Raw genomic sequence first — 133,120 nt, 5'->3', positions numbered from 1 at the left:
CAGATGGAAAGTTGGAGACTACTATTGTGTTAAGTTTCATACATTTAAAAATGATCGAAAGATTGTTCTTTGTTTGACGTTGTTTCGTTTTTCAGTTCTGAGATCTATCATTTATCTGAGTATTATGTTTAGGTTTTTCGCAAATTCGTTGCTATACCTTGCTGTTCTTTTATTGATCAAACATATATTAGACGATAGAAGAGGTCTCATTTGGTTGTTTTCTTTGCGCTTTTCTTCATATAGCTTCACTAGGATGTTTCAAAGGACAAAATTAGCGCGGACATCGTTAGATAAATACCATTTGCTAGATAAGCAGGAGGAACCTAAAAAGAATAGCCAACAGTACTCAATCAATTATATCGACCAAGTAATAGTAAGTCAAAATAAGATAAACTGTTTTTGCTATCTTTGATGACAAAGTTTGGATTAATCTTTATATGTTACCAAACATTGGGATAGTCAATATGGGATCAATACGTGGGCACTATACGACAAAAGAGTAAAAAAGGGATCAGTTGGAACCCACGCCTAATTCCAGATAAAATCCACACAATTAACATTAAAGCAGTTTAGCTGCATACTGTTATTACATCAGGACACATAGCATCGACGATCAAAAGATGCTCTCCCTTATTTATACCAACATAGGAGTGGATTGCCAACTTTTGTATGAACTACTTTTGGACGATGCAGAGACTCTAGAAAACTAGCAGGCATTCAATATATAACACATATGTATATATAGACTTTGCTTAATAAAAATCCAAAGATAAAAACTGAATAAAAAATATATATATACTCAATAAAAATACTTTTTAGTTAAAAAGAATAATTTTAAGACAACCTTTTTAAAATATATTGAGGTGTTGTGATTTGTCTTTGTATGTATTTTGGGTGATTCCTGATATTTTTCAATAAATCATAAACGTCATAGTACTACTAAAAAAATTATTAAATCATCATTTTTCTTTTCCTCGAACTCTCTTATATCATTTAGTTTTTAAGCTTTTGTAACACTATATAAAATAAAACTCATATCTTACAATAATTGCATTGTTACGATTCACAGTAGATTTTCAAAACACAAGTGCTCTCACTAGTTTTTACTTACTTTTTTGTATTTTCAAAAAAACATTTTAAACTGCTTGTCAAAGAGCAACGTTGTCCGTCATCCGTTGCCTTTCAGCACACAAAGCCATCTTTGAACCGATTTGGCAAATCAATGAAGCACTGGGTCACCATCGTCAATATTTACCTAAAGTTCTGCTAACAAATTATTGAATATCTTAATACGTTTTGTTATTTGGAGAATTTGTTTTAATGACCGATCTTTATTGTCTTTTTCAAATTTATTCACAATAGACCGTGGACGATTTAGAGCTTGTAGTATTGTATGAATACTTATCTGTTGTCTGTTGTTGAGGACCAATGTGTTATCCTGTAGATGTCCGTTTTGGGTTGCTGTTTCATTGACTTATAGTTCATGTCATCTTTTAATAACATCTTTCCATTTGCATCATCTCATTTCTTCTGACTAAAACGAAAATTACATGTAATGACCACTAGCAAACAGTTACTCATAAATCCTTTTATAATACTTTTTAAAATTATAGATAAAAAGAGATGTTGGTGAACGTCAACGAGAGAGCAGCACAACGACGAAAATAGCCGAAAAGATCTAAAAGAAAAAGATCTCCTCTTGAAATACCACCAATTGGAATAAAACTGTGCAACATTCATTTTCAGGATTATATATAACCACCACCTTATATCATACTGTGAATAAAAAAAAATAATCGAAGTACAGAAGAAAAAACATATTTTTACAGATGGCTTTAGTCTTGATATCATGTCATAAGACCGATAAAATGTGAAGATATTAAAGATGAAAATATTTATCTGTGATTGTATCGAGTACACCTTTTGGATTTAAATATTGTTAACGTGGATCCAATTGTAGTAAGTGCATGATATTTCTAATAACTTCATTGTTCAAACATAAAGATACCCAGTGGATAGAACGTTTGCCATGAATTTAAATATTTGTTAGTATTATGAATAAGAACTATTCCCCAAATGAGTACCAATCCCTCAATTGAATAATCATTTGATAGTGCTAAAACAAAATTTTCTTAGCAGAGCCTTTTTACTTTAAGCACAACTTTATAGAAAATGGAACAACTTCTTTTAAACGATAATATTTTTGGGTTTAAATAAAGTTATAAGCCTTGAAAATGGTGAATTTGTCGAAGTTACATAGGCTTGTAACTTCTCAGTGTATCAGGTTAGGGCTATTCATTTTTTGAAAAATTTGCTGCATTGTTTATAAATATATGTCATTTCTAGTATAAAAGGGGTATAACAAAAAGTAGGGGTTTTTTGATACTAGAAAAGTATCCCTCATTTGAGATTCTTTAACTTAAATACACGCATCAATCTAAAGTATTTGAGAACCTGTTTGACGACATTACGTCATATAAACAAATTAGATATAGATAAAAAAACTGTAATTTTGTTTTCAAACAAAACAGTATTATTATATTTAGTTTTGATGACCACACTGGTTCATAAAAAAGTCTTATATTCACACCCAAAGGATGGACACATAACTATATGTAAAGGCATTTGCATTTGGACTAAAATTAACAAAAACATTTATAGATATAGCTCATTTATTCTAATATTGATGTTTGCAAACAATGTTGTTGCCGAGGTTGTTTCGTTACCCCTTTCGTACACATGTAGGATTTTTGAACTTCAGGCGATAATCTAGACATTTGGAAAAGTGGGGTGTTATCGGGTCTCGACTCAAAAAGGGGGCATTTCATCATATTTTTGTCTACTCTATTTGTCTCGAACTATTGGGGGTTTCAAACCCCGGTATTACCCCTTTATTGATTCTTCAAAAAAACAAATTAATGGTGGTAATATTAAAAAAAAGGGAATTCGTATAAGAAAATGCAGTGTATTCAGTCCACGATCTCGCTATTTTTAAAGTACAGTATTAATGTAAGACAAGATTATTCGAAATGAAAACGTAACTGTAATCCCAACGATTGATATTTATTTTTTAAATGAACTTTCAAAGGTCACACAACACATCGAGGAAGTAAAATATATGGAAGGTTTTTATATTTTTGTATTATTCATTGTTCTGAACAGCTCTTTGTAGCTTTTGTTTTTCGGATAGACTTGTTTTGGAAACGTCGACTAGGCCATTATCACTTGGTAAGGATTGTGTGTTGTCCGTGGAGCTTCAAGTAAGTCAACATGCAAACAAAAGTTATGTATCTAGAGTCTGTAAACATATCAGTTAAAAGGCTCCATCGTCTGATACCTACGTACGTACTACAAACTTAAACTTATAGAACTGGTCATGAGATGATCTTGATATGATATCCGTTTCGAAAAGTGAGACAACTAGCCTCTTATATATATTAGAAATTTTAATGCCAAATAACCGCCCTTTAATCGAAAACATATCTGGAAAAGGACACTTCCTGATCATTTGTCACCTCTTCTTGCATTTTCTTAAAGCTAGTCAAGGACATCGGAGTTTCTTTGATCCTTAACTGACCATATTTTTCAGATAAACAGATTATGTTCATTGAAAACCAATGCAAGTAGACGCATACCAAACTAGTTCGGAAGTTTATAAATAATAATGGTAATGCCGTAAAGCTATTTTAGAACTATCATCAAATTGAAGGATACCCTTTTAAAATATTTACATTTATTTAAAGAGAAATTTACATAAAATGTTAATAAGTTGTCTAGAGAGGATCGAAAACACACAAATTGATGATCGAATTTAGTTATTATAGCTGTTATGCCCGTCTTCATTAAAAAAGTCGTTTTAAAATTCTTTTTCCAGGAAAAATCCTTGTAGTCGACAGGGACAGGAAACATAACGGAAAAACGTACTGAAAAGGCAAGAAATGAACAGCAACAGTGTTGTACACATAATGATGGAATGAATGCGGGAGTTATAAGTAATTGTTGTCTGAGTTGTTGTCAAACTTTACTGAAAATTCCAATACAGATATATTGTTCTTAAGAATTTGAAACGAAGGTTTAATTTCCTAACATTTATTCAGTAAAAGTACCAGCCAACGTCGAGAAGTGGCAACTAAGAAAATATAATGCCTGTAAAAAATAACTAGAATCATGAGATTTTCCTATTCTTGAAAGATAAAAAAAATCATGTATTTATGATATTATCAATATGTTTAAAAGTTGATACATATTTTTTTATAACTAATAAGTAATGAGGATATATCTATATATTATGTAGTGAATAGTAAAATTATAGTAGTCTCTTCAAATATTGCTGTTCGGTGTGAGCCAATGCTCCGTGTTGAAGGCCGTACCTTGACCTATAGTGGTTTACTTTTATAAATTGTTACTTGGATGGAGAGTTGTCTCATTGGCACTCATACCACATCTTCCTATATCTATATACAATAATTTGTTGCACCGTTTTGGAATATCTATATCACACGGGTATATCCAACTTGTGTCTTCGACAACGTCCCCATTTTCATCGATTGTGACATCGCCGAATGCGACTTTTTTAACATATTTGTACTTGTCATTTGCAACGCGACGGGTGTCAAAAGTGAAGCAGAACTGCTGATTTTTGCTTGGGACCCGTGTTGCTGTATCTATAGTTTTCTCTGTAGTATGTTTGTCTATTGGTCTTCTTTCATTTGGGCATGAAGTTGTCTGTTTGTCTTCGATTTATGTGTTTATTGGGTTAACATTACTCCCTCGGTGTCTTTCTCTTTAAAAAAAAGCTGTTCTTAATATAGTACTAGAATAAAAAAAAATATCGCGATTTAATCAAACTTAAAACATAGTTGTGACGTCATTCTATTGTTGTATCCGTACTTTATTTCAGTGATTGGACTAGCATTTACCTGTAATAAACCATTATGTTACCTTTAACTGTCCAATATTTTAAAAAATAACCCGTCTTTCTTAAAAATATTGGACAGCTGGAGGTAGCATAATTGATTCTTACAAGTAAATGATAGTTCAAGGACTGAATTAATCAATCAATCCACACAATTTGTTTCTTCATTTTGGAAAAAAATTCCAACGAAAGAACAAGTGACAATTACACAAAAACATGTTTTATTAAGGTCACCTTCCAATACAATAATTTCGTCACTCATCAAGACGGTTTCTTGAAAAAAAACTTTTAAATTGATTTGAATAGTGTCAATACGTATTTTTTTCAAGTTTTGGGTTGTCCCCTTTAGCACCAATTTTGTTAATAATACTCATTGTAAGTTTTGTTTTTTGTGCTTTTAGGTATTTCTTTTTGCACAAGATTTTTATACCTCGTCCGTCTATAGATATAAAATTCGACGTCTGTGTTGCTCTCATTCTTCATAACATAATTTTCAGCTACAACGAAAATGAAATAATAAAATAATGCTTCTAACGCTTGATAGATCATGCCGCAATACGAGGACCACAAGATTATATCATAATTAGGAGAAATCGTTCATCTGAAGATAATGTTTTACCAAGTGTTGATGTGCAAGCCACAGATTAGTCCTTGGACAAAATAGCTAATTAAGATTTTTATTAACCACCTAAACCTCACCCTATATACAAAGTTCAAACCGAGAACTTTCTTCATGAACTAGGGGGCTACAACAGTTTTTTTTTAATTTTCAGGTGTCTGCGTTTATTTGCAAGTTTTGTGTTTAAAAAATCAAGGTCAATTTATGTGAACGAGGAAGGAAAGAGAGGACCTTTGTCATACGGGAAAATTATGAATCAATATTTTTTCCATGTATAGTAGGTGAATACGTGTGATCGATTTATTGATCTCCGGATATTTCATGGCGATCAATTTAGATATCCTAACTATATTGATTCATTTTTGCAAGTAAACAAATTAATATTTGGATCACAATTCTCTTAAAATTCATTGAAATAATATAAGAGGGGGAAATTCCGATGAAGAACAAAATAATTTAAATCGCTTTCACGCTTGTTATCTGTTTATGTGTGTTCATTCATTATTTTTTTTAGTGTTGTATTTGAAATAAAATCGACTGCGGTGCACTCGATATGGTTGAACCTTTTTCTGCAACGTGAACCTGTTTTCAAGCGTCATGCGTTTTTCTTTATTTTTCGAAGAAATAAGGAAGTAATAGGAGAGGACTACATTTTAGAATATATAAAACTTGCCTTTATTAGCTGCTATAACTAAATCATCATGGCCGCACTACAATCGGATATATCTGAACACATGATTTTAATCAAAAGTTTGAAACAAAACAATCAATATATTCGAAATCGCTATCTTCTTGTCGAAAAGAATTTAGCATTATGAATATACTTTCATCGTCTTCATCCATTTTTTAGACACCAAATGCATTTGAAGGACTCTATGGAAAATATATCATTTAGTTCTAGCGCACTCAAAAAGCATGATACACATGCACTGTGTCTACATGTACATGTAGTTATACATGACGTAGTTTACCTTCAACTGTACTTTTTGTTTCTATTGTTTAAGTTGAGCTACTTTATAAGGGGGTCAACTTGTAGGATAATATTATAAAGTTTATCCAAAACAATTTACACACTTGATGAAAAAATATCTTAACAAAAGTGTGCACTTGTTTGCTTTTTTCACCTTCTTTGACAAGTTCAACAATGTTTTAAGTAAGATATAAGCCTCCAACACTTCATTCTGTAAAATATTGAGCATATCTTTGGCCTGCGGCCTTAGACCTGTCCAATATTTTACAGAATGGACTGTCATCGCCTTATTTTCTTTACAGAACAGACACCTAGTTGTTCGTTAGTGATTGAGGTGTCTTTCTAAAATGACACATCTGACTGGATTCCAATGCACCATTATCTTTAGTTCTGAATACTAATATATATAAATTTATACCATGATCATACAAATGAACAAAGTTTCTTTCTGTTTTCTGCATGTTATGTTATATTAATCAATTGTCTATGCCTTTTTCTGTTGCAAACGAAACAAACAATTGAAGACAAAGCCTAATGCACAACAGAAAAGTAGATGCCAATTAAAGTCGCATGTCTGCTTTATTAGTTGATTGTTCATTACCCTTGATTACAGTCAAGTGACCGGTTTTGCAAGCGTATTGAGGATGAAACAATGATAATAGGAAATCTCACCAAATACTTGTCATATTGTAGCGATCATTATTTGTTATTTTCATTACTAGTACTTAATTTGATTCGTTTTTATTACATGTTGAGTCCTCCGATGTGTAATTCGTCCATCAGTTAGTGCTAATCTTTGGAATTAACACACATACAATGTTAATAAACATACTATGTGACGTTTAAGGTTTAGATTACTTCGGTCTTTTGTAATTTTTGTAACAGACAAAATGCATTTCAAAAAACGGTTGAAACATTACTGATATGTTTCAATGATGTGTAGATTTATATTTTATTTGTATTCAGATAATGGTTTGGATATTTGAAAAGTGTTGTTTGGTGTTGGAATACATTCGTTTTTCAATGAGAATGTAAGTTATTCATTTATGAATAAACATTAGCTGCACATATATACCATCACTAAGTTACTATACAACACGTACTATATGTTATCCCCTTAATTTATGCTAAAATGGAATGAATCGCTCACTTTTGCAAGGCTATAGTCTTTATATTGACTAGATTACTGAGTGGTCTAAAATATATAGAAGATACCAAGGGTACAATCAAAAAGCATAAGTTTAATAGCAAACAAACAAAACTAAAAAGACTAACAACATTAACAAAACACTACAGCTCTGTGCACAGTGCAGACGTCTTTACCGTTTGACGTATCAATAACTGGAGTTCGAAGCTCGTTAACGAAGCAAAGTGCATTTTTAAGTGAAGTGACTTCAAGAACTGATCAAAGGTACCAGGCTTATAGTTAGTACGTCAAGCGCGCATTTCATCTTCTGAAGGCTCATCGGTTGTGCTAGAATCAAAGTAGCAGTCCATTACAATAGCCAAGTTGAAGAGCATTGAGTAATGTTGTTTTATTCAAGAGAAACAACAAAATATATACGGTCAATGCCCCAAATATTTGTTAGTAAATATGACATAGACTTGTTGCAAGTAGAGAGGTATGTAAAATAAATACCTCCAAAACATTGTGTACCAATATGACAAGAATTATTGTAATTATTATAGTAAGTCTATGATCTGAATGGATAAACACACACTGAAGGAATATGCACAATGTTATACACACCTTACTAATATTTATCATAGTTAAAGTCATATGAAACTTCGAATTTAAAAATAAAAGTTGAATATGTTTTATAGTTTTACTATAAATCAAGTGTACGTGAACATTCTTGTAAAACAAAATTTAAATATACTACCATTGTATAATGGTCTTCCCGTACACTAATTCGCCGATATTTTCCCATATGCAGTGACCTTAACTACGAGACCTTTCGGTAGAACTCCGGCCACCGCACTGCGCAAGTGCGAGGGAAAAACCGTGATGAAAGAATGTAAACAAACGTTCATTGGAAGGTAAATAGTAATAACTGATTCTTAAAGAACACATTTAATACAACAAATCATTAAACCACTATTAAGGAAAAGTTTGAATAACAAATGGGAATGCATGGAAAATATAAAAAAAACAAATATCATGGCTCTATCAATTCACTTATTTGTCACATGCTCCACTTGCTCTAGATCTGTGTTGATTGTTTTTAAATGTCACGATCCGGTGAACTTCGGCAACAAACTCGAAAGTTAGTGAGCTTGCGATCAACAATCACGGTGTCAAATATTATTTGTCGATAATACGTGATAATAAATGTACAAAACGTGCATACAGGACTTAGTTTAGTATATATATAAATAAGAAGATGTGCATGCATTTGTTTGATAATGTCGAAAACATTAAAATTACAAGAAACTCGTTTCATATGACTTTAAATAAATATTCAAAATGGCATATTATGATTAAGAGGTGCAATATTAAAACATGTTTATTAAATCATGGTGTGATGAATTTCCTTAAGCATTAAAAGAATAAATGACTTGAAAGGAAGCAAAAATATTTATATCAAATCTTAAAGATAAACCTTAATAGAAAGTTTAATGTAAACCACAAAATATTAGAAAATAGATAATAAATAAATATATTTAGAATGAGTGAACACACACGCAAGATATATTTCAAACGTCTTGCTTATTTTTTGCACTTTTGTACACATTTATATTCTGCGTGTTTTTTGGTAAACTATTCAGTTTCATTCTGTTTTTGGGCAAGCCGTGAAAGTTATTTATCTTTAGTTAATATAAGGCCAGGATATTCTTTTTCAAAAACTTCCTGCCCCTCCCATCTAATCATTTATATGATGCCCGTCTATTAAGAATAGAGGGACATCACATATTAACTATTTTAATAGACGGGTATCATATAAAAGATATTCAGATATCCCTTTCAAAGCTAAAATGCATCATGTACTGTATAACACTATTGTTACTGTGGATCTTTACTTTTCAGGCTACATAACAGGACAATTGGGTACGTAGTGTGTATATTTACAAATAAGATGTAATACACTCGTGTGTCGGGCAAATAAATATAAATACATAATATAAGAGAGGCGAAAAATACCAAAGGGACATTAAAACTGATAAGTCGAATACGCCATGGCAAAAAACGAAAAATGACAAGAAGACAAACAACAGTACACAAAACACAACATAGAAAACTGAAGATTTAGCACCACGAACCCAAACAAAATCCGAGGGTTATCTCAGGTGCTCCGGAAGGGTGAGCATATCGTGCGCCACAATAAATGACACACATCCTATCACATGAAGTATAGGACATATTCAATTACGTCACTTCAGAATCCTTATTACGACCTCTAAGTCTAATATTTAAGCGAAACTCCATGATATATTTTCAATTTTTCTTGAACTTTGGTTCCTATAGTCATTTTGTTTTAACACCAAATTTTGATTACAGAATTTAGCTTACTCCTTTTGAACTTAGTAGAGAGTAAATGTAAATTCTAAATCATAATAATTATATCCAATAATGAACGTAGGAGTCGGTTACGATGCTTGTGCCCCTAGATCTCAAGTGAAACTCATTTACCAATGCATAGATTTCGATAGATTTTTCGGAGTTTTATGACTAAAGAGTATACAAATATCGACAAGAAATCGGAATCCTAATTTCTATTTTTGATTTGAATGCTGTTTGCACGAAAATCATATCAAATGTTTTTTTACTGGAGTTAAAGAATTCTTATTTCGTTTAGTGCAAATTGTAAGAGTTGACTGGGTTGAACCCTGGACTTCCGTGCTCTTGGAGTAATCCCGCAATTAAGATGACGTCCATGTGGGTGCGCGGGATTTCTAAATATGCAACTAACGTCTGATTGGAATGGGACGTTAAATCCGATGCCTGGTTTTGGAAGAGTGTCGATTGACGTAAAGCAGTCGACGACCAACAATTTAATTTTCCAGAGAAATTAGGAATTTCGATTTGTTCTGTAAGGATTTTAAAACCTTTTGGATTCCAGTTTGGCCTCGATTCTAGTGGCCACCAATTCGACTTACAGTATATAACATATGCATTTTTTGGACTGATGCAATTCTCGAAAACTATAATATTTGTTTTATTTTTTATTTTTCAAGGTTTCAAAAGATGAAGGTCGAAGAGGAGTAAGTAGTTTTATTTTACTTGATAAAAAAGATGAGTTTCAATCCCGTGTAACTTTTCCAACTAAATGAGTACTTGTGGAAATTTCTATTTGCACCTCTATTAATGATACACAGAAAGAATAACAGGATTGCCAAAAATATTGGACTGTACAATGTTTACAAATCACACTAACAACCAAAATCCGACGACTCCCAAAACATGGACGTACAAAGAAAGACAGACAACAACGAACATCGCATGTCTCATGTAGCATTACTTACTAGTGGTGGGGTGAAACCCGTTTTAAGTGCACTCCTTCCCCTTTTTTGCCAATCTTGACCATATGTTGTAACCAACCTGCACATTGTAGCTAATCGTGATCGAAAAAAATCATCAAGTCTTTATATTAAATACACATGTTGTTTGTCAAGTCCATTTCTCCTAGACGCAAGCTAGATGTGACCGAAAAAAGGTTGTCATGAATTAAAGCTGATAAGATGTCGTAAATATCTTTGTATTACTAGGGTATTATCATTATCCCTCAAACATAAGGCCGTATGCGGCTGTAATTATTCACATCTTTGTCCTTTTGTCAAGCAAAGCTGTCTCATGGATTATCATACCACATTTTTGTATAAGCTAAACTCAATAAAGAAGTTTGCAACACCATGCAATCAAATATAAAATAAAAAGAAAAGTAAGCTTATGAAAATATTTTTATATTGACCATATTACATGCTCTTTCTTGGAACTCAAGATGCAATATACTTTTTGTGACTGAATTGTAGACTGCACATGGTAGAAGTTGGAAATGGCACAAGTAACGACAGAAAACTTATAGAAGTTAATATCAGGTAATTTTTAGTATTTTTCATAGTTTAATTCAAACATATATTTTGCGCTTATGCCAAGTCAGAACCCCCTAGTCTTTGTTAGTTGTGTGTGCTTTTTAATATTGGTTCGTTTATATATGTTTTGGAGTACAGTGTGGCATCCATTTCGCTGAACTGTTTTCTGCTCTTTGGTCGAGTTGTTGTCTCTTTGACACATTCCTCGTTTCCATTCTCTGTTCTACATTTTAAAATTACAGTTTTTTCTACTTGCATGGGTAAATATTAAATACTTTTGAATGCAAAGGGAATTACTGAAGACCTGATTTTCTTTATAAAAATATAAACAGCTGATGAGATATTTAAAGTTCGAGAGAAAAAGGTAAAGATATATTGATTTAGAGTACAAATGCTTTCGTCATTAGTGTTGTTTTACTTTTATCGGCGAATATTTTTTTGATCGGTATTAACATTGATTTCGGTCATACAGCCTGTCGATAGTATATCATTACATGTTGATATTTCACAACATCATTTTTATCTCTCAGTCTCTTCATGATGTCTTATACTAAATCCGTTGAATGTGTACTGACTGATACTTTTGTGTGGAAGATCATGATCTATTTATAAAATGTAATTGGCTTTAAACTAGGTTTCAGTAACTACGAGTACTCTTAGATCAGTATTTTGTTTTCTTTGTTTTTATGATAGTGGTTTTAAGCATCGAACCAATCTGTTGAGTTAATGGGTTCAAACTGATTTTTAAAGTTTGTTTTTATCTGCTGCTGTTACACCTTAGTCCCAAATTAAAGAAAGGATTGAGCGCTTTTAAGCCTGTTTTATATTTGTTGTTTGAGTAATGTGACCAATCAGTTGATAATAAAGCCATTTGTTTTGACAGATTGTTCTTATGTTGTGCTATCACACCACTGTCCAAAGTTAAAGGAAGGGTTGAGCGAAAAAAATAATTTAAATCTAGGAGGTTTTGGTTGTATTTGTGCTTCGTATTAATCTGTTGAATTAATCCATTCACGAATAAAATTTGCAGTTAAAAGCTTTACAGATGTATGAAACCCTTAATTTCAACATTTTTTTGTTCATTGAAATATCGTTTTATTGTAGATTGCAGCAACAGGAAGGTCAACTTGAATTAACGAAAGATGAAAATCTACGGTGAGCTGTTGACACATATTATTGAAACTTATACTTCTTTTATTATGCTTATGTATTTTTTTAAAGAAAATGTTGGGTGAATTCAACTGTTTCTGTGGTAAATACTACTTGTCTATTGTTGAATACCTCTAGAAGTCGTTCATGGTTTTAAAATTAGGTTACGCTATGAAATTTGGTAACTGTTTAATTCACAACCTTCGTTTATTTGATATAAATGCCATGTATCTGCTAATTTGCGTTTTTAGTTAACTCATTTCTGTAAAAGTAGCTGATAAATTTATAGCTCATCTACAGCTGTGTGTTCAAAAACAGTTTCGTTCGCATGCTTGCCAATTTTGTAGGACGTTCTGTCATGCATTACAATTCATATTGACTCGTTGATTTCATTATCTTTTTTTTTTTTATCAAATTACTGTATTCAAACAGATTGAAACTCAGACTATGAAATATTCAGGTGTCAATTTTAAGTTTAATCCTATATAAAACAGCATACTGTTCTAGATAAGCTGTAAATGAGAGTTTTTGTGTGTTTTTCAGACTACAAGAATACAAAAGGGAGATTGGTCCACTTCGTAACGAATACAACATGCAAGCAAAAATGCAAGTATTGCTTTCTGCGGAACAACATTTTATAATTTTCCAAAGTTAAAGGAAGCAAATTCATTTGAAATTTTAAATAATTGAAAGATATTTTAAAATGTATCCAATTTGAAAAAAAAATTTATCTTATTTATTACCCAAGACACTAAGATGACACACACTATATAATGAAGTACCCATACAAACCATGTTGGATACAGATTTATGGCATACACATTTGTTATTAAGTAAGAAAGAAAAACGACTCATTGCTCTTCATCTTCGTACTTTATTCGGCCTTCTTAACATTTTTGACTCGAGCGTCACTGATAAGTCTTTTGTTAATGAAAATAAATGTATTTTTAATATGAATAATCATATTGTAAAATCGATATTTTTATTATGAACTAACGGAAGCTATGTATGTACAAAATCGAAAGAAAGAGATGTGATATGGTTGCCATTGAGGCAACTATCAATAAACCAATGATACAAACTCCTACCGTATAGTAAGTTATAAAGAGGTCCCTTGATCACAAACTTTGAAACAATTCAAATTGAAAACCAAAGGCCTGATTTCTACTACAACCATGAACAAAAAATAAATATGGCAAACAGCACCAGCCACAATCAATGGATTATAGGTTTTTGACTTGAGGCAGTTGAGATAAGAATTATTCACATCTTTGTTTTTGCTCAATCCTTCCCTTACATTATTCAGTGGTGATACAACACAACAAATTAACATCAAACATTAAATCACTGGAAAAGGGTTTGACTCGTTAGATCGGCACTTAGCAAACAAATATATGCAACAAAAAGATTAAAGATACAAAGTACCGATCTAAAGGTACGTGCTCGCAGTTACTGACAGCGATTTCAAAGCCAAATGTCAACTTGTAAGTAACCCATCTTCTCATCTTCTACCAGATTGTATAATACATTTAAAAATTAGCACATCTCTTTTACGCAGGCAAAATTAGCTGACGTGAATTGCACATGAATCTCACATGAATTTCACCTGAGATTCACCTCAAACGGGCTCATACATGAAACTCGCGTGAAAATTTTCGTGTGAATTTCATGTAAACCGAGATTCACATGAATCTCACATGAAATTTTTCACATGAATTTCACGTGAACTTTACAAAAAATTTCATGATTTTAATTAAATTTGAAAATTTAGATGTTGTTTGAATTACTTTATTCTATTGTAGTAAATAAACCATTTTGTAAGACGTTTCGGCCACTGGCCTTCTTCGGTTTCTTTTTTATCCTTCTTAACTACATGGTAGATATTTTACTTTCACAATTATTAAGATGTTATAGATTTAATTCCTTGGTAATGTTATGACGTCACAATAACATGACGTCATAATATCTTTTTATTAATGAAAGTCAAAGTGTAAGAAATTAGATATATTATAGTCATTCTTTTTTAATGTTGACCCCAAATGGCCTAATTGTATTTATTTTTTGCATCCACTGTGCTTCAATATATCTTCTATAATTGGCAGATTTTCGTAAATTTGTTGAAGAACTTGAACTGTCATGTCCTCCTTAACATGGTCTTTCTGGTTAAAGTGCTCAGCTACAGCTTTTCCCATGTTATGTCTAATATCGGCTAGGTGTTCTTTGATTCTTTCATTGAGGGATCTTTCTGTTTCTCCTACATAGACATGGTGGTCACATTTCCCACAGTGTAGTCCATACACAAGGTTTAAAGTTTACATCCGTGAATGTTGTCTTTGAAAGTGAATGTCTTATCCCCAGCACTTTAAACCAGTAAGACCATGTTAAGGAGGACATGACAGTTCAAGTTCTTCAACAAGATAACGAAACATCTGCCAATTATAGAAGATATATTGAAGCACAGTGGATTCAAAAACTAAATACAATTAGGCCATTTGGAGTCAACATTAAAATTGAATGACTTTAATATATCTAATTTCTTACACATTGACTTTCATTCATAAACAAATATTATGACGTCATGTTATTGTGACGTCAAATTATTGTGACGTCATAAAATTACCAAGGAACTAAATTTATAACAGCTTAATGATCGTGAAAGTAAAACGTCTACCATGTAGCTAAGGTCAAGTAACAGTAAATGGGCTATGTCACAGATTTCAGTAAAGTTTTCAATACAACTCTGGCTGGATGAATTACAACTGAAAATCGAAAAAATAATGCATTTATCTCATTTATCATTTGAATTATTACTGGTTGAATTCTTACAAAATGGGTGAAGATTTGTATAGAAAGAACATGAAATCGTCGAAAAACCTTCTAAAATTTGTCTTAAAATTGCCAAATCTCTTAATCTACTCCATAAGTTTTTCTTAAAAAACTATATATTGTTGATACATTAATTTCTGATATAATGATGCAAAATGAAGATAGGGTCACCGACTTCGTTTTTACGGTATACATCATTCAAAGCTGTGTTATTTGGGAAAAAAACACCAAAACGTCGAAATAATCGTAACGTCACCGCGTTGAAGGCCGTAAAACGTTGATTTTTGATGTTTTTCACTACCAACAAGGTAACAAATTGATTATTTGACAAAAAACGAAGTCGGTGACCATATGATTATTTCACATCATTAAAACAGAAATTTATGTGTCAACAACATATAGTTTTTTAAGAAAAATCTATGGAGTAGATTTAGAGATTTGGCGATTTTAAGACAAATTTTAGAAGGTTTTTCATCGATTTTATGTGCTTTCTATACAAATATTCACCCATCTTAAAAGAAATCAATCTGCAATATTTCAGATAATAAAAGAGATGAATGCATTATTTTTTCGATTTTCAGTTGTAGTTCAACGGGCCAAGGTTGTATGCAAAATTTTAGCAAAATCTGCGACATAGCCCATTTACTGTTCCTTGACCTTAAGAAGGATAATAAAGAAACCGAAGAAGGTCAGTGGCCAAAACTTCTTACAAAATGGTTTATTTACTACAATAATATAATATGTGTTCCCTATTGGAATTTTGAAACAATGAATTATTTAATTTCAAAAATTCACGTGCATATCACGTGAAAAAAATCATGTGATTTTCATGTGAGTTTCACATATAAGCTCGTTTGAGGTGAAGTTCACGTGAATTTCACGTGAGATTCACATGAATTTAAATCCACGTGAAATTGATGTGATTGAAATTTCCCTGTGTAGGTCATAGTTTTATTCAATGTAAATATTGATAGTGTCACTTTCTCTTAAAGGCTTCAAGATTTTAAGGAAAAAATAAATGTGCTACAAAGGGAAAAGAGTGATGCGTTAACAAGGTAATATAACTACATAAGAGTCCATTACTAGTTGTAATTTATATTGGTATTGCTTTTATTGCATACACATGTTAATACATGCCTCATTTTACACTCTAAAAAAATTATTTCCCCCTTAATGTTATGTTAATCAGCTTTACATTTTGTCTGTATCAATAGTTGCATACTTCTTAGATGCAGACCGAATTCAGTTATGATTGGTCTGATATAAATATCAAACATTAATTGTCGTCCTTTATTTAATGTTTTTCAAAAATTATCTTTCTAAATCAGTGGGACCATGCGTCCAGATTTAGTCTGTTTTTTTTTCAGAATCTCGTTATCTATTTTCAACCGACAAATACATATGGATGCCATGATTAAAACAAACATGTTTGCCGTTTAGTAATTTTAAATGTTTCATATTGAAGACTCTGATTCCAATTTTAAACTAAAATGACTGTCATTACAGAAAGGAATTTTAAATTGGTCTCTGTTGGTAACTGTCCAACAGATATAATTGATATTTTGCATGTTTTGAATAAAGGAAATATTTTTATGCACGTCTTAAATCGAAGAACATAATTTTGAAATAGGAGCAGGTCATCCTATGCCAAAACGGGTCACCAATAGCAAAAGGGTACCTATGATAAAACAATTAAAATTAAATATTGATTTCATGCGCACGAACCTTGTTTCTTGAGATGTTAGTCAGTTACGCTCGAGAAAAAGGTTGGGAAGGTAATAAATATTAAATGTTTGGAAGATTCAAAATCAAAACGAGGTTTGAACATAACATCTGCAGCCCAAAAAGACAGCATAATCTGTCTAACGTCAACATAGATTAAAATGAAAAGACATAGGAAATAAATGTACATATATGGAAAGATGTCGTTTAATTGACGTCATATTGTGCAGAAATTTTAATGATATGATTCCTAAAATTTGTAATTTTAATTAATACCTATTACTTTTTTAACGATCCTTTGTCTGAGTCAGTTGGTCAATTATATTAGGCGATGACTTTAATTTGAATGACGCAAACCATGCTGAAAATTGTAATAAAAAAATTCAATGCAGTTTGACATGAATGATTGCTTTGTCATTCAAGGTTAAAACTCTACTAACAGAAATAGGTTCAGGTCAATAACAGCATATGTACTGGAAAATTTCAAAACTGTAAAGTTAGCATTTTGTCTAAATGGACCATGAATACAATATTATATTTGTGTATTTCCTAAGATGAACAAGGATATTATAAATAATGAGGGAAAAAACAGTTTCGACCAGTGTTTTTTTTAGAATAGCTACTAAAATTTACAAGTAAGAACACTTTATTATTTGTTTTTGTTCTAGATTGAGTGAGGTGATGGGGTCAAAACTACGCGACAATAATCCAGCAATTACAGACCTAAATGATCCAAACAGACCAATGAAACTTGGGGACCAGTTTAGTGAGTTGTATGAAAATGAATGGACTGATGCCTACTCTGTATTAGAGGATTCCGAAAAATTAACAGAAATCGAAATCATAGAAATTCTTATAAATATTCTCAACGTAAGTACATGTGTTTAATTCTTTCTGATACTGTTGCATTACATTTGGATAGAATTTCACTACATTTGGACATAAATACACTAATTTTTATTAGATTTGTGTTATTTTGGACAAAAGGAAACCCATTTGATATTGGGTCGTCAAGATGGTTACTTATTCCTTATTCGTTACTTATTCCTTATTCATTACTTATTCCGTATTCGTTCCTTATTTGCATTTAATATGTTGCCCCTTTTAATGCTTTCTTTTCTTTTCTTTTCATGACTCTAGTGTTAGTTTTTGGTTCGAGGAGGTAAAATTACCCTGTTATACCCTGTTAGCGCGTATACTTAGAACTTATAAAGGCATCAAAACGGCAAGTTACCAAAACCCGATAGTCTAACGTTGTGACGGTAAACACGTTTTACAAACTGATTTCGCCCAGAGACAGGTTAATTTGTGGTTGGCACACTTGCCTCCTTTCAAATATCTCAAAAAGTCATTTAGTTAAGAAAGAATGATCAAAGTAAAGAATGTTATAAAAAGTAGCGATTACGGAAAAGTAATAAGTAACAAATAAGGAATAAGGAATAAGTAACCAACTTGGCGACCTTTATTTGGTATGATGTATTCACTTTCAAATCGAGCAGCAGGTAACAATACTAAACAACCATTCAATTGAATGGATTCTTTTTTCACTTAGATTCTAATTTTTAAAATAGAAATCAACAAACTTCAGACTTATATTTCAATTTGGCTAAAACTTTTTAGTATACTAGTAGATAACTGTTATAGATCATGCTAACGATGGTTGAAAACTGAAAGGTAAAAAAATTTACTGATTATAACACACTTTATCAAAATTTACAGACTTAAAACAACTGAAAGAAAGCAATGAAAATCAAAGGGACAATAATAAATTCTAAAGTAAACTTGAAATGGATACACAACACCACGGCCAAAAGAAAAAGTCAAAACGAAAATGCTTACAATAGTCGACAAATCAACGCACACTAATATCGTTACTTTTAAAATCAAATTTATATCTCCATTTATTGAAAATTCACATAATTTGGAATTTCTTGAAGGTGATTTATGAGACATGTTTAGCAGATGTGTCTCAGCAGCTGTCGGGACACAGAAGCACTGTTCATGTAAGAAAATAATATGTATTGACAGGAAATATTAAGATGGGACAAGGCTTTCCTAATGTTCATTGTTTTACAAGAAAATAGTTATCAAACATTAACATTTTGAGAAAAAAATCGTTAATTGAAGATGGTTCTCTTTGCTTTTTTGTGGACCAATTAAAGTTAAATAAACCATTTAACCAAACATTTAATTATTATGACATTGTATTATAAATTTAGCAATTTTTTGCACTGTTTAGTATTACATTCCGACTACTAAATTAGTTTCAAAGTTTTGTGACAACATACAAGTTGATAGTCAAAAAGATGTTTTTGTAGGGCCTAAGTGATGATGAAATAGAAGGGTTTATAAAAGCTGTAAAGGATTCCATAAAAACCAATGCATCAAAGTATATTCCACTACTCCGTAAGGTAGGTAGTATATTTTACAGATGACGGACAGATGTATTTAGTTTTAAGGAGGCACGCTCGACTGTGCACACTTTGGAAAAACGGGAGAAAAATTTTCAACTAGTTCACCGTTGTAATAGCCTACAATTATATGATCCAAATACTACTACTGTTAACCAGTAAGGTTAAAATTTGCTTTCACCTAGAAATAATTGTAACTACAAGTAAAACAAAAAATGTAAAAATACTAACACAGATCGAACGTAGAACTTCATATAACTGTAAACAGTAGTTAGATTCATACAAATTTCGATTTAAAGGTTATTCAAACAAATATCTTAACTATATTTCTACACAACTGCATATGAAGAAGCATTGTAATCTTTAAACCCTATGCCTCATTTTTTCAGAAAATAACCAGTGACAGTTCAAGTTGTAAAACTGTTGTTCAGCACAGAGATTGCTGTCTAGCATACATAGAAAATTGTGTCAACCTTTGTTACTATGTAGCTGTCCAAGATCCACCAATGGTCATAGATTTTGAACCTGGACAGATATTTGATAAACAATCATGGAAGGAATACACTCGTTCAGGAACCCAGGTTGAATATGTAGTATGGCCTGCTTTGTATCTGTACAAAGGAGGTTCTATTATGTCTAAGGGTGTTGTTCAGCCTAAAGAAAACACGCTATGATGATATTATATATGTTATCAAATCGTTTAAAAACAAAATGGTCTTACCATTTCATCAAAAATAATATCTCTGTATAATGTTTATAAAAAAATGATTTTAAATTATGAGGCTAATGGACGTATTTTTATTTTAGAAAAAAGTAAGACATGTGTCCATCAAATAGAAAAGTAAATCATTTCCATTATATATACTGTCAATATTATTAATCATTTAAAGATACTGTTTGCATAACTTTTGTTCTTTCTTTCTTTGTTATATCACAATAAAAAAGAACATATCTAAAAATTATTGTACTTTGGTTATTTATATCAGAAGAATTTTTTCATTTCTCATTTACATAAAGGCAACATTAGTATACCGCTGTTCAGAAGTCATAAATCGATTGAGAGAAAAACAAATCCGGGTTACAAACTTAAACCGAGGGAAACACATCAACTATAAGAGGAAAACAAAGGAACAAAAGAAACACTGAAGTGCAACAAAAGCAAACGCCAACATACATTGAGCCGAACTATTTGATAACAACTGCCATATTCCTGATTTGGTACAGGACATTTTAAGAAAAAGTGGTAGGTTGAACCTGGTTTTATGGCTAGCCAAACCTCCCGCTTATATGGCAATGTTAAAAAATATCACTAAAATGACAACACTACGTGACAGAAATACAGCACAAACACACGCAAGAACATTCATCACAGAGAAACGCACAAATAAATAATATAATAGTCGATACAACATGTAAACCGCAGGATAACAACGATCATCTTCCATTTACGACAGACAGCACAGGACATCACAAACAGTGACGTATTTTTGTAACGAATATATAATCTTGAAATTCCAACAATTATTTTCACAATACTAGTCCAAACAATTATCATGATAATGATGGTATTGAAAGGCTATTTTATAATTATTTGGACTACAAACGATTAGACATAACACATTATTTAACGGAAACCACAACAGAAACATCATAAATAAATACATGAATGTTGGATGTAAAGAATACCGAGACACGTCGTATAGAAATGGAAATTCACACTTGGCAAAAACAGTCATATTACAACATACCATGGAGGCAATAATAAACACAAGTGGTCGGCAGACATCATCTTTGCCAAAAGAAACAGATAAAGCCAAAGTGGTATTTGTTTCGTTTTTCTGTTCGGAGTATTCTTCATTTTATATTGTTCTCTATGTATTGAATTAGGTTTTCCGCTGATAAAAGTCGTTTTGATACCCTGCATCAAAACCTTTTTATTAGACAATATATTTCTCATTTGTTATTTTTTCAATAGCCGATGCGCTTTCAAAAATTTCTTTCACCAGTATGACTCAAAGGTTAAAAATATAGCGGACATTGTTAACTAAATACTAAGCTATATGGATAGAAGTGATCTAAAAAAATAGCCTTTAACATCAAAGTTCATATTTTGAAAACTGTTTTAGATCTTTGTAAACTTGTACAAATTTACCACATGGTGTTTTATAAATCACAACCACCACCAACATATGGATAACTGATAGGTGAATGTCTATGACACAAACAGTCCACAATCAATTATATCAACCAAGTGATAGTTAATCAAACTAAAACATACTGGCTTTGCAGCAAAGGAACAAGAAGTTTAGCATTGCGTTAAGGGATGGTGAAATGATTTCAATGTTTATTAATAGACGTGTTACGAAATGGTATATACTCGACGGTGAAGATGACAAATTAGACTTTAAATGTGGGTATCGTATCAAAACACAAAAGTGCTTTAAAGATTTAAGTTACCTGTGTATCTACTGATGTCCACGTATATTTGTTCCTTATAACAGACGTCCCTTTGAAAACTTTATTATACATAAACAATTTCATTATAACTACAACTCCTTATGGAACAAATATTCCATAACAATTATTTTGTGAGGAATAAAAATTATAAATCCCATAATATACAAGTCAACAAAAGAAACGAAACTAGGCAATGTATTTTCCATATATAATGAAATTGGATGCATTGTACCAAGGTAAATAACTGCCCAATTGGTCTAATATTTACAGATTGTTATTTTCTTATCAAAACCATTGATTTAAGGCAAATTCGCGATTTTTTTTTTATTTGCAATTTTTTGTTATTTAAAAATCGTATTTTCACCCAAAAATTCAAAAATCGATATTAGAACTTAAAAATTTAAACATAAACATGTCCTGCTTAAAAGTCTGAATGCCTTTGCAAATATTTGAATACTAAATTCTCATCTTCGAAATTAAGTGCCTACTTTTGTCATCATTTTCCGCAAAATAAATTTGCCCCCTGTGTTCAATAACACGGTATTTTCTCACTTTCCAATTTGGTCAGATTTTTTTATTTATATGCATTTGCTTTGCAAATGAATGTTTTTCATTGGAATATTTAACAGTTTTACCTATTTTCAGAATCGCACTCTGATTTATTTTTGCAATTCTACTATCTTGTATATCGCAATCCTGTGTATCTGCATAGTGCATCATTACCAAAATCGTTTTGTTTATTTAGAAGTAGTTTCTTGTACTTAAAATGTCTGAACTTTCTGACGGAATTTAGCCTTTTCATAATATTATTGACTTTCGGAAATCCTTGTTCATTTACATCAGTACTTTCGGAATCCATAAAATTTGGAAATTCAACACGTTTGCCTTCAAATTGTATATCACCGACTTGTTCTGGTAGATAAGGGAAAAATGGGTCCTCTTGATTGGGACTCTCAATATTGTCCTGGTTAGGTGATAGACTTAACCGAGATAGAGTGTCTGCAACCTGCATATTTTTGGCTGGCTTATAACGGAGCTCGAAATTGAACTGTTGCAAATTTGCTACCCATCAATCATATAGAGCCCCTTTAAGCTGTTTTTGAAACATAGGACTAAGGGCATTATGATCGCATTCAACAATGAATTTTCGACCTCGCAAATACATTGCACAATCTAGAATCGCGTTACCATCCCTAATAATTATAATTTTGTAGGTCCGTATGATCTTTGCCATTTGGTCAAAGACTTTGACCCAAAACGAATAACACGCACTTCCTTGGTATCGTAAGCTTGCTCCTGATACTGGTACAACATGTATCCTATACCTTAAGCACTAGTATCCACTGCTAAATAAAATTCAGTATTAAATTTGGAAATTCTAGATAGGAGAGTTTGTTAATAACAATTTTATCTTGAAAACAGCATTTTCTTGTTCAGGCGTCCACTTAAATTAGACATTTTTACGCAGTAGTTTGGTTAGCGGTTCAACATCGGCGCTAAAATTTGGAATAAACTTCTTGAACCAATTCAATAAACCTAGAGTACAACGAAGTTCTCGTACAGAACGAGGTGACGGATATTCCTGAATTGCAGTAATTCTATCGGGCGGAGGCTGTATTCCATCTTTAGAAATCAGATGTCCTAGAAATAAACACGATTTTTGTGCAAAATGACATTTCCTCGGGCCCAATTTTAGACCAGCGGCTTATAAGCGATTAAATAACTCGCGCAAATTACTAATGTGTTGATCAAAAGTTTCCGATGTTATAAGATCATCATCTAAATAGCAAAGACAAGAATTAAACGTTAAGCCATGGAGCACTCTGTCCATTAAAAGTTGAAATGATCCTGGCGATGAGCTCAAACCCATTGGTAATCGGAGGAATTTATAAGTCCCGTAGCAAGTATTAAAAGCAGTATAACGTTGACTTTCTGAATTTATAGGCATTTGAAAAAATCCTGAACTCAAATCAATATGTGTTATAAAGTTCGGTGTTCTGCTTGAGAAAGACTCTGTTAAATCCTGCAATTCCGGAAGTCCATAAAAAAACTGCTGAGTTTAGGAATTCAAATAGCGATAATCGCAACAAAATCAGAACTGTGAAAGACTTTTTGAAAATTGAGAATCACTTTTATTATTTTGAGTGTTTTAGTTCGCTTCGAAACTAACACAATTGGACTTATGATGGGTATATCCTCGGTTTCATCGACCGGGGCAATTATTCCCTGTTTTAGCACATGATCTAAATGATCCCGAAGTACTTGGTTTTTTTTATCTGGAGTAAGACGATACGAACGTTAATATTTTTGCTTGAAATCTGGTTTCAGAATAATCTTGTGCTGTACAACAACGTAAAACCTAAATCAGATAAATGCGTTGGGATATCAAAATATGACAGAAATTTTGCTCCGCTTTCAACCTCTTCGGAAATCTTTTGTTGGGTCTTGAATTTGAACGTTATTTCTTCAAGTTTTCCATCGTTTGGAATCGTTGTAACATCAAAATCATTGTCCAGTATCTCAAATTGGGCTAAAATTGTTCCACTTGAGATGACAACAGTCTTACTTTATGGATTAAATATTTTGACGGGCACCAGTTGGTCCTTATTTACAGAAACTACTGATTTCGCTGTGACAGCACCCAATTTTAATAAATAATTGTGACTCGTGCAGATCCCTTGCACACCATGTAAAATATTAACACGAACTTTGCCCCATACTATCATCTCAAAATTCGGCAAAATAGATAAGCGCTTTTGGTTTTTCACTTTACTAAATTGAGAAAAAACAGACAGTTTAGAAAAATCCAACACTATTTTCTTTGAAAACAAATAGTCTGTTCCTAATAATAAATGATGTGATGTTTGCGAAAATATATTTAATAAAACCCAATGTTTTCCTTGCGATATTTGAATTTTTATCCGCGAACACCAACAATGTTTACAGACTGGTTATTTGCTAAAACTATTTTCTCACTAGTTGAATTAACCCACGACTTGAGTGTTTCTGGTATGGAATTGAAAAGTTGTTGTGAAATTACATTTATTGAGCTTCCCGTATCTATGAGAGCAGCTATTTTCACATTAATAATTTGTACTGGCAAATAGATAAACTTGTTTCTGTTTTCTGTAGTTGATATAGAATTATCATATTCATCATCAGACGTTGGAAAAGTGTCAGATTGTATATTGTTAGTAACTGATCTAGAAGGAGAGCGACTACGCCGCCTGGCACCTAATATCGCCGTCCTCCCGGTGGGCCGTGCCTGGAGTCCCCCGGGATCGTTCGGTTTTCCGAAAGTTTCATACAACTTACTGCTGAATGACCAATTTGATCGCACAGCTGACATTTAACATCTGAACTAATAATTCCTTGACCATTCCAATTACAATATCGTTTAATATAATCTGGAGAATTACAATTGAAACATAGATTACTCGACGCATGGGAGGGATCAGGTGTCTGTTGACGATTGTAAGAAAATCTGTCAGTACGTCTGTTTTGTTGTGCATTTTCTTTTGAACTAGTTAAAGTTAAATCTTGGACCACCTTAGTGAGGGTATCTATCTGTGAGTGTAATGCTGCAAAGTCAGATGTGTTTTTGTCATTGGATTTTGGGTGCTTACTAGCCGCAGCAACCTGTAATTCTGCATTCCTGTATCCATACGCTTCTCCCATTTTATCGGCTGCTAATACAGACGGACTGTCCCTATGGTTTCCTGCCCTTACAAAGAACGCTAATTGTTCGGGTAACCATTAATAAATTTAGCTAAAATTTCATGATCTAGTTTTTTCAAAATATTAGCTTTTTCAACAAGCTGACAATAAAAATCGTCAATTGACTGACCTGACGACAGCGATAATTTATCAAACATTTCACTGTCTAGCATTACAGTGGGACTTTGCCAGTCCAAGTCAACATATTTAGTCTGGAATAACTGTACTATACTGTCCCATGACGATTTGTGTTTCGACGAAAACGTATTAAACCAGGTTAGTGCCGGTCCAGTCAAATGCAAATGTAATGCCGCAATTTTGCGATTATCATCCAATGGTGAAATGTTATGAAGGATTGCATAAGACTCACATTCCGATATAAATATTGTCGCATTTTCATGAGGATAGCCCCCAATTTCCGTTAGCAGTATTTGAATAAGTAGGTAAAACTAGTTTTGGGGATGGAGTAAGTAAGTAGGTAATATCAGGTTCATGTAGCTGATTGATGTAACAAAAACTCACCTGATAAATAAGAACCTGGGTAATCAGTTTCTAGAGAATGTTCGGAATACTGAGACAGAGGTGATATAGAAACTGGTAAAGGCAGTGGAGGTGTGTCAGGCGAATTTACTGGACTTAATCCGAATTCGATTTCACTGTCGTACTCGTCGTCGTCGTCGAAGTTTGCAGAGGCTGGTTTTGAAGTCATTTCCAAGTTTATGCTACTCAACTAAGAAATAACACGTACATGTAGCGAGTTGATGCTCACATACTTATTGCCAAGTAGCCATATAAAATGTTATAAGAGTAGGCAACTTTGTTGAATATTCTAAAGTCTATCGAGTTAAATCACCTCTTCTACTTATTATACCTAGGCTGCATACATACAGTTATTACTCAATACGATTTGTGGGGTTGTGTAGCAAGTAAATTCTCACATACACTGAAGAAAAATACACAAACCCATTTACTTAAAGACAATCTTTATACATATATTCCGTCATACAATTTGTGTGTTTGTGTAGCAAGTTAATTCTTACATACACCAGCCCATATAATTATTAAACACTACAGCGTGATAACTTCTCACATACAAAACTAAATTCTTGAAGTAACAGACATGTCATACAAGTAGCTAAATATGTTAATTACAATCTGTATTAAACCTTAAACACAGTCTAATTAATCAAAGCGTGGCTAATGCAGGAGATGGATGAATTCAATCCAGATAAAGAGCGAACGATAAGCTGTATTTAGTGTGTAAATCGTTATGTCGTTTCCTGGATGCCAATAGGTCCAAATTGAAGTCTGGTGAATTCTGTCATAAATAATCGTTTAAACTGGTTAAATATTTGTTGACTTCCAATATCTGCTTATGTAAAGTGATATCCTCCTTTAAGAACTGGTCTGGATCAGGGTGGTCATGAAAAAGATTCCACCAGTAAATGGAATAGTATGGAACTTGTAAAAAAAACAAGCGAACAGCTAGAAAACGGTATACAAATTTGTAAATGTCCTTTATCCTTGGCATAGGTCGGTAACGACTTGAAAATCAGATGATTTCAAAAATATATATTTCCCGTTTTTAACAGTTGAATAACATGTGCCCCGGTACCAGGGTGGATCCACCAATCTATTTTCGTATCCGGGTGTCTGTCATGGCATTGGTCTCGTAAATATTTGCCTTTACTGTCTATTAATACAATAGGAATATTGTCCAAGGCAACGATCCAATATCACAAAGCCGTGGTGCCAATTTGGCAATATTCTTCTCAGCTTTTGATGCGAGACTCATTCGGACAACAAAATAGAAAACTTTCAACAAGAAAAATGACTGCCGCCCACGACCACGTGTTTCTCCTTCAGCTGCAAAATCCAAACGTCACGCTGTCAACGTATATTTGTTCCGCCTAACAGAAGTTCCACTGGAAACTTTGTTATAAACAATGTCATAATATGTGTTCCTGTTGGAACAAATATTCTATATACCATTTATTCCGTTTGGAACATTTACTGTGATATTTATTCTAGTGGAAATAATATTCCAGAATATTGTTTCTATTTGGAACTTATATTATGAAGGAACTTCTATTCCGTGACAACATGTAGTGATGCACATCAATTTTCCGACTTAAAACTTATAATTACCGGCTCCTAAATGTCTTTAATACCTTTGAAGTCCTCCACCATGATATGATTTTGCCTTGGACGGGGACTAACAAGACAAGTCAATACTAACATAAACTGCACATCTTTATTCTCAAATCATCTTACATCAAATAAAACAAAAGCAGTATGTAGATCCGACCTTACACCCTAATAACCTGATATAGCCCGACCTCGAACCGGACTCAACCGTATTATATAACAGTACAGACAGTGGGACGACCGATATCATGTAGTATTGTATGGACACCTGTCTGTTGTTGATGACTGTATGTTGCCTTCTTGATGTCCGTTTTATTTTGTTGTTGTTGGGCTGCTGTCTCATTGATGTATTATATAGTTTACTTATCTTTTATTTACGTCTTTCCATTTGCATCATTTCATCTAATTAAAACGCAAATTACATGTACTAAGGGAAAAACTATCATTTAACAATGAAAAGGGGGGTAAGTGGTGGTGATGTTACTTCCTAAAAAAATATTCTGTTTCTCAACTGGAAGAAAAAATACATTGATCAGGGAAAAGGGAAAAACAGATTGTTGAGAATATTTTTCTTGTTAATCTAATGTTAAATTCTTAAATTATTTCGCTCTGTGTGCGACTAAATAATTTATATATTGATTCTTGCGTTTGTTGCAGCATAATGACACAAATGACCGAGAACATCTTAAAAAGAAAGATGTCCTTTGGAAACACAATAGATTGGACAGTTGAAGTGATCTTTGAAACAGTCATCTCCAGAATTAAATATACCCCTCCCTTATACTATTACTGTGAATACAATAAAATAATGAAGTCCATAAGAAACACATGTATTGTTTACAGATGACTTTAGTCTAGATATATCATAAAATCTGTAAAATATGTGAAGATATAGAATATCAAAATTTTATGTGTAAATGTATCGAGTACACCTTTTGGATTGAAATATGGTGAACGTGAAATCAATTGCAGTAAGTGCAGGATATTTTTTGATAACTTCTTTATTCAAAAGTAGATACCCACTAGACAAAATATTTGTCAATCTTTTTTATATTGTGTAAACTGAATAAGCTGAATTTGTTACAGTAAGTAAAGTATTATTAATTATTAACTATTCATTATTATGAATAAGGGTATTTGGTATATTGTTTACTTTTTAGACATCTCTAGAACTGCAAGCCAAAGGATGATTAGTTTCGCTTCAAAATAGCATTCATTGAAAGAAATAAAATGTCCGTAGTATTCAAATGAAATGATTGTACTGGTAAAAGTCTTTTTCTTTGAAATGATACAACTTATGGAGTCACGTTCGGTCTTCTAACCGACAATACATTAAGGTTCATCAGAAGGAATTAAAAAATATGGCCGTGTTTACACCACAAAATCTACTCCGAGTACAGACAAACCTCACTGTGTATCATCGCCACCGGAAATTGGGTACTAACGAAGCGGAGAGAAATGGAAAAAAAAGTAAACAAGGTAAGAATTCATTCAATTTTAAGCATTTCTACTGATTTGACGAGGGTACCGCTTAAGAAATGATTTTCTGATATATAATTCTTTTAAGTATTAGGCCGATAAGTACAAAATTAAGACAAGATTTTGTGTTATACTCAAGAACTTGCCACTTAGTACCTGAAAATTTCGAGGTCGATCGTCCTCTGTCGCCCCATTGGCAAGATATTCAACTGTTTTTCATTATTTTTCCAGACACTTTTTTAGATTATTATAGTGTGGCATCATATTTACTGAAATTTGTTGTCAAAATGAACGTTTTTAAAGAATATAGACCATAAAAAATAAAGTCTAGGGTACGGCAACTTGCTCATGTTGACAAATTTACTGTATGGCAACTTGTTTTCAACTGTATGGCAACTTGCTAATTTCAAAATATTTATTTGCCGTCTTTTTAAAGAAAATAAAGTATTAGGTTCAAATATCTAATTATGCATTTGATAAAAATACAATTCGCTTGACACCATTTAAGATGTATACACAATATAAGGCTTGAACACAGTCCTATTACATCTTTTACATACCTGATGTATACAATATGAATACGGCATATACAAAAGCTGGCAGATGTTGTAACTTTCAGAAAGGCATGTCACTGTTTTACTGACCTGTTGTTCTGCCCTAACGTAGCGTTAAATGTTACCCATGTCCGTCCGACCCGTCTCTACCGTCCGTCCAGAAAGTCCTAATAATTGGTTTCCGTTCTTTAACTTTAGTATGCCTTAACCAAATGTTTTAAAACGTACACGAAATGCTTATCACCACAAAACACAGATCAAGTTATAAATTGGGTAGCGTCACTGTTACCATTCTTGAGTTATGCCCTTTTATAAATGAAAAAAAGCTAAAGCTGTCGTTTCTGTTCTCAAACTTTAGATTGCCTCAACCAAATGTTTTAACCATACAACATTAGTCAGCATTTGCATATAAGTGATGAACATTTCGGGGATGGGTTGTGGGTGGAGGGAAGGAAGGAGGTAATGGCAGGAGAATTTTTCAGCATTGAATATTTAGAACCATTAAGTGAATGAATTCTCTTTCAACTTTCAGATAAAATGAAATATAAATGAATTATCATTCTCTGCAAAAAAAAATGTTGTATTGCTACACCACGGCACCATGTTAAGGGAGGTTTGAGTGCTCACAAACATGTTTAAGCCCGCCTCAATATATATGTGTCTGTCCCTGGTCAGGAACATGTAATATAGCGGCTGTCGTAAGTTGCTGCCTGACATATTTGTTTTATGATTTTGTCATAAATCAGGCAATTTTGATACGGTATGGGTTTTGTTCATTGTGAAGTGTATAGTAACCAATAGTTGGTCAAATCTATTTCATTTGGACTTTGTTTGAAAGTCCTCTCAGTGAAAACCATTCCTTTTTCAATTAATGTTATTGTCTTATTTGTAAAATGCAGATACAGCCAATATATTAGAATAAAGAACATTAATTTTCTAAAAAAAAAAACTTCATCTCTATATAGTAAGAAATGAACAAGCTCGGTGGCTAACACTGTTTAAATTTAAAAAAAAAATTAACCTTAGATTATTCATTTTTGGAAAGAATGAAAGAAGAATCCGATACAAGGGATACAAATCCGGCTGTGGCTACGGCATAAACTATTTATATAAACTTTCTACTTGAGAATAAAGATGACCTTGTATGAAGTTTTTTTTGGTTGTCATCTTAATATTATATACTTAATAATACAAGTCACAAAAGCTAGCATCTTCGACTTGTAAGTTTTAAGAATTATAATGAAATAACATCTAATAAGGACAGGTTAAAATATTTTTGAATCCTGATGGTGCATACTCATAAATTCTTTTGGAAAAATCCACGTAAATTTATATGTTGAATTGATAGCGTTCATTTATTTATTTGCCCTCGTAAACAGTTTTGTTAAAATACCGAAATCGGTAAATTCTTATCGTGAACGAATAAGTCGGGTACACCTTTTTACATTCAGGCGTGCTTAAGTTCTTCGTATTAAGAAAAATGATTTTAATTTTAGCATCTATCTAAAGATTAGATTATTTACACACACACAAAAATAGGGCTTACTGTTGATTTTGAAACTCTATGAATTCACATTTATATTCAACCAAACAGATAGGCCGAGATCCATACCTTTATAAGTTTCAAAACAGAGAAGGTGTGTTTGAAAACAAATAGTCACGTACTGCTATATCTTTTAAGGCAAATGCAAGTCTTACTTGTATTAATTATATAATTTTAATTGGCACAATATCACATTTAAATTTACTGAGAAATATTATACATAGTAATCATGAAAATGTACTACTGTAACAATGAAAATTCGGACGAATACACTCCTTTTCACTACCCCTCCATCTACTCATTTAAGTTTAGGCCAAACAGCCTTAGCAACAGTCTTTTATTATTTTTTCCCTGTAAATAAAAAGATTGATTGAATTTACTGAAACTAAAAAAAATACAATTTTATTTTCAATAAGAAACAAGAAATTTAATTCGAAACACAATTCATGATTTATTTCTCCTAATTTTCAATGAAAACAAAGTATTTTCTTCACTTTTCTTTTAACAAATTATTCATTTCAGAAATTTAAAAAATAAACAATAAACAATGTTGAAGACCGTACCTTGACCTATAATGGTTTACTTTTATAAATTGTGACTTGGATGGAGAGTTGTCTCATTTGCACTCATACCACATCTTCCTATATCTATTTAACCCAGCACATTCTTTATGAGTCTGTCCGAAGCCACGAGCCTGTAGTTTGGTGGTTGTCGTTGGTTCATCTCTATCATATTTGTTATTTTTCGTTAATTGTTTTGTTATGAGTTAGGCCGTTAGTTTTCTTGTTGAATCCTTCCACAATTTTCATGTCGGGGCTTTTTATAGCCGACTGTAAGGTACGATTTTTCGTTGTTGAAGGCCAAACGATAGCATATAATTGCTTACATACACTTTATTTGACCCTGGTGGATAGTTATCTTATTTGCAATTATACAACATCTCCACTGTTTATATTTAAAAAAAAAAACAGCGCCAACAAAAGATGAATGGTCGGTTTTTTTTATTGAACTTACAAAATTTCACCCTGACAACAAATAAGACAACAATCGTTAGTAGTATAACGATATATGAATGTATTTTGGATAATATGGTTGAAAAAAACTTTTTTGTCTTTAAAAACACAAAGTCAAATAGAGGTACGCAACGACGACTTCTGAACGAAATTAACGGCATATATTTTATAATATTTGATAAGTAGTTTATTTTGTACATTTGTAAGCCGGTAAAGCTTTGATACAGCCAAAATTTCGTCACTTGATATTATCTAAACAGTGATTAATTTCATCTTTAAATTACAATTTATTGCAAGACGCCGTACAGACAAAAGTTGTTATTTTGCAATTCGCCGTACAACGTCCTGCAATTCGCCGTACAATAAACAAACAATGTTTTGGTCCATATTCTTTAAAATCATCTTTATGACAACAGATTTCAGTCAATATGATGTCACACTATCATAATCTAAAAACGTGTCTGGAAAAATAATGAAAAACAGTTGATTATCGTGCCAATGGGGCGACAGAGGACAATCGACCTCGAAATTTTCAGGTACTAAGTGGCAAGATTTGGAGTATAACACAAAATATTGCCTTAATTTTGTACTTATCGGCCTAATAATTTAAAGAATTATATATCAGAAAACCATTTCTTAAGCGGTACCCTCGTCAAATAAGCAGAAATGCTTTAAATTGAATGAATTCTTACCTTGTTTACTTTTTTTTCCATTTCTCTCCGCTTCGTTAGTACCCAATTTCCGGTGGCGATGATACACAGTGAACCTGTGCACCTTGAAAAGTTTTAAGGTATGACAGGAACTAGATAAATTAAATTTGAATGCATTCTATCTTTCAGAAAATTAAAAACTTATCTGGAATATGATATTTCCTTTTTTAAGCCTGTAGAAGGTGATAAAATAAACAAACACCTGAGTTTCATTTGATATGGTCCACCCATTTAAACAGTTTAAATTACCTATTGTTGTTCAGATATCTATTGTCAATCTATTGTCAAGTTAATCAACAAATTCACTACAATTATTTACATAAGGGAACATCTCAAACATTGTTCCAAACTTAGTTGATTTTGGCACCTTCTGTGGGAACGAACAATAAAAAAGGAATTTCAAAATATAATTTTCTGAAACAAAAAATGCATTTAAAATTTAATTGTCCAGTTCCTGCCATGCCTTAAAACTTTTTCCAAGTGCACAGATATGTCTGTATTCAGAGTAAATTTGTGGTGTAAATACGGCCATATGAGCCAAAAGGTTTTAATGAACCTTAAAGTAAAATTCGACAATGAAAAGAACATTCTATGAATTTTTCACTTTTCTTGATTTACCTTCCGTATCTGTATGAATACGTTGTGGATACTTATACTGGCTTTGATACAACGGTAGAGAGAGCACTGCTGTATCTGTATGAATACGTTGTGGATACTTATACTGGCTTTGATACAACGGTGAAGAGAGCACTTCTGTATCTATATGGATACTTATACTGGCTTTGATACAACGGTGAAGAGAGCACTGCTGTATCTGTATGAATACGTTGTGGATACTTATACTGGCTTTGATACAACGGTGAAGAGAGCACTTCTGTATCTGTATGAATACGTTGTGGATACTTATACTGGCTTTGATACAACGGTGAAGAGAGCACTTCTGTATCTGTATGAATACGTTGTGGATACTTATACTGGCTTTGATACAACGGTGAAGAGAGCACTTCTGTATCTGTATGAATACGTTGTGGATACTTATACTGGCTTTGATACAACGGCAGAGAGAGCACTTCTGTATCTGTATGAATACGTTGTGGATAATTATACTGGCTTTGATACAACGGTGAAGAGAGCACTGCTGTATCTGTATGAATACGTTGTGGATACTTATACTGGCTTTGATACAACGGTGAAGAGAGCACTTCTGTATCTGTATGAATACGTTGTGGATACTTATAATGGCTTTGATACAACGGTGAAGAGAGCACTTCTGTATCTGTATGAATACGTTGTGGATACTTATACTGGCTTTGATAACAATGAAAATTCGGACGAATACACTCCTTTTCACTACCCCTCCATCTACTCATTTAAGTTTAGGCCAAACAGCCTTAGCAACAGTCTTTTATTATTTTTTCCCTGTAAATAAAAAGATTGATTGAATTTACTGAAACTAAAAAAAATACAATTTTATTTTCAATAAGAAACAAGAAATTTAATTCGAAACACAATTCATGATTTATTTCTCCTAATTTTCAATGAAAACAAAGTATTTTCTTCACTTTTCTTTTAACAAATTATTCATTTCAGAAATTTAAAAAATAAACAATAAACAATGTTGAAGACCGTACCTTGACCTATAATGGTTTACTTTTATAAATTGTGACTTGGATGGAGAGTTGTCTCATTTGCACTCATACCACATCTTCCTATATCTATTTAACCCAGCACATTCTTTATGAGTCTGTCCGAAGCCACGAGCCTGTAGTTTGGTGGTTGTCGTTGGTTCATCTCTATCATATTTGTTATTTTTCGTTAATTGTTTTGTTATGAGTTAGGCCGTTAGTTTTCTTGTTGAATCCTTCCACAATTTTCATGTCGGGGCTTTTTATAGCCGACTGTAAGGTACGATTTTTCGTTGTTGAAGGCCAAACGATAGCATATAATTGCTTACATACACTTTATTTGACCCTGGTGGATAGTTATCTTATTTGCAATTATACAACATCTCCACTGTTTATATTTAAAAAAAAAAACAGCGCCAACAAAAGATGAATGGTCGGTTTTTTTTATTGAACTTACAAAATTTCACCCTGACAACAAATAAGACAACAATCGTTAGTAGTATAACGATATATGAATGTATTTTGGATAATATGGTTGAAAAAAACTTTTTTGTCTTTAAAAACACAAAGTCAAATAGAGGTACGCAACGACGACTTCTGAACGAAATTAACGGAATATATTTTATAATATTTGATAAGTAGTTTATTTTGTACATTTGTAAGCCGGTAAAGCTTTGATACAGCCAAAATTTCGTCACTTGATATTATCTAAACAGTGATTAATTTCATCTTTAAATTACAATTTATTGCAAGACGCCGTACAGACAAAAGTTGTTATTTTGCAATTCGCCGTACAACGTCCTGCAATTCGCCGTACAATAAACAAACAATGTTTTGGTCCATATTCTTTAAAATCATCTTTATGACAACAGATTTCAGTCAATATGATGTCACACTATCATAATCTAAAAACGTGTCTGGAAAAATAATGAAAAACAGTTGATTATCGTGCCAATGGGGCGACAGAGGACAATCGACCTCGAAATTTTCAGGTACTAAGTGGCAAGATTTGGAGTATAACACAAAATATTGCCTTAATTTTGTACTTATCGGCCTAATAATTTAAAGAATTATATATCAGAAAACCATTTCTTAAGCGGTACCCTCGTCAAATAAGCAGAAATGCTTTAAATTGAATGAATTCTTACCTTGTTTACTTTTTTTTCCATTTCTCTCCGCTTCGTTAGTACCCAATTTCCGGTGGCGATGATACACAGTGAACCTGTGCACCTTGAAAAGTTTTAAGGTATGACAGGAACTAGATAAATTAAATTTGAATGCATTCTATCTTTCAGAAAATTAAAAACTTATCTGGAATATGATATTTCCTTTTTTAAGCCTGTAGAAGGTGATAAAATAAACAAACACCTGAGTTTCATTTGATATGGTCCACCCATTTAAACAGTTTAAATTACCTATTGTTGTTCAGATATCTATTGTCAATCTATTGTCAAGTTAATCAACAAATTCACTACAATTATTTACATAAGGGAACATCTCAAACATTGTTCCAAACTTAGTTGATTTTGGCACCTTCTGTGGGAACGAACAATAAAAAAGGAATTTCAAAATATAATTTTCTGAAACAAAAAATGCATTTAAAATTTAATTGTCCAGTTCCTGCCATGCCTTAAAACTTTTTCCAAGTGCACAGATATGTCTGTATTCAGAGTAAATTTGTGGTGTAAATACGGCCATATGAGCCAAAAGGTTTTAATGAACCTTAAAGTAAAATTCGACAATGAAAAGAACATTCTATGAATTTTTCACTTTTCTTGATTTACCTTCCGTATCTGTATGAATACGTTGTGGATACTTATACTGGCTTTGATACAACGGTAGAGAGAGCACTGCTGTATCTGTATGAATACGTTGTGGATACTTATACTGGCTTTGATACAACGGTGAAGAGAGCACTTCTGTATCTGTATGGATACTTATACTGGCTTTGATACAACGGTGAAGAGAGCACTGCTGTATCTGTATGAATACGTTGTGGATACTTATACTGGCTTTGATACAACGGTGAAGAGAGCACTTCTGTATCTGTATGAATACGTTGTGGATACTTATACTGGCTTTGATACAACGGTGAAGAGAGCACTTCTGTATCTGTATGAATACGTTGTAGATACTTATACTGGCTTTGATACAACGGTGAAGAGAGCACTTCTGTATCTGTATGAATACGTTGTGGATACTTATACTGGCTTTGATACAACGGCAGAGAGAGCACTTCTGTATCTGTATGAATACGTTGTGGATAATTATACTGGCTTTGATACAACGGTGAAGAGAGCACTGCTGTATCTGTATGAATACGTTGTGGATACTTATACTGGCTTTGATACAACGGTGAAGAGAGCACTTCTGTATCTGTATGAATACGTTGTGGATACTTATAATGGCTGTGATACAACGGTGAAGAGAGCACTTCTGTATCTGTATGAATACGTTGTGGATACTTATACTGGCTTTGATACAACGGTGAAGAGAGCACTTCTGTATCTGTATGAATACGTTGTGGATACTTATACTGGCTTTGATACAACGGTAGAGAGAGCACTGCTGTATCTGTATGAATACGTTGTGGATACTTATACTGGCTTTGATACAACGGTGAAGAGAGCACTGCTGTATCTGTATGAATACGTTGTGGATACTTATACTGGCTTTAATACAACGGTCAAGAGAGCACTTCTGTATCTGTATGAATACGTTGTGGCTACTTATAATGGCTTTGATACAACGGTGAAGAGAGCACTTCTGTATCTGTATGAATACGTTGTGGATACTTATACTGGCTTTGATACAACGGTGAAGAGAGCACTTCTGTATCTGTATGAATACGTTGTGGATACTTATACTGGCTTTGATACAACGGTGGAGAGAGCACTGTCGACTTATTGATGGCATGAGCAGGGGCGGATCCGGCCATTTTTAAAAGGGGGTTCCAACCCAGGATAAAGGGGGTTCCCGACCATATGTCCCCTTTCAAAAGCATTGATCGTCAAAAAAGGGGGTTCCAATCCCCGGAACCCCCCCCCCCCCCCCGGAACCGCCACTGATGAGATCAGTTTTGAAGCTCTCAAAGCTCGATGCGCAAACTACAGTGTCTTTAAGATGGTTCCACCCGATTACTGTTTTCACGAAGAATGAGTTTGAATATTGTGGTGTTTTGTTAGTTGTAACCTTCAACTAGAACACTCAAAATCTAAATTTTGAAAGCCGGAGATGTTGTTTTAATTGATGAGCTATATGCCACTAAAGGAACATGAACAGAACAGCAAAACCATCTTGTATAAACTATACCTATAAGTATCTAAATAATTTCTAAATTTATAATTAAACAAATGTTGTCAGTGGCGAAGTAAGTTAGGTAGTCTAATGATACACACAGGGACTAACAATCCACCAGCAGCGAAGCTGTATAAAAATATCAGCAAAACATAACTGGTCAAGTGAGTATATTTATCAATAAAAGAAGACAGATGGAATTTGGACAAATCTCGACATTTAAATTTTTACAGGTAGCCTGCTATTTGTTGGTGTTCATATGTCGTGATCGCCCCGCGTCTATGTTTCGCCATTCTGAGAAGTTTGAGAACGATTCAGAAGTATTAAAAATGACTCATCAATACATTATTTCATTTGATCATAGTGACTATCAATGATTTTTATATAAATAATCATTATTTACCATAGATAAACCAACTGTTTACTAGAATTCATTGATTTAATTATAATGTATTGTTAAAACAGAACATAACTAAAGTTTTGAATAGTGGGAAACTTTTTAAAATGCATGATCTGGACTTTTAAGAAAATACAAAAACATTTGCAAATCAAAATCAAAATTAAAAAAAATAGCCGGAAATAAAAGATCTCGAAGAGCTGAAAAATGTAAATGTATAGGCAGTATTCAATCATTTGTGTAGATCACAAAATAATATATATATATCTTATGTTTGAACAGACCCCATGGTGTGGGTGGGTGGTGGGGTTGATGGGTACAAAAAACTTGTTTTGTGGTCGTTAAAAAAAGTTTGTCAAGCAGAAAATAGAAGTAACAAACATGAAAGTTTGCAAATATCCCTTCATGTCTGCTATGCTCATTGTACCACCGCTTATATTTTTTTGTCCCCCTTTCATTATAGATTTGATTACCCCTTGATACCCTCTTACTTTGCATTGATTACTTTTCATTTTTACCATTCTTAGTTTTTTACGACGCAAGCCGTTTTATTGATTGTTAACGTCCAACGGCAAATATTACATACATAACATAGTATTGTGATATCAATATAAACATTGATTTGAAGTTCACAAGACAAAATTCAGTCAACAGAAAGAATTTTTACCTACTTTGACATGCACATTAATCTGAACTTAGTTTGACTTTGCTCTTTTTCCTTGACACAATACCAATTTTTAAGTCTTTAACCTGACAGAAGATAAACTCGGAGCATGCTATTATAACTACTATTATATAATTACTGCCCCAATATCGACTGAAAATGTATCTTAAAATAATTTTATTATTTATTTCACTTTCATTTTAAATATTCCGAAAATGAAAAGTGTGTATATATCATTTCACCAAAGCATCCATTGATTCTTATTTCATTGATATATTGACAGTTTATCAACAAAATCTGCAGTGTCAGTAATTTTAGTGTTGTATGATAAACTAGTGTATATCTGTACATAATATTGTATAATTGATCGGGTTTTAAATATAAATCATCGACGTGTCGAAGATTAAGCAACACGGATGTAAAATCTGAGAGAACGAAAGGAAAGTTGAAAAATGACAAAGGTATTTCTATTCTTTATTATAAGCCTTTAATTGTTTTTAAAAGTAATGTTGTTTATCGGCTTTACTATGACGGTGTATTTTGTAGTTCACATCACGTCAAAAATCATGATCAGAGTTAATTTGTGTGCACTTTGACCACTTGCAAATATCAAAGGTATCCAGTATTATATACTAGACATTGGTAGCGAAGCAAGATATAAGGTATAGGTGAAAGAGACCACAATAAAAATGGAAAGGATTGCTAGAGGGTATATATAAAGGTAACATGTTGTCTCCAACAATAGACTAGTGTTTCAGTATATGTCAAACTCTAAATCGTTCCGAGTTCATATATAAAATACAGAGACTACCCAAGAACCACAATCGATACCAAAATTCTGATTGATTCATTGGCTGCTCAACCGCAAATATTACAGACATCTTGTCAATGAGAGTGTATGCTTCTATGTACAATACGTGAAAGAGGTTGTTCAAGAAATATGTAGCGACCACATTGGTACATGTAATTATCTTACGTTTATATTCTTAAGCATTTATAAGTCAGAGCAGCTTTTTTTTTATTTAAGATGTCCATCAATTGCGTGTATGGACTATTTATCAATGCAAAGATGGAGGTAGTGAAGTATAGTGGTTCTTTTTACCTGTACAATAGATGTGCAGGAACTCTGCATTGCTGTAAAAAATAATAATCGAAAATTGTCAATAATTCCAGTAATCCTGTGGTCCCTAAAAAGTTGGGAATGTAGATATATCCTCGTATTATGGGTTTTCGTGCTATTTAGAATGCATTGTGACGTCACAATTTCCATTGAAAAAGCATGCATAGTACGAATTCATATGGCGTACGAAAACATACGATCTGACGATAACTTCTACATCTTATAGGCGTGAACATTGTTACACGTTTTCCTTAATATTTAAATGAGTAAGATGTATTTGCAGTCCAAACCTTATTAAATAAGGTGGTGTGGTAGTATTGCCAATGAGACAACCATCCACCAGAGTTCAAATGACGAAGATAAAATTAATTATAGTTCACCGTACAGCCTTCAACAAAAAGAAAGCCCCATACCGTATAGTCAGCTATAAAACCCGGGACAGTGGTGTTACAGAACAACATAAGAACAAACTGTAAAGATCAGTTGCAAATAACTTAGACAATATATTATAAGCACACAAAAAAAAACTCAGACTAAAAAGTACAGATATAAAAGTACTCGCAGTTACTGAAAGCTAGTTTAAAGCAAATTATATACAACTAACGAAAAAATCGTGTTTTCCAAGACTGCATAGTGCATATTAGAACAAAAAGTAAAAACCCAAAATAATATTTTTTTGGTAAATATACCGCAACAATATTACACATAAACTCTTGTTGTTCTTGGTAAACTGAATCTTAAAATATTTCAGATTAGTAACTACAACTCTAATCTAATTTACAAATTTTCAGAAAAGAGAAGGCCACACGAAGAAACGACATAAAAATGACAACAATAAGTATGGAAAGAAAGAAAATTCTGACAAGGTGGAACAAGAAAACCAAAAGGAAAAGAAAATACCAAAAGAACATACTCCTTTTCTTACTACATGCTATAGATATATCAAAGGATCATGTGTATTTTTAGTTACACTGCCGTTGAAACCTTTTAAAATTGCATATATGGTAAGTAACATCAAATATGGGAAATTATTGAATCGGTGATTTATATATGGTGTCCGATCTTGTTGCCGTTTGTTCTTTCGTCCGTCCGTCCGTTAGTATATGCAACTCATCTCTGGACCAGTGACTAGATATGAAGGAAACTTTCAGGCCTTCTTAAAAACCGAGTAACATTATACACCCACTATTTTTGTATGAATTTTTTTCGGGTTTTCATGGCAAAACATCTATTCGCACCATTGTTATAAGCCTTAATATGCGTAAGGTACATGTATACAGAGGTCAATTACTGTTTTATGCGGAATTTATACTAATATTTTGCAGACAATCTTTTGTTGAAAATTTTATAGAACATGTTAATTCAAACCTGAACATTTGTTGTGAAAAATTTGAAAGCCAAGAATATATAAATATTTGAAGACTTGAGGCGTTATATGACCACTAGGGGCAAACATGGAATAGCCTAATCCACTCAAGGTCAACTTTGATTAAATTAATTAAAACCTTTTTTTCTAAATGTTTTTTGTCGAGCCTGCGACTTCTGTCGCAGAAAGCTCGAAATAGGGATAGTGATCCGGCGGCGGCGGCAGGGATGGCGTTAACTAACTACTTAAAAACTTTATATATTAGAAGGTGGAAGACCTGGATGCTTCATACTTTGTATATAGATGCCTTATGTTATGAAGTTTCCGTCTGTCATATGTTCATTGCCCTTGACCTCATTTTCATGGTTCAGTGACTACTTGAAAAAAAGTTCAGACTTTTTGTAATGTTAATTTCTCTCTTATTTTGAGTAATAGGATAACTATATTTAGTATGTGCGTACCTTGCAAGGTCCTCATGCCTGCCAGACAGTTTTCATCTGGCCTTGACCTCATTTCATGGATCAGTGAATAAGGTTAAGTTTTTCGTGGTCAAGTCCATATATCAGATACTATAAGCAATAGGTCTACTATATTTGGTGTATGGAATGATTGTAAGGTGTACATGTCCAACTGGCAGGTCTCATCTGACCTTGACCTCATTTTCATGGTTCAGTGGTTAAAGTTAAGTTTTTGTGTTTTGGTCTTTTTTTCTAATACGATATGCAATAGGTCGACTATATTTGGTGTATGGAAATATTTTACGATGTACATATCAGTCTGGCAGGTTTTATTTGACCTTGACCTCATTTTCACGGTTCATTGCTCAGTGTTAAGTTTTGTGTTTTGGTCTGTTTTTCTTAAACTATAAGCAATGGGTCAACTATATTTGTTGTATGGAATGATTGTAAGGTGTATATATCTGTATGACAGGAATCATTTGACCTTGACCTCATTTTCATGGTTCATTGGTCAATGTTTAGTTTTCATGGTTAAGTTTGTTTCTTAGATACTATACGCAATAGGTCAACTATATTTAATGCATAGATTGATTGTAAGGTGTACATGTCTGTCTGGCATGGTTCATCTGATCTTGACCTCATTTTCATGGTTTATTGGTCAGTGTTTAGTTTTCCTGGTTCAGTCCGTTTCTTAGAAACTATAAGCAATAGGTCAACTATATTTGGTGTATTGAATGATTGTAAGGTGTACATGTATTTCCGGTTTGGTTTATCTGACCTTGACCTCATTTTCTTGGATCATGTTAAGTTTATGTGATACTTGTAGTAAAGCTTTATATTTAGGACTATCAACATAAAATCAATGATTAGTAAAGCAGGCGAGACATTTCAGCGTGTGCACTCTTGTTAGATCTATCAATCGAGAGATTGAGAAAGGTATGTTATAAACCATGTCGGCCACAAAGCATTGATTACTGAGCTAATAATATCCTCAGGGACTAGAAGTCCACAAGCAGCGGTATGGACCCAGTGCGCCAAAAATATAGAAAAAAAACTTTAAATTATCAGAATTTCAGCATCAATAGGTACATATGTGATATAGGAATAATTCAAATAAAAGCACCTTTTTTATAAGGAAAAATGTAATAACAAAATAATAAACAAACAAACAGAGGTCTAGTACACTTTAAAATAGTTGATTTGTTAAGATCGTAAGGAAATATTGCATTAAGTTTGCTTATTTAAGTTAGCTGCTGTTTCAACCATATACAACTAGTTACATTTTTATTTTAGATTATGATTTGTATTTGGACCAATTTTTGTGCTTTTTGCGGAAGATTTACAAAGATGTTCAGTTTTAGGTAAATGAAATAGATAAGATTTTTTGACATTATATATTTAGATATATAAAAAAAATAGAATTAAAACTTTTTTTATCATTTGTAAAAAATCTATCGGACAGGAGAGTTTAGACGAACGCTAAAAACGTTCTTGAACTGAACTAACACAAATTTGAACATATGTTTAAACTTGTACAAATATATGTCAATTTGGAATATATCAACATAGAGAAAACACCACAGGGAATCACAAGAACAAGAAAGAGCGAGATTGTGTGTCTTCTACTATGCATGCATCGACAACCATGCGAATCTAGACCCATGCAAAAATGTTATCACATGCAGGTATTAGCGCAAAATTGGTAAATTCTCAGATCAAACAAATATTCTCGTCACTTAAGGTCCAAAACAAGTCGGTATGTATGTACTAATGTAAGATAGGTGTGCACCATTAGAACAATTAAAAAAGGGACTGTCTGTTGAATATTCAACAAAATCAAAAAAACATATTGTCTTTAAAAAAAAAATCCGGCATTTTGATGGTATTGTCTTAAGCGTATTTGTTCTTGGAATCAGCGTGGTTGTTTACAAGTAAGCTATTGGTATCTACGATTGCCATTTTTGTAGAAGAAATCAAGCAGAAAATGTGGTCGACAGGAGAAGAGAGTTAGTTTATTAGTTTGAACTGAACTGTTAAATGGGTTTTGTGAAGAAGTCTTTTTTCATAAAATCTGTTTCGCCGGAAGGTTGTTTTCCGATGAGAAAAATCTCAATAAATCAACAAGTGAAGACGGGCTTAGAATTTATACTCCCATCCATTGCATCATAGGATTTGTGTGTGTCATGTGTCATATACCAAAGTCAGAATACTCCTGAGTCCGTATAATTCTGTCAGATTGACCATGTGTTAAACTAACACGGAGGCATTGATTATATAAAATGAATGGATGGCTCAAAGCCAAAAATATCAAAATGTCATAGGAATTGATGGGTTGGGTGTATTAGTACCACCGTGCGAACAGCTCTACTTTTAATTAGAATAATTACTAGCGACTTCGTGTTCCTAATCTAGGCTAAATGAGCTACAATTCCAGAGTGTCTTTCTTTTCCACTAAATATAAACAGCGAGAGAGATTTGCGATAAAACTAGTACTCTTTCATTTGTAGACGTACGAAAAGTGAAGAAAGAATGGGAAATCAGGAAGAAAGTGCTGATGTCAAGACCAGGTACATGCTCAACATAACATACTGAAATTTAGCACCTTTTCATTCATAAAGAGACTCAAACTTCCTGCATATTTGAATTTCTACTTTTGGTGTCAATTTCAACATGTTACAGATCCTTTGAGGATTGATATTACATTGCAAAATACATTAAACGTTTAACTACATGTATGTTACACCATGTAGTTATAACACAAAAAATATCTATTATAATCTAAATAATTACCAAAACATATTACATTTTCAATTTATAACTTATTTACCAACATTATATATATATATTTATAGATCAGAGTCTCAGAAAAATACACAGAAAGTGAAAGTACTTGAACAAGAAAAGAGACAATTCTCAAAAAGGTATAATTGATAAAAGTTGATAAAAATTTGGAAATGATGGGTCATTTATGCAAATTAATAAATAATACAAAATCCATCACAAATACAAAACGACTACATGTTGTGGCACTCTGTTAAAATATCAGCATACATATTCATGAATTTTACTAACCTTATTTAATATAAGTGGGATTTAATTACCAAGAAGATTCAAAGACATAACACGCTCCGAATGAGGATTGTACATATTTTTCCAATGTCGTCTGTCCGTCCGAACTTTCGAATTCTATCCCTCTGTTCGTCCGTCAACCCATTTAGATTTTTTTCGTTGCATATTTGTCAGGCACTACAATTCAGAGCTTTCTGAAAATTTTGTAACGAACTTTATGTTAGTATGATATAAAGTGTGATGCGTTTTCAGATTTATCGCTCATCAATTTCCTGTTAATAGAATACTCATACATGTATATTCTTACACAAATGGCCATGTAAAGAATATGTTCTTTTAAAACTACCAGTCGGAGCTTCCGCTTTATGTTAGCGTGCTATGTCGTGTAAAAGTTTCCTGGTAACCAAATGTTTATAATTAAGGCGAGGTCATCATTAGTGACCAATAGCTCACATTTATTTTTTTGTTTATTGTAAACAGTAAAGATTTTGATAACTAAATTGCTAATATCGATTGATCAACCGTTTTCAATAAATTCAAAACATTCTTTTGATCATTCCAATGAAGTTGATCAAATGAACAACTAATGATATAAACTAGGGATGTCATCTCGGTGTACAATTACTAATCGAGTACTCGCTCGGTAATATATCTACAACCCGGAAACACAAAAATACGTATTTTACATTCTGTGGTTATTGTTCAACGAACGAAAAGCCATCTACATATGTATCTAGGACAATAATTAATAGTTCTTTACCTACAAGTGCTAATTAAGTAAAAAAAAAAAAAACCAACAATAATATAATCAAAATAATTTAATGAACACCTATTTAAAAATTATAACAAGGAAAAACCATATCAAACAATAGTGTTTGGTAATCGCTAAGAAAACACATTTAATGTTTACAAAGGAGTAAAGATTAGAAGTTTAACTATTCACTGAGGGTCACCATAGGATGCAACGATTTTTTTTTATTTGGAAACATTTTCTTGTCAACTTTTATTGGGGACAGTCGGTTTTGCAACTTTGTAAATTACAGTCTTGCATACATGTTTAGTTTAAAGTGTTAGCCTATGTATAGCCCACGTATTTTCGGAGGCATCTTAAATGACAATTTAGCACAAGCATTCGAAACAAAATATATTTTATTTACTAGTATGATTAATCAGTGATGCCTATTTAATTTTCCGAAAAAAGATATTTTTTTTAAAGAAGACAACAATATTTTACAGGAAACCGATTAGTCGAGTATCGTTTTGATACTCGGTACTACCGAGCGATACTCGAATACTCGAGTACTCGTTGAAATCCCTAATATAAACACTTACACTTTTAATTTTATTTCAATTTTCAAAATAAAAGAAAAAAGACTCTAGAGTTAATATAGGCAGACTAAGACTTAAAATACGACTGGATTTGAGGTTGCAACATTGCCATGTAGGGTATTTAATCTAAGGTTCTTAATGATAAAGTTTAAGTCGTCTCTTCAAAAGTTCACAAACGCCGTCTTGATTTGGCTGACCGTAATGTAATTACATGTATCTCTGATGATTATGTTCCAATTGTATATGCAAAATCTTGTTCTACTTTCCTCGTTATGAAATGACAGAATGCAACTTACCAACGAATTTTTGTCTGTGATTCTTCTGAAAGCAACATTTATTTAGGTTATAAAAGAATCACCAAGTTCCATTTGTCGTTGCGACAACAGAAAAGATATCAAGTTTGGCAATTCAATTGAGCTCTAATCTTTAATTTTTGTTCGTTTGTGAAAGGTTTGCAAAAATATGAAACTGCTAAATCAAAATTACCCTTGGGATATCGTGTTTAAAAATGTAGGATCATGATCCAGCTTTCCATCTAATATGGCCACCATTGGCTGAAAACAGAGAATAATGTAAAATGTTTTATATCTTGAAAGCCGTTATACGTAGAAAAATCTGATGAGGCACCAATGTCATAATGTAAAGATCTACATATTGCCTTTTGTTTTTACCAAAACTGCCAAAGACGACTGCTAGAAGTTTTTTCTATGTAATTACATGCTGTTTTATGTTCTGCGTTTTGGGCTAATTTCATGAAAATTATAATAATTAGACACTTTAACTGGCACAAATGATCATCGATACAAGATCTACGAATAATTCAATGAACCCACAATAGTCTTTTGTAGGGGTTATTGCCTCTAGCATTTATAAAACCATATTTATTGAATATTTCTGGAATACACTTAAATTAAACTGAGTCATAAATTGTAAGAGAATATAATAGATTTTCGTACTTAAATAATAAAATATATATTCAATATTTAATTGATAGGGGGTGCCGCTGGGTTCTGTTACACCACCCTTTTCATATTATTTAAATTTTAAAAATATTTACCTTTTCATATATTGTGTAGGTAAAAATGTAATCTTTTCCCATATTGGGTTTCGAGTGGTGGGTTTGAAAAGTGGAATACAAAAGTGTCAAAAGAGGGAAAATGTGTGGATAAAAACACAGCCCGGAACACCATTAAAATGACAGACGAAGACTTTATTGACCTTTTCATATATTTCTGATAGTTTCCCCACCCACCTATTCACATATTTTCAAACTGGAAAATGTGACCTATTCCAGAGGCACGTACTATCACCTTGTATATAGGAAGTACCCCCCTACCCCGAGAGTGAGTTGCTTACACGCAAGCCATTTGCATTTGTTCTATGATATAAAGCTGTCTTGGCAATCATTCCACCTCTACTTATTCGTATATTATGTAAAAGAATCGAGACATATTATTTTTAAGCACAAAAGACTCAAATGGAAAGCTGAATTTAATGGAGGAAGAGAAAGAGACAACTTTGAAAAGGTGAGTCTATTATTCATGCTGTTGTGAAAAAGTAAAATAACAAAAATACCGAACTCCAAGGAAAATTCAAAACGGAACGTCCCTCATCAAATGACAAAATCAGAAGCTCAAACTCATCAAACGAATGGAAAAACAAATGTGAAGAATGACAACATACCTTTACCACAGGAAATGTAATGCTTGCAATCTTAGCTTCGAAATTGAAATGAGTAATGTATTTTGTAGAAAGTTATTTGTTTGAGAAAAATAAATGGTTTTTGTTGAGTAATTAAAAATATCACCCAAAATATCAGCTTATAATTAAGCACTCAAGATGAATGTTAAGTAAAATTGAGAATGGAAATGGGGAATATGTCAAAGAGACAACAACCCGACCAAAGAGCAGACAACAGCCGAAGGCCACCAATGAGTCTTCAACGCAGCAAGAAACTCCCGCACCCGGAGGTGGTCCTCAGCTGGCCCCTAAATAAAATTGTGTACTAGTTCAGTGAAAATGGACGTCACACTAAACCACAAAACATATAAATGAACTAAAATTAAAAAAAACATACAAGACTAACAAAGGCCAGAGGCTCCTGACTTGGGACAGGCGCAAAAATGCGGCGGGTTAAACATGTTTTGTGAGATCTCAACCCTCCCACTATACCTCTAGCCAATGTAGAATAAAGAAACACATAGCAATACGTACAGTAAAACTCAGTTCAAAAGAAGTCGAGTCCGATGCCAGAATAGGTAACAAAAGAAACTAAGCATAATGACAATGATACATAAATGAACAAAGGACTACTAGCAGTTACTGACATGCCAGTTAAGTCTTTGTTTACAAGTCTGCGACTCTTTTCACAAACAATCTTAAGAGTAAAAATACTCGTAAGTCATACACATTTCAGTATAACTTACGATTAATTTTGATCGTAAGATTTTTTGTGAAAAGAGTCGCTGGTATATAATAGTAAGTTTTTTTCTTTCATTGCTGAGTTTTCAGCTGATAATAAATCAACGAAAAACATATTTCTTACGTCTTCATTAAAAAACACCATGTAAAAGGATTTTTTTCTCAGTTTCGAAATTATTTCGAAAAAGGAAGAGAAAGAAAATTCTTGCATTATACATGTACAAAATCTTAGATAAGTTGATGTATTTTTAAGAAATAGGAATCAAAAGACCATGCCTTAATATATATTTTTATAATACGTTTACTTATCCATCATTTTCTTGGTTTGCTTGCTTCTATTTTTATGGAAATTATGCGTTACATCACAATTGTTGGAGGGAACAAATAAACGATGCGACAATGTATGCAATAAAAACAAATCGTATATATACCATAAGGCTTTAACACTGTAAATCAGTGCAGGGCCTTAATTCAACCAAGTAGTTTTGACTAATAAAAAGTACGACAAACTCGAGTCGAAAGACTTTACATATAAGAAATGCCATTGCTCACAATATTCATTTCACAGACAAAACATTAATGGATCCTTTTATAGCTTATTATATGGAATGGGTTTTGCTCATGGTTGAGGGCTGTACGATGACAGATAGTTGCCTACACTCTCGTCATTTGGTCTTTGGTGGATAGTTATCTCATCTACAACAACACCACATACCTTATTTTTGTATTTAATAAAATATGACAAAATGTTATCTGCACCTAGTTACTGGAGTATAAGTCACCAGATCAAGCTGTCGAGCATTCTGTGTTTCATCTCTAGACAATATCATTATATCTAAACAGGAAAATTACGAAATGTGCTAAAATCTATAAGCTAGCTCTTTTGTTTTTGATTGCCAAAATTATTTTAGTAGTTCGTCTCTGTTGGTCTCAAAGGCAATGGTAACAGTTATAACATAAGTCGTGTGAACTGGTATCTGTATCAAATATATAAATTTATTTTTATAAGACAGGATACCACAGCTTTTATTAAAAAAATGAGAATTGGAAATCTTTTAATATCAACTCTCGTAATTTAAATTCTTTATAGTTATTAACCGAGCAAAGGCTCGTTTAGTATTGTATAGCATTAAAAAATTCTAGTAGATATCAAGCGATATCCAATTAAACTCGCTATGAAACCTATAATTAACAGACTTACAGAATACGAGGAGAAACTCAAAACTATGGAGTCACAGAAGAATAGTTCGTTAAACAGGTACATGTTTTGTATGCTTACAATATTCAACAAAATATGTCGAGCAGTGACTGACTAATAATAGTTAGTTTAATTGGTTTATTCATTTTACCTTAAAAGTGACCGTGTTTAGTTATTGATCACAATTATGCAATTTTAAGTGAGAAGGAGCAAAATGAAATGGATAAAGTTTTACATTCTTTTACGGGAACAGAATCAACGTTTGAGCATTCATCGAAGAAATAATAATTTGAAAGGATATGATTTAGTGTTTTCCTTAACGCTCGTAAAAAGAGTCGAAAGATACCAAGAGGATATTGGAAACTCTCTACGTCTAAGAGAATTTAACAGTTCCGGACAAAAAACGAAAAAAGAAAGGACAAACAAATCCACAAAACAAAAACCGGGAGTGATCTCAGGTGCTTCAGAGTTTTTATAAATAGTGTGTGCTTCAACACTTGATCTTCAGTGTTGAACAATTGGAAGCGAAACTAGTTTACTGATATTCAAATCTCATACATCCAGTAAGAACATACACATCAATGTAAACATAAAGACCGAGTGATTCACATGAACTCAAATAGAAGCGATACCGGAAGCGTCGACGGGTTAAACGTCTCCGGATATGCACGCATCACCTGCAATGCGAATCCCCAGTCATTTAAATTGTAAAATATCTGGAGTAGGATCAAATGGGTAATTTCACAGATAAGGCAACTTTTCTGGTATGTTAATAATCTAAAACCACAAAAGCATGTAGAAGAATGTGAGAAATGGGCAGTTGACATTTAGAAAATTGAAATCATCACGTTTGTCATATATTCTAGTTAGAAGTCTCCCATTTGTGTCAATATCAAGAAAAAAAAATCAAGTGAAATGGATGATTGACGATTCAAATTATCTAAATACTTAGATATATACATTGGTGATGTCTAAAAATTATTCATTAGTAATGACAAGTTAATTGCTCACATCAACATCAGTTTGACTCTGGTGTGTAGTTGTTTCATTGGCAATCATTCCACACCTCCTTATTTCATAAGGGTTTACAAAATGTTTCCAACATAAAATCGGTATCAAATATTTATACGATTGATTGTTCGTTGTTATATATCACTTGGAAATCTTATATACAAGGTGTTTTGATATTCTCACGTTTAATATTCATGACTTGTTTAGTTGTTTAGACTCGGCGTGATTTAAAAAGGTGTATTATAATTAAGTTGTATGGTTGGTGTATAATATTCGCTTTACACCACAATTCATGTTAACCTTAAAAGATATGATAAATCCATATTGGAAATATTAAAGTTGGTTCTGTTATGAATTATAAAAACATACATCCTATACAATTTGTTTTACAGAATAAAAGAAATTGAGGCACAACTGAATTCGACAGACAAAGAGAAGAATTCAGCCTTAGAAAAGTAATGTTTCAAAGTCATTTGTAAATAAGAAGAGTTACACACTTTTTTTGCAACATATTCAATTGTGTATTCCAACTTTTGAATATATTTATAAGAAAACGTATATTTCACGTAATGATTAATTTTGGCAGAAACATCGAAAAAGGTTCCCCGATTTTTACACAAATAGCTTTGTTTAAGTAAAAGTTTGACTGATTCAACATTGATCACAAAGTGTTTTCAAAATTATTTTTGCCAGCAAGAAGATAAGTTATTATTACGCATAATTTTGGGCCAGGATTGTAATGTACATCATTGACTATCATGTTTGTCATGTGATAAAGATTTTGTGTCAGTTCTTCATAGGCAATTTACCAAATTTTCTGTCATTAATGGATGTAAAATCAATAAAAAAATAAAGCAATTTGAACGAAAATATTTATTACACCGATTTTACATTTATTTGTTGATGATTGGAGAAATTTTGAACAGCATATTTTTTTTATTGGAGAATTAGACATAAAATAGTACGTTCTCCATTGAAAGAATTACATGTAAAAATCAAAAATAGTTTTTTTTTAATTTGAAGAGGTTATTGATGATGAGTTTCTTTGGCTAACTCGGCTGTGAATTTCTATGTGCTGGTTTATGTTGTTTTATGTATTCGTTTTTATTATGTAGTTAGTCACCACTTCGGTGTTATCATGTATATCTATTATATAGTCATTTTTATAAACTTACTGTTTGCAAAAGTATGAATTATTCTAAATACTAAGGATTTTCTTATCCCAGACATATAACCTTAGCCGTATTTGGCACAACTTTTTGGAACTTTTGGTCCTCAGTTCTCTTCAACTTTGTACTTGTTTTGGCTTTCGTACTTTTTTTATCTGAGCGTCACTGGTTAGTCTTGTGTGGACGAAACGCGCGATTTGCGTATTAAATTTTAAACCTGGTACCATTTGTTAGCTATTATTCGTAAGTTTCTCTGTTCTATATGTTCTCCCATTTATTTGTATTGTAGTCCTGTCATGTAATGTTGTCATTTTAATGTTATATTTAACATTGCCATAAAAGCGGGAGGTTTGGCTAGCCACAAAACCAGGTTCAACCCACCATTTTTTTTCTTAAAATATCCTGCACCAAGTCAGGAAAATGGCCATTGTTATATTATAGTTCGTTTCTGTGTGTGTTACATTTTAATGTTGTGTTTCTGTTGTGTCGTAGTTCTCCTCTTATATTTGATGTGTTTCCCTCAGTTTTAGTTTGTAACCCGGATTTGTTTTTTTCTCAAGAATTTCGAACAGCGGTATACTTCTATTGCCTTTATTTATTAATACATATGATACATTTAAACCTTTATGAATTATACTTTAAGCTGATGTTGTGTCTAAATTTTGTCACTTGTTTGTCACTAAACAAAAGGTGAAGCATTTTGAATCCATATCATTGTAGGTAGGAGTATAAATTTTGTTTGAGGTCGTTTTTATTTGATTAATCATAATATTCCATATAATTAATACATTAACAGAGTCAAAGATATCAAGCAGAAATTGAAAACTGCAGAATCAGACAAAGGAGATGCGTTGAAAAAGTATGTTGCTTAAGATAGTTAGAACAAACACTGCTCCACAGATGTGCTTAACCCCAGATCCAATAAAGCTGGAATTAGTATTTTGCATCACTAGTAATCAACATATATCTCTGATAAAGAAGTCTAAAATCTACTGGCTTTCTAATAGTTTTTAAAAAGAAATATTTAAAGATGATACAAAATATTATCGATTGTACATGCTTGTTCTTACCTGTTTATCTTTTCGTAGTTTTCGTTTTTAGCCCCGGTATTGACTGTTTTTCGTCGTCATGGTAATAGATTTCCACCTTGATATCTTATCTCACTAATAAAAGTGCTCTGTTTGCCTTTCGTTTTATCATATATCTGAAAATTGCATGATATAAACTACATTTTGGCAAAATATTAAAAAATGATTTAACTAAGACTTCCGTCATCATTAGTTAAAATATTTTAACGCCATTAGATAGGAAGAGGGTATGTTACTGCTAAGAAAATGAATGTTGACAATAAGAGAGTGAAAATCATTATGTTGTCATAGATTCTATCTTAAGGTCGTCGATCTGTGTCTATTCAAGTGAAAAATAGGGTAAAACGGATGACGATTCAAAACATCTAAATGCTGTTATGTACATCTGACTGATGGCTACAAAGAGAGGCGATAGATATAAAAGGGATGTTTAAAATCGTTAGTCGAAAACAAACTGACAATGTCATGGCAAAAAACGAAAAACGACGAAAAGAAAAACGAAAACTATACAACAGCAGTGACTAGCTAAGACTTTACAAACTGTATCCAGCATATAATCAACGTCAAATATACTATTGATTATTCGTGGTTACATTCCACTTGAAAATTTTATTTACAAAGCATTATGACAGTTTAACATTGAATATGCATTACTTATTGAGTTGTAAAGACTCGATTTAGAGCTAAGAATACAATTTTGTTGCTATTTAATTGATGAAGGCAATATTTACTATTTTGACCTCTAAAAGTCTATTTTGTTATAATTTAATTGTTTGATTGGTGTCCGTTTTTCACCGCACTCCCTTTTTTCGCATTAAAAAATATAGCAAAGCTAAATTGAATATTTGAAGTTTGTTCTGGTATGCTTCTTTTTTGGGTAGAATAAAAGAATTTGAAGCAAACATGAAATCGACAGAGAAAGAGAAGACTTCTGCTTTACAAAGGTAATGTTTCTAAGTCATTTGCAAATTAGAAGAGTTGCACATTTTGTCTACAGACATTCTGTTGTGTAGTCAACTTTCTGATACAAAGTATTAAAAATTAAATACTAACTTTGGCTTGATTATCAAGTGTAATGGATATATCGAAAATGCCTTAACCCGATTTTTCATAAATAGCCTTGTTTCAGAAAATCAATTAACTGACATAGTATTACCATTGAGTGTATGTGTTGTCAAATGTAAATTTTGGTAACAAGTAGATAAACACAAACTACAATTTATTTGTAAACATAATTTGAAGCCAGGATTTTACTGTACATCATGTGTTGACTAAGATGTTGTATCAGCTCGACAAATACACAAAAATGTCATTCGTGGAGGTAAAGCCAATAAAAACAAGGCAATTTAAACAAAAAATAGAAATTGTTTATTGATGTGCATTGATTATACATTTATTTGCTGTTGAATAAATTTTGAACAGCGTATCTTTTTTACAGGTGAATAAGAAAATATTAAATAGTGCTTCTCCGTTTAAGGAATTACCTCTCAAATTCCATTTTTTTAAAGCGTGATGAAGTTTCACACGTATGATGCATGTCGAACTTTACGCATTATACTTTCAGCTCGAGCTCATATTTTGCTTAATTCGGCCACTCGAGCGTCACTGAAGAGACATTAAGTATCGAAATGCGCATCTCGTGCAGTAAATTGGTATCGTTAATGATTTTACTACCACTGGGTTTATACCTCTGCTGGTGGACGTTTAGTCCCTGAGGGTATCACCTGCTCAGTAGCCAGTACCTCGAGATTGGCATGAACAAACGGAAAATGTTTGATTGATATTTGCTCATATGAAGTTTTGGATATCATTAAAATTAAGGAATATGTCTCCCTCATTCAAAGCTCTAATTCCTTTTTTGGTCTGAACAGCTCTTCAACGTTTGTAAAAGTCTGGAGTTTTCAAAGCTTTTGGCCTCGAGCATTACTAAAGAGATATTTATTGTTGAAATGCGAATCTGGTGATGTAAAAAGCTGGTACCAATAATGTTATTTAAACTAAAAGGTGAAGCATTTTAGATCATAACCACTGTAGGAAGGAGTATAACGTTTTGTTTGAGGTTATTTTCTTTTAATTAATATTATTTCAATATTCTTTGTAATTAATCTATTAACAGAGTTAAAGATTTGGAACAGAAATTGAAAGCTACTGAATCAGACAAAGAAGATGCTTTGAAAAAGTTTGTTACTTAAGATAGCTAGAGTAAACTAACATGAGCAACACGACGGGTGCCACATATGGAGCAGGATCTGCTTAACCTGCCGGAGTACCTGAGATCACCCTCAGTGTTTGGTGGGGTTCGTGTTGCTCAGTTTAGTTTTTCTGTGTTGCGTTTTGTGTACTGTTGTTTTGTCTGTTTGTCCATTGTCTTTTTCTTTTCTTAGTTATGGCGTTGTCAGTTTATTTTCTACTTATGAGTTTGAATGTCCCTTTGGTATCTTTCGCCTCTCGTGTCGGTCTAGTACAAAGCAGGGTTATTATTCATATTACATTATGATGTTCCCGTCCTGAATATTAATTTGCTGTCATCATCATCATCATCATCATCATCATCATCATCATCAAAAAGTTCATTTATATGTTTTGGAGTTTAGTATCACGTCCATTTTCACTGAACTTGTACACATTTTTGTTTAGGGGCCAGCTGAAGCCCGCCTCCGGGTGCGGGATTTACTCGCTGTGTTGAAGACCCATTGGTGGCCTTCGTCTGTTTTCTGCTCTTTGGTCGGGTTGTTGTCTCTTTGACACATTCCCCATTTCCATTCTCAATTTTACCTTGATTTGTCGTCTAAATCGATTTATGACATTTGAACCGCGGTAAACTGCTATTGCCTATATTTATGCTTATAGTTTTTAATGTATTTGAGCGATATAAGTCATCATAAACAATAAACTAATCAACAGATACAGTTAAGTCTGCACCATATCTTGACTTGCATCTAGAAATTGACAATGAGGGTCGGTTGAGAACAAAACTTTACGACAAAAAAATTGATTTCAGCCTCCCAATTGTGAACTTTCCATTTCTAGGTAGCAAAATTCCAGCAGCGACAGCTGATACAATATTCCAGGGCTTGCGTTTCCTATCTTGATTTCCTTGATAGAGGGTTGCTACTCTCAAAAAAGATATAAAACCAAGATTTCCAAGTGGTGAAGTTGAAATCATCCCTTCGAAAATTTTACGGAAGCCATCACGAGTTGGTTGATCTTATGAAATATCTGTTCACAGATGACGTCGGATATGTTCCAAATGTCGTAACTACAAACCCGTCCTCTATTCCCTGAATGTGACCTACCGTATTAGACTTAGCAGGATCTGCTTACCCTCCCGACGCACCTGAGATCACCCTTTATTTTTGATAGGGTTTGTTTTGCTTAGTCTTTAGTTTTCTACTTTTGTGCTCTGTTTACTGCTTTTTGTCTGTTTGTATGTTTGTCTTTTTCTTTTTTTTTTGCCATGGGGTTGTCAGTTTATTTTTGACTTATGAGTTATAATGTCCTTTTGGTAATTTTCGCCTCTCTTTTAAAGTGTATAACGTTTAAGAGTAAGTCAAATGTTTTAAAACTATTATGAAATACTAGTTGAATATCCAATACCTAGCTTTTTCATCGAGAAACTCAGTTAGCATTCGCAAAAATGCCTGATAGCCAATTAAGAGGGATTGCAGTTACTTCCCTTTGCATATACGATTGAATGCTTTTTTTTTTATTTTGAAGAGTTACTCTTTTCAATTTATTAGTATAAGTTACATAAACCTCGTTTATGTATCATCCTATTTTACTAAATTCTAGATTGCTGCTTTTTATAAAATCAATATCTTAAATACGTTTGTGTAGTAGATCAATTTTATAACCCAGAGAAAAATTTGTATTCGTATTTTCGAATTTAATACTTTCATTGTTATAGCAACACTGTAAGAACTCTCACAACTACGTTTCTTGTCAGATTTTTATGAAATTCAGTTACAGATCTATGGGGAGGGCGTAGAGGGCATACGCTCCCATTTGATCGCCTTAAAATAAAAGATCAGTTGTGTTTCACGATGTATATACATTTTTAGTATAAACTCGTTCAAAAATTTGTTTGCCTCGCTATGCTCGCCCCTTTCAGAAATCAAGAATTTACCCCTGCAATTTATGATAACTATATCAAATGTTTATGTCAACAAGATCTTTGAAGAGTCGGACCAACCATTTTACAGGTGATATGCCCCTTGGTATGAAAAAAAAATTAAAGAACATCCAATTTCTGGAGCCTTAGTGATTCTCCTTAGAGAGATAAAACATGTTCATCGCATGTGGTCATGGAAACACTGTTCTTTTATTTGTGGTTATCGTTTGTTTATTACATAATATTCTAATATTTAATGTCATTTACACATTAACAGAGTCAAGGATCTTGAACAGAAATTGAAAGCTACAGAATCTGAAAAAGAGGAGGCTTTAAAAAGGTATTGTACTAAGGATAGTTAGATCGGAATATTGCTAGTGAGTTACAGACAGATCGTATTGATCAACAAATTTGTAATGGATATCATAAAACATATATAGTGTCGATTTCAATTGTTCTTCCGCATTGCTCCGTTGGGGCAATTTTTGTGTAAAGAATTCAACCCAGGTAAAGAAATCCGTATAGTGTGCACATGCACGAGCGTTACGTATTAAGGAAATCGGTTTCTTTCGCCATCTTGTATTATAAAATAGCTAACAACCATATTTCTAGATCTTCAATTGCAAATTTTGAGACCGGAATGGAATTCGATTGGAAGACTTGTCTATGAAATAGAGAAAATTGAGTGATTTCTTTTACGACTGTTTCAACAAATATAGAATAATTTTTGTTCCATTAAAAAAATCGAACATACCCATATAAAGGGAAGTAACTCAAAATAATATAATTTTATAAAAGAACATATAGAAAATTTACCTATTTGGTTTTGTAGCAAGAAAACGCGTATGATGACCCATATTTATCTTTTTATTTTCAGAAAGCACATTATAAAAACTATATTCTCGTATTTTATTTTAGAAGTTTTAGCTATTCGTCTATTTTTCTTTCTAATCAAACAACAGGTGTTTTCATGTACATGTATAATCCTTAAAAAAATCTGACATTTTTGCACAATCAAAGTGCTCCGTGACAGAAACGTTTCATTATATTTCTGAAAATAATACGATACAAACTTTATTTTGGCAATGTAATAAAAAATTCGATCGATTTTAACTTAGATCCCCGTCTATGGCAATTAAGATATATTAACGCCATACGATGGGAAGTTGGTATGTTACGGGTGAGAAATAGAATGTTAAGTTAGAAAGTGGAAATCATCATGTTTGTCAAAGATTCTAGCTACATGTATAAATCGTCGATCTGTGTCTTGTCGGGGAAAGGATAGAGTAAAACTGGTAACGATCAAAATATCTAAATGCTATGATTTATATATAACTGGTGACTAAAAAAGTATCCAACAGTTGTAACGAGTCAAGAATTTACATACTGTATCCCGAAACGCCAACTATATATACGATTGATTGTTCGTGGTTTCATTCCACTTGATCATTTTATTTATTAGGCATTATGACAGTGTGACATTCATATTTATTACTTGTTTATTTGTTTAGACGAGGGGCTATATTTTAGTGTGGTTACTTTTCAATTTTTAAAGGACGTATTGTAACATCATCAACTCTATTTTGTGGAAAGTTAATTGTTTCTTTGTTGTCTAATTATCGTTTTACACCTCACTTCCCTTTTCACATTAAAATATATTATAGTAAAGTTATATATTGCAAATTTTGAACTTTGTTCTGATATTAACTAACAACATGCTTATACAATCTGTTTTGGTAGAATAAAAGAATGTGAAGCAAAACTGAATTCGACAGAGAAAGACAAGACTTCAGCTTTAAAAAGGTATTTTTTTAAGTCATTTGGAAATTAGAAGAGTTGCACAATTTGTCCACAAACATGCTATTGCGTAGTCAAACTTCTGAATACAGATATTAGAAAATGTATATGCTAGCTTTGGTTTGATTACTGCGGGTTCGTTATTTTTCGTGGATTTCGTGGGTAAAATAAACAACGAGTTTTAATGTTAAAAGAACCCCAAATTTTCTTTAGGCTTGTATAGACTTATGTCCTACAGTTGTTAACTTCTACGTCATTTTGGCCTCTGGTGGAGAGTTGTCTCATTGGCAATCCTATCACATCTCTTATTTTTATATTAGCAAACCACGAAATCAAACATCCACGATATACGACTTTTCCTTAATCCACGTAAATTGATATCAACGAAATTAAGGGAAACCACAGTATTCGATTTGACAGATACTGTGGATTCATTGTTATTTCGTGGATTACAGATGAACCACGAAATTAAATATTCAACGAAAGACAAATTTTCTATCGGCTTGTATTCAGATTTTGGCAAAACCACGAAATTAAATATCCATGAACATGTAAGTTTTCCTTAATCCACGAAAATTAGTACCCACGAAAATTAATGAATCCACAGTATAAAAAAGGCATTTCACGGTTCTTTACACAAATAGCCTTATTTTGCAAAATGTGTGACTGCTATAACATTTAACACAAGTGTTTCTATAGCGGAATGGAATATTAACAGTTAAAAAGTGGAAATCATAATGTTTGTCAAAAATTCTAGCTTGAAGTCGTCGATCTGAGTCAAACGGTTGACACTTCAAAATATCTAAATGCTATGATGTAGATATCACTGGTTACTAATACACTTTCCAAAAGGAGTGACAAGGTAAGACTTTAGGAACTGTATCCAGATTAAAAAAAAACGTCAAATATATACGATTGATTGTTCGTGGTTTCATTCCACTTGATCATTTTTTTTATTAAGCATTATATATGACAGCGTAAAAAATGTATTCATTACTTGCTTACTTACAAAGACTCTTGCGATTACGTATGGTTACTTTTCAGTTTGCAAAGGCCGTATTTTAGCCTTCAACAGTCTATTTTGTTGAAATATTATAGTTGTTTGGTTGGTGTTTAATTATCATTTTACACCTAACTATCTTTTTCACATTAAAATATATATAGAAATTTGAGGTTTGTTCTGATATGAACGTTAACTAAGAACATGTTTTTGGTAGAATAAAAGAAGTTGAGGTCAAACTGAATTCGACAGAGAAAGAGAAGACTTCAGCTTTACAAAGGTAATTTTTCTAAGTCATTTGGAAGTTAGAAGAGTTCTACATTTTGTCTATAAACATGTTATTGTGTAGTCAAACTTCTAAATGTCCTCTTTAGCTTTTGCTTGATTATTCAATTCGGCAGATACATCGAGAAAGGCATTCACGGTTTTACCCTTATAGTCTTGTTTCACAAAAAGTTTGACTACTATAACGTTGAGCACAAGTGTTTTCAATTTTTTTTGTCTGCAGTAGATAAACATAAACTACAATTAATGCGCATTTTACATCATAGACCGGCATGTTTTTCATGAGATTAAGATTTTGTTTCATTTCGTCATTTTACCAATTTTTTTGAAGAATGCATAAAAAACCAATATAAAGAAGTCAATTTAAACAAAAATAGCAATGGTTTATTATATCGATTCTACATTTATTTGTTGTTGATTATAGAAAATTGTATCTACATAGTTTTTACTTCTGAATCAAATACAAAACATACCTTCTCTGTTGAAAGAATGACCTCTTAAAATTCAATTTCTTTTCTGGAACTTGATGAGTTTGACAGGTATGAAAATATTAAAAACTTTATGATGATACTTTCAGCTGATATTTTGTCTAAATCGGCCACGAGTTTTAAACAAACAGGTTTAGCATTTTAAATCAATATCATTGTAGGAAGGAGTATTACGTTTTAATTAATGTTATTGTTCTTTGAATAACTATTTTTATAATATTCTATTGAAATGATTCATTAACAGAGTCAGAGAGTTCGAACAGAAATTGAAAGCTACAGAATCAGACAAAGAAGATGCTTTGAAAAAGTATGTTACTTAAGATATTTAGATCACACACTGGTTCACAGCTGTGCCGAACACTTGATTAGATAAAGCTGGAATTAAGTATTTTGAATACCAGTAATCAACAATTGCCTTTGCAATATAAAAGTAAAATGATTACGGAAAATGAATAGATTTAAAAAAAAATCATTCTCTGGAAAAACTTATATTTCACGATTATACAGATATCGTCAAATATGCCGAGCTTATAAGTTGGTACATCAGACTCTCGTTTCGTTACACACGAACTCATCAGTGGTGTTTGCATCAATATAGTTGGAAGGCCAAATCAATTACAAATTTCAAAAGCAAAATTCTATAATTTCTGTCAAATATGGCTTAGGATCATTTGTCTTTGATTTCGGAAAATTTGATATAATTTATTTCATCTATCTATTATTAAAAATAATTTGTTTATTTGAAGTTTTACATGCCTGCAGGATTGACATTATGACAATAAAAACTCCAAAACAGGATTACAGCTATACATTTAACATTTGATTAACACATTAGGTTAATGCTACTTGTATTCTCATGTCACCATGAGTTGTTTTGATGATTGTATTAAAAGTTAATTAAACCAACTCCAAAAAATGATGATTGTTCTAGAGATAAGCTTTCTAGACATTCGTTTCATGTGTTTGAGCTTTTGATTTTGCCATTTGATAAGGGACTTTCCGTTTTGAATTTTCCTTGGAGTTCCGTATTTCTGTTATTTTACTTTTTGCCAGGAAGCCATTTTGATTTTATTTAGATTTAATGATATTTTTTACTTTTGTTTAAGACTGAGAGAATACCAATCTGCAAATGTATACCTACAGACAGAAAATAAAAATGGATTGGAAAGGTAATACAAAATATTCATATGTTAATGACATAATATGTCATAAACATATTAATCCTTTTTTCCTAAAAATCAACCTGAAATACACATGATATATTTTTCATGAAATCTATATAATACATATATAAATATTGATAATATTCAAGGTAACAATTTTACTGCACAAGATTCGCATTTCGTCAGAATGAAACCAAACAATTAACAAACTCATAAAGCAAGATATATAGCTGAGACAAAAATATGCTCGTATTCTGAAAAATACCCTTTTAATCTTCTAAAATATTTTTTATGTTTCTTGTTATTCTAAATAACCGGTATAATTTTTTCCTGTATATTTTATTTAAGTATTGATAGATTAATATTAATTTTGGTGGTTTGTTAAGATATCATTTCATAAAACAATCAACCAATACTATCATGCATAAATGTGTTAAACCGTTTTTGTAAAACTGTATGTATGTACATATGAAATAGTTATTTAAAAATGATATACCGTATTTACATGTATGTCTCGTTTTGAAAGTTATTCAATAAACAAAATATTTCAGATTAACGGAAGCTGAAAAATGTGTACGTTTGCTGACTCAGGAAAAGTCTGATGCTTTAACAAGGTTGGTGTAACACGTGACCCAAAATTTTCTTATCAAATTATGTTTTTTTTTGCAACACAGAACAAGAGGACAATAAAAGTACTATTGTTTTCAGTTTTAATTTAAAATTTAAAAGAAAGGAGTAAAAGAACAATTTTGACAATATTACACTATTTTCAAGCTTTCAATGAAATCAGATAGTATAACATATAAAGACGTCCACGATGATCGCATCTATCCAATTGATCTTAAAATAATACCACAGATAAAGTTTAGTCTTCTGTGTATCTTTACATGCATCTAGAAAATGACAATGATTGGTGGCTGAAAACAAAACTTTTCGACTAAAGAGATGGTTTAAATCAAATAGAAGATTTGAAATAAGATATCTTAAAAATCCTGAAAAAATTTTGAACAATTTATTCATTGATGAATGTTTTTTGTTATGTTTTGCCATGTAAACTTTCCAATTCTGAGTAGTATTATTAAAGCAACGCCCGTCTATGAAGTATATATCCTTTTATGACTTCCATGGCTACTGTTTACAAGGAAGCTGTTCAAAAAGGGTTCCTGGTAATGCAGTAAAAGTCACCTCTTTGACAGTCTTACAGACGCCATCATGATTTTGTTTTTCCGTTATGGAATATCTGTTTCATAAATTTCAACTTGAGCCACATTACCATGATCCCCTTTTATTCGATTGTGACATCACCAAATACGAACGATCATTGAACGTTACTTATCTTGGGTAACACGAAAGGTTTCAGTGGTGAAGCAAGAATAATGACCTCAATAAGCACCTACACTCATCCCAGCTTATGGTAGGGTTCGTATTACTCAATCTTTATGATTTTAGTATAGTGATTTATGAACTGCTGTTTGTTTTTTCGTTTCTCTTTAATTTGATGTATTATATTGCTCCCTTGGTATCTTCATTCCCTTTTCAAAACTATGTTCAATTATTTGCAAAACGTTATATATAAACATATGTTACATCATTGCAATAATCATTGTACAGAAGTAACACAGACAAAATGTTGATAGACATTAAACATATTTTATAATACAACATCAAATCTATTTCTATACAAATTTGATTGGTCACAATATTTTGGGCTTGAGTGTTCCTGTCGAAGGTCAATCCAGAAAATATATAAATTGATCATTTTATAGATTGAGTGACATTATGGGAACAAAGCTAAGGGACAACAATCCTGCTATCACAGACCTAAATGATCCGAATCGACCAATGAAACTAGGAGATCAGTTTAGTGAATTGTACGAGAACGAATGGACGGATGCATTTTCAGACATAGTGGATTGTAAAAATCTTAATTTAACAGAAATCGAAACCATTGCGGTTCTTTTAGACATGCTAAAGGTAACAATTATAATAACAACTAAATGTCAATGACATTTATTTTCCAATTCTAACAAGTAGTCAATATAATTGGACATCAAAGGCAACAATATTGTAAATTACCATTTGCAAGAAGAAACTGTCTTATAATTTACAGTTTGAAACATGCATTTATAGTAGGTATTTTAACATCTTTGGGGTTATCTTAATAATCCGATCGACGTGAATATCAGCATTGAAAAGGTCCATTCATTTTTATTGAACCTTTTGGTAATTGATTCATATTTGTAAATTGTTATTTGAAATGAAATTGAAAGCGCACGAATATTATGATCGAGTGTATTTGAACAACCAACTTTTGTTCCGTGACATTTAAATACTCATTAAATTTTGCTTTATTTGTAGGAGGTTTATAATATATGTTTGGAGGATATAGAAGAACAGTTATCAGGGCATAAAAAGCTTGTACATGTATGTTATCCGTATCCTGAATTTTTTATCTTATGAAAATGATTCATAATCGTTTATCAAACCACCACAAATTAAGAGGTCTTTGATGGACGATTTTTCCAAGATAGTTAACCTACATCTATCCATCAAAGCTACAGATACTGCTGTAAATGGATTCATTTACATGTACCCAGACACTGTAATCACATTTAAAAACAGTTAGCCACTGCAACATACATTAAATTTAAATGTAGATTCTTATCATAATTCTGCTGATGCAGTCAGTGACCCTCTCCATTGCAGTATCATGTGGACTGTAATGCGCTGTGAACATCTATCCGAAGAAAAACCCATGTCCGACATTTATTAGGGTCGATTAAAAACTGAAACTGGGGAAAAAAACAATGTGATGTAGTATGCTATTTGTTGGTTACAATATGCACTTCCTAAGGTTTAATTTAGAATTAATTATCCCTTTTGTTCTAATTTATCATATTCCACAGTCAGTATTTGACTCTTTTTAACATCTTGAGCATGCACAACTAACTTCCAAATTATTAAAAAGATACGACTAAATACAACTTTTTATCTAAACAAAAGACACATAATAACGTACTTTAAAGGAAAGAAGATTGGTCCTAAAACAAACAAGAAAGTTCAGTCAACAACGCTCTGCAATAATCTAAAATAAAAATAAAATAAAATTGGTCGCAGATTGAAAATAAACAATTAGTCCTTGAAACACAGAATATAGCCATTGAACCTTATTACTGCTTTAAAGATAAGTAATAACCGGGTAATACATTTACTTAATCATTGCGAATTTTGAGCATATTCTCTTTGATTGCGTGATTGTCTTTTGTTATTGTTAATATTAGCTTAAACGGCTTAAAATCTTTTTTTTTTAGGGTTTCAGTGATGACGAAATTGAACCATTCTTAAAAACAGCTAAAGAGTCAGTGAAAACAAATGCCGCAAATTATATACCTCTACTTTACAGAGTAAGTTTGTTTAAAATAATTAATTTGCACACTGAATATTATTAATTGATAATAAAACATCATTTATAATTTGTTTACACCTGTTCGAAATTTTGTATTAATGTTTTTTGTTTGTTGGTGTTTATCTTTACTTTTGTATACCCTTTCCATATTATGACGGCCATATTTTTCTTGTTTGGGGAAGCCGGGTACAATGAGAAATCCAATGAACTTCGGCAGGAATACCGGCAATCATTGTCAGATGAGTCGAACGAACCTTTCCACTATCGGTTCCACAGAGTTAACAGGCTGATGGTCACTGCCGATAAACTAATTAGACCACTTGAACAACGAGGACCTTATAAATAATAAAAAATATTATCAATGAAGGATCAGTTGCCTGCTATCAAACAATTAAACATTTAGGGTATAGACTTATGCAAATCTAGATTTCAAGATTGATAATGATTTAAAGTCAAAGTTGTTGTGAATGGAAAGACAGTCCTAGTAATTTATAAATGTATGCGCTTTTAAAACTGTTATTTTTATGCAATAAATAAAAATAATTAGCTCGCATTATGACCTTGGTCTTTAAAAAAATAGGTATACAGCAAATTTTGAGATACCTTTTAACAAAAAAAATGATTCCATCATCTCTATCAAGCAAACCCGCGAACATATAGACGTGGGACAATTTAATTTAAAGCTGGTGATATTGTATTACAACCTTTCTATTGTTGAAGACTACATTGCCCACTAGATGTCTTTGTAGTTTTGTTGGGTTTCTGATCATTGACCTACACCCACACATTTTATTTATTAACATATATAATTATAAAAAACAAAAAATTGCTATAAAATATTTGAAAAGTCTAGAAATGTATCATTACTTTGTAGCTTATAGTATTTTTAAGATTAATATCGCTCTTAAAGAATCATGATCAGCTAGGAAACTGTATAGTGCCATTTTTGATAAATACAATTAATAAGAAATTCTGTAAAATGTTCATGGAAAGAAAAGCCATCAATTACCCAACTAAAGAAGGATGATAAGCTTATATATACTTTGAAAGTGCATACTATTGACATTAGGTATAAGTTACCAGGTAAGCAATAGAAGCTCTTGTTGGCTTCTGATTTTGTAATAAATAAAATTCCTTGTAGGGAAATGAGAAGATTAGTTTGAGTATAATCTATATAGAAAATCGATTCGTTCCCGTTGTATTGGTAATCTGTAATTTCAATTGCCTTATTTCTTACTTTTCAGAAAATAACTAGTAGTACATCAACATGTAAAACAGTAGCTCAGTATAAGGACTTCAGTCTACAATATATAGAAAATTGTGTGAAGATTTGTTACTTCGCAGCAGTTCAAAACCCGCCTATGGTGATAGATTTTGAACCTGTACAAATATTTGATAAACAATTCTATAGGGAATATACCAGATCAGGCACCAGTGTAGAATATGTAGTCTGGCCGGTCCTATATTTACATAAAGGAGGTCCCATTCTATCTAAAGGTGTTGTGCAACCAAAAGAATAAAAACAATTCGGATACTGAAGTCGAAATATATAATTCAACCATTGTTGCCTTAAATCACGAGAACTAATCTAAAATCTAAAATATATTGTATTCATATTTTCTTTATTATTGAAGCTGCTTTACTGGTTGCATCCATATACGATAATATTTTTACATTTGTGATTTCGATGCCTTTAAAGACCATTCAATGACTTGTTGCTCTTTGATTGTAGTTGGTCTCATAATGTAACACATGAGCAAGTTCTTTGTTATAGTCTTTAGTGTTAAAAAGTCATATTGAGAATATAAGCCCTTATTTTTGGAAAGGAGGTGCAAGACCCGACTAAGAAGATCTTCCATGTATATGTTTGGTCAATCCAAAACTTACTCCGCAGAGTTGTCACCAAAAATGTTGCATTAAAAACATTTCCTACAGTGATTACATTAATTTATAGGCAACCTATCTAACCGGAGCTGCGGAAGAAAATAAAAAAGATTAAAGATCATTTGTTTTTAACAAACAATTGTTAGTGGAGGTCTTTCTCCTGGTCTTATAGGAACTTTCAGTTGGTTGGTGGTTGGTTTTCATGGTTTGGATGGTTAATTGATTGATTGATTGAAATTTCGCATATTGTCAAATTTAAGTATCATTAATCGATGATTGGCTAGGTTAGTTGTGTTGATTGATATAATCGATTGATAGGTTGATTGGAATTTTGCATACTGTCAAGTATGACGAATTTTATATTCATTAATCGATGATTGGCTTGGCTGGTTGTGTTGATTGACTGATTGATTGATCGAATGAAATTTTGCATACTGTCCAGTTTGACGAACTTGTCATTCAATTCAATTCCGATTCAATTCAATTCAATTCAATTCAATTCTTTATTACTTTAAGCACATTATGCTTATCAGTTCAATAAATACAAATACATTTCTATAAAACAACATGACATAATACATCAGAGAAGCAAATAAATATCAAGTATTGACCAATAACAGTTTGGTCCTATGATTAAATGCATTAAACAAGAATTTACACAAATTACGCAAATCTTTTACATTTTCAGTGCTGAGAAGTTGCACTAATTTGAACGACGATGGACGTCTATAATAATAAGGTTTAATAAACTGTCTCCTTAAGTCTCTATAGCATTCACATTGTAAAACAAAATGGAATTCATCTTCAGTGATATTCAAAGTACAAAGAGTACACTTTCTATCTAACCTATTTACTCCATGATAACGGCCTACTTCAACAAACAAATTATGAGATGACAATCTAAGGCGAGTTAAATACACTCTAAAATTCATATGTTTGGTTAGATAATTCTGTAAACATACATTATTGACAATATATTTATATAAATAACACTTAGATGAAACGTTCAGTTGATCATTCAAAGTCTGTTTTGCTTGATCATATATCCTTGTTTTTACAAATAATAATAAATTTGTATCAATAATCAAATTGTCTTGGTTATACCAGATCTCATTTAAACCTAAGTTAAATAATAATTGTTGTAGTTGATAAATCCAACTGCTTCTAATATTACAGAAATTATACAGTTGTTCCCTGTAGCAGTTTTTAAGAATACAGTTGCTTGTGGATAACAATTTTAACCAGTACTTCACTATTTTGTACATTCTAAAATATATCAAAGGATATCTACCCAATTCAAAATAAACCATAACATTTGTTGTAAATTGTTTGACACCTAATATGTTTTTGCAAAAATCAAGTTGTATTTTTTCAATATTTGGAGCTTTATGGAAGCCCCATATTTCACAACCATAACATAAAATACTGCTAATGTAAGTATGAAATAAATTCAAATATGTAAAAACATTCAAATACAATGACGAAACCTTCGACTTTAAACCAAAAACAGCTTTTCTACTTTGCTCAGCTAAATGTTTTTGAGCTTTAACAAATTTACCGTTAAAATTTAACAGTACACCAAGGTAACAAAATTCATCCACTATGTCAATAGTATTGCCATCATAATACCAAATTTCTTCGTCTTTTACAAAACCTCCGTTTCTAAATACCATAATTTTTGTTTTGGCAATATTTACAGTCAAACCCCATTTACAAGTATATACTAATAATGTGTCTAACATATCTTGCAAGCCAATAACTGAATCAGAAAATAAAATCATATCATCAGCATACATAAGTAAAAACAATGAAAAGTCTTGCACTTCATATGGTATATTACTATTACGTAGAAATTCCATTTCAAAGTCATTTACATATAACGAAAATAGTATAGGAGAAAGAACTTCCCCTTGCATAAGACCAACTGAACTTGTAAACTGCTCAGAATAAAAACCATCAACTTTCACACATACTTTTACTGTAGAATACATTGATTTTAAAACAGACAGTAATTTGCCTGTTATACCAACTCTTGATAGTTTCAACCATAAGTTAAGTCTGGTAACGGAGTCAAATGCCTGTTTGTAGTCAACGAAACAGCAATACAAACGTTTTTTTCTTGAAAAGTGCTTTCTGAACGAGTGTCAACAAAGAATAAATTGCATCAACAGTGCTGCTACCCGGGCGAAATCCAAATTGCGCATCTGTAATAATATCATTATTCTCAGACCATTTTATTAGTCTTGAATTTATAATAGATGTAAACAGTTTCGCTAAATTACTGACTAAACTGATTCCACGATAGTTCGCTGGATCGGACGAGTCGCCTTTTTTAAAAACAGGAATTAACACTGCGAGTGCCCAAGATTTCGGAAAATGTCCTGATGCTAATATCTTATTGAATATTTCCTCCAGGAATGGTAGCAGAATATCCTTAAATTCAATGAATAACTCGTTAAATGTACCATCAATACCATGACTTTTACCACGTTTATGATTAGAAATACACTTCAAAATTTCATCTTGTGTAATAGTTTGATCAAGTTCATCATATGTTGTGTCGGAAACGGTCTCTGGAGTATCGACTGTCACATTAATACCATCATTTGTGACCAAATTTCTAAAATGTTCGAAGAATTCTGAAAGTGACACATCAGAAGTTTTGGCTCTCTTCTTTTGAAACAGTTTATAATATTTCTTTGGGTCGCTTTTACGCAATGTAGCTATCATATCACCCTCTTGACGCTTATATTTTCGTTTAAGTTTATTTTCTAAACGCTTGTATTGTCTTTTAGACATAATTAATATTTGATGATTTTCAACATTTTTGTCTCTATTAAATGTATACAAAGAACTAATATAGATAGATCGAAGTCTTTTGCACTCGTAGTTAAACCATGGTTTGTCATCTTTATATCGGGTCGTCTTACTACGGGTACGGTCACAAGTATTATTTGAATTATGTGAGTTACAAAAGAATGGTGAAATAATGCCCATCAAATTGGAAGTAAACGATTCAACATAATTGTCAATACCATCTTGGGATTTTTCAATATCAGAAAATACTATCTGGCTAAGTGAACCACTGTTTAAAGTTAAAGACTCATAACACTGATCTTTTATCTCTTCCTTCCATCGGTAACTATTATATGAGTTGTTTGACGTATCACTATTACGCTCGGGCTCTTGTGAATCGTGCAGTATGCACCGCAAGCGAACATGTAAAGGCGCGTGGTCACTAAAAGAAGTGAAGTTACAAACAATAAACTGGTCTATAATGTGTAAAAAGTCATATGGAGCCAATAAGTAGTCCACAACACTCATTCCCCGGGAACCACAAAATGTATAGTCATTAGCTAAGCCATCCTTATGCCGACCGTTCAAAATACGTAGACCAGTGCTTCTACACAGATTTAACAATTTTAACCCGAACTCATTAGTACTTTGATCTGGATTTCTTCTTACTGGTAGATTTGTGTCACTTAAATACCCAAAAATATGGTTGAAACTATCAAAAATTGGGCCACATACATTGTCATTTATTATAAAATCATTAACTATAGCAGTTCTTGCGTTCATATCACCTAGTAAAAATACTCTTGACGTTTCTGATGAATATTTTTCAACAGAATTTAACAAATCATAGAATAAATCACAATTATACATTTTATAATAATTTGAATAGGCAGGAGGCAAATATACACATCCAATAAAATAATCAAACCCACAAGTTGATATATCCTTTGACAACTTGAGCCATATAATTGTATCGTTCTGAATATCAACAACTTCAACATACTTTGCAAAACAGTTTTTTATTAACAAATATAGTCCACCGCCTTGTTTATATTTACTTTTTAGTAATGGGACTGGCTTACAAATATAACCATCTACAATATCATCAAATGACTTATCGATCCAACACTCAGACAAAATAGCAATATCATATGTTTTAATGTAAGATAAAAAATTTGGCTCATTAAGTTTATCATGTAAACCACCATTAATGTTCCAATACAAAAAGTTAATAAAGGAGATGCTTCTCGATGTGTCCTAGTCTGGACCTGTGTGCATATCTGCTAACACTTCAAAGCGGGATCCACTAGACGAGCCATCACTCACTGAAGATTTACTAGGTTTTATACCTGAAACGCTCGGTGTTTTTTTCGGCCACTGAAAACCCTGGACCCGACGATGTATCCGACATTCTATCACCTGACTGATCACGACGTGTAATTTTGACTAGCTCGTTTGATTTAACCACAGTCTGCACACCATCAATAAAAAGTTTGTCTTTATTAAACGAAACTCGTTTACCTGCCTCCTTTGCTTTTTTATACACAGGAAATAATAGTTTACGTTTTTCATATATAGCTTTCGGAAAGTGTTCAGAAATTGAAATGGTTGACTCTTTTAGTTTTCGAGAGTTTTGACGTACAGTGTCCCTTTGTTGACGTTTTATAAATTTGACAATTATGGGGCGCGGCTTACGCACATTCCGAGTAGACTTGCTCACGAATTTCTTTCCCATCCTAGAGGCAGATGCTATTTCGATTGGTTCTCGAATTTCCAGAGATAAAGCACATATGCTTCTAATGCTATCAATACAGTCTTCGCCCTCCTCCTCCTCGATACCAAAAAACATCAAATTGTCCCTCAAGTTTTCACATTGTAGTTGTTCAAGCTGATCAACCATACTCCTGTTAACAACACGCAATGAAGTTATATCATCGGCAATGACAGCCATTAATCGCTTGGTTGGTTGTGTTGATTGATTAACTGTCTGACCGATATTTTGCATTTCATAATGAGACGCAAAGTTCATATTGATTGGTTGATTGATTGTTTATGTAACGTCCAGTATTAAATATGTCACGCACATTTTATAGGTTAAAGCACCCCTTCTACAATAAAGCAGCAGGGGCGGATAAAATGCCCCTTCTTCTTTAATAAAGAAGCAGAAGGAGTACATACCAGTTCTCCACTTATTTACATTGGACCATGTCTCTATAGGAACAAGCGAAAAAAGAAAGAACATTGATACCTTATTCAATGCTTGGGACCGAATCTGTAGAAACAAGCGAAAAAGAAAAGTAAAAGCCTGGATCTCTTTTTTGGGTCCTTGCAACATGTTTATTTGTATTTAGATTATGATATTTCTAGGAACATGTACGTCTTTAAATACCCCTCCAAAAAGTATCCTTGCATCTTCCTTTATTAATGTCCTTCTTTTTTATAAGGTCCTCTGAGATTTATGTTTTTTTATTCGTTGAAAGTGAACTTTGTTCAATTTTGAAAGGAAATCGGACACGGATCTTAACATTTGTTTATCTAGTTGTACATTTAAAATTGTTTTTGAATGTGGAAAACCCCTATATTATTTGGAGGAACACGCGCTGAACATGATTGTGATTGTGGTATCCAGAGGCACTAGCATATTATTCACTACAGCTCGAACTATTCTCTTTTCATCCTGAAGTGTTGCCTTTCAGTTTCATTAAGAGATTTTAAATATTTGACGCTAAAATTTGACGTAATTTTTTTTATGTTAAACAATTTTGATAGAAACTCAATAATTACATTGGTTTGCAATGAATTACCATGATTTTCAACTGAAATAAAAATCGATAATTTCACATGTGAAATAAACTCGATGATTTCACTCCTCTGACGTCATACAACAATAGGTGCTGTCAAAATATTGTCGATGACGTTGCATCAAAGCAAATTGTGAATGCGCAGAAAAGATATAATTAACCATAGAAGCTATTTTGTTTTGTTTCAATTTAAATACATTTTATACACGGGTTTTTTTTTTGACATCGCGCTTATTGCAACCACAAATGTTCTCTTATTCCAAATAAAGGCAACAGTAGTATACCGCTGTTCGAAATTCATAAAGCGATTGAGAAAAAACAAATCCGGGTTACAAACTAAAACTGAGAGAAACACGTCAACTATAAGAGGAGAACAACGACACAACAGAAACACTAAAAATGCAACACACAGAGAAACGAACTATAAGATAACAATAGCCATTTTCCTGACTTGGTACAGGACATTTTAAGAAAAAAATGGTGGGTTGAACCTGGTTTTGTGGCTAGCCAAACCTCGCACTTTTATGGCAATGTTAAATATAACACTAAAATGACACCATTACATGACATGAATACAGTACAACATTACGGACAGAGAATTACGCAAATAAACAATACAATATAGTACATTTGGACAACGAAACAACAGAAACACTGAAGTGAACAAACAACAAACGACAATGGAACACGCACAGAAACAAACTATACGATAACAATTGCCATTTTCCTGACTTGGTACAGGACATTTTTAAGAAAACAAATGGTGGGTTGATCCTTGTTTTGTGGCTAGCCAAACCTCCCGCATTAATGGCAATGTTAAATATAACACTAAAATGGCAACATTACATGACATGACTACAATACAAATAAATGGAAGAACATACAGAACAGAGAAACACACAAATAAACAATACGATAGAACATTACGACAAGCTAATAGTTTTAAAGGTAACAGGCTTATAATTTAATACGCCAGACGCGTGTTTCGTCTACACAAGACTCACCAGTGACGCTCAGGTCAAAAAAGCAAAGAAAGCCAAACAAAGATGAAGAGCACCGACGACCCAAAAACTCCAAAAAGTTGTGCCAAATACGGCTAAGGCTATCTGCCTGGGAAAAGAAAATCCTTAGTATTTAGAATAATTCATATTTTTCCAAGCCAGCTGTTAGTAAATACTGAACAAATAATGATTTAAGAAAATTTGTCATTTGGTACTCAAACTCCGCTGAACGATTATTAATAGTTTTCGTGCTTTTATCATGTAGTACATAAAGAAACAAGCGTTCTATGCAGGAATTTCGTTGTATGTAGGTCTGGATTCATTTGGGTATACAGAATAGAGATAAATCATTATGGTCAAAAAATGCAGAATAACGAAAAAAATAAAGAACAGAAAAAAAGGGTAAAACTGTAGAATATAGAGAATTATGGGGTGCTAAATTATAAAGAATACAGAATAATGAATAAAATAACGAATATAGAAAATGTTCTACAAAATTGAAGAAAAATGAAATGAAGGACATCCCCCATCAAGACCCTCTTGTATCGCGTGAATGTGTGTACTCAAGTAAAATTTATTTGTGTGAAGACTTGATTGCGCTCAATATCTCGCATTTATAGAATGTGAAGATGAAGAGATGAAGAAGATTAGGCTTACTCTTATGACTAAATAAAACAAACATGTAGAAAAAAAAAACAGACGTTTTGCGACAATAATATCCACCTCGGCACCGACTTATTTTGTTAGGTTCATGACCTAATATCTCTGCCTGTTACTTTTGATTTAAGATGACACAAAAGGTGTAGACAACTATTGTTTTATTTTCACAAACTTAAAGTACGTACAATGTATTTCCCTTCCGAAAGGATCATTAAATCAGCTATTAATAAAACACAAACTAATTTTTACAAGGACCATATGTAAAATTTAAAAAAAGTCTGTGGAGTCGTTTGTTACGTACACTTCGCCTTAAGATCGTATTTTATCCTTCCTTCATATATGATTCCTTTGACAGTAATACAAACAACAATATAACGAGGCCATCCTCAATGTACATAGCTTACGATGAGAATAACACACTGATCATCTTCCTTCATTGACAGAAAATAAAACGCACAATGAGATGTCATTCGTTCATACATGATATCAGGCAAGTATTGCTTATGATAACCGGGTAGGATAAAAAAGTGGTGTTTGATTTGCTCGGTCTTTAGTTTTCTGTGTAAATGATTAAAATAACACTTACACACTTAAAATAATTCTAAGCAGTTTGACAAAGGCCTCAGGCTGATTGATTTATACCTAATACAATAAACGAAAAGCAAATATGGCAAACGCCAACCATCCACAACTAGACTTTCAGGCTCATGCCTCCAGAGATAAAAATAATGTGGTGGAGTAAGACATGCTTATGAGCGCTCAACTCTCTATTCATAATGTCCATTTGTAGTTAACAGTGGCAGCCAAAAACGGTGGATTACAAAACGACAGTCATTGCTATATTGGTTATTTCAAATTGAACGATTTCATACAATTTAATCTTTCCAATACAGCCCCCTTAGTTGGGTTCATGAACCCAACACCAACATCCAACACCTCAAACTGTTTATATTTCAAAGCCCTTGAGTCCCAGCTTCATTCAAACATGCCCTGTGCTGTTACTGTGAAAATTAAACGACACATGCAAGAAAGAAACATGCAATTTCTTTAATCTGAAACCACAAAGGGATAAAATACGTTTTAGTTCTCCTGTTCAAGAGGTCCTTGTGAGCTTTGCAATCATCCGTAAACCTTTCATATTTTGGGTTTATTTCCTTGAGAACTTGAAAAGAATGACACCTCCTATACACATTCTAAGTCTTTTTACTTGAGTGTCGATTGGTCAAGAAAGGCCACACTGAATTTAAATACAAAATGCATTTCCCTATCGAAAACCTTGGAATGATATTAGAAAAAAGAGTTAATGGTATACTTGAAAGACGTTTTGTAAGTATGGTCTTTATGAAATGATTAACCTGGCATCAATCAATTAAATGCATAGGGATGACATGAGATTATTTCCCGATGTACAAGTTCGACGAAAATATCATGCATAGCCATGCATTATGTATAAAAACTTTGTGTATTCAGTCAACATAAAGTTGATGAGTGACTGATGTTGAAAACGTATGACATGTTAAAGTATGCCTCGTAAAGCTTGATGCTAAATCTCATAACTTGTGATGTGTACTGAGAAGAATTATATTGTGTCGACGGACATAGGTTATAAACCGGTATACCACCATTTTTGGAGCGAGAGTATATATGAAGGACCGACATTCATTGTTATTCCTTGTTTGTAGTTGGGATAACTACTGCACAATTTACAACAGAAATCCTTGAGGTTATCCTATTAGTATACACCTTATTTACTTAAAGTCATTCGTTTAATATACTACACATGAACTGAGGTCATCTCTTTGCATACAACACAAGATGAAAACACTGACAAGTCTTGCTGCCGCAAATTGAAAAAAGATTCCATAGTCAAAAATTTGTTCTCTGAATACCATAGATTTAGTGCCACATCAGTGTTTTTGCATACGTTATGTTCTCATCCTTCTGCTTTATTCTCAATTGGTAGCCATGTTGGTATACACGTTCTCAGAATGCCCGGATAGAATAGACTTCAGGTCATCCATGAACCTCGGCCATTATTGCCAAAAATGTCTACGTCAAAGATGATGTGTAAAACAACCCCTGTCAGCCCTTATCTTAATTAAGAACGAAATGGTATGAGGTCGTGCATTTTTTTCTAGAATAAGCATATGTACACTGAAAACTGAATAACCTGAGGTAATAATTGATGTATCACAAAATGAACCACTGTTATCCACCAGTAAAGAATGATTATTATACAATTATTAAAATGAAGTTAAAGGAGGATGACCTTGAATCATTGTGTTCCTAAGAAATATATTCAGATATTGTACTTATCCTAAATAATTTAGTATAGACTAGGGTCATGTTCTACATTACCAAATTGTAGGCCAGATATTTTGTTGACTCACCGCCTTTGTTAACTATTTACAGAACGAATTAGAGCTCTCCTCAATGTTTAACAGTCGTTGAGGATGGGTTTAACACAATGACAGGAGGTCTCATCGGTCGTATTTCTTGTATTCTAATGAGAAAAGACAATAACCCGAGGTCATCCTGCTTTATAAACATCGTTAACTAGAAGGAATGACCATGTGAATTTTGTGAAACTCCTCTCGTTTGACCTCTGTATATGATTGTACAACACACTGACCAGCTGATGTCACCCTTTCGAGTAAATTGTAAAGTGCGAATTTTGCTACATGACTTTAGGTCATTCCATAATGTTGTGCTCTTGTATAGGATGACTATAACACACTAACCCGAGGTCAATCCTCTTTTTTTTAGAGTAATACAAACACAATGAACATGTTTATGATAATAAATGCATGTAAAAACACCTTTGTAAATTCATGAATAACACGATGACTCAGGTCATTCCCCCATTTAAAAAAGATTTTTTCACGAAAGGGAATGTCATTGACCTAGGGTCATTTGTGTCATCTGTGAAATTCATTCCATATGACCTCTGCTTAAAAATTTACAACCGCAGACCAGATGTCACTCCCTTTTGTTACTATGTACAGGAGGAATTTTACAAAATGAATTGAAGTAATGCCTCAATGTTGTACCGGATGAGTATAAAACAATAAACTGAGGTAGTATCCCCTTGTATACTAATGTAAAAGACAATGACTTGAGGTCATCCCCTTTGTCTAGGAAATCAGTTGTCATCTTCCGTTGTCTATGATAAGTTTGAGTAGAAAACTGCGTATAACCCACTTTGTATATCAATTAAAAAACACAATGATTCAAGGTGATCCTCCTTTTTTCTTTATTTTTTACTAGGGGAACGCCCTTGGGTCCTGATCCGAAAGTAGCAGTTATAATTATTATCAATTTTTCTAAACATTCCATACCATTCTATGGCTGACAATGCATTGAATTTTGGCGGTAATAAAAAGAAAGTCGAATTGTCATTCGCATTGAGTCGGAAAAAGCATATATCTATGACAACATCAATGGCGGTCTGTGTAACACTTATCAATTCAAAGTTTTAAAAAGTTTTCAAATCTTAGATTTTTGGAATTTTGATCAAAGTTTTAAAATATCAAAATTCCAAATTATTTAAAAGTTTTGAAATTTTGAAATTTTCACCAAATAATTAAAATTCTAAAATTCTAAATATCGTTTTTAAATTTGATAGTTTAGATATTTGATCAAACTTTAAAAGTACTAAACTTAACGTGCAGTTTTAATTATTTCGCTTTTTGAAAGTTTGATTTTTAAAATTTTTGATTAAGATATCAAAAATAGAAAAGGGGCGAAAAGAGGGGTACCTGTAAACACGGCTCTGATTATGATCATTCTTAGTTAGGAATAAAAAGCACGAAGTATACCTGTAAACTGCGAAACGAAATAAAAGTGGAACGAAGCGAAACAAAATGAAGTGAAAAGTTACTGTTACTTAAAAGTTAATGTATAAAATAAAACCAGAGGCAGACAGTTGAAAGAGGTTAAAAATTGGATAACAATATAAATATTTCGCAAAAGAAGAGAACTCATTTTAAAACAAGACGCACGGCTCTGATTATGATGATTCTTACCTTAGAAAAGAAAGCACGAAATATAGCAAATCATTTTTAAGTGCAAAATAAATAATCTAAAGAAGAAGTTTTTTTTTAAACAAATTGGACATCACATGAGATAACAGTATCCTGAAAACTTTAAGGTTTTGCATCTATTGAAAAAAATGTAAACCTATTTAAACCGGCATCAAACAAGTTGATTTACGTTTTGAAAATCTCTAACATAAGCTTTATAGCGTTTCAGATAAATAATTCAGAACTATGTGGTTTACCAAGCGCCCATCATTTAGGAGTAACAGTGAAAACTGACCAACTAGCAGTAGGTCAAATAGTATGGTTAGGTTGAGTATGTATATATATTTTCTATTGAACTTTAAGCAATAAAATGGCTCAATACACGTTGTGTTATCTCAAATTTTTCTGTTTTGCTCTACGACTTCTTACTTTCTGCAATCATGTCGGCAGATGAAATCATTGCTTGTACGTTTTGAACGATCATCTTTAACCTTTTAATCGACTATTTCAGTTCTTTATGAATTGTTGGCCTTCAAATATTCGACTTTGAGCGTTCCTGATAAAGGTAGATCCAGAAAAGCGCTTCGGACGCATGCAATTTTTGACGTTTTGTTTTCATTTTTTATCGATTGCATGACGATCATATATTGCCTTGTATCATTGATTTTAGTTCTAAATATTGGTACAGTAGGAAAAATGAATTCAATGAATGTTGTGCTAGCCTCGAATGTGGGTGGTTGTTGATATCTTTTTTACGCTGAATTTAAGAGTAAGACCAAATATTAGTAGCTTGGAGCCAGGATACTGTTATAAAGTATCTACATAAACTCACCATAGATAGATACCAGGATGTAAAATTTGTATTTGCGCCAGACGCGCGTTTCGTCTACAAAAGACGTACCAGTGACGCTCGAATCAAATAAAGCTTAAAAGGCCAATACAGTCAAATAAAATTAAAAAGGCCAAATAAAGTAAACGTTAACATCAAACTCATCGTTCTGGCTTTGTAAAAGCTGAACACATTCATATCATATAAACGTATACCATTAACATTATTTTCAGCCTGCATACTTATGTAATAGTTGCCGCTGTTCATTAAGCGCTCATCTATCCATTTGTAGGTGTCGGCATTTTGAAAATTAAAATTAATTTTTAAAAGTTTATATCAGCGATAAATGGTAATCTATTTGGGAATCCGAAATATAAATATTGTCACTAAGGTGACACTATATTTCACCTCCCACAATAATGGTACATTTTTCAGGTGCGGATCAATGAATTTGAAAAGGTGGGGGCCTAGTCAGGGAACGATCATTTAACTTCAAAGGGGGGTATGTCTTTTTCCTAAAAAAATATCTGATCCCCAATTTGATGGGGAAAAATATATTCTGTACAAGCAGAGGACAAAAAAAAATTCTGTATCCAGATTTACCCCATGCCATATAGTGTTAACTTATGAACCAAATAATTTGATTAATTACGTTGAAAAACTTAATAAAATTGTTCGCGCTTAGCGCGAAAAAAAATCTTACCTCGACAAAACGACCATACCCCCACTTTTGAAGTTAAATGGTTATTTTGTAGACAACGTTTGGACTGATGCTTGTAAAAAGTATATGCATTTATCATATACGTAGCTCGATTAGGGGTCCTCAATCCGCCAATTTTTTAAAATAGCAAATAAAAGGAAACGGAATTTTTTTTGTATTAAGGGATAGTTCCGTATTTGTTATTTGTGCATTTTTAAGTTAGCGTACGACAATCAACTTTCAGCAAAGAAAAAGAAGACAGTACCTGTCCAGTCAGAATGGGTCGTGTAAAGAGAGTGCCACGCTGTCTGCATGATGAATTTTTAATTTTTGGCCATACACCAATGTTGCTCTCGAAAAACCAGGACAATGTAAAACGCTGAATTTTAATTAAAGCATTCATCTACAGAACGCTGAAAACTGAATATTTGAAAGTCAAGTAAATATAAGAACCGAAACAATTGAAAAGGTGTTTGGCCATATCAAAATCCATCTAAGGGCTACTTTGCCCGAGGCAGTTGAAACCTAAGTTTCTTTGTAATTTGTATGTAAACGAACTATTTTAAATGATCGATTGTTGGTTGCCAGTGGCATATATTTCATGTATGTTCAGGACGATAACAAATTAGCAATAAATACAACAGGATTGTGCTTGATATTCATATGATGAAGACATAATCTTTCAATTAGTTTAATTGAGGTCTGGAGCTGGCATGTCAGTAACTGCTAGTAGTCCTTTGTTAATTTATATATCATTGTCATTTTGATTAGTTTCTTTTGTTTCCTATTCTGATGTAGGACTTGGACTTCTTGTAAAGTGCGTTTTACTGTGCGTATTGCTGTGTTTTTGTTTTTTCTACATTGGATAGAGTTATAGGGGAGGGTTGAGATCTCACAAAACATGTTTAACCCCGCCCATTTGTGCGCCTGTCCCAATTCATGGGCCTCTGGCCTTTTTAGTCTTGTATGATTTTAATTTAACTTCATTGTTATATTTCGGAGTTTAGTATGACGTCCATTATCACTGAACTAGTACACATTTTTGTCTAGGGGCTAGCTGAAGCACGCCTATCACAACGTTCATTGCGACACCATAAATTCAGTTTTCCTTCTGTATCAATACTTGTGTATATCTATGTTGTGATGTTACACTATTGTTTCAGATAAGTTTTTCTCGTTTCTCATTTTTTATATAGATTAGACAGTTGATTTTCCCATTTGAATGGTTTAACTAGTAATTGTATGGACCCTTTATAGCTTGCTGTTCGGTGTGAGCCAAGGCTGCATGTTGAAGACCATACTTTGACCTATAATGGTTTACTTTTATAAATTGTGACTTGGATGGAGAGTTGTCTCATTGGCACTCATACCACATCTTCTTATATCTATTGGAACTGAAATTAATCATAAAAGGCAATATATTATCGTCATGCAATCGATAAAATGAAAACAAAACGTTAAAAATAGCATGCGACCGAAGCGCTTTTTCTGGATCTACCTTCATCAGGAACGCTCAAAAGTCGAATAATACTATTTGGCTTACTGCGAGTTGGTAAGTTTTCACTGTTACTCCCAAATGTTGGGCGCTGGGGACACCAAATATTAGGGATTTTTTTACAAAGTAAATCAACTTGTTTGATGCCGGTTTAAATAGGTTTAAATTTTTTTTTTAATAGATGCACAACATTAAAAATTTCAGGATCTGTTATGACTAATATGATTTATAAAAATCCGAATTCTTCTTTTAATTATTTAGTTTGTAATTAAAACTGATTTGATATACTTCGTGCTTTTTATTCCTAACTAAGAATGATCATAATCAGAGCCGTGTATACAGGTACCCCTCTTTTCGCCCCTTTTCTATTTTTGATATCTTAATCAAAAATTTTAAAAAATCAAACTTTCAAAAAGCGAAATAATCAAAACTGCACGTTAAGTTTAGTACTTTTAAAGTTTGATCAAATATCTAAACTATCAAATTTAAAAACGATATTTAGAATTTTAAAATTTTAATTATTTGGTGAAAATTTCAAAATTTCAAAACTTTTAAAAAATTTGGAATTTTGATACTTTAAAACTTTGATCAAAAACATTTGTTGATCTTTTGTAAAATTAGGTTTTATAATATTGACTTTTAACAACAAATGATCTCGTGAAATCGTCTGTTTATTTCAATATAGGAAAATTAAGTAAATTAATGAAAGTGACCCAATTTAAATAACTCTTTGACGCCATGTTGTAAATAGGTTTTGAAATTTACTTCCTGTATCTAATCAAATACAATGATATTATGGCACAATCTTCTGCACCTAGATGTGATATTTGTAAGGGAGACATAGCAAACATATTTTGCTATGATTGCCGTCATTTCCTCTGTCAATCTTGTAATTCGTACCACGAAAAATTTCCAGCAACGAAACGTCATACAGTCACAGATTCACATAGCGTTGATCGATCCATACTCATTCTCACAACTGTTTGTGAACATCACAACATAGAATTTGCTTATTATTGTCGGGACTCCGAATGTCTAATATGTGCTCAATGTGTTACGTCTGTGCACAAGGGACACATAATTACAGACACAGTGGAAGTTGCCGCCGAAGCACGGACAGATGTAAAGAAACGTCTTGGACAGATCAAACATAACATTAGGACTTTATCAGATGTTATTGAAGCTTTCAAAACAACATATCAAGCAAAGCTTCAGACCAGTACCGAAAATTTCTGCAAAGAAGTAAATGAAGTATCTCAAGATTTGATTAAAATAATAGAATCAATCACCGAAATCAACTTGACACATGCATCCGACTTTCATGTCTTGGAGAAACAATATTTGGTATACAATTTGGCGAAATTAGAAAAATCATACAGTGAATATAACTTTATACACGAAAGATACGAGCAGATATTGCGAGATAAACATGATGTTACATTCTTCCTTAACCAGAAATCCCTCTCGAAGGAATATGAATTGCTACATGATATTCCTCTTCCTGAAGAACCAAAGGAGATAGAGCCTTTAAAAACAGATGGTTTTGTAAATTCAGTCATTCAACGCATTGAAAGCAAGTATGATTTAAGGTTTGTATATAAGTTTCAAAGTTTTGCATCATTCAAAAATCTTAGGTTGGTTTAGGCAGTTTACATGTTGTCCAAACTTAGGTATAGTGCAATATTATTTAAGAACATTATTCCGATTATCCTGAAACATGTATACAATCTTTTGAAACAAGTCTAAATGGGAATTTCAATTCAGTTTTTATGAGCATGATGAATAAATGGGAAATTACAAATAACATATTTGGTTTTATAATGAACTATACTCTTTAACACTTGTTTTATGAAAAACAAATTACAAATACAGTTTTTAAATGAGACGAGTAAGTGACACAAACGTTTCCAATACTATTTTTGGTGTTCAAAATAAGGGGGGTTTCAGTTTTTTTTTACCAACGAATAAGAAAAAAATATCATTATCAATCTTTGTCAGTCAATATATGATTATTGGACCGGTGTTTAAACTGCATTTATTTGGATTTCTTGATTCTTAATTGGGAAGAATGTATGTAAAGCATGCTGTTGCTAGTGCGTTTCCTTCAGATATTACAACAATGTTCCAATTTATAATGAAAGGGAACCAGACTCAAGCTATCGAACAATAAGCCAGCGAACAATAAGGTGTATCAAGCTAGCGAACAATAAGCCAGCGAACAATAAGAAATACGCGCCAAACTGATCTTGCCTAAAAACCGAAGACTTGCACTCACATGAAACGTTCTTTGAAATCTGATGACAATCATTTCCAGTAGGAAAACGGAATGCAGTACATTTTCAAAAAGACTATTAATTGAAAACTGTTTATTTATTTATTTATTTATTTATTTATTTATTTATTTATTTATTTATATATTCAAGACAACATAATTGTTCTTGACCACAGGACATCTCTTGTAGGATTTTCAAAATTCCTTTTAGGTTCTCCACTCCCTTTTTTGATTACCTTTGAGTAGAAACGGTTTGTCTTTATAATCATGATAATAGTAAATAAATAAAAACATTATACCATACTTTTTTATAACATTATTATAATTTTTCTTTTTAGTATATTTACAAATCCTTGTACGATTAATTGCTTGAATTTTTCCTGCACAAAGTTTCATCTTACATACTTTTTTTTATTCAATTCAGCTAGAAATTCTCGCAAACATTCAGTGTATGTCACTCATTTAACATCAGTTCTCAACATTGCAACAAAAGAGATAAATTAAATGTCCAATTGCTTTAAACGGTCGCCATAATGACTTAATGGAACTTGAGATAAAGGATACAACAGTTAAGTCGGGCTCATATCTTGACTTACATCTATAAATTGACAATGAGGGTCGTTTGAAAACAAAACTTTACGACAAAAAAGATGATTTCAGCTTCCCAATTGTGAACTATCCATTTTTATGTAGCAACATTCCAGCAGCGCCAGCATACGGAGTATGTATCTCCCAGTTGATACGATATTCCAGGGCCTGTATTTACTATCATGATTTCCTTGATTGGGGGTTGCTGCTCACAAGGAAGCTATTAAACCAAGAGTTCCAAGTGGTGAAGTTGAAATCACCCCTTCGTAAATTTTACGGACGCCATCACGAGTTGGTTGACCGTTATGGTATATCCGTTTCACAGCTGACAACGGATATATTCAATTGTCGTAACTACAATCCCGTCCCCTTTTCCCCAAATGTGACCTACCGATTTAGACTTATTACCGGGTTTGTACTAACATGAGCAACACGACGGGTGCCACATGTGGAGCAGGATCTGCTTTCCCTACCGGAGCACCTGAGATCACCCCCAGTTTATGGTGGGGTTAGTGTTGCTCAGTCTTTAGTTTTCTATGTTGTGTTGTGTTGTTTGTACTGTTGTTTGTTTGTTGGTCTTTTTTTCTTTTTTTAGCCATGGCATTGTCAGTTTATTTTCGACTTATGAGTTTGGATGTCCCTTTGATATCTTTCGCCTCTCTTTTACGGAATATATGTGTTTCAGGTGACTACGGATATTTTACATTTAATGTAGGTTGAATCCCATCATCCGTTCTCTATGTGTGTGTTATCACCGATTGGATAATGTTTTCGTCCCATATGCAACACGACAAATTAAATTACTAAAGCTGAAACTGCATACCGGTTTGGAGCACCTTAGTTTTTCAGTGGGGTTCATGTTGCTCATATGGTAGTTTTTTGTGTGGTGTTTTGGGGACTGTTGTTTCCCTTTTCTTCATTATCTTGTATGTGTTTTCTACCATTGATATTCCATTGTCCAGGGTATCTTCAACTTTTCTACAACAGATAAGATATGACTAGTTTTATCACATTGCCATTTAATACCTAAACAATCTCTTTTTATTAAAATTGTGCAGCTTTTTCGTGATTAGGGACTGTAAAAGGAAAAAAAAACACAAAATATCCCTTAAAGGAAAGACTAACAATGAATTTTTAACACCTCAGAAATAGTTTGCAACTACTTTATAGATAAGCATCACACAATTTTATAATCCAAAAAGAACAGATACATAAGCATTAACGTTAATCGGATGCAGATCAAGTACTAATCGAAATCGCTTAGCTTTTAGGAAGCCGAGACATAGATGGAACCTTCTGGTGTCCTGCTATTGCATTTGAGTCAGGTTTTTTAAAGATTTGTTCATCAAATAGCTTTCCTTCCGTAGAAAAGTAAGACTTAGTAATAAATTTTAAGTGTCTCTATAATGGAAACAAATGATATACTTTCAGTGCATGCAAAACGTGTTTCTTGAATAACCTTTATCAGGTTCACCCATAACTAAAAGTTCGAAAGTCAGAAATATAAAATGTTTGAGAGCATAAAATCAACAAAACCTAAACAAACTACGACAACATTGTTGGATATTTTGTCAAATAGAGTTTTTTGTCAGTCTTACCGCATAAGGGTTTTGTGCATGAATCCCCTTTTTAGTCCCCTACCGACGAAGTCGAAGGGGACTTTAGGTTTGCACTCTGTCCGTCTGTCTGTCCGTCCGTCTGTCCATCCGTCAGTCCGGCAAATCAGCTTTCCACACTTTTTTTCTTCGTTCTTGAAGATATTGATTTGATATATATTTGGTATATAGTTTTGCCATGACAAGTTATAGATCAAGTTCGAACTTTGTTCCGGTCTGATGATTTAGTCCAGAGTTATGGACCATAACTCTGGACCATATCTAATGTTGGAGTACTATGTTAAACCATATTTCTGTACAAAGGGAGATAACTCATTATTTAAAAGACATTCTTTGGTAAATTATTCGAAGAATTTTTTGGCAGGTTGTTTGTTATTTTGTATAAACTAATTTTCTGAATGCTATATATATATATATATATATATAAAAAATGATGAAGTGAAATCCTTTAATTAGATAATAATCTATTTATATTAATGTATATATTACATTACATTGTGTAGATAAAAATTGTTGACATTTTATAGATAAGTTACAAATCTATATTAGTTTGTGACAAATAAAAGAAAAAATATTTGGAACTATTAATTATATTTGATTATAATTAGAAAATAGATATACACTGCATTACATCATATCTAATTTTAGAGAATTATTAATCATATCTAATGTTAAAGTGTTTCCCACACTTTTTTTCATCATGCTTGAAGATATTGATTGATAATTGGTATATAGCTTTATCATGACAAGTTATACAGATCAAATTCGAAATTTTGTTTCGGTCTGATAATTTTGTGCAGAGTGATGGTCTTTGGACTTGAAAATTCACTCATTTAATCAGTTTTCCACACTGTTTTTAGTCACGCTTGAAGATATTGACTTGATATTTTCTTTTTGTTTACACCATGACAAGTTATAGAACAAGTTAGCTTTTTGTTCCAGTATAATGAATTTTTACCCGGTATGGGACTATGTATTGCCATGCAATACTCTCAGAATGCTTGTTTCCTTGTAGTGTCTATTTCTTTAAAGTGAATATTCATTTATGTACAATCATCCAGCTATCAGGAAATATGAATGTTTACCACTAGGTAGCTAAAATTAGTCAAGTCCATTACAAATGACAGGAGTAGATGTCAAACACATGCGCTGTATGACTGTAATGCAAAGAAAAAAAAAACCAACAAAAACAAACCGGGAACTACCGTTTTTCTTTCCTCGTTATGATATTTTAGAATGTGACCAAGCAACCGATTTTTGCATGTGACACAGAACCACTAAAAAGAACATTTACAGATCAACACGTGTATGTTTCATATTTCGTACGAACAATCCCGACAAACTATAGTCTCGGATCTAGAAATTTTTTCCTCTGAAACTGCTCACCAATGATTATCCCTAGAGTAAAATAACATGTCCGTTGTTCCAGGCTTCCAAACAAAATGGCAAAAAACAGAGACAAATATTCGTCTAATATCTTGAAAACAGTTAGGATAGAGAAAATTAAAAGCATACTTTTTATACAATTTTTTTGTAGAATAGAAAAGGAATTTGAGGCACAGCTGGATTTGACAGAGAAAGAAAAGAATTCAGCTTTAGACAGGTAATGTTTCCAAGTCATGTGGAATTAGAAAAGTTACACACTTTGTTGGCATCGTATTCTATTGTGTATACTAAGTTTTGGATACAGGTTTAAGAGAATGTATGATTAGCGTTGGCTTGATGATTTAATTTGACAGAAACATTGAAAGAGGGTATTTCGCAGATTTTTACCGAAATAGCCTTGTTTACGAAAAAAGTTGACTATTTGAGTAATTTCAAAATTAGCCTTTGCCAACAAGACGATAAATTACAATAAATGTGTAAACATAATTTTGGGCCAGGATTGTTCTGTACATCGATCACAGACCACCATTTAGTCATGTGATTTCGATTTTGTGACAGTTCGTCATGTGCAGTCTACCAAAGTTTCTGTCATTTATGGACGTTAAAATAATAAAAATAAAGCAATTTAAACGAACATACATGTAGCAATGATGAATGGTATTACATGTATCTGTTAATGATTGTAAAAATTTTGAACAGAATATATTTTTTTACCTGTTGAATTAGACAATAAATCGTACTTTCTCCGATGAAAATTGCCTTTCAAAAATTAAAAAAAAATAGTTCTTTCATTTGATGAGGGTAACACATATGATACATTTCAAACTTTATGAATTATAAATTCAGCTGACATTTTGATAAATTTGGCCACTAATTTCAAACTAACAGGTATAGCAGTTTAAATCAAGAATATTTTTGGAACGATTATTACATTTTATTTGATGGTATTATTTTATGTAATTAACACATTAACAAAGTCAAAGATTCCGAACAGAAATTGAAAGTAACAGAATCTGACAAGGAAGATGATTTGAAAAAGTATGTTACTTTAACAAAGTTAAAGCAAACACTGCTTCACAGCTATGTTAAGCGCCAAACCAGATAAAGGTGGAATTCGTATTTTAGAATCACCCTAATAAACATAAACATCAATAATATAGAAATATAAAGCTACTGGTGAAATGAATCGTGTTTAAAAACTATAGTCTTAAAGATTATAAAAAAAAATCGATGTACAAGCTTGTTTTATCTTTGAGTTGTTTTTCTTTTAAGCCAATGTATTGACTGTTTTTCGTCGTCATGGTAATTTATTGACATTTATTCTTACACACATTCTATGCATAATATAATATATAAACAGATTAAATAGACACAGCTAAAATAGTTTGATACATTGCAGAATATGATTGCAAGACAAAGGCTGCTTTGATAGATAATACATATTTTTAATTTATACAACATATATGGTGTCCGTTGTTTAGCTTTGTTTTTATGACAATAAAGGAGTCCAGTGGTTCCCGCAGTTCTCTACCCTACTGAGTCATAAAATTCATTTTTTCTTTTAAATAATTTTTTTGTACTATCATATTGGTTTGTTCAAATGATAATTTGCTTCTATGAATATAGAATTTTGTAAACAGATTTATTAAGTTTCTTATGTCATTTTTTTATCAGTTTTCAATAGAACACCAAATAAAACCAAATCTATATCTAAAGTTAGTTATATTTCTATCTTCTCAAATATCCAGGAGTAAAGGTCTTACTATAATTTTGATATATACGGACAATTCCAGAATATATGTTCTATTGTTTCGAACCCTCCACACCCAAAACTACACTTATTTGTATCTTTTACTTTTATTTTAAAGAGAAGTTCATTCGTGCCTAAAATTCAATGTATTATTCTGTATTGAAACCGCTGCAGTTTTGAATTCTTGGTAATATAAAAGGGCAATATATTGATATTTTTCCAATTTTAGTTTGTATTGAGAATTATGGACCATTTTTGTTCACATTTCAGTTAAAGGTTTGACTTTTTACTATTTAAAATATTATAAATATATATTGAACCTCTCGGCGATTTAAAAAATATTCTTATAACTGAGGGCAAAACTGGGCCGTTTTCTCTCACCAAGTCATTTGGACATATATTGTATTCTTTTAAATACTTTTTTATTGCAAAAGTTACGCCTTGATATGTAAGGAAATTAGTTTTTATATTGTATACATTTTTAAAGTTATCAAAAGTCATGAAATTTCCACATTCATCTAACAAGTCATTAATCAGCCTAACCCTTTTTTTAGTCCAATCTTTATATAAAACTGATTGATTACCAATCTTTATTTCATCATTCTTCCACACATTCCATGTGTTAGTTTAAGATTTATCTTGTATATTTTGAAGATCATTCCAAGCATCAAATACTTCTTTCCGAAATGAATTTTTCAGCTTTTTATAAGGGCCAAGAAATTGCATTTCCTAAAAATTCTAATTTTTGAAAAGAGGAATAGTTTCACAAGTTTTGAATTATTTCTATTTATTCTTCTTATCCAGGTTAATTCAAAACCTTTTATGTAGTTTTCAATGTTTATCCTTTTTAGACCTCCTGAACAGTGTGGTTTGGATAAACAGTCTCTTTTAACTTTATCTGGTTTGTCGTCCCAGATAAAGGAAAATATTTTGTCAGTAAAATGTTTAAGCTTTGTACTATTTGGACTAGGTATGGATAGGAATAAATGGTTTAATTTTGATATTATAAGTGTTTTATCACTGTTATTTTTCCAATTGGGGAGAGTGTATTTGGTTTTTATAGTATTTTCGATTTCTTTCATCCTGGGGTCATAGTATAACTTTTCAATTTCATTAAGATCCACGGAGAAATTTACCCCAAGAAGTGTAAATCTGCTGGAACCCCTCTCCAATTCCCACCTGGCACAAATAGTTTCTTGGGCTAAACTTTTTCTTCCCAATCGAAACAACCTTGGTCTTGTCTAAGTTTATATTAAGGCCTGATTCACCTGCATATTTGTCTAGAGTACGGAGAGAAGCATCCAAAGATTCTGGTGACCCATCAAGTATAAGAGAAGCATCATCTGCATATTGTGAAATGAGATACTCTGAGTCATCTATAGTGATTCCTTTAATTTGGTCAGTATTTCGTATAAGTCGGCCAAGGATCTCTGCACACAGTCAAAATATGTATGGTGAAAGGGGATCCCCTTGTTGACAGCCTCTCTGAATCTCAAAAAATTTTGAGAGATGGCAGTTTTGATTTAGTGCAGATTGAATTTTAGTATAAAAAGTAATGATCCAATGTTTAATAGATGGTCCGAAATTGAAAAAGTCCAATACACTTTTAATAAAACTCCAAGAAATTGAGTCAAACGCCTTTTCAAAATAAATAAGGAGGAGAATACCAGGTATGTCATTTTCTTCTGTATACAATAAAATATAAATTAATCTAGTATGTTTACCAATATGTCTTCCAGGAATAAACCCTGTTTGATCGTTATGTATTTAAAGTGACAAGATAGACTTCAATCGTTTTGCAAAACATGTGGACCCAATTTCATATTTTGTGTTTAAAAGACTGATAGGTTGCCAGTTATTCGTATATTGTCTTGATTTATCCCCTTTGGTATACAAGTATTATTCCCGTTTTCTGAGAAACTGACATTTCACCCATATTATATCCATTGTTGATTTGCCTAAATCTATCCAAAAGAATTTACTCATGGTGTATCCATCCGATCCTGGACTTTTGTTATTTTTCATTCTTTTAATAGCTGCTGTTAATTCCGAATAAGAAATTTTCTCTTCAAGGGTATCCCTTGTTTTATTTGTTAACTTTGGAACATCTAAATATGGAATTTCCTTATTGAGTTCAACGTTTTCTATTGGATCATTTTTTAAAATATAAATCCTTATAGAAGTTTTTGGCTTCCATTAAAATCTGTTCATGTTTGTTTATACAAAGACCTTCATTCTTGACCAGTCTTGGAATTGTCTTATTAACAAAATTCTTAGTTTCTGAATTGAGGAAATATTTGTAGGATCTTTCTCCTTTTTCTTCCCATTTCATTTTTTAAAGCACACAATTACCACGCAATTTTCCTTGTCTTTATATTTGTAATACAGATTTATTTTGGTTCAGATTTTTAAGAGTTTCTGTGGTTTGTATAAATTCTTCCAATTTTTGAATTTCATTTACCACAGCATTTTACAATTTATTTTTTTCTTTCTTTTTATTTGATGCAAAGGAAATTGTTTTACCCTTAATTTCGGTTATTAATGTTTCTAAGAACAGTTGATCATTTATTGTGAATTGAATATCTAAGCAATCCACCAAATCTAGTGTGTCCCTATTGTATACTACAGTTGCATATTGATCCTTAACTTATTTTATTTTTTCTTTGACAGTTTCAATAAATTCTATATCATACAGTAAACTATTATTAAATTTCCATAAACCCTTCCCAATATTGAAATCACTTATTTTAAAGTGTAAAACTATTGGTGAATGATCAGATCTATAGCTGTTTTGAGTTTCTACTTCTTTTACATTTTGATAGAAACTCCGAGATACAAGAAAAATCAAGCCTAGCTTGCTTCAGAGGATCAATTTCTCTCCACGTATATCGTTTCTTATCTGGGTAGAATTCTCAAAAGAGATCGATTAGATCATAGGTTTCAATAAGTTCAAAGACCTTTTCTCTTGCTCGTGGATTATTTATATTTAGATATTTGCAAGTAACTAATGTCTGATTTTGGACTAAGTTAAAATCCCAAGTCAGAATAACTTGTTGGTAGTTAAAATTTTCTATTATTTCATTGACTTTATTATAGAAGGTGAGTCATTATTTGGTCCATATAAATTAACAAGTGTTATATTTTTACCTTCAATTGTAATGTCAACATCCAGGAAATTTCCATTTTCATCTTTCTTTATTTTCTTTATTTTATATTCAAGATTGTTTGCAAATAAAATGGCAACTCCTCTTTGATTGGAGGATTCATCTATTTCAGTAAAGTTCGTGTCTTGCAGGCAGTTAATATGACAGAGTTTTGATTTCAAGTATTCGAACACATCTCTCCGTTTCTCTCTAGAATTTAAACCTTGACAGTTGTGTAAGAAAATTTTTAATGTATCCTTAGTCATTTAAATAGCTAAGATATATAATAAACATTCCATTTATTAATTTCATTCCTATGATTACACTTTGACTCATACAACTGTCTATGAAAACACAAAGCTATAATATTGTATCTGTATAAGCAATATGATGTAGAAGTCTACCTTCATGCATAAATAAACCTCGGTAAAACACTGTGCAAAATTAAAAATTGTAAGAGATAAAAAAAAAAAGTAAAAGTAACAAAAGTCATGATTGTCATATTATGATATGTTTTCTTTTTTGTACAACTAAAAACAAATTTTGGATAACCTGTTTCCAAAGAAAAGGGTTAGGGGGAAAAACCCAACAAAGTTATACTCACTAAACTTAATATCCAACACTCAAAGGGAGATAATCCAAATCCAAACATATCATCTCCCCTGAATTGTAAGTTTGCAGAACATTTGTTTAGTTAGTATAGCGATTGTACATATGATTAATGTACCCTTCTAGGTAGTATATTGAAACGCTGCCTCCCTGGTGCTAGAGTCGGCCACCAGAGAACACAGGGTCACAAAGAAAAAGAGAGTAAAATTATCCATAAAGTGTAAGGTTCGACGTCCACTGTTTACCGTCGGAACAAAACACGTTATAGAAAGGGAAATCGTATATTTGTGTTTATATATATATTCTTAGTTGTGAAATAAAATATCTGAATAAAATAAAGTTTCATATTTTATTAATATCAAAAATAATCCACGACGGAGAGAATGGGTCTTGCCGGCTCTCTCACTGGTCTGGCCAGATCCCCGGTAATGGTTGGTCTTACATATACAAACAAAACTAGTCTATTATTCAACAGTCAAGTAACAAGGTTGTCACTTATTTAGAATCTTTCTATAATCTCAATTTAAGGATATTACCACCCTACTACTTTATAGAAGACAACAACTTAGTATAATAAATTAAATGACATATTAATCATGTCGGAACCGCCAACAGAACACTTAATGTGCACCTTCAATATCACTTCAATAGCACCGTTACTGCACAGTCACCGTCACAGGTATCGGCAACCGTATTTAGCACCGTCACCGTCACCGGCAACCTTATTTAGCACCGTCACCGTCACTGGCAACCGTATTTAGCACCGTCACCGTCACCCGTATTTAGCACCGTCACCGGCACCGACAATCTTAAATTAAAACAAAGTTAACTTTCAACGCTTGTATGTATTTCTCAGACATATTCCAGCTTCTATTAAAGTTTGTAACTTCCCATTCTTTGTCAACCCAACACTCTCTCGAATCTGTTGTTGCTTTTTCTTTTATACTTCCGACTGACCAATGGCAGAGCTTGTTACATATTGTTTACCAATCGGCAACCATGGATCACACAAGGGAAATTCCCGTAATGTTGATATTATTTGTAAACATGGATTGATCTTCATCAATAAAGATGGGTTTCGACTTAAAATTTATCAGTAGATCATAAGAAGAGTTTTATTTGAGTTTATATTCTAATAAGGTAACTACCGCGAAAATATGAAATCAGTACGTGAAATAAAACTTCCTAACATACACAAATCAGTCGTATCCTTGAAACAACAGCCAAAATAACAAATTACAAGTCTTTTATTATTTTCAACATTGGACATCTCACTAACATCTATCGTTTATCCTCAATAATTTCAAGAAACTATACAGACATAGATTTACAATAAAAAGGGGGGAAGGTCGGCATTACAATATATTGAAACTTATAGAATGTGAGAGTTTTGGTTTGTTAAATATTTTGCAATCCAATTTGTCATACTGAGGTTCTTTCAGTGTTTATTCTTATCACTTTTCTTATTTTTATTGTACAAATAAACAGGACAAACACAAGTTTACTATATATTTTCTCCCTTTCTATATAGATATAGATATTTATTGAAATCTTGATATCTTTTCCTTTTTGTTTAGAGTGCTCCGTTACCCTTACACTTTATTACATTTCCGAAAATTGCAGGATATAAACCATATTTTTGCAAAGTATTAAAACATTCTATCACTTTTAATTTAATTTACAGTAATTAAGATATGTTTACGCTGCACGATCGGAAGAGGGGGTATTTTTACGAAAATAAATGTTGACAATAAGTAAGTGGAAAGCATTTTGTTTGTCATAGATTTTAGCTTGAGGTCGTCAGTCGGTGTCATTTCAAGGAAAAGGAAAAAATCGGTAAAACGGCTGACGATTTAAAATATTTAAATGATTGGATGTATACATCAATGGTAACTAAAACTATCCAACGGTAGTGAAAGGTAAGACTTTAAAACTGTATCCAGCATTAAATCAACGTCAAATATATATAGACTCATTACAGATACCATGATTAAAATTTTGTACGCCAGTCTACAAAAGACTAATCGGTTTGATGTGTTTGAGCTTTTGATTTTGTCATTTGATTAAGGACTTTCCGTTTTGAATTTTCATTGGAGTTTGGTATTTTTGTTATTTTTGTTTTTGCATTGCAGGAGACGCTTAACCTGCCGAACCACCCTGTCTCATTCCATTTAGAGTTCATGAGATTTCCTAAATTTTTGTTAGTTAGCTTGATTTGTTATCTGAATCGAATTATGACATTCAAACCTCGGTAAACTACTGTTACCTTTATTTAAGCGAATAGTTTATAATGCCTTTGAGCTATTCAAGTCATCATCATAAATAGAAAATAAACTAAGCATTTTGTACAATATAAAGTTTACGAGTAGGTATAAATTTATTAACATGCATTGTAAAATATCAGTTGCAACTCAAATATTAAGGTGTTTTGTCGAGATACCTGAGTGAGCAAAAAATGCCTGATAGCCAATTTAGAGCAATATCAGTTAATTCCATTTGCATATACGATTTTACCAGTTTGTTTTATTGAAATGAGTTACTCTTTTAATTTTTGTACGTAGCATAAACCTTATTTGTGTATCATCCTATTTTATTAAATTCTAGATTAATATCTTTAATAAGTTTGTGTAGTAGATCAATTTTATAACCCAATAGGCAAATGTTTATAGGTTTTTTCCAAAATTGATATTTTGATTGTTATGGGAACATTGTAAGAACTCTCACAGCTACTTTTCTTGTCGGATCTTTATGAAATTCATCATAATTATATCAAATACTTATACCACAAAGGTCTTGGAAGAGTTGGACCAACTGTTTTTACATGTGATTTGTCCCTTGGATATAAAAATTATACGAATAATAACATTGTTAGCAATCTCATGTCTAATTTCCTGTAGGATATTTAAAAAAAAATAAATAAAAGAACACTCCATTTTTTTAGAGTGATTAAACGATGACACACACAATATTTGCATCGGCTGGGTCATTGAAACGCTGTTCTTTTAGTTTAAAAAAAATGTATTCAGATAAATCATCATGTACCATTTTAATACACTTGAAATAAATATCTAGGATTTGGAAACAAGCAAAGTTGCTTTACAAATCTTTCTCCAATTACACAAATAAAACACTTATTGAGGAAAACATGGATATAAATATAGGCATGCTCTGCAATAAATCATATAAATGGTTTTTTTTTAGATTATTGTTTGTTAAATGCATATTATTCTAATATTAAATGTCATTTATACATTAACAGACTCAAGGATTTTGAACAGAAATTGAAAGCTATAGAATCAGAAAAAGATGATGCTTTAAAAAGGTATGTTACTAATGATTTAGAACGAATATTGCTAATGAGTTGACCGACAGACTGGTCGTATTGGTGTACTTTTTCGTAATGAATAATTAAAAAGCTATAATATAGAGTCTATTTCAGTTGTTCATCCGCATAAATCCGTTGGCGCAGGTATTGTGTCAGGTCGACAGCCCTGTTTAGGTAATCCGTATGGTGTGTACATGCACGAGGGTTACGTATTAAGGTAGATCAGGTGTCTTTTGTCATCTTCTTTTGTACCTAAAAACCATCTGTGTAGATCTTCTATTGACAATTTTGAGACCTGAATAATTCGTTTGAAAATCTTTAATCAAATGAAGAAAACTAAGTGATTTCTTTAACATTTTCTGTTATTACGACTGTTTAAACAAATATTGAATATTTTTTGTTCCATCAAAAAATATTGACTGACCCATATAGAGCGAGTAAATCGGAAAAATCTAATTATATAAAAGAACATATTAAAAATTTACCTATTTTGTTTTGCAGAAAGAAAACGAGTACGATGACGCATATTTTGAGGTCTTTCCACTTTCATGGAAATACCTTTTGATTTTATTCTGATTATATTTTTTTTATTTTGAGATTTTCTTTTGTTTTGCAAGATATCGAAAAGATTTTGGGTACATGATATCGAACAATGAATATGCTTTCGCAGTTGACTTTGTTTAACCGTACACTTTCTCCTGTGAGAGTTATCTCTCTATACACTGTTTTTCTTGTTATAAAAGAAAATCGACGAATTTATTTTCCAAATTGCTCGTCATATCCTCCGGTTGTTTTGTTAAATTTTGTCCTAAGCTATGAGAGTTAATTCTCCTTCTGTATTTGACATAGTGATATATAAATGTAACTCATGAACAGTAAGTTATAGGACCTAGGGTATTGGACCTTGATGTCTTTGGCCCACCAAAAGAAATTTGAGATACAGGTCAAAGTTCAAGGTCATGATTTAAATTCTAACTTTTGATTGTTTTCGCTTTCTCACAAACCGTGATAAATAATGACTAAAATGTTTACCAAATTGTTCGTTGATACATGTCGTAACTTTAAAATTTTGGTCGAAAGAGTACTCCCTTTTAATAGGAGTTTCCCCCCATGATAGTTTAAAGTAAGTTGTATGAAATATAACCCTGAACCATACATAATAGAGACCTAGGGTATACTTATTTGAGATCCTCCTTTTATTGCATTGAAATTGAGGTTAAAGTCAAATGAGAATTTGACGTTCTAGATTTTGACCTTTGCTATAATTTCATACTCGTACATGATAAAGCCATAGTATTTTTTGCATTAGGTTCGGAGACTTTTTACCTTAAAAAATTTCAACCGGAAGTGAACTTGAGTCAACCGGAAATAAAAATGTTTGCACTTCTTTTATGGAAAAGTACCTAGAAACCATATATTTTTATCATCGGTATGCATTGAGACCGGACGTGACCTTCTGTAAAGTAGCAAATTACCCCCCTTATATTTTCGGAATCAGTATAAAAAAACCTGTGATTTGACGCCAGTAGAAAATTTGAGTAAAACGGAAGTGACCTCTTATCAATGATTTTGAAATTCAATGGTGGAAATACCTTCAATTGTTTTTTTACTTTTTTTTTCTTCTTCCGCCAAATTTTATTCTTGCAGTGTATAATGGTTGCGCAAGATGTCTCTTAGATGTTTTAGATATTATATCGAACAGTTATTACGCTTTTGAAACTCAACCTGTTTAGACGAAGACTTTTTATTGTAAGAGATATCTCCACAAAAACTGTTTTTTCTTTCCGGTATCTCCTCTGTAACAAAAAAAAAATAACGACAAATTCTTTTTTATATTAAATCCTGAGGAATTTTGACTAATTTGGATTGAAACGATCAAGTGACATCATAAAAGGAGTTAGCTCCCTTTACCAAATGAAATTGTCGTTATGTTTTTGTATTCATAAACCGTAAGCCGTATAAACCTAGTCTTTTTCTTTGAAGTGTTTTGGTCCTAACTTAGAACAGAATTGAAGTGTTTTGGTCCTAACTTAGAAATTGAGGTCGAGTTCAAATGTCAAGGTCATGTTCTCAATTTTGACTTTTGCTCGGTTTTGCATTTGCTCTGATACTTTTAAAGATATATATGAAAGAAGTAGTGCAAAATGTTTGCTTTATTGTGACGAAGATATGATACATTTGGTCGAATGACATATTTTAGGAGTTTATGCCCCTAAATGTTTTTAATTGAAAGTTAATTAATAATTATTACTTCAACTTGGTACACGATAAAGACTTAGGGTCCCTTGCAAAATTATGGGTGACATAGGACCTTGAGAAATGTCAACCGAAAGTGACCTTGAGTGAAAAATTTGTGTATTCATGGAAAAGAACCCAGAAACCCTATATTTTTAATAGACATACATAAACCTATCATTTGAGATCGAAAGTGACATTCAATAAACCGGAAGTGGGTAATTATCTCCCTGATTACCGGTAAAAGCATATAGAGACCATATATTTTTCGAATCAGTGAAAATACAGCTTTCATATGAGACCGAACGGCATATGATATTTTCTAAAAAAAAGTTGGAAATATCTCCCTTATTTCTGGCAAAAAATTATAAAAACCATTTATTTTTGGAATCAGTGAGAATAAAACTATCATATAAGACCGGAAGTGACCTTATATAAACCGGTAGTTGAAAATTATCTGCCATATTTCAGACAAAATCATATAGAAACCATATAGTTTTCGAATGACTATGAAGAAACCTATGGTTGGACGCCAATAGTAACTTTGAGTAAACCAGAAGTAGCTTCTTTTCAATTATTTAGAAATTTAATGTGGAAAGACCTTCAATTGTTCCATGCACAATTGATTTAAATTCTTTTTATTTTCTGAAAGCACATTATAAAAGCTATGTTTTCGTATCTTATTTGAAAATTCTCAGACTATCAACTAATTTTCTTTCTATTCAAATAACAGTTTGTTCACAATATGTAGCTTAAAAAGTGCTTTGTGACCTTTACGTTTTAATATATTTCTGAAAATTACACATATAAACAATATATTGGCAATGAATTAAAACATTCTATCGGTTTTAATTCATACCAACGTCTACATTAATTAAGATATTTAAGCATTTAAACGCCATACTATGAAAAGAGAATGTGTTAATGTTGCAAAAATGGGATGTTTACAGACGGATATGTTCCAATTGTCAGAATCACAAACCCATCCTCCATTCCTCGAATGTGACCTATCCAATTAAACTTATCACCGGGTTTGTACTTACACTTACAACACGACGGGTGCCATATGTGGAGCAAGATCAGCTTACCCTTTCGTGCACATGAGATCATCCTCAGGGTTCGGATTGGTTCGTGTTGCTACAGTCTGTGGTTTTCTATGACGTGTTTTGTGTACTGCTGTTTGCCTTTTGGTCGTTTTTGGTTTTTAGCCATGATTTGTTTGTTTGTTTTCGACTTATGAGTTTGAATATCCCTTTGGTATCTTTCACCTTTTTTTTTATTTATAGACAGTTGAATTTAACATGTTTGTCCTATATCCTAGTTTTAAGTCGTCGCTCTGTGTCTTGTCGTGGAAAGGATAGAGAAAAACGGATGATTATTCAAAATATCTAATTGCTATGATGCATATATCGTTGTTGACTAAAAAACTATCTAACGATAATGACAAGCTAAGACTTTACAAACTATTTCTAGCATTAAATCAACGCTAAATATATATTCGATGATTGTTCGTGGTAACATTCCACCTGATCATTTAAAAAAAGCATTATGCCAGTCTAAAATTTTATATTCATTACTTGTTTACTTATTTAGACTCGGTGCTGTTTTTCAGTATAGTTGCTTTTCAATTGGTAAATGCCGTATGTAACATCAACAAGTCTATTTTGTTAAAATTTAGTTGTTTCATTGGTGTCTAATTATTGTTTTTACACATCATTTTCTTTTTCATATATATATATTGAAAATTTGAAGTTTGTCCTGATATAAACTAAGAACATGCTTCTTATGCATTGTGTTTTTTGTAGAATGAAAAAATTTGAGGCTAAACTGAATTCGACAGAGAAAGAAAAGAATTCAGCTTTACAAAGGTAATTTACTAAGTCATTTGAAATATAGATGAGTAACACATGTTGTCTAAACACATGCTATTGTGTAGTCAAACTTATAAATACAGGGATTACGAAATGCAAATACTAGCTTTAACTTGATAGATCAATTCGACGGATACATCGAAAAAAACTTTTCCCGGTTTTTACATAACAATAATTACATTACATATATGTTTTACTAGAATCCGTAATTTTGATTGGATGACAGCAATCGCGAGGCACTCCAATATAAATCTTAATGACATTGTAATTATAAGAATTGAATGCCTCTTTTCGTAATTCTATAGGATTGTAAAAACATTTATCGTGCACTCATTTTCAATATCGCCCATACACACAATGTGAGTCGGTCAATTACATCCCAATAAAATTATAAAAAGAAGCATTCAATTCTTAATTACTTTACAAATGTTTGACTGCTATAATATTAAACATAAGTGGTTTCTATTGTTTTTGCCTGCAAGTCGATAAACAAAAATTACAATTAATGTGTATTGTATATTGCATAGACCATCATATCTGTCATTTGATTAAGATTTTGTGTCAGTTCGTCATTTTACGAAATTATTTAGCTTTACTGTATGAAGAACCAATAAAAAAGGTAATTTACTAGTATACAAAAATAGCAATAGATTCAATTCTACATTTATTTGTTGTTGATTCTAGAAAATTTGAACAACATGGTTTTTACATTTCTTCTGAATTAAACATCAAATCATACCTTCTCGTTGAAAGAATTACTTCTTACAACTCTTTTTTTATTTCTTGATGAGTTTAACACGTATGAAAAATATTCAAACATTATGATGATACTTTCAGTTGATATTTTGTCTTTTTCGGCCACTCATTTTAAACAAATAGGTGTAGAATTTCAAATAAGGTTTCATTGTAGGGAGGAAATAACGGTTTGTTTAAGTGATTGCTTTTTTTTATAAATATTTTCATAATATTTTATGTAATCAATGCATTAACAGAGTCAAAGATTCTGAACAGAAATTGAAAGCTACAGAATCAAGAAAAGATGCTTTGGAAAAGTATGTTACTTTAGATAGGTGGATTAAACATTGCTCCATAGCTGTGTTTAACGCCAAATCAGATAGAGTTTGAGTTATTATTTTGCATCACCATAAATCAACATACACCTCCGAAAAACAGAGATCAATTTTTTTTTCAGGAGAATGAAAGGTATTTAAAAAAAAGCCATTGTCTTGAAAAAATTATATTTTACGATCATACAAATTTCTTCAAAGATCGCGAGCTAATCAGTTGATTTGATATTTTTTATTTCATTTATTTATTGTTTATTTGAGGTTTTCAAGGTGCCTACAGGTTTGAAATTATGAAAATAAAAACTCCAAATTATGATATCAGTCATCTAATATACAGATAGTAGTCAAAAGAAGCTCATGATAGTATAATTAAAGCCACCATGAGTTGTTTTCATGATTGTATCAAAAGTCAATTCAAACCAATTGAAAAAAAAATAATGCACTGCTTAGATGAAAGTCGTGTAGCCATTTTGATATTATTTAGATTTAATGATGAGTTTTTACTGGCTGTTTTTTAAGACTGAAAATTTATCTGCATATAAGAAACCTACAGACAGAAAATAAATACGCATTGTCAAAGTAATAAAACATATTCAAATGTTATTGACATAATATGACCAAAACAAATCAACATAAAAACACATAATATATTTTTCATGGAATCTAAATAATTGATATATAAAAGTTAATAGCATTTACGATACCAATATAACTGACCAAGACTCGTATTTCGACAGTTAATGGATCTTCAGCTGTGATCCAGACCAAAATATTTGAATAATAAAAGTAAAGCAAAACCGGGACAAGTAATCAGAACTGGTAAACTTAAAAAAATCGATAAGATGTTTTCAGCATTGTATGACTGTTTTATCTCAATAATTAATCATTTACAGATATTAATGCAATTTAGTTACATAATGTCTTACAATCTTGTTTCAAAATGGCAACTCTCACATACTTATTTAAAATTCTCCGTTCATAAATTATTAAGAAACTAAAGTTACAAAATTAAGTTCCTCAGACAAAGTTGATTGCGAATTCGTTTATGCTCTTTTTGATCATATAGCTTCTAATGTTTCGGCGTATTAACGCATTCTTTGCTTTTAAATGTTCAGGTTTGAGCGTGTCTGATGAGGGTACTATTTGAAAAGCGCTTTGGACACACGAAATTCATAAAGTGTTTATTTTATTTGTGAACATAAAAAAAACCTTTTGAAACAAGAATGACAACGAACAAGGTATAATTTTTAATGTAATACTTTTAAAAATTTATCACTTAAGAAACTCTAAATGGAAACGTGTTGCATTTTTTTATCACCGAGTACAAAATTTTAACCACTTTCAATTACTGATACACCTTTTTTTCCAACTGAATACTATGTGTTTTTTAAATTGAAAAATGTCTAAAATTAACTGTAAAGTTTAACTTTTGAATTAGAAGGCAGTTCGTATAAAAGTATAAAAAAAATTACAACTATATTAGGCGTAAAAAATATGGTCCACGAAATTAATTAAACACTATGAAAAAACGCAAAAACGACATCGAGGCATTTCATAGTGATTTTGATAATATGCAGAGATAGTCCTTGTTATGAAGGGAACGAGTATTGTTTGTTTGAAATTTAATTTTATAAAAATTCAAATTCAGTTTAAACCAAGAATATAAATCTCCCTTATGCAAAGCTCTCTTATCTCATCTGGATTAAGCTATACTTTATGTCCTTTTTGGTTTGACCAGATAGCGCTTCACCGTTTGAATAAGTTTTGGTATTTCAAATATTTTGACATCGAGCATCACTGAAGAGACATTTATTGTGGAGATGCGCATCTGCTGCAGTAAAAGTGGTGCCTTTATTTTTATGCTCACACTATTTGTGTCAATACAAAGGAACTATGATACACTGTCATACAAGTAGGAGTCCTAGCTAGCTGTGAAACCACGTTAAACGTCTTCGGAAAATGCCTATACCAAGTCAGGAATATGATAGTTGTTTTCAAGTCGTTCCGTTGGTTGATATAGTCGAGCGTTTTTGGTTTTGTCAGTTATTATGGAATTTCCGTGTTTTTTAAAATGTGAATTCGGTATATTTATTATAACAGTATTCTATATACACTGAAAAAAAACTTATTTATTACTTGCATATATGGAATAAAAACACAAACGAGTTTACAATATATCACCCACATGTAACCAAACAGCACGATGATCTGTATTTGGCGAATTTTGTCAACTGCAAAACTGTACGTCATCTTCGTACCGAACTTCACGGAAATTGTATAGTAGAATGTTGTGTACTGGACGCATGAACATGGTTTGGTGAATATTTCGCTTCTAAAACTGCTAAAGTGACCCTTTCCATTGTCATAGAAATCGCATTATTGTCATCTACATGAACTACTAGCTGCAAATTGTATATTTCAAATTATTTGAAATATACGGAAGTGTTGACTTTTTTGTTTCTGTACCATGCCAATGTTGTGGTAGAAATTTATGTGGCCAGTAACAACACACATCTACTAGATACAGGAAAGATCTTATTTGAAACAAAATTTTACATTTTTAAGAAGTTGACTGATTTTTGGCAGTCAATAATTTTTAAAATAATACATACTTTGCTGCATAGTTACATCAACAATAGCAAAAATTAATCCTCCTTTATGAAGTGAGCAATAATGTCAAACAAATGTCTGATAACATCACCCGGAAAATAAATGAAACACGGATAAAGGGCTCTAGTGAGACCAGCATTAGCCTGTAATTGTGATGCATTTTTCGTTTGAAAGTTAAATAATTTCATTTAAAATTGAGAATGGAAATGGGGAATGTGTCAAAGAGACAACAACCCGACCATAGAGCAGACAACAGCCGAAGGCCACCAATGGGTCTTCAATGCAGCGAGAAACTCCCGCACTCGGAGGCGTCCTTCAGCTGGCCCCTAAACAAATATGTATACTAGTTCAGTGATAATGGACGTCATACTAAACTCCAAATTATACACAAGAAACTAAAATTAAAAATGATGCAAGACTAACAAAGGCCAGAGGCTCCTGACTTGGGACAGGCGCAAAAATGCGGCGGGGTTAAACATGTTTTTTTTTTTATCTCAACCCTCCCCCTATACCTCTAGCCAATGTAGAAAAAACAAACGCACAACAGTACGCACAGTAAATCTCAGTTTAAGAGAAGTCCGAGTCCGATGTCAGAATAGGAAACAAAAGAAAATAATACATAAATAACAACAGACTACTAGTAGTTACTGACATGCCAGATCCAGACCTCAATTAAAATGATTGAAACATTATGTCTTCATCATATGAATATCAGGCACAATCCCTCCTGTTAGGGGTTTAGTAATATACCATCATAAAATATATGAGAAGAACATAACCCGTGTCATGCCAACAACTGGTTTTAGAATAAATATGTTTAATTCCGATGCAAAGACCGATATTTGCATACTAAAAGTCAAATTTTGATTATAACTGATTGTATCAGCTTTAACTGTTCAAAGGCAAACAAAAACAAAATACAAAAAAAAAAAACCTAAAAAACAAAAAAACAAAAACAAACAAAGACCAATTAATTAACAAACTCATAAAGCGAGATATATAGTGTATATACAAATATGCTCTTATTCTGAAAAATACTTTTACGGTAACGTCTTCTGTTATGAATGCATGCATGATTTATCATTCCTTCAAAAAAAAATATATGTCTTTCAATAGTAATATAAAATATACAGGAAGAATTCATACCGGTTATTTAGAATCACAATAAAGATAATATATCAAAGGATATTTCATTTTTATGTGTCTAAAAAAAATCAATACTTGACAAACAAGTTAGTGTAATGTGATGAATACACTGTTTCAACTAAATAAAGATGAAGAGAAAGGCAAGATATAATGTATTATTTTATGTCAATTCTCTTCTACGTCATGAACCTTGCATGCGATATAAAAATATCTACAAAAAATGCATAAATAATCCACCACAAATATATACAACCGAGAAGTATAATGTAAATACTATACAAATATTGGAATGTCTTTGATGTCGGCCAACAGAAATTGAGCACAGAACTTAGACACCCCTTCCCCTTTTGAAAAAGAAAATGCCAAACCAAAACATGATCTCCAAGCTATCGTTTCGTAAAAACAATCTACCAGTACTATAGTGCATAAATGTATTAAAAGTGTATGCACTTACCTATGAAATAGTAATTTTAAAATGATATACAGTGTTTGCAAGTCTTGTTTTGAAAGTAATAATATTTCAGATTTTCTGAAAGTGAAAAAAGTGTACGTTTGCTGGCTCCAGAAAGGTGTGATGCTATGACAAGGTTTGTGTAACACGTGACCCAGAAGTTTCCTGTCAAATTAAATTTACGACACAGAATAAGAAGAAATTAGAAGTACATCTCTTTAAAGTTAAATTTGACGATAAAAACGGAGTAAAAAGAATAATTTTGGCAATAATAAACTATTTTCAAAATTTCCAGAATATGATATAGTATAACACATAAAGACGTCTGCGAGGATCGCATCTATCCAATTGATCTTGAAATAATGATACAACAGACACTGTTGGGTCTACTTTATATCTTGACACGCTTCTAGACAATAACAATCAGTGTAAACTATACTTTCAGAGATGATATAAATTAGATAAAAGACTTGTATAAGATATCCCAAAATTGTTTGGCAAGTGACAAACCTTTAACAAATTATACGTCGATGATTGCTTTTTATGTTTTTGACTTGTGAACTTTCCAATTCTGTGAAGTAAGATTTAAGCAACCCCTGTTTATGGAGTATTTATAGTCGATTTGATACGACACCTGTGGACAAGCATTTCTTATTATGACTTCCATGATTGATGGCTGCATTTTACAAGGAAGCTATAGAAATAAGTACAGTAAAAGTGACTCCTCTGACAGTTTTACAGACACCATCATAATTTTGTTTTCCGTTACGGAATATCTGTATAAAAAATGAGACTTGTAGCCACGTTACCGTCCTCTTTTCCTTCAATGTGACATCACCGAATGCGACCCATCATAGAAATTTACCTGTCTTGGACAACACAATGGGTTTCACCAGAGGTGCAAGAATAATGACCCATTATGAGCACATATGCTCCTCCCGGCTCATAGTAGGGTTCGTATTACTCAATCTACAGTTTTCTGCGTTATGTTTTATGAACTGCTGTTTGTCTATTTGGTTTTTTTTTCTTCATTTTGGTCATGATTTTCTCTGTTTCTCTTTGACTAGCTGGCTGTATCATATTGTCACCTTGGTATCTTCTTCCCCTTTTCAAAACTCTGTTCAATTTCATTACAAATGTCTTCAAAGGTCGCGAGCTAATAAGTTGATTTGATATATTTCATTTCATTTATTCATTGTTTATTTGAGGTTTTTAAAGTGCCTACAGGTTTGAAATTATGGAAATAAAAACTCCAAATTATGATATCTGTCATTCAATATACAGATAGTAATCAAAAGAAGTTCATGATACTATTATTAAAGCCACCATAAATTGTTTTTATGATTGTATCAAAAGTCAATTCAAACCAATTGAAAAAAACAAAAATAATGCACTGTTTAGAGGAAAGTCGTGTAGCCATTTTGATATTATTTAGATTTAATGATGAGTTTTTACTGGCTGTTTTTAAGACTGAGAAAATACCAATCTGCATATAAAAAACCTACAGACAGAAAATAAACACGCATTGTCAAAGTAATAACAAATATTCAAATGTTATTGACATAATATGACCAAAAAAAAAAACCCATAAAAACACATAATAATATATTTTTCATGGAATCTAAATAATTGATATGTAAAAGTTAATAGCATTTACCATACCAATATAACTGCCCAAGACTCGTATTTCGACAGTTAATTGATCTTCAGCTGTGATCCAGACCAAAATATTTGAATAATAAAAGTAAAGCAAAACCGGGACAAGTAATCAGAACTGGTAAACTTAAAAAAATCGATAAGATGTTTTCAGCATTGTATGACTGTTTTATCTCAATAATTAATCATTTACAGATATTAATGCAATTTAGTTACAAAATGTCTTACAATATTGTTTCAAAATGGCAACATTCATATACATTTTTAAAATTCTCCGTTCATAAATTATTAAGAAACTAAGGTTACAAAATTAAGTCCCTCAGACAAAGTGGATATTTGATGAATTTGGCGAGTTCGTTTATGTTCTTTTTTTTTATCATATAGCTTCTAATGTTTCGGCGTATTTATGCATTCTTGGCTTTTAAATGTTTAGGTTTGAGCGTGTCTGATGAGGGTAAAAAAAAGCGCTTTGGACACACGAAATTTATAAAGTGTTTATTTTATTTGTGAACATAAATAAAAACCTTTCGAAACAAGAATGACAACGAACAAGGTTTAGTTTTCACTGTAAAGCTTTTAAAAATTAATCATTTAAGAAACTCTAAAAGGAAACGTTTTTTCATTTTTTATCACCGAGTACAAAATTTGAACCACTTTCCATAACTGATACCCCTTTTTTTCCAACTGAAATCTATGTGTGTTTTAAATTGAAAAATGTCTGAAATTATCTGTAAAAATTTAATTTTTAAATTAAATGTAGTTCGTATAAAAGTATTAAAATTACAACTATATTAGGCGTGAAAAATATGATCCACGAAATTAATTAACCACAATGAAAAACGCAAAAACGACATCGATGCATTTCACAGTGGTTTAAATGATATGCAGAGATAGTCCTTGTTATGAAGGGAACGAGTATTGTTTGTTTGAAATTTGATTTTATAAAATTTCAAATTCAGTTTAAATTAAGAATATAAATCTCCCTTATGCAAAGCTCTGTAACCTAATCTATATTTAGCTATACTTTATGTCCTTTTTGGTTTGACCAGATAGCTCTTCACCGTTTGAATAAATTTAGGTATTTCAAATATTTTGGCATCGAGCATCACTGAAGAGACATTTATTGTGGAGATGCGCATCTGCTGCAGTAAAATTGGGGCCTTTATTTTCATGCTCACACTATTTGTGTCAATACAATGGAACTATGGTACACTGTCATACAAGTAGGCGTCCTAGCTAGCTGTGAAACCACGTTTAACTTCTTCGGAAAATGTCTATTCCATGTCAGGAATATGATTGTTGTTTTCAAGTCGTTCCGTTGGTTGATATAGTCGAGCGTTTTTGGTTTTGTCAGTTATTATGGAATTTCCGGGTTTTTTTTTAATGTGAATTCGGTATATTTTTTATAACAGTAATCTATGTACACTGAATAAAAACTTATTTATTACTTGCATATATGGAATAAAAACACAACAGAGTTTACAATATATCACCCACATGTAAACAAACAGCACGATGATCTGTATTTGGCGAATTTTGTCAACTGCAAAACTGTACGTCATCTTCGTACCGAACTTCACGGAAATTGTATAGTGGAACGCATGAACATGAATATTTCGTTTCAAAACTGCTAAAGTTACCCTTTTCCATTGTTATAGAAATCGTATTATTGTGATCTACATGAACTACTAGCTGCAAATTGTATGTTTCAAATTATTTGAAATATATGACTTTGAGATGCTAGAAAGTGGAATAGTTAAATGAATATGGTGTTCAATTGTTTTCCGAAAGTGTTGACTTTTTTGTTTCTGTACCATGCCAATGTTGTGGTAGAAGTTGATGTGGCCAGTAACAACACACATCTACTCGATACAGGAAAGATCTTATTTGAAACAAAATCTTACTTTTTTAAGTAGTTGACTGATTTTTGACGGTCAATAATTTTTTAAATAATACATATTTTGCTGCATAGTAACATCAACAATAGCAACAATTAATCTTCCTTTATGAAGTGAGCAGTAAAGACAAACACATGTCTGATAATATAACCCGCAAAATCAATGAAACACTGATGAAGGGCTCCAGGGAGACCAGCATTAGCCTGCAATTGTGATGCATTTTTCGTTTGACAGAAAAATAATTTCATTTGCATACTAAAAGTCAAATTTTGATTATAACTGATTGTATCAGTGTTTACTGTTCAAAGGTAAACAAAAGAAAAAACAAACAAAAAAAACCAAACAAACAAAGACCAATTAATTAACAAACTCATAAAGCGATATATATAGTGGATATGCAACATCCTCTTATTCTGAAAAATACCCTTTTACGGTATTCTGTCTTCTGTTATGAATGTATGATTTATCATTCCTTCAAAAATAAATATATGACTTTGAATAGTAAAATAAAATATACAGGAAGAATTCATACCGGTTATTTAGAATCACAATAAAGATAAAAGGATATTTCATTTTTATGTGTCAAAAAAATTGAAATAAATAATCAATACTTGACAAACAAGTTAGTGCAATGTGATGAATACACTGTTGCAACTAAATAAAGATCAAGAGAAAGGCAAGATATGATGTATTATTTTATGTTAATTCTCTTCTACGTCATGAACCTGGCATGCGATATAAAAATATCTACAAAATATGCATCAATAATCCACCACAAATACATATAACCGAGAAGTGTAATAAAAACACTATACAAATATTGGAATGTCTTTGATGTCGGCCAACAGAAATTGAGCACAGAACTTTGACACCCCTTCCTCTTTTGAAAAGGAAAATGCCACACCAAAATTTGATCTCCAAGCTATCGTTTCATAAAGACAATCTACCAGTACTATAGTGCATAAATTTATTAAAAGTGTATGCACTTACCCATGAAATAGTAATTTTAAAATGATATACAGTGTTTGCAATCTTGTTTTGAGAGTTATAATATTTCAGATTTTCGGAAAGTGAAAAAAGTGTACGTTTGCTGGCTCCAGAAAAGTGTGATGCTATGACAAGGTTGGTGTAACACGTGACCCAGAAGTTTCCTATCAAATTAAATTTACGACACAGAATAAGAAGAAATTAGAAGTACATCTCTTTAAAGTTTACATTTGACGATAAAAACGGAGTAAAAAGAATAATTTTGGCAATAATAAACTATTTTCAAAATTTCCAGAATATGACATAGTATAACACATAAAGACGTCTGCGAGGATCGCATCTATCCAATTGATCTTGAAATAATGATACAACAGACACTGTTGGGTCTACTTTATATCTTGACACGCTTCTAGAATATGACAATCAGTGCAAACTACACTTTCCGAGATGATATAAATTAGATAAAAGATTTGTATAAGATATCCCAAAATTGTTTGGCAAGTGACAAACCTTTAACAAATTATACGTTGATGGTTGCTTTTTATGTTTTTGACTTGTGAACTTTCCAATTCTGTGAAGTAAGATTTAAGCAACCCCTGTCTATGGAGTATTTATAGTCGATTTGATACGACACCTGTGGATAAGCATTTCTTATTATGACTTCCATGATTGATGGCAGCATTTTACAAGGAAGCTATTGAAATAAATGCAGTTAAAGTGACTCCTTTGACAGTTTTATAGACACCCTCATAATTTTGTTTTCCGTTACGGAATATCTGTGTCAAAAATGAGACTTGTAGCCACGTTACCGTCCTCTTTTCCTTGAATGTGACATCACCGAATGCGACCCATCATAGAAATTTACCTGTCTTGGGCAACACAATGGGTTTCACCAGAGGTGCAAGAATAATGACCCATTATGAGCACATATGCTCCTCCATTCTCATGGTAAGGTTCGTATTACTCAATCTTTAGTTTTCTGCGTTTTATTTTATGAACTGCTGTTTGTCTATTTGTTTTTTTTTTCTTCATTTTGGTCATGATTTTCTCTGTTTCTCTTTGACTAGCTGGCTGTATCATATTGCCACCTTTTATAATCGTCCCCTTTTCAAAACTCTGTTCAATTATTTGTCAAGCGTTGTATACATGTGTGTGCATCATTTTGATAAAAATCTTACAGCAGTAACCAAGAAAAAAAAACATAGTATATATACAGCATCAATTCTATTTTTACACAAATTTACTTGACTTACAAATGCTTGGTTTTAGGCGTTCTGTTTAACGAAGAAAATACATAAAAGTTAACATTTTGTAGATTGTATGACATGGCAACACAACCTGGGGACAACAATCTTGCTATCACATATCTAAATGATCCGATTAGACCAATTAAACTTGGAGATCAGTTTAGTGAATTGTACGAGAACGAATGGACGAATGCATTTTCGGACATAATAGATTGTAAAAATCTTCATTTATCAGAAATTGAAATAATCAAGGTGCTTTTGAACATGCTAAAGGTAAAAACGTTAACATTAACTAAAACAGTATGTCAAAGACATTTATTTTTATTTTTCAACAACGTATCAATATCAGTGAACACTAATGATAGAACAAAAAGAGGTTGCATTCAAATCGTCTGCAAGGCGTCACTGTCTACCAATGTACATATGCAACATTAAACTGAATTTGATTTTTCAAGTAGTCACTTCTTTAAGATTATTTGTTAGTTCTTGAGTGTAGTTTACTTTGCATATAACATCCTTGAAGTTTTTTCCATAGCCAAATCACTAAAAACTCGACTTTGACTACAATTGTAGCATGTGGTAAATGATTAATTCACATTTCATTTTTTTTTACTTGAAATGTCATTGTAAGAACATAAATATTATGAGCGAGTGTATTTGAACAACATACTTTTGTTCCTCTTTGGTTTTATATTTCATGACATTTAAATCTTATCCAAATTTCATTTATAGGAAATTTATAAATTATGTTTGGAAGATGTAGAAGAGCAGTTATCTGGCCATAAAAAGCTTGTACATGTGAGTTAGCTTTACCTTGAATTCTTTTACTTATGATAATTATTTATTGAAAGGAATGAAAATGGTATATTTAACCAAAACAAATCGACAGGTCTTTGATAGACGATTTGTTAACCAACAGCGACATCTATCCTCAAGAGCTACAGGTACTGCTGTAAATGGAATTATCTACATGATCTCACACAATGTTATCACATTGAAAAACATTTAGCCACATCAACATACAGTAATATTACTATAGATTCTTATTTCAATTCTGCTGATGCAGTCAGTGAGTACCTCCGTTGCATCATCATGTGGATGGGTATACGCTATGAACATTTGTCCACATAAAAAAATCATTTTAGACTTTTATTGTGGTTGGTTTAAAACTGAAACTGAAACTTAAAAAAAATTAGAATAATGTGATGTAGTATGCTATTTGTTGGTTACAATATGTTTTCCTCAGTTTTAATTTAAAGTTTATTATCCGTTTTTCTTTATTTCTCATATTCTAGAGCCATTATTAAGTATACAAAAACTGTACTCTTTTTATCGGTTTGTGCATGCACAACTAACTTCCGAAATATAACAAAAGATATGACTAAATGCCACGTTATAACGTTAAAGACACATCATAACGTACTTTAAATTGGTCCAAAAACGAACTCCAAACAACGTTCTGCAACAATCTTGATGAAAATAAAATAAAATCGGTCGCAGATATTGAAAAACAGAATAATGCAAGCGAACTTACTATTTTAAAGATAAGTAACTACCGGGTACTACATTTACTTCATCAGTTGTCAATGCGAATTTTGATCATCTCGTTAATATTAGCTTAAAATTATTAAATCTTTTTTAGTGTTTCAGTGATGACGAAATTGAAGGATACTTAAAAACAGCAAAAGATTCAGTGAAACATAATGCGTCAAAGTATATACCTCTTCTATACAGAGTAAGATAGTTTAAAAACTAATTTGCACAAATGAAGACCTGAATATTATTATTTGATAAAAAAAAACCATCATATATGAGTTTGTTTACACCTGTTAAAATTTGTATATTTGTTAATGTTTACTGCGAGCTTCGGCGGCCTTTGCCAAATCATGGCAGTCAGTTTTTTCTTGTTTGGGGGAAGTCAGAGTACAATGCGAGAACAAGTGACATTTAGTTAAAAAAAAAAACCGGCAATCCTTGTCAATTAAGATCGTAGTCGAACGCACCTTTCCATGATAGGTACTCCAGGGGCGTGTTTTGTTGGTCTCTTCTGCACATCTCCAGAATTTCTTCTGATGAAGTGTAAAAAAAAAGGAATCTGGACCTCTTCTGGAGATATTCTGTAGAAGAAGCAATAAAACACAAATCAATTATAGCAGAATGTAGCACAATTTTTTATGGTGAATGACCAAAATGAAGTTTACGATGATCTATTAGAAAATTTAGTTAATATAGAAATAAGGAGATGTGGTATGATTGCCAATGAGACAACTATCCACCAAATTTAAAATGAAGATGATATAAGCAATTAAAGGCAACCATACGGCCTTCAACAATGAGAAAAACCCATACCGTATAGTCGGCTATAAAAGGCCCCGACATGAAAAATATGAAACAATTCAATTGAGAAAACTAACGGCTTTATTCATTACGTCAGTTCATTCCGTAGACATGACTGTAATTGTGTGCTCTGTTTTGGCATTTGATTTTCAGGAACACAATCTTAACCTGTACAAGAAGTTGTCAATATTTGTCTGGTATATGATCGAAAAGGACATCTTGTCTATCAATTTTTTTTAAATAAACAAACTGGATAATTTTTGTTTATAAAAGATATTGCAAATTCTCAAAATCTTTTTCCCTGGTGATCCTTGAAGTTAATACCAAAATTGTGCCGGTCCTCGCAAAATGTCGATGGACTAAATTTTCGGACCACCATTTTTCGAGAATCTAAATTGTTCATGTATACAATATGGCAAGCCGTTTTACTATTTATTCTAACTTCAAGATATCTAATAAACTTTATAAGATATCTCATATAATTTTCTTTATAAGATATGTTATAAATTATAGGAGATGTCTTATAAAGTATATAAGATATGTTATAAATTATAGGAGATGTCTTATAAAGTATATAAGATATCTTATATGAAAAAGATATCTTATATGAACAATATTTATAAGATATCTTATAAAAACTAGATTATATAAGATATCATACTAGTATATATTATATAAGATATCTCATATATTATATAAGATATCTTAATATTATATAAGATATCTTATATGAGATATGAGATATCTTATATATTATATGAGATATCTTATATATTATATGAGATATCTTATATATTATATGAGATATTTTGTATACTTTATAAAAATTGAAAACAACACGTTTAATAATTTCATGCGTCCGAAGCGCTTTTCTGGAATTACCTTCGTCAGGAACGCTCAAAGCCAAACATTTAAAATCCGAGGGATGTATAAGTACCGAAACAGTTGAAGAGCTATATGACAAAAATACCTAAAACAAATAGCCAAATCCATCTCAGGTCAACTTTGCCTGAGGGAGTTGAAACCTTAGTTTCTTTATAATTTCAAAATTTATAAACGGGCAAGTTTAGAAAAGTTTGTTATAAATCATGTCAGTACCGAAGAACTGACTACTGAGCTGATGATACCCTCGGGGACTGATAGTCCACCAGCAGAGGTATCGACCCAGTGATGTAAAAATTGAAAACAACACTATAAGATATTTCATATAATTTATAAAATATCTCATATAATTTTCTTTATAGGATATCTTATAATTTATATGAGATATCTTATAAACTATATGAGATATCTTATAAACTATATAAGATATCTTATAAACTATATAAGATATCTTATATACTTTATAAGATATCTTATATACTTTATAAGATATCTTATGAACTTTAGAAGATATCTAATAAACTATATAAGATAGCTTACAAAGTATATAAGATATCTTATAAAGTATATAAGATATTTTATTAAGTTCATAAGATATCTTATAAAAACTAGATTATATAAGATATACTATATATGATATGAGATGTTTTACATATTATATGATATATCTTATATATTATATGAGATACCTTGAAGTTAAAATGAATAGTAAAACTGTTTGCCATAATACAAGGTCATGGCGTTTCTCAGACTGTTTATAACTAAATCTGTTGGTTGTGTACTGGTTGATACTTTAGTCTGGGAGAACATGATTTATTTATCAGTTGTAATTGGCTTTGCACAAGCTTTCAGTAACTGCAAATACTCTTATCTCGGTGCTTTGTGTCTATTGTCTTAATGTTAGTTTTTTTGTGTGTCTCGTACCAATCTTTTGAGTTAGTCCAATTGCAACTGATTTTTACAGTGTTTTCTTATGTTGTACTGTTACACTACTGTCCAGTTTAGGGGAAGGTTGAGCGTTCACAAACATGTTTAATCCTGTCATATTCTGTATGTGCCTGTTCCAAGTCCGGAGCCTGTTGTTCAGTGGTTGTCGTTGGTTCATATCTGTCGACTCATATATGATTTTTTTGTAAATTGTTTTGTTATAAATAATTAGGTTGTTAGTTTTTTCGTTTGAATTGTTTCACATTTTTCATATCGGGGACTTTTATAGCCGACTAAACAGTATGGGTTTTGTCATTGTTGAAGGCCGTACGGTTGCCTGTAGTTGCTTTCATCCTCTTCATTTTAACTACGGCGGATAGTTACATTATTGGCAATCATACCACATCTCCTTATTTTTATATTATATACCTGACTTTTAAACTCGTGTTCTCCTGAACACGCATGAAATATTTGTCAATGGACGTTACAAATAAGCAACCACCAATCAATCAATTTAACTCGTGTTAAATAAGGGGAAAACTATTTGATGTTTATCTTCTTTTGGGGGTTGGGATGGGGGTGGGGGACTGGAGGATTTTGACTAAGATAAGATATCTTTATTCCAATTAAAGGGCCTGAAGAGCAAAGTAATTTATTACAATGATTTTAATAATTGACACAATAAGTTGGATAATCATACAAATATGAATATAATCCACAAAATTCTAGAATCTTAAACCACAGCCAGACCAGAGCCATAAGCATATAAGTAAAATAAATAAAAAACGCAAAAAAGCATAACAGTTATATATTATATAAACAAGCAAAAATTCTTAATGGGTTACATAAAAAACATATCTGTACTATATTGATAATTTCCTTTCTGAGTTCAAAACATATAAATTTCAATAATTTTTAATAATTATAGGTTAAATTTTCTTGAATAAAAAGCCAATTAAACTTGGCACTTGTTTTTAACATTTCGAAATGTCGAATATGATTATGGTGGCCTGGTAAGGGTTGAAAAAATATATGCATGCTTATAGCGACAGATTAAAAAAAAGAATAATAAATCCTCAAAATATCCTCCTGCCCCCTCCCCAGAATATCAAATAGTCGTCCCATTACTGTTATTGTCCCTGTAGTTCTTATATGTATCCAGCTTATCGTCCCTACATTGATGTCCTACTAAGGCTGCCATACCATACAAACGTTTATCACACATTCTATTATAACTGCATTCATAAATTTATTAATGTCATTTAGACTAAACGATGCCCTGTTTGTTATGTGCCTCTGTTGTCTAATCTACCTATATAAAAGGAAGAGGTAGAAAAGAGACAAAACATCTTCCCAATGCAGAAAAAAAAGAAATGGTCCTCTCCTGGCTCACTACCGAAGAACAAAAAAACATACCCCAGTGTTTACAGGCAGTGTGAAATCTAGTGACAAAATAAACTGTAAACACTGAAAACTAGATCTGGTCATTGTTTGTCCCGTTTTAGCAAGGACGCTATCAATTATAAATTCACGGGAAAACGTTCTGGTAAATAGCAAAAATAGAAATAAGTTGAAAAACAAAACTTCCATTTATTGTTATCATTTCCCTCCGTAAATAGCAAACAACGAGTACGGCAGGCTATAGGAACTTGATATAAAGTTGGTAAAATGTTGCTATGCGAATAAATTTCCCGGAGTATCATCTTCAATTTATTTTTCTACTGTAACAACAAAATTATTTGTTACACTCTGTTTTGAGAAATATACATGATGATATTTCGTTAAACTGTATGATTATTATTTAGAAATAACTTTTGATCAGTATCGTCACCGTCATTGTTTTATTATCGATTTTCTCGACTCTATCGTAAGAAGAGTGAATTTTCTTTTGTTCCCGTCCACTAGATTTCCCACTGCAGGCTGGTGATCACTGCAGATAAACTACTTAGAACACTTGGCCAACCTTTAATTAGTAATAAATATTATCAATCAACAATCAGTCACTTGATATCAAACATATATAATATATACTACTGCGAATTTGTATTTCAAGGCTGATAGTTGTACAGCAAAATTTGTGAGACCCTTTCACACAAATTGGTTTCAACATCCCAATCAAATATAGGCGCCAACATATAGACTAGGACAACTTAGAGCTTGTCATATTGTATAACAACCTTTCTTCTGTTGAAGACTGTACATTTCTCCCTAGATGACTTTTGGTTGTTCTGACCATCGACTTACTATGGCAAGCCAAAGTGGACAAAAAGAGCTATTTTTTAATATTAAAAAATCATTTTCTAATATAAGAAAATCATTTTCTAATATAAGAAAATCATTTTCTAATATTAGAAAATCATTTTCTAATATTAAAAAATACGATACTTTTTAATATTAGAAAATGATTTCTTAATATTAGAAAATCATTTCCTTATATTAGAAAATCATTTCTTAATAATAAAAAATCATTTTTTAATATTAGAAAATCATTTTTTAATATTAAAAATAGCTCTTCAAACGTCTGAATGAAAAGTAATAGCGTTTTATGACGTCAGCAAATATTTATCTTTCACGGAATTTAGTATGCCAGGTGACGCCACTGTACTAAAGGTGGTTACATAAGCATTTTATTTTTTAATTAAATATTACGTCAACATGCGGCGAAGACTTGCATTCCAATGTTTATTTCTTTGATGCTGTCTCCACGGGCATTCAAACAATACAAATGATATTGGTGGATATTTGGACATCATGATACAACCCAGTGTCCATTTTTATTGAAAACTTTTTAAGCGAAACAGAATCAAAGTAGAATCCGGAGTATCCAAGGATCAGTCCTAGGACCCACTCCCTTTGTTTTTACATAAACAACCTACCTGAAGGTCTATACTCAATAGTGAGACTGTTTGCGGATGATGCTGTTGTCTATTTGACCACTTCCTCAGACAATGACTGCCACCAACTTCAAGAAGTCCTGGACAAACTGGCGAAATGGGAAAATGTTTGGAACATGGAGTTTCACCCTGAAAAATGCAGCGTCCTCACAGTAACGAAAAAAAATCCAATCAAGTGGTACTTCAAACTCACGGACATACTCTGGAGCATGAAGCATCTACAAAATACCTAGGCTGCTCCATTGCAAATTATCTAGATTGGGGAGAGCATATTAACAACATCACAGGAAAAGCCAGCCGAAACCTGGGTTTCTTCCTTCGAAACCTCCACATTAGTTTAAGAGCATGCATTATAAAATATTAGTAAGACCACAAATTGAATACGCCACGACAGTATGGAACCCGTACCAGCAAAACCACATTGATAAAATTGAAAAAAGTACAAAGGCACGATTTGTAACCAGCAGACATAGAAACAGATCAAGTGACAGCAATATACTAGTGATTACGAAATTTGGATGGAAAAGCCTGCAAACAAGAAGAAAAGAAGCTAGACTCATCATGTTTTACAAAATAACAAACGACCTTGTAGCACAGACACTTGTCTCAGAAATGTTTTCCTATATACATTTATATAACACTGTGTTATATCAAGGTACATAAGGGGGGGGGGAGGGGGAATCTGAGACAAGTGCCTGTGCGGGCTGTGCCTTGTAGCCATAGACAAGAGTAAATACCCACAAAAACCAACAACAAGCTCTAGCGGGACAGGACATCAGGATGAAATTTGTTAAAAATAGGCAGGACGGGGGTTTGGAGTTAAAAACTAGAGGCTCCAAGGAGCCTGTGTCGCTCACTTGATATTTTTATTTACAATTGATGCATGAAACAATGCAACCGTTATACTTTTGCTCTAGTTTCAGCCATACAAGTCAAAAACTGCATTTTCCCCCTATGTTCTATTTTTAACCATGTCTGCCATGTTGGTTTCAGGCAGGATCATCGGACACCTTTTTAGAAAAATAAATAGATATAGGAAGATGTGGTATGAGTGTCAATGAGACAATACCCTAATATAAAAAAAAGAAGATGTGGTAATTGCCAATTAATGAGACAACTCTCCACAAGAGACCAAAATGACACAGCAATTAACAACTATAGGTCACCGTACGGCCTTCAACAATGAGCAAAGCCCATACCGCATAGTCAGCTATAAAAGGCCCCGAAATAACAATGTAAAACAATTTAAACGAGAAAACAAACGGCCTTATTTATGTACAAAAAATGTACGAAAAAACAAATGTGTAACACATAAACAAACGACTACCACTGAATTAAAGGCTCCTGACTTGGGACAGGCACATACATACAGAATGTGGCGGGGTTAAACGTGTTAGCGGGATCCCAACCCTCCCCCTAACCTGGGACAGTGGTATAACAGTACAACATAAGAACGAACTATAAAAATCAGTTGAAAAAGGCTTAACTCATCAGATGGACAAAAATAAAGTGGACGTGGCCGGGTACTTGTACATCCCAACAACAAAAAGACACTAGGTACAGATATGAGAGTACTCGCATTTAACTCACAGCTAGTTCAAAGCCACTAACAACTAATAAAAACATCATGCATTTCCTTAAATAACCAGGTCCAATTTTAATGGTTCATCAATAAAGCGCAATAAACAGATTTTTACTCTAATATGGGCCATCATTTTACTATGCTTAATATATTTAGAAAGAAAAATACTAAAAATCTGCAAGTTTGTCGGTATTGTCTAGGATGAATAATATAATGATTTTATATTTAAAAAAGAGAGTAAACGAAGAACAGATTCTGTCTTTTTCAACCTTAAATGTTTATTCGTCCAGGGAAATTTGAGCAACTGTTAATCATAATGTTGAGTTTGGAGAAGCTACATTTTTGTATTTGTATGGAATTCAAAAATGACTGCATTGTTAAAAACAAATATATATATAAACTCATCAGGCACCATGTTTATAATTTTGCTCGTCATACCCGCTTTTCGTCTGGAAATAAGACAAATCAAATTGGTAATATGCCAAATAAATCATCAAGCTGAAGAGCATGGCGGACCCATAATTCGGAAAGGTTTTGTCAAATACATCCAAGGTGAACTGCTATTCCTCTCTAGTGACAATGTTTCTTTCCGGACACACATCAGAACACACTAAAACACTCTAGGCGCATAATTTGGATTTTATTGTGCGATATAGTTTTAGGTAGCACTGGAGTATTTGCATTCCAGAATTTAGGTTGCTCTTTTGTGTACCCACTTAAGTCAATGTAACTGAACAGTGTGATTGGACAAAAAATACAGTATCAACTTAACATACTTTCCCAAACTGAGGGATGAATCAGGTGTAGAAAATATGAAATAATTTTACATACGGGGGAAAATGAATTTTTGAGAATTTTTTTTAATTTTGTATTCACTGCATGATAAAAGACCTAAAAGCACTAGTTAACTTAGGTGTTTAAAGATATCAAAAAAAGTAAACGGTCATGATACATATTCAAATTCATTTCTGAATAGTATAATGAAAGTACTTCAGTTAACTGTTTATGTAGAATTTTTGGCAGTGTTAGAAAGTGGTGAAAATTCTAAAAAGGCTATTATTATCCCTTATGGGCCAGGAAATACTACCGTGCCCCCTTTAGAGAAGCTGTATGTTTCTAGTATGGCTTTATTAAGTTCCAATATTGTAGTCATATCTTATTTCAGTGTGGCATTCAAAATCGAAAACACTAATGTAGGATCATCCCAGTTGTGTTTAAATATGCGCGATATCTTATGAGGAAAGGCTTTCTTTATGTATTTTTCATAGTTTTGTGTTAAACAGTATCTAGTGGTGTTGGCCATCTTGAATTTGGATTGGCTACAAATTCAAAATGTGTAAACGCTATTTTAAGGGCAAGGTGAACTTATACATTGTAGGAGCATAAACTAAAATTTTATTGTGTTTCTAGAAACTATTCACATAAGCCTAGACTCCCATGGTTTGGTTGAAATTATATGAAAGATTTTTTTTAAAATATAACTTTACTTTTAATAAATTGATAAAAATTCAATTGATTTTTCCATGATTATAGATTTCTACGAGAGAGAGAAAAGGAAATATGAAGAATACAAATTTAACACCATGACTATAGTACTTATTGCATAATCAATTATTTTTAAACATATTTTTTATGAAGAAAGTTATAAATGATGAATCTCAGTGAAGGAAAGTGCAGAAGAAAAAAGGAGCATGTAGTTTTTACATTCATGGAATAAGAAAAGAGCAGGATTGTCATTATCGCCAATTTGGACGTAGTAAATAAGTAAATAACGCAATTCAATACCAGAAGTTAGTTAGGCCTTGTGAGTTTCGTCCTTTCACATAAATATTATCCATAAATGAATGACAATTTGTACTTGGTACTCTTTACAGAAGGCAGTACAGATGGTTAAAAAAAACTGACATCATACTTGTATTGCAATAAACATTCTGTGTGTATTTAATTATGCATTCCTTTGTTTAACTGTTTGCCAGACAAAGACAGGTTATGTTCTTCTCATATATTTTATGATGGTATGATACTCAATCCTGAATGGGAGGGATTGTGTTTGATTTTCATATGATGAAGACATAATCTTTCAGTCAGTTTCATTGAGGTCTAGAGCTGGCATGTCAGTAACTGCTTGTAGTCCGGGCCCTTGTTAATTTATCTCATTGTCATTTTGCTTAGTTTCTTTTGTTACATATTCTGACATCGGACCTGGACTTCTTTTAAACTGAGTTTTACTGTGCGTATTGCTGTGTGTTTTTTTCTTCTACATTGGCTCAGTAGAGGTATAAGGGAGGGTTAAGATATTTAAAGGCTCCGTGCTGAGGGCCGAACTTTGAACTATAATGGTTTACTCTTTACAAACTATGACTTGGATGGAGAGTTGTCTCATTGGCACTCATACCACATCTTCTTATATAATTATTATATATCTAGTAACTCATGAACAGTAAAAGTGACGCCAACCAATATCGAACGTGATCAGTGTTTTGTGCTAGTCAGCATTGTGTATAAGTTTTATAACATTTGGTTGAGGCAAACTAAAGTAAGGATAACGGAAACTATTGTTTTGATGTACGGAACGGACGGACCAGGGTAACACTGTATGCCCCCTCTGCTACGGCGGCAACACAGAAGTTCTGACTACTGGTGATACCCAAAGTTTAACCTCTACCAGCACTGGCATTAACCCACACGCAATTATGATTTATTTATTTTGGACAAAAAAAGATATGATTATGCATCCCCTTCACAAGGAGTGACAAAGTTTACAAATTTATTCTACATATACATTTTTGTAACATTTTATAGCCTATCAGTTTTACTTCAACTTACAAACTTAAATTGTTCATTATTTTCTCTTTTATATGTCTTTTTAAAATTTTGTTTTGAACAGAACGATTTGTTACATATACTGCACATGCATTTCTAGCAAATCTGACATTATTTCCACTATTTTAAACATTAATATTACAAAGCAAATCAAATCAAATTCAGTCGAAGTTGAAAATAAATGTTCAATCAAATATATATGCAAGACTGCTAGTGCACATATGCACATATCGTTGGCCAGTCGTTTTAGTAAGATTTCATCTTCATTCAATATCGCGTTACGTCCTTTAGAATTATTCCCATGGGTGAACACTTTTTAAGAAAGTGCCCATGGAAATATCCTAAGGGCAAAACGTCCGGATGAATGAAGATGAACAATAGAAAATAACTCTCCATTCCTGAAAAATAATGGAGAGTTTGAACAAAAGATTTACGTCACAGGTGTATTTTAATTGTTGTGATTTAAAAAAATTAATACAGATACATGTATTAGATACTAGAATGTGGGTTCTTTAATATTATTGTGATACTTACACAGTAGAAACTAACTTTCTGAATTTACAGTAAATAAAATAATGTCAGTGAGCGTCAACCCAACAAGCCCGAGATGGACTTTGTTCCAGCCACCAAACATATATAGGTTGTAAACAACAAATATAGATTATAAAGATGGCCTTTTTATGTCTTTCTTTGTACATTTACATACTCAGCTATTTGTTTTATAGTTGCTTAATAATAAGTATATTGACACTTGTAAATATTTTTTTCTAGACATAGTAAATTGCATTTGAAATAAAATAACAATTTTCTTCTCAATTTGTATTTCTTTTCAGACGTACAGGTAGTAAAATATATCACAGTATAGTTATGTGATTGTTGTTTTAAGTTTCAGGGTGAAATATTAGTTACTGTGTCATTGAGATGAAGAACTGCAATAAAAGTACTATTTGTTTTCCTAAGGTTGTGTAAGATGTGTCATGATGCAGTACATCACATCCCTTAATTTGAATTTTTCATATCTCCTATATTTGTATGTGAGCAGTTTTTATCACTTGATTTCTATTAAGCAATTGGATAAAAAGTTGGTCTCGCTTCTCTTTAAGCCCTGTCACTTAAGGTCATCTATGGTAAACTGAATCTGCCTACAAAACTAGTTGGGGTCAGATTCCTACCAGCGTAACTGTATAATTTCCCCTAAAATGAATTTGTTGTTTCCTTTCCTTTCGGCCAATAGTTCGAGGACTTAAATACATCCATTGCTTAAAAATTGTAAGGTTTAAAATGTCCTTCAAAAATGGAGATTATTTGGCCCTACCCCCTCAGTCACGGTCTATTGACTTTGAAACTTTTGCTTATTTTACATGTATTAGCTTGTGATTAGTTTAGTTTAGGGGGAACCATTAGTGGTACATTTGTAGTTCAATGGTATTTGTTTTGCAGTTGTATAAGTTAACATATATATTAGTTTGTGATTAGATCAGTTTAAGATGAACTGCTAATTTTAGGTCAATGATATTTGGTATTTAAATTTATTGTCATTTGTATCATTTAGCAAAATCGGATTCAGTTAATTTAGACATTCGGACATTTTTTTAAATTCCGTTTGTAAACAGGGAGTGGTTATTGAATATAAAATATTATTGTAGTATTAAACCAATTTTTAAGACGTTTCGGCCATTGGCCTTCTTCAGTTTCTTTATTTTTCTTCTCAACTACATGGCAGACATTTTTTCTTTTTCAATCATTAGGATGTTATAGATATAATAAATATAAAATAAACAAGTCAAAACTTTTTGATGATGAAGATTTTAATTTTTAATATTAAAAAATGATTTTTTAATATTAGAAAATGATTTCTTAATATTAAAAAATGAATTTCTAATATTAAAAAATCATTTATTAATATTAGAAAATGAATTTCTAATATAAGAAAATACTTTCGAATTTGTAATATTAAAAAAGGAATTTCTAATATTAATAAATGATTTTTTAATATAAGAAATTCATTTTCTAATATTAGAAATTCATTTTCTAATATTTGAAATTCATTTTCTAATATTAGAAATCAATTTTCTAATATTAAGAAATCATTTTCTAATATAAGAAATTCATTTTCTAATATAAGAAATTCATTTTCTAATATTAAGAAATAGTGTTTTTCTTTTTTAATATTAGAAAATGATTTTCTTATATTAGAAAATGAATTTTTAATATTAAAAAATGATTTTCTAATATAAGAAAATGATTTTCTAATATAAGAAAATGATTTTCTAATATTAGAAAATAGCTCTTTTTGTCCACTTTGGCTTGCCATAACTTACACCCCACATTTTATTTATTCACACACACATATATATATATATATATATAACTATAACATACATAAATTTGCAATAAAATATTTGAAAATTCTAGAAAGGTATCATTGCTTTGCAGCTTATAGTATTTTTATTTTATTTATATCGCACTTAATGATCAGCTAATAGAGCTTGAATAGAGTTTTGTAGTATATATTTTTTGACACTAGGTATATACCAGGTAAGCGATAACAGCTCTTGTTGGCGTCTGATTTTGCGAAAAATAAAATTCTGTATAGGGAAATGATAAGATTAATTTAAGTTTAATTTATATTAGAAAATCGATTCGTTCTCAGTGTATTGGTAATCTGTAATTACAATTTCTTTATTTCTTATTTTTCAGAAAATAACTAGTAGTACATCAACCTGTAAAACAGTAGTTCAGTATAAAGATTTCAGTCTACCATACATAGAAAATTGTGTGAAGATTTGTTACTTTGCAGCAGTTCAAAACCCGCCTATGGTGATAGATTTTGAACCTGGACAAATATTTGACAAACAATCATATATTGAGTATACCAGATCAGGAACCATTGTGGAATATTCAGTCTGGCCTGTCTTATATTTACACAAAGGAGGTCCCATTCTATCTAAAGGTGTTGTGCAACCAAAAGATGAAAGTAATAGTAATAATTAATTAACTCGAAATATAAAATTGAAATGTGAAACTATTGATGTAGTGAATGCCATTGATGCCTTAAACCCATAGAACTAATATTAATATAATTTATACTGTATTATTTAAATATTCTATTAGAAATTCTTCTTTACTTTTGAAGCTGATTGTATCCATCAAACACATCTATTAATTGGAGCATCCATACGATAAAATAATTTTACTATTGATAAGTTTAACAATTCAAAGGTCATATGCAATAGTTTGTGTAATCTATAATATTTGATCATGTAGACTCAATCAATGATATGTGCCTCAGTATGTAGTTTCAAAACGATGATAACAATTGAGTATAAATTGCCTTTTTGTTTATTCATTCTGTATTGATTAAATTCCATGACACAGTGGCCTACAATTCATTCAATGTCGCCCTTTGAGTTGAGTATGTTTATTTACAAAAGTCTTGCTCCTGTAGGAGCAAGCTGACATACTATCATGATATTTAACATAATACTGACTCCAGTTTATAGATTTTTCCTGTACTGTTGCAAATATTAAATCAAACCAAAACACCAAAAAAAGCACCAACACCACCACCACCACCAACAACAACAACATGCCATTTACATGTTAAGGAGGTGTAGTATATCATTAAGTTTCAGTCAAAGTGGGGATCAATCTATAACTATCATTTCTTATACTTATACCAAAGTCATTGCTAATAAAATACTTAATTACAAAAACAATGTTGCAAGTTCACAATGACGACTTCAAGTCTAAACCTCCTGATTGCACCTGTGCTAGTGTAGGATTAAATATTGTCCGCCATGAAATTATATCCACTGGACACTTTTTCACAATAAATTGTGTCCACAGACATAATGTTAATATTATGAAATATTGTCCGGACGATATTTACCTATGAAATCGTGTCCACAGATGTGAAAAAGTGTCCTTCAGAGAAAGGACAATATTTCATATGAAAAAGTGTCCTTCTGGTAGAAAGGACAGTATTTCACATGAAAAAAGTGTCCACTACAAAATGTATACATAGCTTCAGTTCTTTATCTAAATTGAAGTTTTAAAATTAGCATGTGGGTTTTGTCTCCATCAAAACATGGCATGTAAACTGGAGTATTTTATTCATACAAAATGTGATCATCACCATGTGTAATTAAAAACGAATTATACAATAAAACAATACTCTCTCTTTTTTTTCAATAGTTGTAAAATACAGTTCATCATTTTTTATTCTATAGTTGGATGCTTTTCTTTTGATAGTTCTTTTCTCATTGTCAACTGAGGCTAGTGAATACTTTTTGTCGACATCTTTATAGCTAAGATAATTGAAAATTCTTTGGAATTCAACACATTCCATTTTTATTTATATCAAATTATAACTGGTTCTTAATTGGTGTGTTTTGTAATAGAAAAGTAAAATATAGCTAAAACGTTTTAGTTACTTTTTTTATTATCTCCCATCAAATGACACTTTTGACTGTGAAAAAGTGTCCTCTTATTGAAAATTAACCTTGACAAGACAGAGTTTAATAGTATTGTATCATGAAATTGTGTCCGATTGAATGGACACTTTTTCACAGCATTGGACACATTTAAATATACCTTTTCTGTGAAAAAGTATCCGGGTTGACACTATTTCACAGGACACTTTTATGGCTCACAAAATTATGTCCGATTGAATGGACACTTTTTCACAGCATCGGACACATTTAAATATACCTTTTCTGTGAAAAAGTGTTATCCAAAGGCCCGAAATATATTGAGCCTAAGTCCATCAATTGGAAACACAACTTCAAGATACTGATGGATTCAGTCGCGGACTATGCCAGGCAATGGGCTAAACGCGAAAAAAGACATAGACACTCTTTTCGAATGGGTTAAGGCTGTGAGGTCATTGATCCAAATCAAAATTACAAAAACTGAATAGGTCTACGAATTTACATGCAACTTCGACTCAAATGTTGCTAAGAACATGTCCTACCTCCATGCCATGAATAATATGTTGTTGTCCCCGCAGATGAGCCCAAAACATGTAAATCACATCACATACATTGCTTGATAAAGGAATTAGCTATTGACAATTCACTTGGAAACTCAACATATATCCCACGACACTTAACATGGAGAAAAATCCTAAATAATCATAGGTCTGTTCAATATTCCTTTGGAATTTCAACAAAGATGAAGAATTGCAAATTCCTTTGCTGTATTGGATACCTACATTACATAAGTGTCCTTACAAACAACAACGTCATACAGCTGGGTCATCCAATTGCTCCACGAAACCTCTTACTAAATTATTAACATCAATGTTATCACCAACAAAGTCGGGATTCAAATTAATTGTTAAACTACCTACTCTAGGGGTGGCGTAAATCGGATATGGATACTTAAAAAATCCAAAGATCTGTTAGAATACGTGCTCTAAGTCTCTTTCCTCTTGCAAAAGTATTAAAACATTTGACATTTCTAAACTTTACACAAGTATTCCCCATTCCAAGCTAAAAGACAAATTGAAGGAATGGTCCGGCCTTGTTTCATAAAAACGAATGGCCAACGTAGATACAAGTAACTTGTCTCAGGGAGGGACAAATCGTGTCGAACTTGAAATAAAGGATACAACAGATAAAATAAGGTCTTAGACTACCTCATATCTTGACTCACATCTAGTAATTGACAATGAGGATCGGTTGAGAACAAAACTTCACGACAAAAGAGACAATCACAAGAGATGATTACAGCTTCCCAATTGTGAACTTTTCATTTCTATGTAGCGACATTCTAGCAGCGCCTGCATATGAATATATATCCCTCAACTGATAGACATTCCAGAGCTTGCATTCCCTTTGATGATTTCCTTGATAGAGGGATGTTGATCAGAAGTAAGCTAATAAACTAAGAGTTCAAAGTGGTAAAGTTGAAATCATCCCTCGAAAATTTTACGGACATAATCACGAGTGGGTTGACCGTCATGGAATATTTTTTTCACAGATGACGATGTGATCATGACAAAATAGACTTATCCCCGGGTTTTTACTATAAGGTGCCACATGTGGAAGAGGATCTTGCTGAAAATACATATCAAGTGGTGTTTTGATGATCGATATGAACTCAGAACTTTAGCCAGGAACTGCGAATCTTATGAATTAGCAGAAAATGAACAATATGTGATCAGAGACACAGTTAACCAAAATAGCGACACAAATCCCTTATCGAAATATTGTATTTTCAAATCTTTCCACATATTTTCAGGAAAAAACAAGTGGCTTTAATCTCTAATGTAACGGTATATGTATTGCTGTAAAGGGAACTAAAATGACTATATATATGTTTAAATCCAATAAATAGAAAGATATTTTTGTCGCACCTGCAAGATAAATGAATGCTAATTCAGCGATTGCGTAAAATATTTGTATAAACCTTTATATTTTAGAAGAAAGAAGTCATGGATATCGAGTATACAAATGCCTTATGTTCTGAAATAGCACTTCCGGAAATAAAAACCCCGACAAAACATTATTGCATATGTCGTCTGCTTTGGTATCTCCTTCGTTTTAGCTCAGGACCCAAAATGCCAAAAAAAATATAGCAAAAACAAGATCTACAAATAAGTCAAATGGCCTAAATCGTGGGTCGACCGCTAATATTAGTTACAACCCCTAATTGACAATTTTTATCATTTTTTGCGTTTTGGCTTATTATCTTTTAAATACTATAATAGATATAGAGAAACGAAACTTTAAATCATAAAAAAAATATCAGCAGGACGCAATATATCATTTGCCACTTTTGGGGAATAGTCAGTTCTTAATGCATTCAAAGTTCTATTTATTTGGCACTCCAACTGTTCGATTCGAACGTCACTGATGAGTCTTATGTAGACGAAACGCGCGTCTGGCGTATAAAATAATAAGCCTGGTATCTATGATGAGTTTCTACTTTGTAAAAATGGCCTAAATCGCTGGTCGATTCCTTATAGGAGTTGTTGTCCCTAAATGACGATTTTTATCATTTTTTTTTCATTTTGGACAAAAAAAATAGATAAAGAAAAACCATAAGGAACAATGATCAATAGGACAAGATCTACAAATTTGCCCAAATGACAGAAATCGGCAGTTGATTCCTGATCAGAGTTATTGCACTTTAATGATAATTTTTACCGAATTTAGCCAACACCATAGTAGACATACAATATTGGTAAACAGCAGACGTTATCACCAACACAACATCTGCAAAGAAGTCAACACAGCTTAGTTTTAAAGATAAACAAAAACACAGCTTAGTTTTCATTTTTTTATGATGATTTTTACCCAATATTTGCATATTATGCAAAAGCTAGATAATATACAAATATATCCATGAATATCTGTGAAACAGTGAAACCTGTAGGAAATTATGGAGAACATTTTAGAACAATTCATATTGAATATAAATGTGATTATTCATATTGAATATAAATATTTAGTGCATTTTCAGCCTTATCTTTTTCCTATATATATATATATATAGAATAGAAACTAAAAGCATAAACAATAATCAGAAATTCAAGACCAACAAAGAAAAGACCAAACAAGACAAACGGGTGTATTTTTTCTTCATAGATTTTCCAAATTTTTGAACATCTGAATTATAACTTGACATGCATTGCAATTATCATTAATGTTTTTGCTCCTTGTTTAAGGTCGTACAGTTATCTATTATAGTTGGTTACATCCATGTCATTAAGACTCGTTGTAAAGGGTGATAGTTGTCTCATTGGCAATGATATCACATCTTATTTTTATATTAAAGACAAATAACGTGACATCGTTCAGATAGCCTGACCTGGTACAGGCACATCATTTGGTGAGGTTTCATCGTCGGTTGACACAAATATTCCATTATTTTCTTTTATTACTTATTTGTTGCTCCATTTTCTCTTCTCTTTATTGTTTCGCCCATTATTCCCTATTTGCGCACATATATATAACTAGTACCTATTAGAAACTTTAAGCGTGATTTAAATGATCAATTGGCCTTTCGGAAATAAATGCTAGTTTTCGTATCAATCCTTTACAGCGAGGATTTGTCATTCTTGAATATTCTGGGGTATATGTCCCTGGACCAACATTTTCTTGTGAAAACTAAGCATTGATAGTATAAACCGTAACTTAGGCAGACGTAGATCTCACGAAAAAAAGAATAAATCGTAACTAATGACATCAACTTCGATCAGAAGTCAACTAAAAAGACTTGCGGAGTATGTGTTAGGACAACGGTCCACAGGCACTTGTCTTTGATTTTTTTTCCCTATAAACCTTTATACAACGTGTTATATTAATTATGAGGTATATAGGAATTGTTTTTTAGAGACAAGTGCCTGTGAACGGTCGACTTGTTTTATTTTCTCTGAACTCAGTCAATTCTATACCCACTCATCTATGTGTATATTCAACATGGAAGCGGGGTAAAAGGACACTTTAAATATAGCAAACATTAATTTGTGTACCTGTTATTTATACGATAGCTGGCTGATTGCAGGATGAATCAACAGAAGAAGTATTCACTAGAAAAAGCTATGCGACGTCCACGAAAAGTCAACTTTTAAAAATGAGTAATTAGAATATGTTACAAATGTACAAGCATCCATTTCTTAAAAAAAAATGAATAATAAGCATGGACTAATTTCAAATTGTTCTAAATATTTGGAGAAATAAAACAAAACATCAGTTATTCGTTTTTTATGGATGTGAATTAAAGCATGGATGTAATTTGGGTACTCCTCATTACAGAATCCTGGGTTGTTTGGAGGTTGGTTCAAACCCATTTTTCTATGGATTCAAAATTAAATTGGTGGAACTATATAGTAAATAGGGATATATCTACAAAATAAACACAAAATGGAAACTTTTGTCTCGATTATAAATAAACGTAGGTGAAAAAAAAACTGTAGAAAAGGTAAAGGTGCAATTTGGGTACTCTCACGTTAGATCATCTCCTTTTGGCGTCTGTCCGTCACACTGAAATAGGTTGTATCTCTGATTATTATAGTTTTGCTTGACATATAAATTTTAGACAAATATTGCTCTGACTGGTGTCTTACGATTAATCTGAAAAAGACAAAAATAGTTATTTTTAATAAAGCCGGAAGACTCTTGCGGCAATATTTTTTATTTAATAATTCTACTATATATCCAGTTAAAGATATTAAGGTATATATTTTTCAGCTTCAGGAAGTTTTTCATTGACTAAAAATGAGCTTTTTAAAAATACACTGAAAGGATATTATAAAATAAGAAAAGATTTTTTAAGTATAAATCCAGGAATTGACTCTAGTATACATGTTTTTGACCATACAATCAGGCCTATAGTTTTATACGCTTCATAAATGTTGGGTTCATTTAATGTTAATAATCAGAATATTTGCTCTTTCTAATCCAAGAGAATTTATACATCCAGCACATCCGAACTGACGACGGTTTTACTTCGTGACGACAGAAGATCAGGCAGTACAATTTTTATCTATACCAGTCAATTCATTGGGGGTTGAAAGAGAGAACGTATAGTAGTTAATATACGGCAATTGTTATGAAATAAATGTAAAAGTACAAAAGTATACTCCTCATGTATGAAAAAACCTTTTTACAATATATAACGAATGAACTATTTCTCCATAAAACCAAAGGATATATTGTATTCCACAAAAGACTCTTGATGTTCGTTGCGTTATATTGATTGATTGATTGCTGATGTTTAACGCCACTTGTATTACTCTGTGCTATATCGTGGAGAATCCATTTAATTAAGGTCAGAGTACGACCACGGGCGGGTTCGAACTCACAACCTCGGTGTTAACAGGCTAGTAGTGATCGCTGTAGTTGAACTACTTAGACAACTCGTTACAAAATTCTCTTGAATACTAGTTATTTAT

At 32.1% G+C, this 133,120-nt stretch overlaps 2 protein-coding genes and 2 long non-coding RNA genes across 25 annotated transcripts; 3 read left to right on the top strand and 1 right to left on the bottom strand.

Moving 5' to 3' along the window:
* The first annotated feature begins 3,079 nt into the window (after nt 1-3,079).
* Nucleotides 3,080-20,596, top strand: LOC127716705 (uncharacterized). 13 transcript variants are annotated; one of them, XM_052222948.1, is made up of 13 exons: nt 3,080-3,260; nt 3,875-3,992; nt 7,471-7,535; nt 9,533-9,553; nt 10,681-10,707; nt 11,476-11,541; nt 12,640-12,690; nt 13,228-13,290; nt 16,503-16,565; nt 17,901-18,102; nt 19,170-19,235; nt 19,551-19,643; nt 20,033-20,596. In XM_052222948.1, the coding sequence occupies exons 3-13, from the start codon at nt 7,474-7,476 to the stop codon at nt 20,315-20,317; spliced, it is 999 nt and encodes a 332-aa protein (XP_052078908.1). In that variant the 5' UTR covers nt 3,080-3,260; nt 3,875-3,992; nt 7,471-7,473; the 3' UTR covers nt 20,318-20,596. The 13 variants fall into 13 exon arrangements, with proteins under 13 accessions (XP_052078908.1, XP_052078904.1, XP_052078910.1 ...); XM_052222944.1 differs by having other exon boundaries at nt 3,875-4,045; nt 7,474-7,535; XM_052222949.1 differs by having other exon boundaries at nt 3,081-3,228.
* Nucleotides 20,597-31,684: 11,088 nt separating this feature from the next.
* On the bottom strand, nt 31,685-36,108 carry LOC127716712 (uncharacterized). 2 transcript variants are annotated; one of them, XR_007989093.1, is made up of 2 exons: nt 36,038-36,108; nt 31,685-31,892 (listed from the first exon to the last, which is right to left on the bottom strand). It is a non-coding gene; the product is annotated as an uncharacterized LOC127716712 (long non-coding RNA). The 2 variants fall into 2 exon arrangements; XR_007989092.1 differs by lacking the exon at nt 36,038-36,108 and adding an exon at nt 33,247-33,317.
* A 3,416-nt stretch (nt 36,109-39,524) lies between these two features.
* On the top strand, nt 39,525-126,302 carry LOC127716702 (myosin-9-like). 9 transcript variants are annotated; one of them, XM_052222933.1, is made up of 21 exons: nt 39,526-39,708; nt 41,159-41,371; nt 43,485-43,552; nt 44,699-44,758; nt 45,044-45,112; nt 48,053-48,115; nt 50,206-50,268; nt 51,612-51,674; nt 53,185-53,247; nt 54,358-54,420; nt 55,593-55,655; nt 57,865-57,927; nt 59,328-59,390; nt 60,602-60,664; nt 61,402-61,464; nt 62,264-62,326; nt 62,872-62,934; nt 64,087-64,294; nt 64,679-64,744; nt 65,632-65,724; nt 125,917-126,302. In XM_052222933.1, exons 1-21 carry the CDS (start codon nt 39,700-39,702, stop codon nt 126,208-126,210), a joined length of 1,836 nt encoding a protein of 611 aa, XP_052078893.1. In that variant the 5' UTR covers nt 39,526-39,699; the 3' UTR covers nt 126,211-126,302. The 9 variants fall into 9 exon arrangements, with proteins under 9 accessions (XP_052078896.1, XP_052078893.1, XP_052078895.1 ...); XM_052222934.1 differs by lacking the exon at nt 125,917-126,302 and adding an exon at nt 66,971-67,437 and having other exon boundaries at nt 39,537-39,708; XM_052222936.1 differs by lacking the exon at nt 50,206-50,268 and having other exon boundaries at nt 39,525-39,708.
* LOC127716714 (uncharacterized) lies at nt 96,546-101,755 on the top strand. Its single transcript, XR_007989095.1, has 3 exons — nt 96,546-96,600; nt 100,644-100,706; nt 101,702-101,755. It is a non-coding gene; the product is annotated as an uncharacterized LOC127716714 (long non-coding RNA).
* Nucleotides 126,303-133,120: the final 6,818 nt, after the last annotated feature.

The sequence above is a fragment of the Mytilus californianus genome, unplaced genomic scaffold (assembly GCF_021869535.1).
Source record: "Mytilus californianus isolate M0D057914Y unplaced genomic scaffold, xbMytCali1.0.p SCAF_9, whole genome shotgun sequence".
NCBI lineage: Eukaryota > Metazoa > Mollusca > Bivalvia > Mytilida > Mytilidae > Mytilus > Mytilus californianus.
This window is presented reverse-complemented; position numbering and strand designations above follow the sequence as displayed.

Bases quoted from the DNA above. Each gene is read 5' to 3' on its own strand.
- LOC127716702 (XM_052222933.1), top strand. The intron at 44,759-45,043 runs GTACATGCTCAA...ATATATTTATAG, and splicing joins AGTGCTGATGTCAAGACCAG to ATCAGAGTCTCAGAAAAATA. The intron at 62,327-62,871 runs GTAATACAAAAT...AAAATATTTCAG, and splicing joins AATAAAAATGGATTGGAAAG to ATTAACGGAAGCTGAAAAAT.
- LOC127716705 (XM_052222944.1), top strand. From the start codon at position 3,974: ATGAATGCGGGAGTTATAAGTAATTGTTGTCTGAGTTGTTGTCAAACT. The intron at 12,691-13,227 runs GTGAGCTGTTGA...TGTGTTTTTCAG, and splicing joins ACGAAAGATGAAAATCTACG to ACTACAAGAATACAAAAGGG. The intron at 18,103-19,169 runs GTAAGTACATGT...AATTTCTTGAAG, and splicing joins TTCTTATAAATATTCTCAAC to GTGATTTATGAGACATGTTT.